Source organism: Haliotis asinina, chromosome 13 (assembly GCF_037392515.1).
Source record: "Haliotis asinina isolate JCU_RB_2024 chromosome 13, JCU_Hal_asi_v2, whole genome shotgun sequence".
Taxonomy (NCBI): Eukaryota; Metazoa; Mollusca; class Gastropoda; order Lepetellida; family Haliotidae; genus Haliotis; species Haliotis asinina.
The window spans coordinates 47598437-47742615 of NC_090292.1; the positions used below are offsets into that span (position 1 = coordinate 47598437).

General features: G+C 40.3%; 6 protein-coding genes across 6 annotated transcripts; 4 read left to right on the forward strand and 2 right to left on the reverse strand.

The window, feature by feature from the left end:
• The first annotated feature begins 21416 nt into the window (after nucleotides 1-21416).
• On the forward strand, nucleotides 21417-26742 carry LOC137260154 (scavenger receptor class F member 1-like). Its single transcript, XM_067797851.1, has 5 exons — nucleotides 21417-21524; nucleotides 21855-21913; nucleotides 23329-24357; nucleotides 25445-25565; nucleotides 26057-26742. Exons 2-5 carry the CDS (start codon nucleotides 21862-21864, stop codon nucleotides 26325-26327), a joined length of 1473 nt encoding a protein of 490 aa, XP_067653952.1. The 5' UTR covers nucleotides 21417-21524; nucleotides 21855-21861; the 3' UTR covers nucleotides 26328-26742.
• A 647-nt stretch (nucleotides 26743-27389) lies between these two features.
• LOC137259610 (scavenger receptor class F member 1-like) lies at nucleotides 27390-30898 on the forward strand. The gene is made up of 4 exons (XM_067797226.1): nucleotides 27390-27411; nucleotides 27900-28928; nucleotides 30016-30136; nucleotides 30628-30898. Exons 1-4 carry the CDS (start codon nucleotides 27390-27392, stop codon nucleotides 30896-30898), a joined length of 1443 nt encoding a protein of 480 aa, XP_067653327.1.
• A 2830-nt stretch (nucleotides 30899-33728) lies between these two features.
• LOC137259612 (uncharacterized) lies at nucleotides 33729-63956 on the forward strand. Its single transcript, XM_067797227.1, has 10 exons — nucleotides 33729-33901; nucleotides 40937-41007; nucleotides 43196-43486; nucleotides 50584-50710; nucleotides 57018-57031; nucleotides 57356-57388; nucleotides 58780-58863; nucleotides 59476-60606; nucleotides 61205-61279; nucleotides 61841-63956. The coding sequence occupies exons 2-10, from the start codon at nucleotides 40971-40973 to the stop codon at nucleotides 63004-63006; spliced, it is 2958 nt and encodes a 985-aa protein (XP_067653328.1). The 5' UTR covers nucleotides 33729-33901; nucleotides 40937-40970; the 3' UTR covers nucleotides 63007-63956.
• Nucleotides 63957-74879: 10923 nt separating this feature from the next.
• LOC137259613 (myotrophin-like) lies at nucleotides 74880-75311 on the forward strand. The gene has a single exon (XM_067797228.1). It carries the CDS (start codon nucleotides 74880-74882, stop codon nucleotides 75309-75311), a length of 432 nt encoding a protein of 143 aa, XP_067653329.1.
• A 9738-nt stretch (nucleotides 75312-85049) lies between these two features.
• LOC137259614 (uncharacterized) lies at nucleotides 85050-109193 on the reverse strand. The gene is made up of 5 exons (XM_067797229.1): nucleotides 108896-109193; nucleotides 98487-98662; nucleotides 98013-98101; nucleotides 97373-97571; nucleotides 85050-85226 (listed from the first exon to the last, which is right to left on the reverse strand). Exons 1-5 carry the CDS (start codon nucleotides 109191-109193, stop codon nucleotides 85050-85052), a joined length of 939 nt encoding a protein of 312 aa, XP_067653330.1.
• Nucleotides 109194-142646: 33453 nt separating this feature from the next.
• LOC137259615 (uncharacterized) lies at nucleotides 142647-143265 on the reverse strand. Its single transcript, XM_067797230.1, has 3 exons — nucleotides 143183-143265; nucleotides 142917-143087; nucleotides 142647-142788 (listed from the first exon to the last, which is right to left on the reverse strand). Exons 1-3 carry the CDS (start codon nucleotides 143263-143265, stop codon nucleotides 142647-142649), a joined length of 396 nt encoding a protein of 131 aa, XP_067653331.1.
• Between the last annotated feature and the right edge of the window lie 914 nt (nucleotides 143266-144179).

Genomic DNA, 144179 nt, shown 5'->3' on the forward strand with positions numbered 1-144179 from the left:
ACCATGACACCGGTGATGGCGGCAGCATCGATGGGACACAGGGATGTGGTGGAGTTCCTGGTGAGTAGAGGGGCTGATGTGACCCTGGTGGACGAGGACGGTAACAACGCCCTTTACTTGGCCTGTGAATATGGACACCTGGAGACCGTGAAGTTGATCCTGTCCATGAACGTGGTGGACGTCAACGCTAGGAACTACGGGGGGCGGGCAGCGGCCGACATAGCGAGACGCAAGGGGTATCATCGAGTGTTGGATTTTCTGGTGTCACGTGGTGCACGCTGAAATCAGTGTTGGTGTGGACAGAGACAGAGTCGTTACTGATACTGACGTATTCACAGTTCACGTAGTCGTGTGTCACGATTCAGGTGGTGTCCCTTTTTTCTTTGTGAATATAAATAAAAGTTGTTGAATGTATTTTCAGACATTTGTCATGGTTTGCGTTTGGAACCTCGCATGATTAGGTAAGAAAATTATGAAGTGAATGTAAACATAATGGTGAGTGACTGAGTGTAAACATAAACTATGAGTGATTGTACGTAAACGTCACCCGTCTTGACATAATACTGCGTTAATTTTGTTCTGAGAATATCGCGAATTGTGAAACAGACAACAACAAACTGTTTCTTTACATGTCGCTGCACTGTGTAACCTCAGAATGAGCCGAGGTTCACCCAGCTGACGTGGCGCCATTTGTACAGTGACAGTGACGTCACACTGCTGATGACGTCACAGACATAGAGCTGTTCGGCCGTCTTCTCAGCCGCGCAATAGCGGCGAACAGTGACACAACACAAGCAGTGTTACTCAAATACCATGTCGTCGCCGTTGCTTAACCCCCTGGATGCCGAGTTTTTTTTCAGGCGCACATTTTCATAAGGTTTGAAAAGTGAACGTTGTGCGAGATTTGCGCTCGCGTGGTCCTGGATCTGCGTACGGCTATGAAATTGCACAGACATGTAGAATATTTAATTTCCTATCCGTTGGTATAAATATAATTGCGACTACCTCAGGGGTTTGAGAAATAGACACTGTTAAAAGTTGTCCAAAACTTTTGTGTGTGTTCAAAAACAGTAAATTTCTCAGTTTTTTATCGTGCACCAATAAAAGCACTCTGGTACGATTTTTTTTTGATTTGGCATCTTTACGGAAAGTGTGAGCGAAGAAAATACATCTTGATATCTGAACGCCATAAGTGTATATGAAATGGATGTATGTGCTAATGCATAACGTCCTACTCACAAAATCAAAAATGACCCGCAATAAATGTCAAAAATCGATTTTCTGCTATGACGTCAAACGTCGACAGAGAGGTCATGCACGTATAAAGGTAAGGGGCATAACTCAGCTATGGTTTACATTAGGTCAATGTAACTCCGATCACATGGAGAGAATTTGCTGTGGATATGGGCAGTATATTTTCGTGATGTTTTGTTCACAGTGAACCAAACTATTCCAATACAAATTTCCCCAATGTGAGAGGATACCTTCTGGTAGTTTCACAATTTGTAAGAAAAGATGCAAGTGTACTACATCAAAAAGCAGGCAATAGCGATCTGGATGTCCCTATCCGATACATATTTTAGTTCTTAGATTCCCATATTCTCCTGTTTGTGTATATGTATTTTTATTAATTTTCCATCATTATTAACGAAGTAACAGCCACATATTCAAACGTAATGAAATAACTGAAGATAATGCGACATTTTAGTTGACGTCACGGCATGTTTTGTGCATTTTGTGACGTCAGAAAAAGACTACTCTGGCTGCTGATTAGTATATATCTAACCTAATTTCTACTCAATGTGTAAAAGATCTCGGCTTCTGTGTCAGAATTCAACACTTCTTAGCCAAAATATGAAATGAATGGTTTTATCACTGAAATAGTGTCCTGATTATATCAACAATTACACGGTTTTACTACATATCTTATTGTGAGCAACACGCGCACCTGTCTTGCATCAATTTAGCGTAAATGAAAATTTCACAACACCTGAATATTCATTGAGTATTCATTTAGGAAAAAGACTTTTCTTCTCATGATTATGAAATCAATTCCCTTCATAAGTATGCAATGAAAAGTACAAAGAGATCGCCTTTGCAGTAAAGAAGTATTAGAAAATGGACGTAAGGCTTGTCCAAATTAAGACTTGATCTGATTTATATATTTTTAACAATTTCCGTATAAATATTGTTTGAGTTAGACATTCCGCCATCCGATATATTTTAATCGCATTTGAATTGACTTTATTATCGAAAAACAATGATAATGAATCATGAAACGTTTTGACAAACTCGCACCTGGTCAATTAATATTCGTAATTGTTTTGTCTATAAAAACGACACAAACCAATACAATGAACAAGACAATTCCTTTAAATAGTAGTATGTGCGCCCCTACATTTGATTAAAAATGTACAAATCATTTTCATTAATATTATCCGTTTTACTTAGAAGTTGGAATTAAATCGCTGTTTATTAACCTGTTCATATGAAACTGCAATATTTGTCCCAACGTGTTGAATATTGCACATGACGGGAACTAAAGCATATGTTGCAGTAATGGCTACGTGTGGTCTTCCAACACTTGTGTAGAGGCTTAAAATGTGGTGTAATACACTTACAGAGTCAATTTCCCATGTAAATATTATTCAAACAATCAAAACCTTTCAAAGAATAAAAACGGATACCTTATATCCACACATGATATGAACATGGATATATGTAGATACTGAAATCAATTTCATGAAAAAATATCTGAACGATGCGCAAAATATACATCACAATACTAAAAGTGCAATCGGAATGGTATGGGCATTGTGTTTACTCTTGTTCAACCGACCTTCACCTCAAAGAAATTGCCTAATATGTGCAACAATGTTGACGTGTGACATCACTACCGATGACCGATTTCTTTCAAAATGGCGGCTTCGCTGAGAAGGGTACACAGGATTTTGCGACGACTTTTTGCTTGATTCAGGGATCTTTTGTATATAAATGTGAGATGTAAGTAATCAGAATTATTCTGACTATCTGTGTATTGTTATATGTTCTTATCGTTTACATTGTAAATGACGGAAGAAGCCAGAAATGCCGATAAGTACCGTTGTCCTTCTGCGTGATTTTGCGTCAGTCATGGCGTCACGCTACACTAAAAGTTTTACAGTTTCTTATGAATTACCAAATTATTTCAGTGTATCTATTTTCAATTTGCTATTTTTTGCCACGATTCTCTTCCCCTGAATATACTAAGCGTATTGAGCCATTGTAAGCAATGATTAGAGAGCTGGATGTTGGAAAATTTCCGAAAATGCTACGAAGTTTATTCGACTTCAAAGTGAGGGGTGAAGAGGAGGGACATATATGTCCCTCCTCTACATCCCTCACTTTGAAGTCGAATGAAATTCTAAATATACCACGCATATATAAATACTTCACAGTTTTGAATTCTGCGGAAAATTCCTTGTTTCTTGATATCATCCACTATTTTCTCAGACCAAGCTAAAGTGCTTAAAATCGCCTTTCGAAATAGGCTTCATCGTAAATGTCGCCATTTTTCAAACTGTACAAAATCGAGATTCAAAGCGTTGTTTGCAGTATGTTTTGAAATGTGAAAATCGGATAATTACTGGGAGTAATGAACTTCAAAAATAGCATATTAATGATCACTGATATCAAGTTTTCATGTAACCAGTAATGATAATTCTGAAACGTCACCGATGTACCCAGAATCGGTTGGGATGTTTTCGAAAATACACCTACACGAACGCCGAAGTGCCCTTTCCGCCACATTGGATAGTGTTTACAAAATCACGTGTCGAGAAGGCCGGTATTGAGACGCCTATTACATCATGTATACTTCATAGTTAGCTGCGACAAATGCATCATTGAATTCCCCAAACATCTTAGAATCAAATTACAAATGGTCTTTGTCACCAATACCAACTGTCTAGACAAAACGAAACGAAATATACTTTGTATGAAAACGAACGCTGTGCTCGAAAGACATCGCTTGACTGAAATGTAAACAGAAAAATTCCAGTTTTACACTGCGTGGCATTTTCGGAAATATTCCAACATCCAGCCCTCTAATAATTGCTTACAATGGCTCGATACGCTAAGTATATTCAGGGGAAGGGTATCGTGGCAAAAAATAGCAAATTGAAAATAGATACAATGAAATAATTTGGTAATTCATAAGAAACTGTAAAACTTTTAGTGTAGCGTGACGCCATGACTGACGCAAAATCACGCAGAAGGACAACGGTACTTATCGGCATTTCTGGCTTCTTCCGTCATTTATAATGTAAATGATAAGAACATATAACAATACACAGATAGTCAGAATAATTCTGATTACTTACATCTCACATTTATATACAAAAGATCCCTGAATCAAGCAAAAAGTCGTCGCAAAATCCTGCGTACCCTTCTCAGCGAAGCCGCCATTTTGAAAGAAATCGGTCATCGGTAGTGATGTCACACGTCATCATTGTTGCACATATTAGGCAATTTCTTTGAGGTGAAGGTCGGTTGAACAAGAGTAAACACAATGCCCATACCATTCCGATTGCACTTTTAGTATTGCGATGTATATTTTGAGCATCGTTCAGATATTTTTTCATGAAATTGATTTCAGTATCTACATATATCCATGTTCAACACCATATCATGTGTGGATATAAGGTATCCGTTTTTATTCTTTGAAAGGTTTTGATTGTTTGAATAATATTTACATGGGAAATTGACTCAGTAAGAGTATTATACCACATTTTAAGCCTCTACGCAAGTGTTGGAAGATCACACGTAGCCATTACAGCAACATGTGCTTTAGTTCAAGTGATGTGCAATATTCAACACGTTGGGAGAAATATTGCAGTTTCATATGAACACGTGCACGTTAATAAACAGCGATTTAATTCCAACTTCTAAGTAAAACGGATAATATTAATGAAAATGATTTGTACATTTTATCAAATGTAGGGGCACACATACTACTATTTAAAGGAATTGTCTTGTTCATTGTATTGGTTTGTGTCGTTTTTATAGACAAAACTATTACGAATATTGATTGACCAGGTGCGAGTTGTCAAAACGTTTCATGATTCATTATCATTGTGTTTACGATATTAAAGTCAATTCAAATTCGATTAAAATATATCGGATGGCAGAATATCTAACTCAAACAATATTTATACGGAAATTGTTAAAAATATATAAATCAGATCAAGTCTTAATTTGGACAAGCCTTACGTCCATTTTCTAATATTTCTTTACTGAAAAAGCGATCTCTTTGTACCTTCATTGCATACTTATGAAGGGAATTGAGTTCATAATCATGAGAAGAAAAGTCTTTTTCCTAAACGAATACTCAATGAATACTCAGGTGTTGTGAAATTTTCATTTACGCTAAATTGATGCTAGGCAGGTGCGCGTGTTGCTCACAATAAGATATGTAGTAAAACCGTCTAATTGTGGATATATTCGGGACACCATTTCAGTGGTAAAGCATTCATTTCATATTTTGGCTAAGAAGTGTTGAATTCTGACACAGAAGCCGAAATCTTTTACACATTGAGTGGAAATTAGGTTAGATATATACTAATCAGCAACCAGAGTCGTCTTTTTCCAACGTCACAAAATGCACAAAACGTGTCGTGACGTCAGCTAAAATGTCGCATTATTTTCAGCTATTTCATTACATTTTAAAATGTGGCTGTTACTCCATTAATAATGATGCAAAATTAATCAAAATACATCTACACAAACAGGAGAATATGGGAATCTAAGAACTAAAATATGTATCGGATAGGAACATCCAAATCGCTATTACCTGCTTTTTCATGTAGTACACTGGCATCTTTTCTTACACATTGTGAAACTACCAAAAGGTATCCTCTCACATTGGGGAACTTTGTATTGGAATAGTTTGGTTCACTGTGAACAAAACATAACGGAAATATACTGTCGGTATCCACAGCAAATTCTCTCCATGTGATCTGAGTTACATTGACCTAATGTAAACCATAGCTGAGTTATGCCCCCTTATCTTCATACGTGCATGACCTCTCTGTCGACGTTTGACGTCCTAGAAGAAAATCGATTTTTGACATTTATTGCGGGTCATTTTTGATTTTGTGAGTATGACGTTATGCATCACCACATACAACCATTTCATATACACTTATGTCGTTCAGATATCAAGCTGCCTTTTCTTCGCTCACACTTTCCGTAAAGATGCCAGATTAAAAAAATCGTAGCAGAGTGATTTTATTGTTGCACGATTAAAAACGGAGAAATTTACTGTTTTTGAACACACACACAAGTTTTGTACAACTTTTAGCAGTGTCTACTTCTCACACCCCTGAGGCAGCCGCAATTATATTTATACCAATGGATAGGAAATTAAATATTCTACATTTCTGTGCAATTTTATAGCCGTACGCAGATCCAGTACCACACGAGCGAAAATCTCGCACAACGTTCACTTGTCAAACATTACGAAAATGTGCGCCTGAAAAAAAACAACTCGGCATCCAGGGGGTTAGGAAGGGAGACTGGAAGTCTCTAGCTGATTACTACAGGATTTAACCAGTTTGGTGTCACATTCACCCATTCTACAGTGTGTAAACTCACAATATACAGAATTACACTGAAAACAAGCACCACCCAAGACATCTCAGTTTTATTTCTCCCTGGATACCAGAAGGACAAATATATTTCCCCCACTTCTCTGTTTCTCAATCTAACATACAGTTTCGATTTCTGAAATGACCGGCAGTAATTATGAACATCGTAAATGAAAACCTAAAGCACTGTAATTAAAGAAGACAATACATTATAAAACACGGGCTATTGACCGCCAACAACCGAAGGAGGAGGTGGCTCTTCATGGGTGCCCGTTTACTGTATGTTTGCATGCATGTAAATGTAAATATTTGATATTTGTCCCTTGAACTCAATTTTGAAAACAGCCAATTTGTGATCAGTGGCATGTGTGTTTTGTTCAGTCGCCAGTGATTATGCTGACATGTCAGCTATAGACACGGGATAAGTCTTTAAATTGTCTTGGTGGCACGCAAACAGAGAAGCTGAAATGAGCTTTACGTTGTAAATGTATATTTGATTGTGTGAGTGAGTTAGCTTAGTTTTATCCCAGCATCACCCTGGGGGGAACATCAGAAATGGGTTTCACACGCTGTACCCACGCTGGGGATCAAACCCGGATCGTAGCAGCCGATCCATCAAATCGGCCTTTTTGAGTCAACTTCGACCAGTAACAACCTTGATTTCACCTGTCTTGTTGTTTTCCTTTCGCGAACTTGCTGATAACGCTGTGACAGACGCTAACGCTTCTTGTAATCAGTCGCAAGGACATGTCAACTTCTCTCATTTTGCCATTTTGTGGGCTCAGATAACTGGTTGTGACCCATTTTACTGAATAGTCAACCCACACACCACTCTCGAAACAATGTTTTGGTGATTATGAACAAGTCACATTTCAGTTGCAAGCACGAGCAACACGCTTAATGCATGTGTATATTGTTTTCTGAACTAGTGAAACGATTATGTAAGCCACTGAAAGAGGTTGTTCGTTCACTGTTTTCATTTGAATGGTTTCATTTACATCACGTTCAATCAGGTGTTGCCTCAAATTTTACCATCGGAATATATACAACAATGTTGACATGCAACATCACTACTCAAGACATAAGTGTATAAAATGACTTATGTCACTGAAATCGGCACCCAGGATTCATTGAGAAAGCATGCTTTGATTCAGGAGTCGTTTGTACATTAAAACGTGACGTAACTAACCGGAGACTTCAATTCCTATTTATTTATTTATTTATTTATTTATTTATTTATTTATTTATTTATTTATTTATTTATTTATTTATTTATTTATTTATTTATTTAAGCATATAGAGATAGTTAGAAAGGCTGGTGATTCCACTGTCGTTGCATCGTTGTTTTTGCGTCAGTCACGATGGTCGTAAACACTAACAATTTCGTAAATCGGTGAATGTCTGGCAATTTGAGAAAATGTTACACAGTGTGAAAACGTCATTGTTCTGTGTTTGCAGGTCAAACAAGCGCAGTCATACCAGCACAGTGTTCGTTTTTACACCAAATATATTTCGTTTGGCAGCATGTGTACACTTAGTATTGCTGACAAAGACCATTTGTTATTTTATTCTAAAATACACGATGAATTCAAACATGCTTTTGTAGCAGTGAAATATACATGACGTTATGGTCGCTTCATGGCAGGCCTTTGTAAACACTATCCAATCTGTGGAAAATTCACATCGGTGTTTGTACTTCTCTAATTTTCTCACTATCGTCGTCGTCAGTATCTATTGGTGCCTTGCAAACTTGAAACAGGTGACAGTTGTGACTCTTATACAGTACGTGAATCCGTGAAGATCTGGTTTAGAATTTGTCTTCATCAGCCCATGCTTGTCGTAATAGGCGACTAACGGGATCGGGTGATCATGTTCGCCAACTTGCTTGACACATGTCATCGTATCCTGGTTGCGGAGATCAGTACTGATGCTATTGATCACTGGATCAGTACAAGCAGCCACATATGTGATCATGCAGAAAATGTGCAAAATAGCCATTTGACCGCTAGCCCGTGGCAATAAGATATCCAGTCGGACCAGAAAATCTCCAGTCACTGGCCCAACTGGCTAGTGAATTTGCATGGGGTAATTTTTAACACATCACTCTCTCCGACGTTTTAGAATTATAGTCTAACATATATGTGCATCATACTAGTAGCTTAATGATGAAGCTCGTGTCACACCAGCAATATCTTATTCACATCATTTTTTGTAATTTTTAGTTTAGTTTCGGCATTCGGATTTTCGGCTAATGAATAATTTTGGGCTAGTAACGTTCATGGATAGCTAGACCGGGTGGGTAGCAAATTTAGAAACTATTTCGCACACATATAACCGAAATATTCTTACATACAAAATTAAGTTAAATACCATTTCATATCAATTCACCTACCTTCAGATATTTCCGTCTATAGAGCCATATTCATTCCACAACAGGTAGCACGTTACTGTGCAATTTGATCCGATTTGTCACCATTATTCTCGTCTCCTGCTTCTTCGGAACTAAGATAAACCGCCGTAGCCCTTAAGTGAACTACACATTCGTAGACGCCAAAACAGGGGCTAGATGTTCGAAGCTCTCAATCTCAATCAGGACTACACAATCCTTGCTGGGTCCTACATGTATGCGGTATATCGCAAATCACTTTTCAAAAGATACATATTGAAATACTTTTTTGTGTGTGAACCGTTCTGTTGGGTAGAGAACATACATGGAGATTTTGTGATTATCCTTATGGTTTCAATTAGAATCTACGCAGACTTTCATACGCAACAGTTGGGAGCTATTGCCAGCTATAGTGGTCGATAATGTACCCTCAGATATGTACAGAAATATTGGTACATTAATAGTACATAGCATAAAATCATCAATGTGCAATAGATCGAAACAGACTAGATAACATACAATACACAGTAAGATTACGACCACTCTTACAAAGTATACAGCACAAGATATATTCGTAAATATTCTAACCGGTTATCTAATCTATATTACATTTCTTAAGCAATGGGAATACATATAGTCCATTGTACAAAATAGCAGGACATATGTTATACCAATCTCAAATGGACAATACAAACAGTGAGCCTACCGTGTGATGTCGACTAGCACAGCAAGACACATTATCCACAACATATAAGAATAAAATATATATACTCTCAAAACGAAGAATGACACACTTACACAATGTTGCATGCTTATTGGAATGTTATATTTCGCATATTGTATTCACATGCCTCACCACAACAAAGCTTAAGGCACCCGTGGCGAGCCACCTCCTTGTGATGGGTGCTGGGTAACGCTAAGTGCTAGCCAACCCCCCGTTGTGGACCCGGGGGCATATTTGGTCCACCAACCTGTTGGCCGTGGGTTGCGGCCCTGTGTCGGTGGAGGAAGGGATCCTGGTGGTAGAGGGCAATAGTAGTACTTGTTCTCGTCACGATAGGGCTGCAAGATTGCCGATGCGACGATAAATATTAACTCACTCACTCACTCAACAGAACTTAAATACGATTATTCTACAAAACATTCTCACTTTAATCTCATGCACAGAATAGTAATAATGTAGAAAAGATGGTTGCTGGTTATTAGAAAAGCTTACAATTGATAAGCCTGGTTTAGCATATTTATGTGAATAGATAATGTATGAGATTTAGATAATAAGAAACAAATAAAGAAGAAATAAATGCAAAAACCTAAATATACAGAGATATATTGAACTAACCTTTTTTGGAAAGCACTTCTGTCCGTTGAGTGACTGTGCAGACAGTGCAGGCTGTTAGACAATAGGTTTTACTTGGAGGGTTAGCGTGTCTTATCAGTTGAGTATGTCATGACGTGGGTTGGTTAAGGGCTTGAGGGACACGCGACCTATGTTTTACCTAGCCTACTGATAATTTGAAAAAAAATATATTGTCCTTATCCAATCTCACGTTATGCATTTATCTTCCTCACTTCGACCATGCTTGGAAACGTGCTGTCAGCTAAGTTGAATCAAATCTTCCTGGTCTCTGACCACTCGACCACTGCCCCCGCCATAGGTACCTGTCAATCATCTTGCTCGTGCAGCCGTCTCAGCTGATCACGTGACGACGTCATTTTCGTCTTGGAGCTACCCATAATCTGTGAAGTGGGGCTGGTTGGTTGGGCATCCATCATGTGAGATAGGATAAGTATATAAATATACACTTTATAGTTAAAATTTCCAAATTTTAAACTTATCCTATCTCACGTTATGCAATATCCCACAGTTGGCTGGAGGGCCACAGATTACCCTCTGACACACTCCACACGCAACGATGCATTTCATAAGGATGCCAGGAGAAGCAGCAACTCCCAATATGCTACTCCATGCTTCTGATGGGTTGCTTCAACAAGTTATTAACAACGTACGATGTTGACAGATTAACTCGACTGACTCTACGCCCTTCCTCTATATGCTGTGTTCTTGATTGACGGCACCCGTGGCGAGCCACCTCCTCGTGGTGGGTGCTGGGTAACGCCAAGAGCTCGCCAACACCCCCATTGTGGACCCGGGGGGATATTTGGCCCACCAACCCGTTTGCCGTCCCGTGTCGGTGGAGGAGGGGATCCTGGTGGTTGAGGGCATGGGAGCAGGACCAGTGTTCCTAATGCCCAATACACCACTTTGGCCCTGACTTCACCTAGACGGGTGGTTGAATGGGCCCGGTTCAACCAATCGGCTGGTCATGCCAAGCCCTGTGCATAGATAATATGTAATTGCACAAAATTTGATTTGGAATTGTTGAAACTTTAGTCTTGGCACCCTTTGTAGAGAATATTATTTGACTTGAATTTTGTTTACATGAATTCTGCCTAGAGTCTTATGCCCAGAAGGCGATGGCTCATGGGCCAATCTGGTGGAAGAATTAATCTTTTGGTTTTTCTGCTGGAGTATATCATCTGAGTATCCTTGGTGCTGCAAGTTGGAGACCCGCTTGTGTTTAGCATTGTCCTTTGTGATACTCCGTGGTGGGTGGGGAGCTCGGATGATGAAACATATATACTACCTATGGAATACCAACCCCCCCCCCAAAAAAAAAAACAAACAAAAAAACAAAACGCAATAAACGTCAACTTGACAACGATGATGACGACCAACGACCTTCCAACTCAATCGACTATTGGCCACGATTATTAGTTCTACAAACTGTAGACAAGACGCCACTGAAACTTAACCCTTTTGCCATTTCCAAGGGTATACATGGCATTGCAGGTGAGGTTAAAAACGTTAGACGCTTGCGTTCAGGCTTTCTGCCGGTTGAATGCAACAGAAAACAGCAAGCAAAGAACCTCATGTCAACAGAAATATTTGTTGGAATTCCCGTCTCTATCACTGCCCACAGGACTCTGAATACCAGTAAAGGCATAATCAGAGACAGAGATGGATTGTTTGCTGATATGTCAGAGTTAGATATTGCTTCTGAGATGAAAGATCAGGGAGTGATTTATGTTAAAAGATTCACGATCCGCAGAAACAATGAAACGGTCCAAACAAATACTTATCTGTTCTCCTTCTCATCGCCAAATCCTCCGAAGTCTGTTAAAGCAGGTTATTGTAGTCTTCCAGTTGAAGTGTACATCCCAAATCCTTTGAGATGTTTTAGATGTCAAAGGTATGGGCACGGTGTTAACACTTGTATTAAGCCCATAACATGCGCCCACTGTAGTGAGAATACTCATGTCACAGAAGACTGTAACAGTGACCATAAAAAGTGTACAAATTGTTCGGGAAATCATTCGTCTTTCGCCAAAGAGTGTCCAGTCTGGAAAAAACAAATGGAAATCAATAAGATTAAATTCACCCAGAACGTCAGCTTTTCTGACGCCAAAAAACTTGTGGAATCTGCAGCACATACTGAATCATTTGCATCAGTTGTAAGAACTCCTGAATATACCTCAAAAGTAACTACCTCGTCAATACATTGCCAGACAGATTTGACGTGGGTTAAAACAAATAATGCTCAGTTCGTTGCACCCGAACAGTCTACTCAAACCTTGACATCTTCTGTCAACACTCAGGTGGTATCTAAGCCGGGTCACAGTCCTTTAGTCAGACTTCATCTGTATCTGGACAACAATCTTTGTCTCAGTCAACTCAAAAAATCACGATCAAAAACAAGCTCGAAAAATATTGTTCAAAGTAAAACTGACTCAAGAACAGAAGCTTCAAAAAAGAGTGGCAGACCCCAGAAGGGCTCAGAAAATCCTGTAAAATTATTTAATAAATACGGATCGCTTGAGGCCATGGAAGTGTCAGAAAACTTCCATCCCAGGGCACATAGCTTGTCGCCCTCGAAAAAGGTGAGGGGTAGATCCCCTATTAACCCACCAAAAAAGATAGTTTATTCCAATAATATTGTACAGTGGAACTGCAGAGGATAGAGGACTAATGTACATGAATAATTATTACAGCTATTAGTCCAAGATTTTACACCTTCAGCGATATGTCTCCAAGAGACATATTTAAAACAAACAGATACATTTGGCCTTCGTCATTTTAATGCCTATCACTGTTTTTCACCTCCAGGTGATAGGGCCACTGGCGGATCATCCATTCTAGTCAGACAAAACGTTATTCAAAGCCCTGTTCCACTTAATACTAATATGCAGGCTGTTGCTGTGAGAATTACCTTACATGTAGCGTTTACACTATGCTCTCTTTATATTTCACCATCTTCGGTGTTTGCCAAAACCGATCTTCAAGCTCTATATGACCAACTCCCGAAGCCCTGTATTATAATGGGAGATTTAAATGGACACAACCCACTTTGGGGTAGTGTAACTACAAACGCTAAAGGTAAATTGTTTGAGGACTTTTGTTCTGACAATGATTTATGTATTTATAATGATGGTGCCAACACATATTTACACCCTGGGACAGGGACCTATTCTGCTCTTGACTTGTCATTGACAAATTCAGAACTACTAAATGAATTCGAATGGTCATTCCACGATGACCTCTGTGGAAGTGACCATTTTCCTACAGTATTAAAAGCTGTAACTCCATCTGATGTTCCTCCATCATCAAGACGAAATTTTAAAACGGCTAACTGGGCTTTATATGAAACACTGTGTGCTGAAAAACTTAAACCTGAACGTTTTATTGACGTTCCTGATGCTATTAAATGCTTTTCTGATGAACTGAATTCCATAGCTGATGAGTGTATACCAAAGTCCTCTGTAGTTCCACACATAAGAAAACCATGGTTCAACGATGAGTGCAAACAAGCTAGGAAGGCAAGGAAAAAAGCAGAACATTATTTCCGTCGCCATCCTATGGTGGGTAATTTAAATAAATTTAAAATTTTAAATGCTAAAGCACGGCGTACTTTTAAACAGAAGAAACGCCAATCTTGGCAAAATTATGTATCCAAAATAAATTCTCGGCCACCCATGTCCAAGGTATGGAACATGGCCCAGGAAATCAAAGGTAAAGGTACTAAATCTACAGTCCATCATCTTAAACATGGAGATCAATTGCTTACTGATAAATCAGATATTGCTAATAAACTAGGTGAAATCCTTGCTAAACACTCGTCCTCCTCAAATTATGTACCAAAATTCCAGCAATATCAAAATAAACAAGAAAAGAAAACTATTAATTTCAATTCTGATAATGGGGAAGATTATAATGAAACATTTTCTATTCATGAACTCCATACTGCTCTTGATCAAGCTCATGACACTGCTACTGGAGCTGATAACATACATTATCAACTCCTGAAGCACTTACCAGAATCCGGCCTAGAATCTCTTCTCAATATTTTTGATGATATTTGGACATCGGGTAACTTTCCTCCGTCATGGCGTGACGCCATAGTAGTACCAATACCTAAACCTGGACGTGATCATACCGATCCATCCAATTATCGTCCGATTTCACTAACTAGCTGTGTTTGCAAGACCATGGAACGCAGGATAAATAATCGACTTGTTTGGTACTTGGAAACAAATAATCTTATCACAGATATACAGTGTGGTTTCCGTAAAAATAGAAGTACTGTCGATCACTTAGTGCGACTGGAATCATTTGTTAAAAACGCACTAATTAACAAACAACATGCTGTGTCTATCTTTTTTTATCTTGAAAAAGCTTATGACACAACCTGGAAACATGGCATTTTGAGGGATTTACATGACTTCGGTTTGCGAGGTCGTTTGCCTGAATTCATTGCTAAATTTTTAAGTAACAGGCAATTTCAAGTCCGCGTAGGTTCTACCCTGTCTGATCATTATAATCAGGATCAGGGTGTTCCACAAGGCAGTATTGTGTCTGTCACTCTTTTTAGCGTGAAGATCAACAGTTTATCTAAAGTTTTAAACGATTTAATAGATGGATATTTATTTGTGGATGATTTTTATATTTCTTGCCGTGGTAAGAATATGCATGCTATTGAACGGCAACTGCAGCTGTGTTTAAACAAAATTGATAAATGGTTTCTTGAAAACGGCTTTAAATTTTCTAAATCAAAAACCAATTGTATACACTTCTGTCGTAAATACAAACCCCATAAAGACTCAGAACTATTTGTCAGTGGTACCCCATTCAAAGTGGTCAAGGAGGCCAAGTTCTTGGGACTTATTTTCCACTCACATTTGACCTTTTTGCCGCATATTAAATCCCTTAAAGCCAAATGCCTGAAGGCACTCGATTTATTAAAGGTTGTTTCAAATTCAAAATGGGGAGGGGATCAATCGACCCTTCTTCACTTATATAGATCACTGATCCGATCTAAACTTGATTACGGCTCCATCGTATATGGTGGCGCTTGTCAAAGCAACCTAAAACTACTTGATCCTGTGCACCACTAAGGCCTAAGACTTTGTCTCGGTTCTTTTAGAACCTCTCCTATCGACATTCTATACGTCGAAGCTGATGAGCCTTCTCTCAACTTACGTCGTATCAGACTATCTTTACAATACATTACAAAATTAGCTTCTAATGAGTCTAACCCCGGATTTAATTGTGTTTTTAATCCTCTCTATGAGGATTTGTATAACAAAAAGTCTTCCCTTGTTCCGCCTCTTGGGCTCAGAATTAAGCCATTTCTTGCTGCTTCTAGCTTTGAGCTGGACCATATAGCTCCTTCCGGTCTTCTTTCTTCTCCTCCTTGGCAGTTGGTTAGGCCACAAGTTGACCTAACATTAACATCACTTAAAAAATCAGAAACGAATGAATTACAATATAAACAAGAATATAATCAATTGAAACATAAATATAGTAATCATAAGTCCTTATTTACAGACGGGTCCAAGGATGGTGGCGCAGTAGCTTGTGCCACTGTCATTGGATCCAGAACAATATCTTCGAGATTACCAGATAATAGTTAGATTTTTTACAGCAGAAGCTAACGCCATATTAACTGCTCTTAAATATATTCAAAGACACCCTAAACATAAACAGTATATAATCTATTCCGACTCTTTTTCTTTCGATTAAAATATTCCTTGTAAACATCCACTTTTAATTGATATTATTGAATTGTATAATAGTCTTGCTACTGGCCAGTACGACATCGTCTTCTGTTGGTTACCCAGCCACGTAGGCATTTCTGGTAACACAATGGCCGATCTTGCTGCCAAGGCAGCACTCAACAAATCTGTGACACCACTTCTTATTCCTTACAGTGATTACAAAGCCACCATTAGATCTTATATCCGTGATGTGATGCAGAAGAAGTGGGACACCCAAATAGGTACAAATAAATTACATGAAATAAAACCGTATATTGGTTACACCTACTTGGGTTGTCAGTCCAGATTTGAAGAGGTTATTTTAAGACGATGTCATATTGACCACACAAGATATACCCATAAATATTTACTTAAAGGTGAGGATCCTCCATTTTGCATCCTTTGTGATGAGGGAACCACGGTCAAGCATATCCTGCTTGACTGTGTTGAATTCTCCATCACAAGGGATAAATATTTTAATGTAAAAACAATGTCGGATCTTTTTAACACAGTTAGTGTTCATTTAATTATTGGATCTTAAAAAGAAATTGATTTCATGAATGAATTCTGATTATCATGGTCTGTAGATAGTTGCATTTTAATTATTGGTAGTTTAGATTAGTAACTTCAATTGTTGATGGCTGTACCCTCAAAGGGGGTTGAAGTATTGTAAAATTATTGTCCTCCTGACAGGGTACGTAAGTCCACAAACATTCACAGTAAATTTAAGTGTACCAGGTTTTTAATCGTAGTATTCATGTTCTTTTTATTTGGGCTAAATTTTCGTACAATCGCCAGCAGCTGAAGGGATGGTGTAAATCCAACTAGGGTCCATGTAGGAAGCAAAGGTACTGTAAGTCCCCATGGTCCCTAGTGTGGTGATCTACCTTCTGTTGTTGGCGATCTGTAGTCTGTTTTTATATTGTATTGTGTAAATAGTGCTGTTAGTTTTAACTTTCCATGCTAGTTTTAATCTCATTTGTGATATTCTAGTTGTTTTACTATCCTTCGCTGACAGGTTTTTATACGATACGTGTGTTTCATTTCAGTATTAAATGTTCTCGTCACGATATGGCTGACATATTGCCGATGTGACGTTAAATATTAACTCACTCACTCACACTTGATTGACTTCGACATATACTCAAATCTGGAAGGAGATGACTCAACGTGCCGTAATACACTTCCTGCATGTGAACTGTGACTTGTGAGTGGAGATGTGTCATACAGGGTTGCTTCCCCTGAAACATAACTCCAAACTCTACTAACTGTGAATGCATGAGCCTGTATATTCAACTCTTCATGACAGGAGTGAGTGAGTGATTGATTTTTTTAACGTCACATCGGCAATATTGCAGCCATATCGTGACGAGAACGATTAATTATAGAAATTCAAATGAATTAATAACACATACGTTGTAAAGACCTGTCAACGAAGGACAGGAAAACTTACTAGAATATCACAGAGAAGAATGTAAGACTAGTGATTAGACCTAAAACAATGTATCTATAGAGGACAATACAATATAAAATGAGCTATAGGTTGCCAACAACTGAAGGTAGATCACCACACTGAGGATCATGGGGACTTACAGTACATTTGCTTCCTGCATGGACCCTAGCTGGATTTACATCATCCTTTCAATTGTTAGCAATTTGGACAAATCTAGCCATACAGTAAAAGAACACTTATTCTACGATGAAAAAACCTGGTACACTTAAATTTACTTCAAATGTTTTTGGACTTATGTACCCTCTCAGAAGGACAATTATTCTACAGTACTTCAACGCCCTTTCAGGATACAGCCATTAACGATTTGAGTTACTAATTTAATCTACCAATTATAAAATATTTATCTATTTACAATTCAATTAACAAATCTAATTCCTTTAAAATGAAAAACATAAACGAGGACTAATATTGCTAAGAAGGTCCTTCATAGTTCGTGAATTAAAATACTTATCCCTTGTGATGGAATACTCAACACAGTCAAGCAAGATATGCTTGACTGTGATTTTTCCATCACAAGGGATACAAAACGGACGATCCTCACCTTTGAAAATATATGTGTGCGTGTATCTTGTGTGGCCAATGAGACATCGTCGCATGATGACCTCTTCAAATCTGGACTAGCAACCCAAATAGGTGTAACCAATATAAGGTTTTATCGCATGTAATTTATTTACACATTGAGAGTCCCACTTTTTCTGAGTGAGTGAGAGAGTTAAAATTTAACGTCACATCGGCAACATCTCAGCCATATCGTGACGAGAACATCTAATATCAAAATTAAATATATGTCTACTATAACACCTGTCAACGAAGGACAGTAAAACAACTAGAATATCACAAATGGAATTACACCTAGCGTGGGAAGTTAAAAACAACATCACCATTTGCACAATACACTATAAAATCAGGCTATAGGTCGCCAACGACTGAAGGTAGATCACCATACTAATGTTGTAGTGTCTGCTTCAGGACAGCCATCGCCAAATATTTATACAGAACAAAAACTATGTAGCCAGGATATATGATATGTAGTTATTATTATTCAATCTATAATATTGATCTTTATCACTACCGCAGAGTACATTGTTTTGTCAGCTACCTTGTTCCTCTTTGTCACTTCCATTAATTACTGTAAATGATATTTATGGCTTTTATTGGTCATCCCCCTTGGCTGTATCTGTCATCGCATCAGCTGTAGAAGGAAGTGCTATTAGTTTCTCTATCTGTCCATTGTTGAATCTTTGCCTGTCTGTTGTTGTTAAAAACTATATATATGTGTGCTAACATCTATACTGAAGGTGAGATGTGAGTGTGGAGGTCGACATTATGACTGTCTTTGTATGGACGACCGCGAGCAGGATTATGTCGCTCGCAGGAAAGGCCCTGGGGTTGAGCTGGAGATTTGCTCACCTCATTCATGTATACTTGTTTGTCATGTCTTGTGAAACCAACTAAATAAGTTTGAACAACTAAACTATGCCTTGGTCTTCATCAACGTATTCATTTGTCTTCGTTGACGTAGTGTTCATCTAATACCGAACTAATTCACCACCAGCCGATGACTACACTCCCCAGTTGACACTAGGGACCATGAGAACTTACAGTACGTTTGTTAGCTGCATGGACCCTAGTCGGATTTACATCATCCCCTCAGCTGTTAGCAATTTAGTCACATCTAGCCACAAATTAAAAACACACATGTACTACGATTAAAACAGTGGACAGTTTAAACGTACAGGAAATGTTTTGGGACTTACATACACTCTCGGGATGGTAATAATTTTATGGTTCTTCAACCCCCTTTGAGGGTACAACCACCAACAATTCTAGCTACTAATCTAAACTACCATTAATTAAAATGCATCTATCTACAGTACATAATAATCAAAATTCAGTGATGAAATCCTTTTAAAAACCAATCAATAAATGAGAACTAACGCTGTTAAAAAGATCCTTAACGGTTTTTACACTAAAAAACTTATCCCTTGTAAAGGAGAATTCAACACAGTCAAGCAGGATATGCTTCACTGTGACTCTTTCATCACAAGGGATACAAAATGGAGGATCCTCACCTTTTAAAAGGTATGAATGAGTATATCCCGCATGGCCAATACGACAACGTTGTAAAATAACTTATTCAAATCTGGACTGACAGCCCAAGTAGGTGTAACCAATATAAGGATTTATTTCAAGTAATTTATTTATACCTACTTTGGTATCCCACTGCTTCTGCATCAGATCACGGATGTAAGTTCTAATGCTAGCTTTGTTATCTGTATATGGAATTAGAAGTGGTGTCACAGATTAATTGAGAGATGCCTTAGCAGCAACATCGTCCATCGCTTTACCGGAAATGCCTACGTGGCTTGGTAACCAACAGAAGACGATGTCATGTCGTATTGACCAGTAGCATGATTATTATATAATTCAATAATTTCTATTAAAGGTGGATGTTTACAAAAAAATATTTTTAATAGCCTGAAGGCAAGAAAGAGAGTCTGAATAGATTATGTACTGTGTATGTTTAGCGTGCCTTTGAATATGTTTAAGAGCAGTTAGTATTTCGTTAACTTCAGCTGTTAAAATAGCACTATTGTTCTGGATCCAATGACAGTGGCACAAGCAACTGCACCACCGTGCTTGTTTGTATTGTAATTCATTAGTTTCTGATTTTTTAAATGTAGTTAATGTTAGGTCCACTTGGGTCCTAACCAATTGCCAAGGAGGAGAAGAAAGAAATCGGGAAGGAGCTGTAGTTTTCAGGTCAATACTAGAAGCAGCAAGAAATGGCGGTAAAGGAAGTTCAGGCTAGTCAGTTCTTATGATCAATACACAGACTTTATAGCACTGGTCAGCTACAGCAGGGATGAGGGTGAAGGTGGGGGAGGGCTATTGTAAATATGTGTGTCCTTGTCCGGCTCGTCAGAGTGTGTGACAAGAGACCTCAGTGGAAGCGGTCTTATAGCAAACAGTCTATCTGGTGTCCCTTTACACAAGCAAGGACCTTAGTGGATACGGTCTTGAAACAGTCTATCTGGTGTCCCTTTACAGAAGCAAGGACCTTAGTGGATACGGTCTTGAAACAGTCTATCTGGTGTCCCTTTACAGAAGCAAGGACCTTAGTGGATACGGTCTTGAAACAGTCTATCTCATACAAGCTGTAAATGTAATAATGATAAAAGAAAACATTCACCAATGTCCAAGTGTATCCTTACACAACATATGACGGAGAGAGCATGGGCATACTCCAGCTAATCGTGGACACCAGGTGTGGGTTTCACCCTAGTTATCAATCAAACTGTACATCTAGTGATGATGTGATATACCAAGCGGTATGTCTAGTTATGCCTCACCCAGACTGCTACCTTAGTTATATACCAAGCGGTATTTCTAGTGACGCTTCACCCAAACTGTCTCCTGAGTTATATACCAAGCCGTATTTCTAGTGATGCCTCACCCAGACTGTCACCTTAGTTATATATCCAACAGTATATCCAATGATGCCTCACCCAAATTGTCACCTTTGTTATACATCCAACAGAATATCTAGTGATGCCTCACCCAAATTGTCACCTTTGTTATATATCCAACAGGATATCCAGTGATGCCTCACCCAAATTGTCACCTTTGTTATACATCCAACAGAATATCTAGTGATGCGTCGCCCACTCTGAGCCCATAGTTATATACCAAGCAGTGTATCTAGAAATGCCTCACACAAGTTGTCACTGACACCGGGAAGAAGGAAAACGAAAACTTTTAAACGAGTTTAAGTGGATTTGTCTGGTGACATGACCTTATGCCTGGCTTGACAGGCCATGAATACATCCATTCCATGTGCGTCAATGGTTGGTCACTGTGTTTTCTCGCCTGACTTACATTCAACATTTCAAAGTGTACCTCCATGGTATGTGATATTATTTTGCTTGACTTGGATATTACACTTGAAGTCTATATGAACACTGCCTCATTGATACATACTTGCAAAGTCTAATCGACCACGGATTGCAGATCCTCGTTGTTCATCTACGACATAAGGTTTCAAAATTCATAAAGGTAGATCCTAGATGTGTCTGGTCTTGACTGTTTCAAAAGTATCCATCAACGGTAAGCGTTATACCAGTAACTCACTCCTCTTATATCTGTGATGCAGGAAATGTACTGTTGAGTTTATAACAAATATGCTACCATGTTTCCCCATGCTCCACTTGCCATAATGGCGATTGTATGTTTTCAGATTCGATATGTTTGCGCTGAGAGTCCTCTGTCTACTTTGTACAAGTCTATGTGTCCGAGGTAGGTTTCCTTATATGTCCTGGCATGTCATGTTCAACTTTCACGAGCCTAGGACGCGTGTCAAGTAGCTTATGTGTTAATGCGTTTCCCCGCATGGGTACAGTAGGACTGAAGTCCTTTTCTGGCGGAACAATGCTTGAAAATTACTGGAAGTGGCGGAAAACAACACCCTCTTATTCGTTAGTATCCCAGGATGTTATGTAGTGCAATGAATACGGTTCGAGGATATATACTGGGAGTGATGGTGCTACCAATTGAGGTTATTGCTTCTTACACAAGCTTCAATACGTCAATATACGACATTTGGTTGCGTTTTCCTAGCTGACCTTGACCTCTCATACAGAGTAAACTGATGAAACCTTCCAAAAAAACTTGCTAAAGGCTAAGCTTTGAAAACTGTCTCACTTTTCTCTGAACAATTGTGTATAATTCCATCACACAAAAGGTGAAATAGTTCGTCACTGCTGTGATATGCTCTCCTCTGCTCTGATATGCTCCTTTGTGTCAACCACTGTCAAGATCAATGCTACGATTTACCATGTCCGTCAGAGGGTGGGAGCAGTTTGACCAGAATTATGAAGACAGGTACCTAGAGTTAACTGAGAAATCAGTTTCGACTGCTTGTCGTCACATTGATTTTATATTTGTCAAGTTTTGGATTGACTATAATGATAACATTTCACTTATGTAGGACCTAGTATCCATCTGACTAGTTGCACACTGGACGCTGTTATCATTAACCCGGATAACGCAAGCTGCCTCTTGGGCACTAGAGGGTTATACTCACATGACTTTATCTCACTGGGTACCAATTTTCTGCTAAGTGAACAGTGGCAACTTTGAACAAACTCACTTGCCTAAGGTGAGACCTCATGTTATATATAAATCTCTAACAAAACTACAAAATGACAACACATTCTCCACAAGGTTGATAAACACAATCGATGACTTAAGCTCTTAAATATTCAGATTTGCGGTCAATATCCCAACATCCTTTGGTGTTCTTGTTGTGTCTTTGGTGTTATAATGGGCGATCTTTTTCTTTCAAATCTTGCTCAAGTTTGCAAATTTCATGGGCTCGGCATGCATTTTATTCCAACACACATGTACTACGATTAAAACAGTGGACAGTTTAAACGTACAGGAAATGTTTTGGGACTTACATACACTCTCGGGATGGTAATAATTTTATGGTTCCAACAGTTCCAACTGTGACGCACTGAAGACATAAACATGATGTCAGTGACATTTCCTGTTTCGGCGTGTACCCAGTGAGGCAGGATCCCTATACACGGTGCCATCACTGTTTCATACACACCGAACCATATAGTGAATTCCGCTGTAACAGATATGGCGTCCATTTGCTGCGGAAAATGCATATTCACATTTCTTTATTTTGTGTTTGATATTTCCAGCTGGTAACTGCGATGACAACCAACACTGCTCCGACTGCGACAGGTACACCGGGCACTGTGAGACGGAGTGTAATGGCGGGTATTTCGGTTTGAAGTGCAAGTCAGTCTGCAGCAAGAACTGTCGACTCGGTAAATGTCACCTATCCACCACAGGCAACGACGACTGCACCGACGGCTGTGTCCCGGGATACCAGGGTACCAGCTGCAACATACCCTGTGACAGTCCAGGAGATAACTGTACAGTGTGTCCAGGTGGTTGTGATGGAGGACATTGTCAGCTGGGCTCATCCTGTGTGTCTGGATGTGTAGACTCCTACTACGGGACTGGATGTAAGTCGTGCTCCAGTAGATGTAAGTCCTGCAACAGGATCACAGGAACTTGCGCTGAATGTCACACACCAAACTTCGGCCCGGCCTGTGAGTACTCTTGTGCCAACTGCGTGGGTTCCTGCAAGTTTGGATGTCTTCACGGGTGCGTCCAAGGCTACTACGGGTATGTGTGTGATAGAAAGTGCAGTGCCAACTGTCGCCTCCTGCCAAACACAACCCAACACTCTGTCGGAGACAGGACGTCCTCACTTTCTGAGTGTCATCAGAGGAACGGTGTATGCGTTCATGGGTGCGCCGACAGCTGGTACGGCCCACAGTGTTCCCACCAGTGTAACGCCAACTGCCTCAACGACATATGCAGCGCTGTTGGAGACTGCGTCGACGGATGTAAAGATGGCTGGTACGGTCGGCAGTGTTCCTCACCTTGTAACACCAACTGCATGCACGAAAGATGCAGCCCTTCAGGAGACTGCACCGACGGCTGTATGGGTGGGTATGTGGGTGACGATTGTGCAACATGTAAGACGGGGTTCTATGGGGAGTCCTGCAACCACACGTGTGATGTGTGTCGCCATGGACTGTGTGACCAGATGACTGGGATCTGCATCAGCGGCTGCAACTCCACCGCTCACGACTGTCAGCCCGCTTGCAGGAACAGCTGCACCATAGACGACTGCCTCACAGGATCCTGCCATCAAGGTAAACCGTTGTATTTTCCCTAGGCAGCTAAGATAATAAATGTCACACACGCAATACACATTCAAAACACATCCAGTACATATTCAATACACACTGGAGAGCTCTTCTGTGTTTACAATGTTAACCTCTTGTCGGCAACATTCGGCAACAGACTTTTGTAGTTTCAAGGAAAACCTCCAGAAACGCGTTTTCAAGGATAAGACTTCTTCACCTCAAGAGAGTCATTTTTGTAACAACCCGTGTGCAAAACAACCGCCAGCCACACATCCACACAGACACCCACACACGCATGCCCCCAGCCCGAGTATCCTTATCCACACATACACCCATACACGCATGCCCCCAACACGATTACCCCTATCCATACATACACGCATGCCCCCAGCCCGAGTACACTTATCCACACATACACCCATACACGCATGCCCCCAACCCAATTACCCCTATCCACACATACACACAACAGAACAGAAGAGAACAGAAATTTTATTCTCAAAAATCACATAAGGTGACATAGAGAACATACAGCAATTTTATGCATATTAAGACATGGGGCGAAGTCCAGTTTTGATGAATCTGGCAATTTTTGAATTAAGCGGTAAATAGTCACATTTCATTAGATACACAAATTTGTCAATAGTGGGGTGTTTACAGAAATATTGAGGAAGACATTTATGTCTGAGGACTCTGAGTGCTGGGCAGTATAATAGGAAGTGAAGTTCATCACAGACAGACACACATACACGCATGCCTCCAGCCCGAGTACACTTATCCACACATACACCCATACACGCATGCCCCCAACTCGATTACCCCTATCCACACATGCACACATACACGCATGTCCCCAGCCCGAGTAATCGTATCCACACATACACCCATACACGCATGCCCCCAACCCGAGTACCCTTATCTACACATATCCTCATACATCCACCGATCCACGGGCAGCTGTATACCTCTATCTCAAGCCAGATGGAACATATTTGAATTCCAACAAGCTTAATACTTAAATGAACCAGAAACCCCAGGAAATAAATACAAGACAACCTACTCCATATCACGAGATCATGTTTTTGTTTATCAGGCTACGACAGCAGTCACTCCACCGTTATAATGGTAGCGGCAACAACATCTTCCGCCGTCCTCGTCATCTTCATCCTGATTGCAAGCTGTCTCTGTTATAGAAGGTGTTCCGGAACAGCCAGGTGTGTATGTACACCAATCACACGACCCCCGTTGTACACCTCATGCCGATTAACGCTCAATGTTTAAATGTATGAAACAATACAGATTCATGTTAGAATCTATATCTGTTATGTAAATACTCTGTTCCCGTTCCTTTAACAACTTGAGAACTTGTTTTTGTACAGGAAATTACAGACTGTACTGATGTACCCATTTATATAAAATGTATCACCATGCTGTGTGTGAAAGAAACCTGCCTGGTGTGTGAAGTTTAATGTGGGTCAAAGTGCATGCATTACATAAATTAGCGTTTTTACCAATAAGTTGAGCCCTGTTCTATGGAAATGCAAATCAGAGTATAGCAGATGAACATAATATATTCAGCTCTGAAGACGTAAAGAGAGGTCCAGAGAGGTCAGGTTCTTGTTTTAGTACATTACTGTACATTTTGGTACAGTAATGTACAGTATCTATCCACGAGGTACAGTAACGTACAATGAATGTGTTACAGCAACAATGACGTTGACCCAGCACCAGCCCTGTCCTCGTCCCCGGACTGCCAGGCGTTGATGGACTACTGTGAGGTCACTGATGAAGATGTCGACAGAGCACGTGCAGCGCGGAAGCAGGAAGAAATAGAGATGCTGTGTGCAGTGCCTGTGTTGGCCGACTGCTTCCACGACGCAGCCGGCAACATTGATTCCGACACATACAGCACCCTGTTACCTGTCGTTGACGACATGAAAACTGAAGTGAAATATGTTTCACCGATAGAGGACTGAGGGCTGGTCATGTATCTGTACGTAATGTGCCTACTGGCTGGAGAGTCAACGATGAAATTCGCATAGAACAAGTTTTGTCAGTGATGGTTGAGTACATTTTATTACCCACGTGGTACTTCGTAAAAGTGTTTCATAACAAAGTGTTATGACACATATGTGTCACATATGTGTCATAACACCTTCGAGTGATTTGATGGACTAATACGTGAACTTTGACATTAGTGGTACTACTTTCATCACTCATTCCATTCATGATTTTCATTCAAGTTTTCACACCTGAGAGCATGTAAAACGAAAACACTTCTATGGAATCAGATAACATTTATTTCATTTAGAGTGGTTACGACCATTATTTTCAATTCTATGATAACTCAAGTTTCTGTAATAAAAACGAAAATAAAACAATCTGTAAAAATACGTAAACAAATACGTCTAGTAGGCCTCTCATGAGTGTAAACAAATATGGCGTCGCCCGTAAAAGTTATTGATTTCGTCAAAATTGACGGACATTTGGTTGGAAGAGTTGTGAATCTTATCAAGAGGTTGAATACCTTCTGCGTGTATGTTGTCAGGACTGCACAGCAACGCACAACATCAAAAGACGAGCGATTGTATCTCTATCACTGCCACTGTCAGCAGCATCCATTCGCGTCCTCCCGCACAAACATATTGTCACTGCCATGCCTCCCGTGGTTTCTTATGTAGGGGTCAAAAGCACTTCCCAGAATCTGAACACAATGGGCTTGAAAACCTCTTCATTCGAGGTTGTTAGCTGTGTTTTCAGGCCCAATCTTCGGTGGAGTCTCAAACATAAACATCGAATCTCGGCAAGTGGGAATTCCAAGTCGAGGTGAGAAGGCATCACTGGCATCCTGCGCAAAGCGTCGCGGAATTATTTACAATAACTCGTCCTCCGATGAAGAACATTACGCTCACCTATTTGAGACATACAGTTCCCCTGTTATTCAGATTCATCTTTGCTGTTGAGTTTGCCGCTCCAAATTAAATGCTCCCTAGAATCTTCTTCTTGGGGAACACTTCTCAAAACTACAAAACTACAAAATGACAACACATTCTCCACAAGGTTGATAAACACAATCGATGACTTAAGCTCTTAAATATTCAGATTTGCGGTCAATATCCCAACATCCTTTGGTGTTCTTGTTGTGTCTTTGGTGTTATAATGGGCGATCTTTTTCTTTCAAATCTTGCTCAAGTTTGCAAATTTCATGGGCTCGGCATGCATTTTATTCCAACACACATGTACTACGATTAAAACAGTGGACAGTTTAAACGTACAGGAAATGTTTTGGGACTTACATACACTCTCGGGATGGTAATAATTTTATGGTTCCAACAGTTCCAACTGTGACGCACTGAAGACATAAACATGATGTCAGTGACATTTCCTGTTTCGGCGTGTACCCAGTGAGGCAGGATCCCTATACACGGTGCCATCACTGTTTCATACACACCGAACCATATAGTGAATTCCGCTGTAACAGATATGGCGTCCATTTGCTGCGGAAAATGCATATTCACATTTCTTTATTTTGTGTTTGATATTTCCAGCTGGTAACTGCGATGACAACCAACACTGCTCCGACTGCGACAGGTACACCGGGCACTGTGAGACGGAGTGTAATGGCGGGTATTTCGGTTTGAAGTGCAAGTCAGTCTGCAGCAAGAACTGTCGACTCGGTAAATGTCACCTATCCACCACAGGCAACGACGACTGCACCGACGGCTGTGTCCCGGGATACCAGGGTACCAGCTGCAACATACCCTGTGACAGTCCAGGAGATAACTGTACAGTGTGTCCAGGTGGTTGTGATGGAGGACATTGTCAGCTGGGCTCATCCTGTGTGTCTGGATGTGTAGACTCCTACTACGGGACTGGATGTAAGTCGTGCTCCAGTAGATGTAAGTCCTGCAACAGGATCACAGGAACTTGCGCTGAATGTCACACACCAAACTTCGGCCCGGCCTGTGAGTACTCTTGTGCCAACTGCGTGGGTTCCTGCAAGTTTGGATGTCTTCACGGGTGCGTCCAAGGCTACTACGGGTATGTGTGTGATAGAAAGTGCAGTGCCAACTGTCGCCTCCTGCCAAACACAACCCAACACTCTGTCGGAGACAGGACGTCCTCACTTTCTGAGTGTCATCAGAGGAACGGTGTATGCGTTCATGGGTGCGCCGACAGCTGGTACGGCCCACAGTGTTCCCACCAGTGTAACGCCAACTGCCTCAACGACATATGCAGCGCTGTTGGAGACTGCGTCGACGGATGTAAAGATGGCTGGTACGGTCGGCAGTGTTCCTCACCTTGTAACACCAACTGCATGCACGAAAGATGCAGCCCTTCAGGAGACTGCACCGACGGCTGTATGGGTGGGTATGTGGGTGACGATTGTGCAACATGTAAGACGGGGTTCTATGGGGAGTCCTGCAACCACACGTGTGATGTGTGTCGCCATGGACTGTGTGACCAGATGACTGGGATCTGCATCAGCGGCTGCAACTCCACCGCTCACGACTGTCAGCCCGCTTGCAGGAACAGCTGCACCATAGACGACTGCCTCACAGGATCCTGCCATCAAGGTAAACCGTTGTATTTTCCCTAGGCAGCTAAGATAATAAATGTCACACACGCAATACACATTCAAAACACATCCAGTACATATTCAATACACACTGGAGAGCTCTTCTGTGTTTACAATGTTAACCTCTTGTCGGCAACATTCGGCAACAGACTTTTGTAGTTTCAAGGAAAACCTCCAGAAACGCGTTTTCAAGGATAAGACTTCTTCACCTCAAGAGAGTCATTTTTGTAACAACCCGTGTGCAAAACAACCGCCAGCCACACATCCACACAGACACCCACACACGCATGCCCCCAGCCCGAGTATCCTTATCCACACATACACCCATACACGCATGCCCCCAACACGATTACCCCTATCCATACATACACGCATGCCCCCAGCCCGAGTACACTTATCCACACATACACCCATACACGCATGCCCCCAACCCAATTACCCCTATCCACACATACACACAACAGAACAGAAGAGAACAGAAATTTTATTCTCAAAAATCACATAAGGTGACATAGAGAACATACAGCAATTTTATGCATATTAAGACATGGGGCGAAGTCCAGTTTTGATGAATCTGGCAATTTTTGAATTAAGCGGTAAATAGTCACATTTCATTAGATACACAAATTTGTCAATAGTGGGGTGTTTACAGAAATATTGAGGAAGACATTTATGTCTGAGGACTCTGAGTGCTGGGCAGTATAATAGGAAGTGAAGTTCATCACAGACAGACACACATACACGCATGCCTCCAGCCCGAGTACACTTATCCACACATACACCCATACACGCATGCCCCCAACTCGATTACCCCTATCCACACATGCACACATACACGCATGTCCCCAGCCCGAGTAATCGTATCCACACATACACCCATACACGCATGCCCCCAACCCGAGTACCCTTATCTACACATATCCTCATACATCCACCGATCCACGGGCAGCTGTATACCTCTATCTCAAGCCAGATGGAACATATTTGAATTCCAACAAGCTTAATACTTAAATGAACCAGAAACCCCAGGAAATAAATACAAGACAACCTACTCCATATCACGAGATCATGTTTTTGTTTATCAGGCTACGACAGCAGTCCCTCCACCGTTATAATGGTAGCGGCAACAACATCTTCCGCCGTCCTCGTCATCTTCATCCTGATTGCAAGCTGTCTCTGTTATAGAAGGTGTTCCGGAACAGCCAGGTGTGTATGTACACCAATCACACGACCCCCGTTGTACACCTCATGCCGATTAACGCTCAATGTTTAAATGTATGAAACAATACAGATTCATGTTAGAATCTATATCTGTTATGTAAATACTCTGTTCCCGTTCCTTTAACAACTTGAGAACTTGTTTTTGTACAGGAAATTACAGACTGTACTGATGTACCCATTTATATAAAATGTATCACCATGCTGTGTGTGAAAGAAACCTGCCTGGTGTGTGAAGTTTAATGTGGGTCAAAGTGCATGCATTACATAAATTAGCGTTTTTACCAATAAGTTGAGCCCTGTTCTATGGAAATGCAAATCAGAGTATAGCAGATGAACATAATATATTCAGCTCTGAAGACGTAAAGAGAGGTCCAGAGAGGTCAGGTTCTTGTTTTAGTACATTACTGTACATTTTGGTACAGTAATGTACAGTATCTATCCACGAGGTACAGTAACGTACAATGAATGTGTTACAGCAACAATGACGTTGACCCAGCACCAGCCCTGTCCTCGTCCCCGGACTGCCAGGCGTTGATGGACTACTGTGAGGTCACTGATGAAGATGTCGACAGAGCACGTGCAGCGCGGAAGCAGGAAGAAATAGAGATGCTGTGTGCAGTGCCTGTGTTGGCCGACTGCTTCCACGACGCAGCCGGCAACATTGATTCCGACACATACAGCACCCTGTTACCTGTCGTTGACGACATGAAAACTGAAGTGAAATATGTTTCACCGATAGAGGACTGAGGGCTGGTCATGTATCTGTACGTAATGTGCCTACTGGCTGGAGAGTCAACGATGAAATTCGCATAGAACAAGTTTTGTCAGTGATGGTTGAGTACATTTTATTACCCACGTGGTACTTCGTAAAAGTGTTTCATAACAAAGTGTTATGACACATATGTGTCACATATGTGTCATAACACCTTCGAGTGATTTGATGGACTAATACGTGAACTTTGACATTAGTGGTACTACTTTCATCACTCATTCCATTCATGATTTTCATTCAAGTTTTCACACCTGAGAGCATGTAAAACGAAAACACTTCTATGGAATCAGATAACATTTATTTCATTTAGAGTGGTTACGACCATTATTTTCAATTCTATGATAACTCAAGTTTCTGTAATAAAAACGAAAATAAAACAATCTGTAAAAATACGTAAACAAATACGTCTAGTAGGCCTCTCATGAGTGTAAACAAATATGGCGTCGCCCGTAAAAGTTATTGATTTCGTCAAAATTGACGGACATTTGGTTGGAAGAGTTGTGAATCTTATCAAGAGGTTGAATACCTTCTGCGTGTATGTTGTCAGGACTGCACAGCAACGCACAACATCAAAAGACGAGCGATTGTATCTCTATCACTGCCACTGTCAGCAGCATCCATTCGCGTCCTCCCGCACAAACATATTGTCACTGCCATGCCTCCCGTGGTTTCTTATGTAGGGGTCAAAAGCACTTCCCAGAATCTGAACACAATGGGCTTGAAATCGTCTTCATTCGAGGTTGTTAGCTGTGTTTTCAGGCCCAATCTTCGGTGGAGTCTCAAACATAAACATCGAATCTCGGCAAGTGGGAATTCCAAGTCGAGGTGAGAAGGCATCACTGGCATCCTGCGCAAAGCGTCGCGGAATTATTTACAATAACTCGTCCTCCGATGAAGAACATTACGCTCACCTATTTGAGACATACAGTTCCCCTGTTATTCAGATTCATCTTTGCTGTTGAGTTTGCCGCTCCAAATTAAATGCTCCCTAGAATCTTCTTCTTGGGGAACACTTCTCAACATCATGACTAGCCCGACAGTGATGGCCGACTGACGTTCAGGCAAGATTTAGGTCACGTAGTCAAGCTCAAACTATATTTACACTTCACAAGTGTTTTGATGAATTACGTTATTGCTTTTGGCGCCGTGTAGGAAATACATTGCCTCTACGCAGCGTACGTTTTCCTGGAGTGAAGCGGTTCACATTCCAATTACCAATATGATGTATTAATCCGCGTTACATGGTTCTATAAATAAATATTAACTTGATTGTAACCATATTTTCACTTTTTAGAACGTGAGTGATAAATAGCATACTCGTGACAAACCAAAAATCATTTCACTCGGGACATAAACTTGACATGAAAGGGGAAGCTCGTTTAATATTCTATAAATATACTGCACTGGAAAATATCAATCTGCTGCCCTATGCATATTTGTACTCATCTTTGTACATATCATTCTGAATCCAGCAAAGTGTTTATGCAACCCAACAGATTGCGTGCTTTAATTTGGTTGGTTTAGTTACCCCGATGACAATGGTGCTTTCACGGACATGTGAGTGAGTGACCGGTTTACGTGATGCATATCAGTGTGCATGTGTAAGTGTGCTTGTGTGAGAGTGAGTGAGGGTGTGAGGGTGTCTCAGAGAGGGAAAGTCTCTGTGTACGTGTCACTGTGTGCATGAGTCAGTGTGTTTGTATGAGAGTGAGTGAGTGAGGGTGTACGAAACAACGAGGGTGTCTCAGAGAGTGACAGTCTCTGTGCACGTGTCACAGTGTGCATGAGTCAGTGTGTCTGAGTAAACCAATGTTTGGATATGTGTCAGTTTGTGTATATGTGTCAGCGTATGTGTATATGTGTCAGTGTGTCAATGTGTATATTTGTCAATGCGTGTATGTGCCAGTTTGTGTGTGTGACTGTGTGTATGTGTCAGTGTATATATGTGTCAGTGTGCGTGTGTCATTGTGTATATATGTCAGTATGAGTGCATATGTGTCATTGTGAGAATGTGACAGTGTATGTATGTGTCAGTGTGTGTTTATGTCACAGTATGTGTATCAGTCAATGTTTGTGGATGTGTACGTGTGCATGTGCATGTGTGTGCGTATGCGCGCGCGCGCGTGTGTGTGTGTGTGTGCGTGTGTGTGTGTGTGTGTGCGTGTGTGTCTGTGTATGTTGGGGGAGGGGGCAAACTTCGTCTACCTTAATTCGGATAGTTAAATTCGACAAGGCAACCTTGTGATTGACATCACAACCTGGTGACTGACATCTGAAGATCAGTCGTAACACGGATCATGAAACAGGTTTGAGTGAATGAGAAAATGTCTGTCGTCGTGATATGATCTGCAGTTCATGTAGCGATGACAACCAGTCAATCCTCTTGTGGCAGGTTATCCGGCAGAACTGGTGCACAAATAAGATGCTTCCTGCTCCAGCACCAGCACGAAACTGTTTCTAAGGTTTCACTTATGAAACTGACATTCGTGTAATGTCCTCATTTTCCACTTTCATTTAGAACAATGTCATGATCACGTCATTACAGGGGCATGGAAACTGTCTAGGCAACTTCACAGTTTTGTGAAAGGCTCACACGGGGTTCCATAATAAAGCAAACTCTCTCCCCTTGTCGCTGTCAAGTTACAAATACTGAAATAACACCAACACATCCTGAGTCATAGTCTATATATAGCATCGGGAATACCCGCCGAGAGCCTGACGACGCAACTCCGACCATTCCATCTGGTGGAGGTATTTATAATTATCTCGACCAACGACGCCATCTTGCTTAGTTCTGCAGTAGTTGAAGTTTAAGTGCGCCTGAATGTGCTATGTAGATTGCCGTATTTAAACTGCTCACGAAGGATGCGCACAAGACTGGATGGATTGAGAGAGGAAAAGGGCGGGATTAAACAGTCGGTGTGAAGCTAGGTGGTGGCGGAAATTCACAACGGAGTTGATAGATCACGGTTACATTGGTAAGTGTTGTTCAGCCATTGAAATGCTAAAATAGGATTGATTTCTCTCCACATAGCGCTGGGATCTGATTGGTGATATGTGCTGTGGGTTTCATAACACTGACTGTTGAGCTAACAGGTCACGGTGACATCCGCTGTATCACTTGCCCGGATACACAGGTTCTCCGTCTGTCACATCCAGAGATCTGTGTTTGCGTGACTACCTGTTTGTCCATCTGTGTGTATGACACTACTCTCTGTGTCTCTCTGTCTCTCTCACACACGCATGCGTCACGCTCGCACATGCACACTCTGTCACTCTCACACACTTTCTCTCTCAAACACACACTCTCACTCTCACACACCCATACTCATTCATTCGTTCACTCACCCACTCTTTCACACACACTCTCTCACATGCACTCACTCTCTCACACATTCACTTTCACTCTTTGCTTCACACTCTCTCTTTCTCTCTCACACACACACGCACTCACTCCCACACACTCACACTCATTTTTTTCTTTCACACACTTTCACTCTTTCACACACACACACGCGCTTTCTCACACACGCACTCGTTCGCATACGCTCACTCTCATTGTTTCTTTCACTTACACTCTCGCTCTGTCATTCTCTTTCCACTCTAACTCTCATTCAAACACACACACACTCTCTCTCTCACACACATACTCTCACTCTGACACACACTCCCATTCTTTCTTTCACACACTCTCACTCTCACACATTCGCTCTCATTCTTTCATACACTCTCACTCTCTCAATCACACACACTCTCTCACACACGTACTCTCTTGCACACAAGCACTTACTGTCATTCTTTCTTTCACACACACGTTTACTCTCTCTCACTCGCACGCTCTCACTCTCTCAATCACACACACACACACTCTCACTCTCACGCACACTCACTTTCATTCTTTCTTTCACACGCTCTCCCTCTCTTTCTAGCCCCCTTTCTCGCACACACGCACTCACTGTCACACACTCACACTCATTCTTTTTATTTCACACACTCTCACTCTTTCATACACACGCCCTCTCTCACACACACGTCCTCTTCCACACACACGCACTCTCACTCTCCTTCACACACACGCACACACGCTCTCTCCATCTCTATCTCTCTCTCTTTCTCTGTCTCTCTAGGTTGTACCTTAATGTGGCCACATAAAACTAGCACATCTGCCAACGGTTTTCCCACTTCGTCACCATGTTTCCTGGCGAAAGTGAATCTGCCTCTACTTACACCGAGAGCAGGAAACTTTCACAGCCTCTTACAAAAGTCACTTATAATGTTTAATTGTTTCTGTGTTATGTAGAGGAAGATATTATCTTATGTTGACATCTGGTGTTGCACATCCTAGTAGAATTGCATAGTAAGGTGCTAATTAAACCTTGTACAGTTAGAGGAAGAGTGTAATTTAGGCTTGAGTCTTGTAACACTAACAACACCATGCCCCCTCAGTCCTCGAGACTAGCAGCTTGTCTGGTATGTATTCTTAAATGAATCCTTACACTTTAAAGATGATGAATGCAATGGCAGTTTTCACACTAGTTCATCTCTAGCCCTTTTCCCTTTTCTCAACACCAGCATATCCCCAGCCAGAGTCGCACACACAACCCCAGTCCCAGATCTAACCCCAACTCCGCACATAACCCCAGTACCAGACATACCCCAAGTTCCAGACATAACCCCAGTCCCAGACGAAACCCCAGCTCCGGACACAGCCCCAGTCTTAGACACAACCTACATCCCAGACATAACCCCAGCTCCAGATACAACCCTAGTAACAGTCACAACTTCAGCTCCAGACACAACCTCCAGGAACAGATTAAGATACATCCCAGCTCCAGGCCCAGCAACACACGCGCACACATCTCTAGTCGGAGCTGATTATGCCGCTTGCACCTTCTGGAAACGGTTCATTCATGCGTCAACTCTCGTGTCCTATAATACTTTGTTCCACACACTGGCTTCATTTCATACACTCAGACACCTACATACACGTACGTGGTTCCATACACTGCCCTCATTCCATACACTATGGTCGTTCCATTCATTGACGTCTTGTAAACACTGACATCGGTCAATACACTGACCTCATTCCATACCATGACATTGTTCAATTCTACACCTACCTCCTTCCTTACACTGACGTTGTTCCATACACTGACTTCACTCCAGACACAGACCTTCTCTCATACACTGAAATCATTCGGAATACTTACTTTCATTACATACACTGACGTTTTTCAATAGTCTGACGTCACTCTATACAGTGGCCTCATTCAATGCACTGACTTTGTTCAATACACTGACGTCATTCCATCATTTGAAGTGCACTCTTACTCTGCCATCATTCCATCAGCTGAAGTACATCCTTACTCTGATGTCATTCCATCAGCTGAAGTACATCCTTACCCTGACGTCATTCCATCAGCTGAAGTACATCAATACTCTGATGTCATTAAAACAGCTGAAGTACATATTTACTCTGACGTCACCCCATCAGTTGAAGTACATCCTTACTCTGACGTCATTCCAACAGCTGAAGTACATCTATACTTTGACGTCATTCCATCAGCTGAAGTACATCCTTACTCTGACGTCATTCCATCAGCTGAAGTACATTCTTACACTGACGTCATTCCCTCAGCTGAAGTACATCCTTGCTCTAACGTCATTCCATCAGCTGAAGTACGTATTTACACTGTCCTTACTCTGACGTCATTCCATCAGCTGAAGGACATCTTTACTCTGACGTCGTTCCATCAGTTGAAGTACATCCTTACTCTGACGTCATTCTATCAGCTGGAGTACATCAATACTCTGACGTCATTCCATCATCCGAAGTACATCCTTACTCTGACGTCATTCCATCATCTGAAAGGCATCCTTACTCTGACGTCATTCCATCAGCTGAAGTACATCTTTACACTTACGTCATTCCATCAGCTGAAGTACATCTTTATACTGACGTCATTCCATCATCTGAAGTAGGTCCTTACACTGACGTCATTCCATCATCTGAAGTACATCCTTACTCTGACGTCATTCCATCAGCTGAAGTAAATCCTTACTATGACGTCATTCCATCAGCTGGAGTACATCTTTACACTGTCCTTACTCTGACGTCATTCCATCAGCTGAAGTACATCTATACTCTGACGTCATTCCATCATCTGAAATACATCCTTACTCTGACGTCATTCCATCAGCTGAAGTACATCTTTACACTGTCCTTTCTCTGACGTCATTCCATCAGCTAAAGTACATCCTTACTCTCATGTCATTCCATCATCTGAAGTTCATCCTTACTCTGATGTCATTAAAACAGCTGAAGTACATATTTACTCTGACGTCACCCCATCAGTTTAAGTACATCCTTGCTCTGACGTCATTCCATCAGCTGAAGTACATATTTACTCTGATGTCATTCCATCATCTGAAGTACATCCCTACTCTGACGTCATTCCATCAGCTGAAGTACACCCTTACTCTGATGTCATTCCATCAGCTGAAGTACATCCTTACACTGTCCTTACTCTGATGTCATTCCATCAGCTGAAGTACATCTTTATACTGACGTCATTCCATCATCTGAAGTACATCCTTACTCTGACGTCATTCCATCAGCTGAAGTAAATCCTTACTATGACGTCATTCCATCAGCTGAAGTACATCTTTACACTGTCCTTACTCTGACGTCATTCTGTCAGCTGAAGTCCATCTTTATACTGACGTCATTCCATCATCTGAATTAGATCTTTACACTGACGTCATTCCATCAGCTGAAGTATATCCTTACACTAACATCATTCCCTCGGCTGAAGTACATCCTTACACTGACGTCATTCCATCAGCTGAAGTACACCTTTATACTGACGTCATTCCATCAGCTGAAATAGATCCTTACACTGATGTTATTCCGTCACCTGAAGTACATCCTTACTCTGACGTCATTCCACCAGCTGAAGTACACCCTTGCTCTGACGTCATTCCATCAGCTGAAGTACATCCTTACACTGTCCTTACTGTGACGTCATTCGATCAGCTGAAATACATCCTTGCTCTGACGTCATTCCATCAGCTGAAGTACATCTTTACACTGACGTGATTCCATCATCTGAAGTACATTCTTACTCTGACCCCATTCCACATACTGACCTTAATCCCGGCACTGACTTTGTTCCAGACACTAACCATGTTCCAGACACTGACGTCATTACATGCAAAGCATTTATTTCATAAACTGGCATTGATCAATACTATGACGTTTCCATACCCTGACCCCATTCTGTACACTAAACTCATTCCAGACACGAAGCCCATTTCGTACACTGCCCATATCCCATACACTGATGTTGTTACATACACTGATGTCGATCCATACACTGACACACTCACCTCATTCACCGACCGACCTCATTCGATATACTCACATCATTGCATACATTGACTTCATTCCATGCACTGACATTGTTTAATAACCTGATGCTAATCCATACACTGACCTCATACCATACAGAGACTTCATTCCACACCACTTACGTCAATCCATATCAAGACCTAATTCCCTGTACTGACGTCGTTCAATACACTGACCTCATTTCCTGTAATGACGTTGTTCCATATACTGACATCATTCCACGCACTGACCTCATTCCATATACTGACACCAATCCATACATTGACCTCATTCTATACCCAGACGACATTCCATACACTGACCTCATTCGATATACTGACCTGATTCTATACACAAACCTCATTCCATACACTGATCTCATTCCATACACTGATTTACTTTCACACGCTGACGTAGTTCCATACACTGATGACATTCAATACAATCATATCATTCCACAAGCTTACCTCATTCCACACACACTGACCTTATTCAATGCATTGACCTCATTCCATACCCTCACCTCATGCCACACACTGACATCATTCCATACACTGACGCCCTTCCATACTCTCACGTCATTTCATACACTGACGTTCTTCCATAAATCAAAGTCATTCATACACAGACCTCATTCCACACATTGACATCATTCCAAACACTGATCTCATTCCATACACTGACCTCATACCATACTCTCACGTCATTCAATGCACTGACGTCCTTCCACACTCGGGTGTTATTCCATACACTGGTGTCGTTCCTTACACTGACCTCAGTCAATACACCGACATCACTCCATACACTGACGTCCTTCCACAAACGGGTGTCATTCCATACCCTGGTGTCGTTCCTTACGCTGACCTCAGTCAATACACCAACATCACTCCATACACTGTTGTCCTTCCACACACGGGTGTTATTCCATACACTGGTGTCGTTCCTTGCGCTGACCTCAGTCAATACACCGACATCACTCCATACACTGACGTCCTTCCACACACGGGTGTTATTCCATACCCTGGTGTCGTTCCTTGCGCTGACCTCAGTAAATACACCGACATCACTCCATACACTGACGTCCTTCCACACACGGGTGTTATTCCATACACTGGTGTCGTTCCTTGCGCTGACCTCAGTCAATACACCGACATTGCTCCATACACTGACGTCCTTCCACACACGGGTGTTATTCCATACACTGGTGTCGTTCCTTGCGCTGACCTCAGTCAATACACCGACATCACTCCATACACTGACGTCCTTCCACACACGGGTGTTATTCCATACACTGGTGTCGTTCCTTGCGCTGACCTCAGTCAATACACCGACATTGCTCCATACACTGACGTCCTTCCACACACGGGTGTTATTCCATACACTTGTGTCGTTCCTTGCGCTGACCTCAGTCAATACACCAACATCACTCCATACACTGACGTCCTTCCACACTCGGGTGTTATTCCATACACTGGTGTCGTTCCTTGCGCTGACCTCAGTCAATACACCGACATCACTCCATACACTGACGTCCTTCCACACACGGGTGTTATTCCATACACTGGTGTCGTTCCTTGCGCTGACCTCAGTCAATACACCAACATCACTCCATACACTGACGTCCTTCCACACTCGGGTGTTATTCCATACACTGGTGTCGTTCCTTGCGCTGACCTCAGTCAATACACCGACATCACTCCATACACTGACGTCCTTCCACACACGGGTGTTATTCCATACACTGGTGTCGTTCCTTGCGCTGACCTCAATCAATACACCGACATCACTCCATACACTGACGTCCTTCCACACACGGGTGTTATTCCATACACTGGTGTCGTTCCTTGCGCTGACCTCAGTCAATACACCAACATCACTCCATACACTGACGTCCTTCCACACTCGGGTGTTATTCCATACACTGGTGTCGTTCCTTGCGCTGACCTCAGTCAATACACCGACATCACTCCATACACTGACGTCCTTCCACACACGGGTGTTATTCCATACACTTGTGTCGTTCCTTGCGCTGACCTCAATCAATACACCGACATCACTCCATACACTGACGTCCTTCCACACACGGGTGTTATTCCATACACTGGTGTCGTTCCTTGCGCTGACCTCAGTCAATACACCGACATCACTCCATAAACGACGTCAGTCCATGCAGTCGCCTCATTCCGTTCATGAACGTCACTCTTTACACGGACGTCATCCTGTACACAGACGTTCCTAAGTGCCCCATTTCAGTGTTTTCACCATACATCTGTTCACTGAGCCACACATGGGAGGGATACGATGTACTGTCCAAGTCCGCCAGTCAGATCACCCGGTCCCGTTAGTCATTTGCTACTATAAGCAGAAGTTAGTGAAGAGCTATCAATAGTTTTCTCTGTTCTCATAATGAGCAGCAAATCATCCCGTTAAAACGATGAAATTACCAGCCTCAGGGGACTATAAATTTAGATACCAAACTCTTAATTCTGTTACAAAAAAGTTTTGAAATGAAAGAAAAATACACACATAAATTTTGCTGTATTTTGTTTTGATCACTATCAGCTTTGTTTACTGTAAGCTCTAAGTACATGTGTACTCAAGGTCTTTCTCCTCTGTTTCCTAGACACTGGTGTACCTATAGCAACGACAGACACATCATGGTCATGGAATGTGAGACTGTCCTGTTTCTGTCAGGTAACTACTGACCTTTGGCGTTTGTCGCAGCTTATAACTTACCGTTCCACATACAGCAGATAAAATATGCATACAAGATATACACCATTTAACATACATGTATATAAACGATATATAACAGTTATCATACATAAACACTATACAATGTTTAACATACATATTCATCATTTACCATGCATTGACAATTTACAACATGCCACATACATGTATATAGACGATATAGCATTTATCATATAAAACCGCTAGTATACAACATTTAACATGCAAATACAGTTTATAACATGTAGCATACACATACAGTATACAACAGGTACAAGTATACTCGGAGCTCCAGATAAGTCGCGTATTTGCGTATTTTACTCAATCAAAATCACATTTACTCCATTGATGACACATCTTGGAGTACAAAAAAAAACACACATATGAATCACTTAAAACCCATTTGGTATATCACAATGTTGATAATTTACTCAAATGAATAAACTGGCTTGCGTATGATTCGTCATGGCGCGCAAACTCTAAAACAGCATTAGCCGATGGTAAGAGATGCTTATATAAACATATACTAATATAGCCGAAGCCACTGTGAGGGGTTACTCTAATAGTCACATGACTTCCATGTTGAGTATTTAGAAATGGCTGTCAATTGTTTGGTAGTATGACAATTACTAAAAACTTGTAGTCCCTTGAGATGAGTTTATAACTTCATATTTGGAAGAGTTAAGTGAGTGAGTGAAAAGTGAGTGAGTGAATGAGTGAGTTTAGTTTTACGCTACACTCAGCAATATTCCAGCTGTATGGCGGCGGTTTGTAGATAATCGAGTCTGGACCAGACAATCCAGTGATCAACAACATATGCATCGATCTGCACAATTGGGAACCGATGACATGTGCCAACCAGGTCAGCGAGCCTGACCACCTGATCCCTTTAGTTGCTTCTTTCGACACGCATAGTTGCCTTTTATCGCAAGCGTGGGTTGCTGAAGGCGTATTCTACCCCTTGACCTTCAAGAGTCGGAAGAATTAAGTTCTCAATTTACATATTTAGAAGCGTTGAGTACCCAATAAGGATAAGAAACTCAGTGTAAAAGTACTCAATTCTTTTTACTAGTGGGAGTATAAAAAAGGCTAGTTACACCTCGTGAAAAGGTAATTGCTCACACACAAACAAACGTGGGAGAAAACATCGAGTTGCTTGAAAAACTTATCTAGGGTTCTGGTATACACACAACATATGCATAATTCAATCTGTGCAAGCATACAAGGACAATATGCGTCACACAGTTAACTTGATACAACATTCAAGTTGGGATGTATACAGACACTGAGCTCGAGGACCAACAACCTACCCCTTTATACAATATAAACACACTTTTTACAACGGACACGCAGACATGAACATGTCCTATGTCCAATTGTTATCACCCGATTTGCTCGAACTGTAATAGCCAGGTTACATAACGGGGAAAACGAACGAAGACACATTAGGAATGTATGCAAGATGTCTACTTGAATGTATTGTCACTATGTGAGAGTCCTGCTAACACACATATCTGCTAGATTATCTTACTACACACATGAGTGTCGCTTTCTGACTGGCTAAGCGCTATTCTATTATTTTCAATTAACCCCGCTACGGGCGAAGTATTATTTTCAGCGTACACCTCTTGGAATTCCGAACTCTTCTGGTGCTTCATTGTAGTACTTTCTTATCTCGATTAATATTGAATCACGCATCAAGTACGGAAATTACCGATATTTTGCGATTGAAAATCGATGGAAGGGAGATAACTCTATATCTATTTACCATGCGTCGTCTGCAAAATGGCGATTCGCCTCGCATTCAACAGAAGTCCTGCCAACAGGTCACAATTACAATTCAGGTGTAAGATAAATACGTTGTTCACTTGGGGTCCATGTCTCACATACCCTCGAGGTTTGTTTATGCTCAACTCGCCCTTCGGGCTCGGGAAACCTCGAGGGTACATGAGCCCATGGCCCCTCGCGACCAGTGAACACCTTATAATGTATTGTGTTGCAGTGCTCGCTACCACAGATATCTCCTAAAATGTGTTGCCGACATATTTCAGTCATGGCTAATACATATATCAACTAGAATGTATTGTCAACATACCTCAGTCATGGCTAACGCAGATATCTATTAAAATGCTTTGCCAACATGTTTCAGTTCTCACCGTACAAGGTGTCATGTTGTGTGAGTGGGGGACATATGGCAGCTACTGCAACCTCACCTGTCCGCTGAACTGTCAGACAAACGAAGTGAGACATCTACGTCACTGTCACCAGGAGACAGGCAGATGTTCTGAGGGCTGCATTGCGGGATGGTACGGCGACATGTGCAACACTCATTGCCACCAGAACTGCAGGAACGGGGTCTGTAACCGCCGAAATGGACAGTGTTTCCTGGGTTGTAAAGACAATCACACCTACTACGGCGATTTCTGCAATGTTACTAAACGTAAGTAGGCACGAAATGTGTCATCAATGGGTTCAAATACAAAAAGTTTAGATTGTCTACTATCATAGCCTCTATTGTCTTCTCTATAAGGCTTTATTGCATATATTAGCTACTACATAAGGGTATGCTGTCTTCAGTGTAAGGGACTATTGCCTATATTCGCTACTACATAAGGCTATGTTGTCTTCAGTGTAAGGGACTATTGCCCATATTAGCTACTACATAAGGCTGTATTGTCTTCAGTGTAAGGGACTATTGCCTACATTGGCTACTGCCTAAGGGTATGCTGTCTTCAGTGTAAGGGACTATTGCCAATATTGGCTACTACATAAGGCTATGCTGTCTTCAGTGTAAGTGACTATTGCCTATATTGGATACAACATAAGGCTATGTTGTCTTCAGTGTAAGGCTCTATTACCTATATTGGCGACTACATAAGACTATGTTGTCTTCAGTGTAAGGGACTATTGCCTATATTGGCTACTACATAAGGCTATGTTGTATTCAGTGTAAGGGACTATTGCCCATATTAACTACTACATAAGGCTGTATTGTCTTCAGTGTAAGGGACTATTGCCTACATTGGATACAACATAAGGCTATGCTGTCTTCAGTGTAAGGCTCTATTACCTATATTGGCGACTACATAAGACTATGTTGTCTTCAGTGTAAGGGACTATTGCCTATATTCGCTACTACATACGACTATGTTGTCCTCAGTGTAAGGGACTATTGCCTATATTGGCGACTACATAAGGCTATGCTGTCTTCAGTGTAAGGCTCTATTACCTATATTGGCGACTACATAAGGCTATGTTGTCTTCAGTGTAAGGGACTATTGCCTATATTCGCTACTACATAAGACTATGTTGTCTTCAGTGTAAGGGACTATTACCTATATTGGCGACTACATAAGACTATGTTGTCTTCAGTGTAAGGGACTATTGCCTATATTCGCTACTACATAAGACTATGTTGTCTTCAGTGTAAGGGACTATTACCTATATTGGCGACTACATAAGACTATGTTGTCTTCAGTGTAAGGGACTATTGCCTATATTCGCTACTACATAAGGCTATGCTGTCTTCAGTGTAAGGCTCTATTACCTATATTGGCGACTACATAAGACTATGTTGTCTTCAGTGTAAGGGACTATTGCCTATATTCGCTACTACATAAGACTATGTTGTCTTCAGTGTAAGTGACTATTGCCTATATTGGATACAACATAAGGCTATGTTGTCTTCAGTGTAAGGCTCTATTACCTATATTGGCGACTACATAAGACTATGTTGTCTTCAGTGTAAGGGACTATTGCCTATATTGGCTACTACATAAGGCTATGTTGTCTTCAGTGTAAGGGACTATTGCCCATATTAACTACTACATAAGGCTGTATTGTCTTCAGTGTAAGGGACTATTGCCTATATTGGATACAACATAAGGCTATGCTGTCTTCAGTGTAAGGCTCTATTACCTATATTGGCGACTACATAAGACTATGTTGTCTTCAGTGTAAGGGACTATTGCCTATATTCGCTACTACATAAGACTATGTTGTCTTCAGTGTAAGGGACTATTGCCTATATTGGCGACTACATAAGGCTATGCTGTCTTCAGTGTAAGGCTCTATTACCTATATTGGCGACTACATAAGACTATGTTGTCTTCAGTGTAAGGGACTATTGCCTATATTCGCTACTACATAAGACTATGTTGTCTTCAGTGTAAGGGACTATTGCCTATATTGGCGACTACATAAGGCTATGCTGTCTTCAGTGTAAGGCTCTATTACCTATGTTGGCGACTACATAAGACTATGTTGTCTTCAGTGTAAGGGACTATTGCCTATATTCGCTACTACATAAGACTATGTTGTCTTCAGTGTAAGGGACTATTGCCTATATTCGCTACTACATAAGACTATGTTGTCTTCAGTGTAAGGGACTATTACCTATATTGGCGACTACATAAGACTATGTTGTCTTCAGTGTAAGGGACTATTGCCTATATTCGCTACTACATAAGGCTATGCTGTCTTCAGTGTAAGGGACTATTGCCTATATTGGCGACTACATAAGGCTATGCTGTCTTCAGTGTAAGGGACTATTGCCTATATTCGCTACTACATAAGACTATGTTGTCTTCAGTGTAAGGGACTATTGCCTATATTCGCTACTACATAAGACTATGTTGTCTTCAGTGTAAGGGACTATTACCTATATTGGCGACTACATAAGACTATGTTGTCTTCAGTGTAAGGGACTATTGCCTATATTCGCTACTACATAAGACTATGTTGTCTTCAGTGTAAGGGACTATTGCCTATATTGGCGACTACATAAGGCTATGCTGTCTTCAGTGTAAGGCTCTATTACCTATATTGGCGACTACATAAGACTATGTTGTCTTCAGTGTAAGGGACTATTGCCTATATTCACTACTACATAAGACTATGTTGTCTTCAGTGTAAGGGACTATTGCCTATATTCGCTACTACATAAGACTATGTTGTCTTCAGTGTAAGGGACTATTACCTATATTGGCGACTACAAAAGACTATGTTGTCTTCAGTGTAAGGGACTATTGCCTATATTCGCTACTACATAAGGCTATGCTGTCTTCAGTGTAAGGGACTATTACCTATATTGGCGACTACATAAGACTATGTTGTCTTCAGTGTAAGGGACTATTGCCTATATTCGCTACTACATAAGACTATGTTGTCTTCAGTGTAAGTGACTATTGCCTATATTGGCGACTACATAAGGCTATGCTGTCTTCAGTGTAAGGCTCTATTACCTATATTGCCGACTACATAAGACTATGTTGTCTTCAGTGTAAGGGACTATTGCCTATATTCACTACTACATAAGACTATGTTGTCTTCAGTGTAAGGGACTATTGCCTATATTCGCTACTACATAAGACTATGTTGTCTTCAGTGTAAGGGACTATTACCTATATTGGCGACTACATAAGACTATGTTGTCTTCAGTGTAAGGGACTATTGCCTATATTCGCTACTACATAAGGCTATGCTGTCTTCAGTGTAAGGCTCTATTACCTATATTGGCGACTACATAAGACTATGTTGTCTTCAGTGTAAGGGACTATTGCCTATATTCGCTACTACATAAGACTATGTTGTCTTCAGTGTAAGTGACTATTGCCTATATTGGCGACTACATAAGGCTATGCTGTCTTCAGTGTAAGGCTCTATTACCTATATTGGCGACTACATAAGACTATGTTGTCTTCAGTGTAAGGGACTATTGCCTATATTCGCTACTACATAAGACTATGTTGTCTTCAGTGTAAGGGACTATTGCCTATATTCGCTACTACGTAAGACTATGTTGTCTTCAGTGTAAGGGACTATTACCTATATTGGCGACTACATAAGACTATGTTGTCTTCAGTGTAAGGGACTATTGCCTATATTCGCTACTACATAAGGCTATGCTGTCTTCAGTGTAAGGCTCTATTACCTATATTGGCGACTACATAAGACTATGTTGTCTTCAGTGTAAGGGACTATTGCCTATATTCGCTACTACATAAGACTATGTTGTCTTCAGTGTAAGGGACTATTACCTATATTGGCGACTACATAAGGCTATGCTGTCTTCAGTGTAAGGCTCTATTACCTATGTTGGCGACTACATAAGACTATGTTGTCTTCAGTGTAAGGCTCTATTACCTATATTGGCGACTGCATAAGACTATGTTGTCTTCAGTGTAAGGGACTATTGCCTATATTCGCTACAACATAAGGCTATGTTGTCTTCAGTGTAAGGGACTATTGCCTATATTCGCTACTACATAAGGCTATGCTGTCTTCAGTGTAAGTGACTATTGCCTATATTGGATACAACATAAGGCTATGTTGTCTTCAGTGTAAGGCTCTATTACCTATATTGGCGACTACATAAGACTATGTTGTCTTCAGTGTAAGGGACTATTGCCTATATTCGCTACTACATAAGGCTGTATTTTCTTCAGTGTAAGGGACTATTGCCTATATTGGATACAACATAAGACTATGTTGTCTTCAGTGTAAGGGACTATTGCCTATATTCGCTACTACATAAGACTATGTTGTCTTCAGTGTAAGGGACTATTGCCTATATTCGCTACTACATAAGACTATGTTGTCTTCAGTGTATGGGACTATTACCTATATTGGCGACTACATAAGACTATGTTGTCTTCAGTGTAAGGGACTATTGCCTATATTCGCTACTACATAAGACTATGTTGTCTTCAGTGTAAGGGACTATTGCCTATATTGGCGACTACATAAGGCTATGCTGTCTTCAGTGTAAGGCTCTATTACCTATATTGGCGACTACATAAGACTATGTTGTCTTCAGTGTAAGGGACTATTGCCTATATTCGCTACTACATAAGACTATGTTGTCTTCAGTGTAAGGGACTATTGCCTATATTCGCTACTACATAAGACTATGTTGTCTTCAGTGTAAGGGACTATTACCTATATTGGCGACTACATAAGACTATGTTGTCTTCAGTGTAAGGGACTATTGCCTATATTGGCGACTACATAAGACTATGCTGTCTTCAGTGTAAGGCTCTATTACCTATATTGGCGACTACATAAGACTATGTTGTCTTCAGTGTAAGGGACTATTGCCTATATTCGCTACTACATAAGACTATGTTGTCTTCAGTGTAAGGGACTATTGCCTATATTCGCTACTACATAAGGCTATGCTGTCTTCAGTGTAAGGCTCTATTACCTATATTGGCGACTACATAAGACTATGTTGTCTTCAGTGTAAGGGACTATTGCCTATATTCGCTACTACATAAGACTATGTTGTCTTCAGTGTAAGGGACTATTGCCTATATTCGCTACTACATAAGACTATGTTGTCTTCAGTGTAAGGGACTATTACCTATATTGGCGACTACATAAGACTATGTTGTCTTCAGTGTAAGGGACTATTGCCTATATTCGCTACTACATAAGGCTATGCTGTCTTCAGTGTAAGGCTCTATTACCTATATTGGCGACTACATAAGACTATGTTGTCTTCAGTGTAAGGGACTATTGCCTATATTCGCTACTACATAAGACTATGTTGTCTTCAGTGTAAGGGACTATTACCTATATTGGCGACTACATAAGGCTATGCTGTCTTCAGTGTAAGGCTCTATTACCTATGTTGGCGACTTCATAAGACTATGTTGTCTTCAGTGTAAGGCTCTATTACCTATATTGGCGACTACATAAGACTATGTTGTCTTCAGTGTAAGGGACTATTGCCTATATTCGCTACAACATAAGGCTATGTTGTCTTCAGTGTAAGGGACTATTACCTATATTCGCTACTACATAAGGCTATGCTGTCTTCAGTGTAAGTGACTATTGCCTATATTGGATACAACATAAGGCTATGTTGTCTTCAGTGTAAGGCTCTATTACCTATATTGGCGACTGCATAAGACTATGTTGTCTTCAGTGTAAGGGACTATTGCCTATATTCGCTACTACATAAGGCTGTATTGTCTTCAGTGTAAGGGACTATTGCCTATATTGGATACAACATAAGACTATGTTGTCTTCAGTGTAAGGGACTATTGCCTATATTCGCTACTACATAAGACTATGTTGTCTTCAGTGTAAGGGACTATTGCCTATATTCGCTACTACATAAGACTATGTTGTCTTCAGTGTAAGGGACTATTGCCTATATTCGCTACTACATAAGGGTATATCGTCTACTATGTAGGGTTCTTTTATCAGCTGTATGAGGCTCTATTGTCTAATACATACTGAGTCAAAAAAGACACTTTACAAAATGTAATTTTTAAAAATGAATAATGAATACTTTTTCTCTGATGCATCTATGTATCCGAAATGGGATCCCTATCTTTCGACTCTAGAAACACGTTAGCAAAACCCACTCAAACCCATCCATTCGTTGTGCAAATAACGTTAGTGCCAATTCAGGTTTTAAATGGGGCAGTCGATCACGTGATCTTCACATCGAAGGTGTTTTTCATTGGCACATGTTTACACTGGCCTCACGAATTGCAAAAATACTTTTAAACCACTGTTCTAACGGTACTTTAAATGGCACGAATGTCAAATATGCAATGTGAACGTACCGTTGGCATGTTACAAGCTGGAAGATCAAGTACTGATGTCGCAAGAGTAATGGGATGCAGTCGTTGAACTTCTGCGTTGAGAGTCTGCTTGACTATACAACTCTCTGTTGTCTACCACATGCAACTGTGTATTCCTCTTTAAGGCAGTGTAAGGCTAATTTGTTCTGTTGTATCTGGCTACATGATACTGTGGGGTCCTCTACAAGGCAATACAAGGTTATGCATTCTGCTGTATCAGGATCTATCCCATTGTGTAGTCCTCTATAATTCTATATAAGGCTGTTTATTCGGCTCTATCAGGCTATATGGTGCTGTGTAGTCCTGAATAAGGCAATATAAGGCTATGTATACTGCTGTACCAGGCTCTATCCGATAAGGTCTATAAGGTCATATCAGGCTATATATTTTGCTATATCAGGCTATATGCGAGTGTGTTGCCCTCTGTAATGCTGTACAATGCTTCTACTACAAAGGCCATAGCACAGTTCATCTCACTCGAATAAAAGCGACAAAACCCTGTCTACTTATGTAAGAGGTTATCCGACAAAAGCAGACGTCTAGTTAACTAAATCACTTAGTCGGAGTTTATGAAACAATCACAAATAGAAGATCATAGCCAGAAAATAATCGGATCCTGCTCCACCAATGTCGCTTGTCGGAACTACTTACAGACATGATGGAATACAAGAGGGATGTGTTCAATATTCACTAATCCGCCTACATATAAAACCTGCAGTCTTGTTGGGGTGGTGGTGTAGACAGGTTGTTAAAGTGAACTGGGTAACCCATTGGTTAAAGCATCCGCCCTTCACATTGAACAACCGGTTTCAATTCCATATATGCATCCACTGCATCAATCTAACTTTGGTATCCACCGCCATGGTATTGCTGGAATATTTCTATACTAGTTCACTCACTCACTGTTCAAAAAAGAAACACTTTTTTATTTTCTGTTAAGAACAAGCGCCACCTGACGGCCACACAGGTGAGAAGACAGGAAGCGACTTGGCCAGCATCTTGGTCCCCGTCGTCTTCATCATTGCCGTAGCAGCAGCAGTCGTTGTAGCCGTGATAATGGTCATAAGGTAAAGGGACTTCCAAATAACATTTCTTCCCCTTCAGTTTTCTTTTGATGAAACGTTCTATTTCAACCAAAGTAAACACCAGTGTACCCAGTAAACAACACTTTAACTGTATGTCACACCAAGTATATTGTATGCCCAATAAACAACAGTATGGCTGTAAGTAACATCAAGCATATTGTACACCCAGTAAACAACAGTATGGTTGTATGTAACACCAAGTATATTGTATGTCCAGTAACCAACAACTTAACGGTATATGACGCCAGGCATATTGTAACCCAGTAAACAACAGTGTGGTTGTATGTAACACCAAGCATATTGTACAACCAATAAACACCAGTATGGCTATATCTAACATCAAGCATATTGTACACCCAGTATGGTTGTAGGTAAAACCAAGTATGCTCTATACTCAGTAAACAACAGTATGGTTGTATGTAACACCAAGTATTTTGTATTCCCAGTAAACAACAGTTCAACGGTATATGACGCCAAGTATTTTGTACATCCAGTTAACAATAGTCTGGTTATATGTAACACCAAGCATATTGTACACCCACTTAACAACAGTTCAGCTGTATATAACACCAAGTTTACTGGTACCATAAACGTCTTTGGTGCGTCTTTGAATGACAGGCTATGTACCATAGCAGACCTTTTGTCTTTCGATTGTGGTGGCGTCGCTAGTCGCCTTCCTAATGATAACGTTCATATCATAATTTACCTTGTAGATATCGTCAAAGGAGAAGAGCGGTTTCCCTTAATGCAAGGTATGTTATCTGTTATCTTCTCAAATCGTCTATAATCTGTATAATATGTATGTATGTATGTATGTATGTATGTATGTGTACGTGTGTGTGTCTGTGTGTCTGTCTGTATGTATGTATGTGTGTATGTATATATGTATGCATATATCTATCTATCTATCTATCTATCTATCTATCTATCTATCTATAGAACTACTAGTAGAGTGCTAGGATCTGGAAAAACACCTCAAACGTGTTATACTGAGCAAGGAGCTGGCAGATGAGAACTTGTTTATAATGTTCAAAACTGAGGACTGAGCGTATGTCTTTCAGAACAAGTAGGCCTATACAGTTGCTTTGACCGCGGAGAGTTTGCCATATGGCCGGAGACTGAGTAGGTCCGGATGTGTCTCCAGGTGTCCTGGTTTTGTTTGAGGAGACACAGAGAACTGCTGACCTTCTGACCACAGGTGTCGTGTTGGCTTGCAGACGTGAATGAGGTCTGTGAGATTTGATGAGGCGAGTCTATGTAGATATCTGTATACCATCACTGGTATCTTGAAAGCCCGTATCTCCCTCGATAAACTTACTCCAGATAAAATTGAAAACCTTCCCCGACACCTACGCAACTAAATAGCATCATTTAATACCTTATCAGTTTTAATTTCATGACAAATTCGCCCTGAAGATCCGGGCTAACACTGGCCTTCATTAACCCATGCTTCTCGTAAGAGGCGATTAACGGGATCCGGTGGCCAGGTTCGCTGACTTTGTTGTCACATGTCATCGTATCCCAAATGCGCAGATCGACATTAATGCTGTTTATCACTGCATCGTCTTGCCCTTGACTCCATTATTTACAGATCGCCGCCATATAACTGGGATGTTGCTGAGTGCGGCGTAAAACTAAAATCACTTACGCATAATAAATTCAAGTCCAACTGTATGTCTAACTGTGTTAGAACATGCTGGTTTCAGAGATTTTAAGAAAGCTTCTTCCATTTGAGGAGCACACATCATTACCCAGAGCGGAGTATACATGTAGTACTGAGGTCAGATGTATCCGTTTGTTAGAAACTAATTATACACCTGGAAATTAATCAAGCAACACCCCAATTTTTTCTATTGGAGCAACTTTGAAGTGTTCTGACAATCAAAATATGCCGGGTTGATATAGTTTGACACTTTTTTATTCAACAGACGATCTCTGACAAACAACTTAAAGAGAAAAAATATCAAGACTTTGCTTTATTGCAACGAAATCCAAATTCTTAAAACTGTCTTAAATTCATGAAAAAATGGACACAATTTACTATTCATCCACAGACGTTGTTGTCAGGTGTATTAACACAAATGTCACATGGAAAGAAAGAACAGTCATCTGAGAGTCTGCACACCGACTTTCATCAATATCTAGTGTGTCCTCCCTGCGCACGCACCACCGATTCCAGACGCCTCCTCATTCCTTGGATGAGTCTCCGGATCTGATTCTGGGGGATCCTGTTCCACTCCTCATGCAGGGCAGCCGTCAATTCGTTGAGATTATGGACTGGTGGGTCTCTCTGCCTCACACGACGGCCAATAAAGTCCCACAAATGTTCAATGGGGTTGAGGTCAGGGCTCATGGCAGGCCATGGAATTCTGTCAATTGCATTTGCCGCAAAAAATCATTTACAGCATGCGCCCTGTGAGGTCTAGCATTGTCGTCCATAAATATGGGTCTCGTTGCCAGAGGATGGTTCTCAAAATGAGGTACCACAGCCCTGTCAAGAACCTCCTGTTGGTAACGAACACCGTTAAGGTTGCCACGGATGGTAATGATATCCAACTTGCAGTTCATGGAAATGCACCCCCATACCATAACGGAACCTCCCCCAAAGGCCACAGTCTCCTGGATGTTCCGTGGAGCCATTGCTGTGTTCCTCTGCCTCCAGACCCGAGTACGACCGTCCACCATGTGCAGCAAGAACCGGCTCTCATCTGAGAAATGGACCTTCCTCCAAGAGGCAATGTTCCAGTGCAAACGGTCATTACACCAGGCCAGTCGGGCTGCCTTATGGGCTGGAGACAGTCTGGGTCGCTTGATTGGCCTCCTTGCCCGGTATCCTGCAGCTTTCAGACGATTCCGAACAGTCCTGTTCGAGATGGGTCTCCCTGGAAGCCACTCCTGTCTCAACCGAGAGCTCGAGTCGAAGGACCTGCGCCGTACAAGTCTCAGTAAAGCTCTGTCCTCCCGGACTGTGGTCTTCCTGGGTCTTCCTGGTCTAGGCAGGTCTTTAACTTCATTAGTGGCCCGGTATTTTTTCAAAAGTTTTGAAATTATGGAATGATGTCGTCCGATTTGAGTCCCGATTTGTCTTAGAGACATACCAGCATTCCTCATGCCGATTATTTGCCAACGAGTGGCCTCTGATAATTTCCTACGTGCCATGACATTGAAATGAATGAAAAACCGAATGCAATCGACAACCTGCGCTTGTAAACACCCCAGGGAAAAAGTGCATTTTTCGAAAGTTGAGGTTAAAGCAATGCACGTGCGCTGTGCAAGCTTCACGCGCGTCATATCAACCCATGAAAAGCTCATGCTGTATGTCAATACATCAAAATTGAATAATCAATCATCAAAATTACTTCGTTAAACTTTGTTAAGTTTTTATGTGTCTTTGAATTTGGTGTTGCTTAATTAATTTCCATATGTATATATTATGTAAATATTCGGAAATACGTTTGCTTAAAGGAAAAAAAGCTTCGATGTATATACGATCAACACATGTGCAACTAGTTTGAAAGGCGACATAGGTAAACGTGAACCTAGAATATAACTAGTCTATGAGATGTAATTAACTTTGTCAAAATTAAAAGTTCACAAATCAATACAAGTTTTATTGAAGGTGTGTCTGTCAGTATTAAACAAAGTGACAGACCAGATAATACGCGAGTAGTGAGTGTAGCTATAAAATAATATACTCGGCTCTTTCTAATTGGGATCTAACCTGCAGCTTATACTAGAAACGGCATACTGATCTTTACACGCAAGGCTGGTCTTGCAGGAACGTCTCTTGAGATGGGAGGCAGGACACAAGAACAATATGCTGGTTGCACACCGCCAAATGTTTTCCCATAGACTTTTATACTATACTTTTGAAAAATCATCCAGGCTGTCAACAGCCGTTCCATGTACACACGGGTGTGGAATATAGACTGCAATATAAACCTTATCCTGCCGATTTTCCGAGCTCAGAAAGCTGAACACATCATACCCTGTTCCGCACAAAATGTCACCTACTTGAAAATATCTGCACAACATATTAAACATAACTCATGAGGATAAAATCGCAATACAATTGTGGTCAGTTTTAAAGACTATACCAAACTTACATTATTTCATCCAATCACATCTGTTCAGATGTTTACAAACGCTACTCGCTCAGGATTCGTATTTCGCGTAGTGAAACCTATTGGACAGTCCTACACAAAATCAGATGATTCTGGTTTATTTGTGGGATAAACATCATGTGCTGGCCAATATCCGGTTTTCATTGAGCATTTGAAGCACGGGGATTCATCTGAAAGAGACGGCCAATGGTCAATAACACCCATAACGCCCGAAAATTGGTCAACACACGATGTTCATGGACAGTGTAAACACAAAGGTAAACCGAACGGCCCATGGGAGTTTTACTGTTTCCTCTCATTTACATATGTGTGGGTACAGCAGTGAAGTGTCATCAGCTGGACGTTTCAGGTGGTGCAATGGTAGCATCTGGACCTGCCCATGTGTGTCGTCATTCCGACTTTACGTCACAATATGATTTGAATGACGTCACCACTGTTGACAACGCAACCATACAAATGTGGTGTGCGGTATGTCTACGTATCAATATGCAGAGAAAGGTCATGGAATCGAATACCAAAACGTAGCGTTTTTTGCAACCAATCAGATTAAAGCTCATCATGACATTTGGCTTACAGCATTAACGCAAAGTGACAACAATGGCCCGGGGACTTCTTAGAATAATCATACATTCTTGGAGAAAACATTCTGAAATAAGCAGAAAAGATAGTAAAAACACCGATGAAATAAAAAAATCACAGATACAATGCTCATTTCATACATGATCTCTGCATTATGGTAGTCTACAGAAACTACAGTTCATCATGAGTTTCAAAATAACTCTACGTTAATTAGAAATTCTCCAACTACAGGCACGTATATTCCACGGACTTAAAATATTCTTCTAGTTACACTTCCCAGACAAGGCTACAATCTCCAATGCCAGGTGCTTTTTCTTTGGTTGCTGAAAACATATTCTACCCCAGATCTTCATGGGTCTTCTCCGTACAAGCGGAATTGTAGAGACCCTGATCCTAGTCACGATAAACAGAACTTCCTGGGCAACAAACCATGCTCACAAAGAATACTAAAATTAGATATAAACGGTATAATAGTCATCGTTGCTTTCTGAAATAAGAATGAACCCAATGAACAATAAATGTAACCTGTTCACACCAAATATATCTCTTATTACGCTTATTGTGGTTTTTTTCCAGATCTTTCTGTATAAATCTAGCAAAGGTTTCCACATGACATACCGAATGCCACATGTATATTGTATATTGTATTACCTGGAGCATTGTTGCACGATGAATAGCACTGAGAGACAACAGTTATGGAACTCATTGCCATCGACACAAAGAAGCATAGCTCTCCCCTTAAAACCCACCGCTACTGATCACTCTCTCACAAGACCTTTATCAGTGTGCATACATGTGGGAATGGACTAGTTTTTATCCCCCCGGCATGTGATGTGGGGAGATATAGTTGACGCCTCGTCTGTCTATCCGTATTTCCGTCCGTCCGTATTCATCTTTTTTTCCGGAGCATAACTCAGAAACCGTTCAATATTTTAGACCAAAGTTGACAGATATAATAATCTCAACCTATGGTTGTGCCTTTTGCTATTTCCAGCTTTTTGGCATTATTATTATTATTTTATTATTATTATTATTATTTGTTTTGTTTTTCCATGGAACATTTTGGTGTTAGACTAATGGTGTGGTGGGCTTCGTTTCCGGAGCAGAGCTGAAAAACCGTTCAACATTTATTGTGCATAACTTGGTGCCTTTTGCTGTTTTGTTTTTTTCATTTATTTTTCCCGTTTCCAAACAATTCTGACTTAGTCTGAAACTGAAGGGACGGACTTCGTTTCTAGAGCACAACTCGAAAACCATTTCATATCCTTCAACAGCTCGTGGCTGATATAAGAGACAGATCTTGAAGTGGTGCCTTTTGCTGTTTACAGATACATGGCAAATTATATTTTGCATGACTTCCATGGAAACGATTCAAACTTAAACTAAGAAAACATCAAGTACTTCTCAGATAATTTGTCCCTTCAAATATTTCTGGGTCGGGGGATATGTCATCGTCTCATGACTCTTGTTGATTTGGTTAGACGCCAGTGAACACCTGTCGACACTAAGAACGCAGGAAAACAGTTGTGATTATTAAACGTCCTCTCTAGCTTTATATCATACTCCCTGTGTTTTTTTTCTTTCAGTGGTCACGAAGAAAGTGAGTATCACGTGCACCCGTTTCGTAAAATTGTACATCATATTCTATTAAGCTAATACTGATAAAATTTAAAAGCAAAGCAAGGCTGTAAGCAAGATGTCAATATCATGGTTGTATGTGTCGTGAGGACCCACTGTAGAATGTTTGCAAGTCATAATCTCACTTAAATGTAAACGTTTCCATGGCGATTCCATCCAGGCAGTGGTGACATTGTATCACTTGTTACACTGCCGTCCTTGTGTCCATGTTAGCTCGACGTATCTTGGGCATCATCTTCATGCATATTTTCACAATTTCACATGTAAACATTTATGGTCTTTATAGTGACTCTGCTGAGGAGCCCAGGTAAAGGTGGTGGTAAGTATGCCATATTTCTAGCAACGTGTCATTTAATGACAGTTTCTGGCAAGTTCCCTTTAAAAAGTTACCGTGTTGTGTTTCTTAAATAATTACACAGATCGATGTTCGTGATGTTGATCGCCTGATTTCATAATCCAGACCACTGACACATAGTCGAAATGTTGCTTAGTCTTAAACAACAACCAAACAAGCTAATCTGAAAAATAGGACAACCACTTGTTGCAATGAGCAACTAACGGGATCATTTGGGTGATTTAGTCAGCCTGTCCCAACTGTGTAAGTCGACGCTCCTGCCAGATGTCGTTTGGTTAATGCATGAAACGTTTAGAAGCACAACACACCAATGTTACCTCTACTTTCGCGTCAGTCATTTCATTTGTTTGATGATCACTGTGTAGAAGGTACCTCCATTACCATATAATGGTATGACCGCCTGTTCAATACCAGATGACATGATCCTCTGTTCAATACCTGATGACAGCTGTATCAGTACACAAGTTGTATTTTCACATGACGCCGTTCAGCCTCTGACAGACGTTGTAACAATTTAAACTTTGTATGTTCAAATGTGTATTTTCTATCTGGCATTAGTTGTATCAATACAATGGTTGTATATTGAAAGATGTTTCAATGTACACTGTAGCGCTAAGGATACGTTGATGTTGTTGGAACTTGTACTTTTCTCTTCAGAACCTTCTGCCATGGGAAGACGTGCAGACATCCACAGTATGTATACCTTTTCTAGAATGAAATCACTGCAACGTTTTCTGCAATATCTTTAACCTAAGGTGCGATAGCATTGCTTAGCCTTCACCAAATCAATTAGCAACATGGGCACTGATGCACCGGGTCAACTGTTACAAACTTAACCCCATACAACAACGTAGTTGGAGGCCAGAAAAGGCTCATCTGGTGATGCAATGTACGCTGTATTCTGTTACAGACTGACGCCTATACAGCAACTCAGTTGGACACTAGGGAAGGCTCTAATAGTCTTCTGATTTACCCTGTAACCTGTTACAGACTGACGCCTATACAGCAACTCAGTTGGACACTATGGAAGGCTCTAATAGTCTTCTGATTTACCCTGTAACCTGTTACAGACTGACGCATATACAGCAACTCAGTTGGACACTAGGGAAGGCTCTAATGGTCTTCTGATTTACCCTGTAACATGTTACAGACTGACGCCTATACAACAACTCAGTTGGATACTAGGGAAGGCTCTAGTGGTCTTCTGATTTACCCTGTAACCTGTTATAGACTAAAGTATACACAAAACTAAATCTGATATACCTACTTTGTGTTAAGGCAAGGAAAGTTGATCAGCTTGATGATAAGGAGGGGTTCATTGCTAGACGTGAGTTACACTCAGGGTTTACTTGTAGACACAAAAGAAGTGGACGACTCACCTGACACTGTGAATGTACTGAGGAGAGTGCCATCTGACAATGCTGGAATCATGAGCCCAGGTGAGATTTAATTATTTATTTATTTTTATTTTGGCTGCTTTTTTAGGGGGATGGGGGTTGTGGGATTTATTTTTTATGCTGATGTTTTGGTAATACCTGCCAGTCACATATTATTGTAAGACCCCGGGTCATTAGTAACCCATTCTCGTCGTCAGAAGTGACCAATGGGATCGCGCGGTCAGGCTGGCTGACTTGCCACATGTTATCGGTTCCCAATTCCCTGAGTCAAGGACTCATGCTGTTGATGAATGGACTATTATTTACAGACCGCTGACCTATAGCTGCAATATTGCTGAGTGCGGCGTTAATTCCTACAAATATTTCATGGAAAACAAGATCTAAACATGAAAACACTTTCTGTAGTTGCCATGAGAGCGTGGCTGTATCATCCCTTGTGTCATTGCCTGACTGTAGATATTCAGGCCTTGGTTAACTGTTTCCAAATTCACCTTTGGACGGAAAGTATCAATTTATTCCAAGCGCATATGTGTAATTCCTTAACGGCGAGGAGGCTTGTGACAAAAATCAGAGCATTATTTGCATGACATCATGGTGTCACCGATTATACGAAACAAACTTAACTCATGGAATAATAATGATATTATTCAACAGATGCAGTGGACAGAGAAATAGCCAAAATTACAGACGTCTTCGTAGAGGCCTCCAGCTACAAGAAGGTCAAGGACATTCTGGAGCAACACGGTCATGTGACAATGTCGGGTGCGGCAGGTGGGGGAAAGACTTCTATCGCCCTCATGTTAGGGTCACATTATCAACAACGTGGATTTCAACTGGTTGTTGTTGTAGACGTTTGCAATTTCAAGTTATCAGATTACACTGATCTTGGAAAGGGTGTGTGTTTAATATTTCGTGATGTATTCAGGAGGCTAGACTTCTCCAGAGATTTATGTCAGTTCAGGGACGTTCTCCGGGAACTTTGGAGACATCTCCACGGATCCAGGAAAGGGTCGGATACAGGGGAGGAGCCACGACGCAAGGTTTATGCTATATTTACAACAAACATGGATTACGTTGAAACTGGAATATCACAACTTGAGGAGCTGGAAGACATCTTCTTCAAGGGCCCTTCATTCCTAGACGTGACAGACCTGAGGTTAACAGCAGAGGAGAAGAAGGGCATATTTCTCCAGCATTGCAAGAATATTAAGATACAGTTAAACATGATTTGTCAATATGAACAGTCAATCCTAGGCTTTCCTCAAGCGTGTAAACTCTTTGTCGAATTTCCAAACTTCCAAAAGTATTCGGAACGATTTTTCCAGGCACCATTCCGTTATCTTAGGGAAGAGCTTCTCGAAATTCTTCGAGGTCTTGATGATAAGGCTGCTGCCTTTGTTGTGATGTTTCTTTATGACGGTGACCTCAACCTTCACCAAGTAGAACGTAAATCAGACAACACAATGCTGGAGTCCATCTTTACAACGATAGAGGACGTTGTACAGATATCATCCAGAACAGCTGTTGCAATGGCAGTCAGACAATTCCGGGGCACCTTCTTTACCAATGGAGATAGAACAGGTTTTTCACATCGTTCCATATATAACGCGTGCGCCTGTGCACTGTTCGACGTCAATCCATCCTTTGCTCTGAAGCACTGCCGGACCCAGTTCATCCATGAACACGTGCAAGGTCAACAAGGGGACACAACTCTCGTCAACAAATACGAGCCACGTGTGTATCTGTCAGATGTTTACACTGACGTCCTGGAAGTCAGATTGTCTGGTATATAGTTTCCACTATTATTTATGAAGAGTGTGTGAGTGGGTGAGTTGGTTTTACGACACTGTAAGCAATATTTCAGCCGTATCACGCGGGGAACACCGGAAATGGGCTTCACACATTGTACCCGTATGGGGAATCGAACCTGGTGTGACGAGCAAATGATTTAACCACTAGGCTACCTCACCATTCCTATGTATGACGAAAAGTAATGCAAATTCTTTACGCATTTACTGTATTTTACTGAAAAATCTCTAAAAGCTCATGGAAAAAAATTAAAGTTAAAAACACATCATCTTATTTCACCTGTTTCATCCAATGCCACGGTGATTTGTGTAATGTCGACACTGAGATATCAGTGGTCCGTCCATGCAGTGATGGCTGTGTATAGTGTATGCTAAAGTCTCATGTGCCATGTTGTGGAGACTGGTTGTACTAAGGCATGGTATGAATAAACATTAAGAATGAAACCCGTAGACAAAGTGCTTCAGCATGTTTAAAGAATATGCCAGTTTTTAAAATTAAACTATTCTTGTTTCCCCAATAGTATTAAGGAAATTAATCACAGTTTTTTAATGCTTATATATTTTTTTTTTATCAGAATTAGATGAAAGGGAATCTTCAAGGGCGGGAAGGTCATCGAAAGGAGTCTGCAACTCTGGTGTGTTAAGCCAAGGTAAATATGTAGGGATTCATCAGTGGAAAAGCATCTAATTTCCTTATTTTTGGTGTTTAACTTTGGTGAAAATGGAATCTGTTGTAGCTGAATTCTGTGTTTTCCATACTCTCTTGTATGTTCTCCTTGTATACATTTACAACATTCGACCCTCTTGTATATATTTAACAGATATCAATTTGAAGATTTAAAATTAAAAGATTTGAAGAAAAAAGTTGACCACAGAATTCACATACATTTTAAACATGTACTGTCTGTCATCGAACGAAAGTATCTAGGACTGAGAGTTTCTAGGACTTAAGTCCTGCGCCACAACGAAACACATGTGGGATAAAGTCATGTGACTGTAACCTCCTAGCGCCTAACAGGCAGTTTTGATTATCTGAGATAATAGTAACACACAGATTGTTTGGGCGCATTGAGTGGACATTGTGCATGGAGAAATGAGCATGACAACTGGAGTGTCATTGTTATTACGGTCTGGGTGGAAGATTTGTTCACTGCTAGGTGTGTTGATGAAATGTGGCGTATATTTTTCATTACCTTCAAATTAATTGACAGATGTATTGGACAATGAGCTGGCTGAAACGAAGAAGCACTTCATTCAAACGTCCATCTACCAGAAGGTGCAAGAGGAACTGGAGAAGCACGGTCACGTGGCAATGTCTGGAGCAGCTGGCGGAGGGAAGACATCCATCGCCCTCATGTTAGGGTCACACTATCAACAAATGGGATTTCTACTCATATTTGTTGTTGACATTTGCAAATTCAACTTGTCTGATTACATTCATCGTGGAATGAATGTGTGTTTCATATTTCGTGATATTTTCAGGACGCTACACGTTTCAAAACAACCCGTCATCAAGAACTTTCTTGTGGAACTTCATCAATATTTTGTGAACTTCCCAGCTTTGCCTGATAGGAAACGTAGAACACCATCATTAAAGAAAAAGCAGGAGACTGTCTACGCCATTTTCACTTCAAACAGCCCTGGTGTTACAAGTGGAATAGCACAGCTTGAGGAACAGGAAAGTTATTTCTTCAAAGGGTCTTCAGTGGTTGACTTCACAAACACGTCACACTGTCAATACACCAGAGAAGACAAGAGGAACATCTTCATGAATCATTGTAAACATGACCAAACATCCCTAAATGTAGAGTCAGTCTGCAGCTATGGTGACTCCTCCCTTGGTTTCCCTCAAACATGCAAACTCTTTTTTGGATATCCGAATTTTCAGCAGCATGGTGAAGAGTTTTACCAGACTCCCTTCTTTTACTTGAGAGAGGAACTTCTTTCAATAATTCGTCAAATGAATGGGCAATCGGCTGCCTTCATACTGATGTTCATGTGTTCAGATAAACTCAACCTGAGAGAGTTAGAGACTTCTGAGAATCCAGTAATTGAAGATCTGCTGATGACAGTGAATAGTGTTGTTCAAGTGAAGTCACGGACAGCTGTAGCCATGTCCATCAGAATGTTCCGTGGCACATTCTTCACAAAAGGAGACATCACGGGATTTTCACATCCTACAATATACGATGGCTGTGCTAATGCCCTGTTCGATTTCAACCCATCCTTTGCCTTGGAATGTTGTCATATTCAGTTCCTTCGTGATCATGTTCAAGTCTGCCAAGGAGATAATACAAAGGTGGACCCATACAGCCCATCGATCATCCTGTCGCATGTATATGCTGAGGCGCACGCCAGCCGACTGGCTACCAAGTGAAGCACACACCCAAGAGTGATAGGGTAATCCTGAAGCATAAAGCTGTGCCACGACTACATCATATGTCCTGGACTTGATTTCAGCTGTTGATCGTTGTCGACAGATGTCGATATTGGAACAGGAAATGTACATATATATACATGTTAGTAATCACACTCGTGTGTTTTGGGATGGTTAATATCCTGCATTAGGAATAAACATCGTATTTAGCGAGCTTTGGTGACACATAACCACAAACTCGCGTTGATGCTCAGAAACCATTCATTAAACTTCAGACCAACAATTCGCAAATACTCTTTAATGTTAGCGTGACCTTGTGCACCGTTGGCATTATCCTGTCCGAAAACATATATGTGTTTATATATGGAAATGTGGAAACTTGATCTCCAGAACGTCTAGTTGTGTCATTCAGTGGAGAATCTCACTCTCTGCTGGTAAACAAGTTCTACAGTGGATTGGAGGAGCTGAAGCTTGAGTTTCGGAACATGTCCAATTGCAGATTAACCATTTGTGTCACCTAGGCAACAGAAACCACACAAAGCAATAAACATGTTAGGGTCATGAAGCTTGTGAAAGATTGGATCACACTTTTGAGCAAGCTTTATTTGTGATGCTTTTAAGCCATCGTTGCCGATTTACCTAAAGATGGAGGCTGCTGAAAGACTGTTCTATTCACAAGAAAACCTGATTGCAGGACCGTTGACTGCATATCACATGTGCTGGGGAAAAGAGACATCTGTATGATCTTTTGAAGAGTGTTTGATCTTGTGCAATATACAATAATGATTGTCAGGGTCTTGTAGATATTAATGGTATTATCTTTATTACACTAACATATGAATAGCGGCACCTCAGATGCTCAAAGATACTTTGATGTTCCCCTGATGATTGAATGTCAAATTGTTTGCAATTGTTATCACTGATGTTATCAAATAGCTAAAAGAAAGAAATACTAACCAAACATCACGATGAGTGAGTGAGTGAGTTAATATCTATCGTCACATCGGCAATATCTCAGCCATATCGTGACGAGAACAATACAAAAACATGATATATATCAATAATACTTGACACAATCTAAAAACTGTTCACAAAGAACAGCAAAACCACTAGTATATCACAGGCATTCATTTAAATATAGTAATGATATCTAAAACAGTTTAATTACGGAGAACACTACGATATAAAAACAGGCTATAGATTGCCAACAAGGTAGATCACCATAGTAGGGACCATGGGGACTTACAGTACTTTTGATACCTGCATGGATCCTAGCTGGATTTACATCATCCCTTCAGCCGTTAGCAATTTCGTCATATCTAGCCATATATTAAAACTACACGTATGCTACGAGTAAAACAGTGGAGAGCTTTAATTTACTTCGAATGTTATGGGACTTACGTACCCTCTCGGGAGGACAATAATTGTACTGTACTTTAACCCCCTTAATACTGCCACTAACAATGTCAGTTACTAATTGAAATTTTGTATTGTTAGCAAACTGTTTTAGATATCATTACTAGTTTTTAAATGAATGTCTGTGATATACTAGTGGCTTTGCTGTTCTTCGTTAGTAGTATAGATTGTTTCAAATTTTCTCCATATTTATCATGTATTTCTCATTGTTCTCGTCACGATATGGCTGCGATATTGCCGATGTCACGATAAATATTAACTCACTCACTCACCTACTATTTGAAACTATTAATGAAAAATATTTATCTATTTACATCTCAGGCAACAAATCTAACTCTCTAAAAAAGCAATAATTAAATGAGAATTATGATTAATAAAAAGATCCTGCAAAGTTCGTGATGTAAAACATTTATCCCTTGTGATGGAATATTCTACAGAATCAAGCAAGAGATGCTTGACTGTGATTCGTTCATCACAAGGGATACAAAACGGAGGATCTTCACCTTTCAATAGGTATTGATGTGTATACCTGGTGTGGCCAATGCGGCATCGTCGGATGATGACCTCCTCAAATTTGGACTTACAAAACAAGTAGTCGTAACCAACATAGGGTTTTACCTCATGTAATTTATTGATACCTACTTCTGTGTCCCACCTCTTCTGCATTATATCCCGCATATAAGATCTGATAATAACTTTATAATCAGAGTAGGGGATAAGAAGTGGAGTCACAGATTTGTTCAGTGCTACCTTCGCAGCACGATTGGCCGTTGTGTTGCCCGTCACACCAACGTGGCTGGGTAACCAACAAAAGACGATGTCGTTTTGGCCAGTAGCAAGATCATATAATTCAATAATTTCTATTAAAAGTGGATGTTTACATGATACGTTTTTAATCGCCTCAAGGCAAGAGTCTGAATAGATTATTTATTGTTGATGCTTAGGGTGTCTTTGAATATATTTAAGAGCCATCAATATGGCGTTTGCTTCAGCCGTGAAAATTGAACTGCTATCGGGTAATCTAGAAGATATTGTTTTAGATCCAATGACAGCAGCAGAAGCCGTCTGTAAATAAGGATTTGTAATTGCAATATTTATTGTTTAGTTGATTATATTCTTGTTTATATTGTAATCCATTAGTTTCTGATTTTTTAAATGTAGTCAGTGTAAGGTCCTCTTGTGGCCTAACCAACTGCCATGGAGGAGAGGAAATCAGGCGGGAGGGAGCTATATTGTCTAGCATTATGCCAGCAGCAGAAAGGTCCAAGAGGCGGAACAAGAGAAGACTTATTGTTATACAAATTCTCATACAGAGGTTTAAAGACACAGTTAAATGCAGGATTTGACTCGTTGGATCATAATTTGGTTATATACTGTAAAGACAATTTGATACAGCGTTGTTTAAGAGATGGCTCATCAGCCTCAACGTACGGGTGTCGACGGGTGACGTTCGAAATCAGCCAAGACAAAGTCTTAGAGCTTGATTGTGAACAGAATCTAAAAGTTTTAGGTTGCTTTTGCAGGCTCCACTATAGATGATGCATCCGTAATCAAGTTTTGAACGTATCAATGATCGATAATTTGCTGGAGGGTAGCTTGATCCCCTCCCCACTTACAATTAGAAATGACTTTCAACAAGTCAAGAACCTTCAGGCATTTGGTTTTAAGGGACTTAATATGCGGTAAAAAGGTTAAATGGGAGTCAAAAATTATACCTAAGAACTTAGCTTCCTTTACCACTTTGATGGGAGTGCCATTGAGAAATAGTTCAGGGTCCTTATGCGGTTTATATCTTCTACAGAAATGTATACAATTAGTTTTCGATTTAGAAAATTTAAAACCGTTTTCAAAACACCACTAGTTAATTTTGTTTAAACACAGCTGCAGTTATCTTTCAATAGTATGCATATTTTTACCGCGACAAGAAATATTAAAATCATACACAAAACGTGATCCATCAATCGAATCATTTTAAACCTTAGGTAAACTGTTGATTTTAATGCTAAATAAAGTGACAGATAAAATACTGCCTTGTGGGACACCCTGATCCTGATTATAATGATCTGACAGGGTAGAACCCATTCGGACTTGAAATTGTCTGTCATTTAAAAAGTTGAAACTACATTGAGGCAATCGGCCTCGCAGTCCAAAGTCATGCAAATCTTTCAAAATGCCATTTTCCACGTAGTGTCACAAGCTTTTTCTACATAAAAGATATAGACACAGCATGCTGTTTGTTAATTAGTGCGTTTTCAACAAATGATTCTAAACGCACTAAGTGATCGACAGTACATCTGTTTTTACGGAAACCACACTGTATATCAGTTATAAGGTTATTTGTTTCCAAGTACCAAACTAGTCTATTGTTTATCATGCGTTCCATGGTTTTACAAACACAGCTTGTGAGAGAAATTGGTCGATAATTTGAAGGATCAGTATCGTCACGTCCAGGCTTAGAGATTGGGACTAGTATAGCATCTCGCCATGAAGACGGAAATTTTCCCGAAGTCCAGATGTCATGAAATATATTTAAAAGGGTTTCTAAACAAGATTCTGGTAGGTGTTTCAGGAGTTGATGATGTATATGATCAGCTCCTGTAGCAGTATCATGAGCTTGTTCAAGAGCAGTCTTGAGCTCATGAATAGAGAATATTTCATTTGAACTGAAATTTATAGCTTTTTGTCTTGCTGATTTGTATATTTCTGAAATTCAGGTACATAATTTGAAGAAGAGGGGTGTTTGGCGAGGGTTTCACCCAGTTTATTTGCGATATCTGATTTGTTAGTCAATAGCTGATCACCATCTTGAAGGTTTTGAATGCTGGATTTAGTACCCTCACCCTTAAGTTTCTGAATCATATTCATTACTTTTGATACGTGCATTGATCTTTGATATATACATTCGCCAAGAATGGCGTTTACTTTGCATAAAAGTACACCGAGCTTTAGCATTAACAATTTTATATTTGTTGAAATTGTGGACCATAGGATGGCGGCGGAAATAATGTTCAACTTTTTTCCGTGCCTTCCTAGCCTGTTTGCAATCATCGTTGAACCACGGTTTTCTAATGTGTGGAGTTGCAGAGGACTTAGGGATACACTCATTGCCTATTTTGTTCAATTCATCAGTAAAACATTTTATAGCGTCAACAACATGAGTGAAAAGTTCAGGTTTAAGTTTGTCAGCACAGAGAGTTTCATATAAAGGCCAGTTAGTCTTCCATCTGGATGACGAAGGAACATCAGAAGGGGTTACAGGTGTTAGAACTGTAGGGAAGTGATCACTTTCACAAAGGTCGTCATGGACGGACCATTCAAATTCATTCAGGAAGATTGAGTCAGTGACAGATAAATCAAGACTAGAATAAGTACCATTCCCAGGATGTAGATAAGTGTGTGAGCCGTCGTTATAAATGCATAAATCATTATTTGACATGAACTCTTCAAGTAACCGTCCTTTATTGCTTGTATGCACACTATCCCATAGTAGGTTATGACCACTGAGATCACCCATAATGATGCAGGGCTTTGGAAGTTGGTCGTGAAGTGCTTGAAGATCAGTTAATTGAAGCAACGATGTTGGGAATGTAAAGAGAGCACACAGTAAAAACAATGTGTAGAGTTATTCTAACTGCAACATCCTGAAGATTGGTATGAAGTAAAACAGGGCTATGAATCACACCCTGTCGGACTAAAATTGAAGATCCTCCAGTTGCTTTAGTCCCTGGTGGGGAGAAGGAGGTCCTAGGGCAAATCATTGAGATTGGTCCTAAGACCTCTGCAATTCCATTGAATAATTGAACTAGAAACGCTCATGTTAAAGGTGGTTGTACAGGGGATCTGTGTTTCCCTTTTCTAGGCGACTTACTGGTGGTGCACCGATGAGGGAGAGGAGATACATCCATGTCCTCTAAGGTTTGAAAACGATTGTGTATCCGTACAGGGTCACGCTGACCCTTTGGAATACGATCAGAACGATTAGAATGGTCAGTGTTTTTTTTGGTTGGCTTTTTCAAATCACACGATGGTTTTGGTACCGACTGCAGGTTCACTGTTGAAGTCATTGGCGAGGGTGAGACAACTGTAGATGGATCATCCGTTTGAGATGAAGAACTAGATGACTGTCGATGAGATGTAGTAAGGATTGGAGTAGAGGATTCCATCCATGTATAATCAGTTTGACAACATACTGACTGATATGAAACCGATCTAGAAGTTGGAGTTTCGACTGAAGCAGCAGTTGCATAAGATGGGCCTGGTTTTTCAAGAGCTAGTACAAGTTTCCTTGCTTGTAGGAAAGAGACATTACGTTCATGTTTTACTTTCGAAAGTTTTGACTGGCGTTCCCATGTAGGGCATGTTCTGAACGACGAAGGATGATTTCCAGAGCTGTTTACACAAGGTGGATGTTTATCACAGAGTTTGCCATCTTCACAGGTGCCTCGACATCGATGACAAGCAGCCGGACTACGGCATGATTTAGAGTCATGGCCATATTTCTGACATCTGTAGCACCTTAAGTGACAATAACCAGCCTTCAATGATTCCGGACGTGTCGGAAGACCAAATATAAATAAATAGGTATTGGTCTTTAATATGCCATTTTCTCTGAACAGCAGTTACACCTTGTGAGCGTAATTCTGAAATGATGTCACTCTCATCCATGTCTCTGAAAGGCAACGTTCCACATCAGGGACAATGCCTTTACAACTACTGAGTGCTCTGTGAGGGGACACGTCAACAGGAACATTAGCCAGTGATTTGTTTGAAAGAAGTATTTGTGACTGGCTTTTCTTTTTACACTCGACCAGAAGAGATCCAGAACGTAGCTTCTTGATTTCTTTGACATCGCCAGCTAAACCTTCTGTACCTTTTGATATGGCAAAAGGATTCAATTTTAGTGGACCATCATTTGGTGCTGACATGACCAAAAAGCGTGACCAATGATCAGGATTTGGGAGAACTTCTTGAATTTCATCCTCAGAAGATAGTGAATCATCAGATTAATACGAACGTTTTTTCAGTGGGGGTGCCATGGTGGTATTGAATAAGATTCACCCTCCTAACTCCCCGCCCACCACAGAGTGTCAACGAGGACAATACCTACTGTATGTGGGTCTCCAGCAAACGGCACCAAGGATACTAGGAAGGTATACTCAAGCAGGAAAATATCCCAGAAAGATAAATCCTACCAGATCGGCCCATGAGCCATCGCCTTCTGGGCATGTAAGACTCTAGGCAAATATATATATGACATATTTCTACTCAAGTAATGTTTGACAACTAAACAGAGTCGAAGCCTAAAAGTAACAATACAGTTCATTCAGAATAAAAGTTTTTGTGCAAATACATGTAATGCACAGGGCTCGACATGACCAGCCGATTGGTTGAACCGGGCCCATTCAACCACCCGTCTAGGTGAAGTCAGGGCCGAAGTGGTGTATTGAGCAACAGGAACACGATTGCAGGCCCCTATTGCCCTCAACCACCAGGATCCCTTCCTACACCGACACAGGGCCGCAACCCGCGGCAAACAGGTTGGTAGACCAAATATGCCACCGGGTCCACTACGGGGGTGTTGGCGAGCACTTAGCGTTACCCAGCACCCACCACGAGGAGGTTGGTCGCCACGGGTGCCGTTACCTCCGATGAAATATCGGCATTAAATATTAAAAATATGGGGACGTCAAACAACGGTTGACACTATTTGTCATTTTTCAACCATCGATGGACTATTTTTGTACATAAATAAAGCCATAAGGGGAAGTGATGCTGGACCACCATCACGTCCACTACTTCAGTAGTCGTCGTTGTAAATAGCAGGTCTTGCTGCATGAAGTGACCAGAACTCGAAACAGGGACCTTTCCCTGACGTTGAGGTTGTGTCCAGTATTAGTTAAGTTCATATGTAGCCATTATATCTTGACACTTACTGATGAAATACCAGACCCGGGGCTCTTTTCATGAAGCATCCGGTACTTTACTAAGGTTAACCTTAATTTCCAGTTTGTAATTGCACTAACGCACTTTAGTCAATTACGTGCTATGTGAAAGGAATGCGAGAATGTAATACGGGAAAGAAAAGTCTGCAACAGAATGATTCAACTTTGTTTTGTGTCTAGTATCAATAGACGACGTCACAGCAAAAATAACCTGGTTTCCGCAGTGCGGAAACCTGATGGAAAGTGGACTGAAACTTCAGTTTCCACCAAGAATCCAGTGAGTTTCCGTTCTTTTACACTGAGTTTCCGCAATGACGGAAACTGTCAATTACCCACTTTCTAAGGGTTTCCGCACGGTATCCGTTACCCATGCTCCAACAAGTTTCCGTTGAGTTTCAGTTAAGTTAGAGATCCATCAGGTTTCCGCAGGGTTTCAGTCACCAAGACTCCATCAGGTTTCCGCAGAGTTTCAGTTACCAAGACTCCATCAGGTTTCCGCAGAGTTTCTGTTGCCAGAAAACTTTCCACAGCATTTCATTTACTCGGGTTCACAGGAGTCATTCAATGTGTGTCATTGCATATAACATTCTTGTTACTCCTGGTTGGCAAAGACAATATAAGGAGTTTGTGTACAATCATCACGTATACATAAAGAAAAACAAAAGATACAATAAGATTCACTGTTTTATTTTCAGACAAATATGGATCAAACATATATCTAATAAATAATAAAAAGATATAGCACTAGATAACAGATCAATATTTGTCACTTATGACAAAAATATTTCTAAAAACATGCTATAACAGTTGCATCCCTTGACTCCTCCTGCACCTCCTCACGCTGACACAGAAAAACACACCCCAGTCAGTCAATGCTAAACATATAATAACACACACCATGCAATACAATACAACAATGAAATAAAATGCAATAAAGAACTTAGGTTACATTGAAAGTACAAAAAATGTATTTAAAGTAAATAAAGGTCTCTTGGAAACTAGATAAAAATTAAGATTGAATAAAATTGTATTAATTGAAATACAATCAGAATATCAAAACTATTAAAGTTTTACATTGAGAATAATTCAAATTTAATTGATCACAGATAAAATTACGTTCATGTGATCGATTAGCTATTTACTAGCCCACTTGGGCATCCTTGAGCGGATATCATTGTGGTTGGATGCTTTTTATATATAGCACTAACACCATAAACACACAATCATTATACATACATACATACGTACGTACACACACACACACACACACACACACACACACGCATACATACATACATACATACATGCATGCATGCATGCATGCATGCATACATACATACATACATACATACATACATACATACATACATACATACATACATACATACATACATACATTATATAAGCTGCATCACTGCCGCTTCATTTTCATTGTATATGGGCCTGAAGCCTTCGTTTTGACTGTATTATCATATATTCGAATGTATTGATGATCAGATGACTGTAAGCTTTCTCAGAAAATGCTAGTTATTTGTTGTTTTCATTTCATTTTTATCTGATTTCAAAACCAGAATCGATACCCAAGTGTAATGTGATAATTTGGAATTCACTCCTTCATTTATACGTTGACTTAATGGACTTGTTATTGTTGCTACTTTGTGATATGCCCATACATCTGGCATTAAAATACAATTGCCTCTTCCAGCCACATAATGGTGCTTTGTCGTTTTGTAATATCAGTGATTTTGATTAGGTGTGTTTTTCGTGCCCGTTAGCTTAGTTACATACCAGCTTTGTGTTTGGGTAATGTGCAGAACGACATGCACAGATGACCCGAACTATGGCGTCAAGGACAGCTAGTGTGACACCCAACATGACAACCAAATCTGTGCAGTGATGAGTCTGTAGAGCCTCTTCTAGGTCAAGCTGTCGATACAGACCAATCCAATAATGGTTAACTAAATACTGATCAGTTATTGATCGATTATCGATAAATATCGGAGACGTAACGTGAGCAGCTGTGCCAAAAATGTCTGAATGAAATTAATATTACTCGTGTGTGGTGACAAGTTTGGCCATGGATTATTGACAAAAGAGCCTCCTGAACACAGGCTAAAAACAGACCATGAATACAATCCTTATTTGTATATTGTTTGAAAAAATACACTCTCTTTTTCTGTCACAAAATTAAATTATGATAATGTCGATAATATAATAATTATAATAATTTCCATAATTATAATCATTTACTTTTTCTTTTTTTATCAATGAAAGGCTTTGATGGATAACTATTCTGTACAACCCACTCACTCCCGCTTCTATTGCCTGCACTGGCTTCAATAAAAGCACAAAACGGATGATATTTTATGTTAAAAAGGAACCGCCGTCACTGCCAATGTAATTAGATATATACAAAGTGGAAGCTACATAGGAAATACATATATACCATCATACATACTCACTTCATGTAATCGGTTACCTCCCTTGACTACATCAATCAAAGAGCGCTCATTCACTGAACATCGGTTAGACATCATGCACTCTTACGGCATTTCATGGATTATCTCCCTTGCATGAATCAATCGGAGAGCACTCATTCAAAATTTGACCATTGGTTTACTGTCTCAAGTGATGGGTTTTCTCACCCAGCAACAGGTCACACTTTGATCTGAGGGTATTCATGTATCAGTTTACCCGAATATCGTGCCCCTTGAAGGAAGAATGCATTCACTCACTCGTATACTAAATTGTCCAATACTGGTTAGTGAGAAACACACCTGAAAATCTGCATCTTCTTCATCTGAATACAAACGTTGCTGCCTTAGCTCAATATGTCACATGATGGTTAGATGGTAGTTACGTTACTGCTAGTCGTTCAAAGGAGGAAGATAGGTAGGACGGCTCGATTGGCAGACGGATAACGCCGGGGCAGAAGTTGGCGTTACAGTTGGCGGTGCACCACTCACCCATTCCCCCTCTTAGAGTAATAGTTGCGCGGCACTTGAGAAGTGGAGGCACAGCATGACGGTCCCAGAAATAGTTGCTCGGTCTCTGGTACTGGTTCCACCACATGGTTGACATCTGATTTTTGCTGTAGCCACCCGTGGATTGGTGACTGGGTAGCGTCTGTCTCTGACTGATTGCTGGGGCACGTGCTGGAAGGAGATGACCTTCTGGTGTCCAAGGTTGCTGCTGAACTCACCGTGCACCTGCTTCTTTGCTGGACGAAGGTCGATGTGGGCAGGATGTGTGTTGCCTTGGGTCCTCATCACTTTCTTCACTGCCGTAGCCCTGGACTTCTTACCTTTGATCGTAGCCAATGTGTTGAGAATGGACTGGAAAGAATGCATGATAAATTATAATTAATACGCTGCAGTTTTTCAAGTTGCTTGAATGACATTCAACAATTACGACGCATACCCTTTCCCGCCCGAATATGAGCAGCGACCTTACGAGCTTGACCTATTTACAGAAGTAGTTTTAAGCCGCGACGTTACATCTGGAAATTGGGAAAGTTGGGAGATCTTCTGACATTTGACGTAAGGTTAACACAGGTGTTACCGTCATAGTCGTGTTCATTTGCTTCACATTAGAATTTACGGAATTGCTCAAAAACCAGGTACCTTAAACGCAGAGGGTAGCGTTAAGACATCAAGGAAAGCCATTTTTAAATTCGTATTATTGATATAGCCAGATGATTATTGAACAGTACAAGTTGAAAATTTAAGTGAGTGAGTTAATATTTAACGTCACATCGGCAATATCTCAGCCATATCGTGACGAGTACACTTAAGTGAAATATATGCAAGTTGAAAAAAATTGTCAACGAAGGACAGTTAAATAACTAGAATATCACAATTTCAATAAAAACTAGCATGAAAAGTTAAAACTAATAGCACTGTTTAGACAATACAATATAAAAACAGGCTATAGATCGCCAATAACTGAAGGTAGATCACCGCACTAGGGACCATGGGGACTTACCGTACCTTTGCTACCTACATGGACCCTAGCTGGATTTATATCATCCCTTCAGCTTTTGGCGAGTGTACAAAATGCTAGCCAAAATTAAAACAACAAGAATACTACGATTAAAATCCTGGTAGACTTAAATTTACATTGAATGTTTTGCGAGTTACGTAAACTGAAAATTTAATCTGTACTAAAGTGCATTGTTATGAAAGGTATTAAGTTCTAAATATTAAGTGTTGGAAAGATATTGTTGGGGGTTTTGATCTGAATTTCCAACGGGTCAGACAGATTTCTTGAACACTGAAAGGTAGTTATTCCATTACAAGGAATTATGAATAGGTAAATGTGCATATGTTTTTATTTGTTTATCTTATAACAATAACATTGTGACAATAATATATGCTGATATATGAAGTCCCCGTAGAATATGCATCCCTAACTTAACCCTAACCATGAGGGTGAACAGACTGTTTCGTTGCACCGTTCATGTTTATAGTTTTTTTTAAACTGTTCAGGTGTAAACATTGTAGATGTGTGACAAAGATGTCTGGTGTACATAGTTTACTTTATCTTACACTGACCCCATCAGCTCCAGCAGGCCGCGACCTTTACCACACCAGCGAGGACGGTGACCTAAAGAGAGTGAAGCTGATCCTGGCAGCGGGTCACGTGGACATCAACTATAGAAGGTGGAGCTGGACACCGGTGATGATGGCAGCATACTATGGACGAAGGGATATGGTGGAGTTCCTGGTGGGTAGCGGGGCTGATGTGTCACTGGTGGACAGTGACGGTAACAACGTCCTTCACTTCGCCTGTTATGGTGGACACCGTGAGACTGTGAAGCTGATCCTGTTCCTGGACAGGGTAGACGTCAACGCCAGGTACAACGACGGGCAGACAGCGGCCGACATGGCGAGACTCATGGGAGATCAGCGAGTGATGGATCTCCTGGTGTCACGTGGTGCACACTGACGACAGTGTTGGTGTGGACAGAGACGGAGAAGATGTCGTTATGAACACTGACGTGCGTGCCGTTCACATAGTTGTGTGTCACGATTCAGGTGATTTTTTGTATTCTTTGTGAATATAAATACAAGTTGTTGAATGTATTTTCAGACACTTTGTCATGTTTTGTGTTTGGAGCCTCGCAGGATAAGGTAAGACAATTGTGAAGTGAGTGTAAACATAAACTATGAGTGATTGTACGTAAACGTCTCCCGTCTTGACATAATTCTGTGTTAATTTGGTTCTGAGAATATCGCGAATCGTGAAACACACATCAACAAACTGTTTGTTTACATGTCGCCGCACTCTGTGACCTCAGACACTCAGCTGACGTGGTGCCATTTGTACAGTGACAGTGACATCACACTGCTGATGAAGTCACATACATACACTGAGGCGCCCCGCCATCTTCTCAGCCAGCTGGAGCAGGGCAATGCTGGCTCCATGCCACACAACACAAGCAGTGTTACTCAAACACCATGTCGTCGCTGTTGCTTAACAAAAGGAGAATGGAAGTGTGCAGCTGATTATTGCAAGATTTAATCATGTTACGGCAGCACATGCACCCATTCAGTCACTAAACGCACAATATACAAAATTGAACGTCACCAAAAACGTCTCAGTTTTATTTTTTCCTGGATACCAGAAGGACAATTATATCGCCTCCACTTCTGTCTGACATTCTGTTTATTGGTGAAATACATTTGCTGAAACGACCGGCAGTAATTATGCACGTCGTAATTCGTCATTGCGGCATCGTTTACTGTATGTATGTATGCGTGTAAATGTAAATATTGGATATTTATCCATTGAACGCAATTTTGAAAACAGCCTATTAGTGTTCAGTGACATGTGTGTTTCGTCAAGTCGCCAATGATAATGCTGAAATCTTACTTATAAACATGGGATAAGTCTTTAAATCGTCTTGGTGGCAGACAAACAGAAACGATGATGTGAGCTTTACGTTATACATGTGCATATGATAGCGTGAGTGAGTTACCTTAGTTTTACGTCACTTTTAGCAATATTCCAGCAACACCCTGGCGGGGGACACCAGAAATGGGTTTCACACACTGTACCCACGTGGGGAATCAAACCCGGATCTTAGCAGACGTCGATCATCCATCAAATCGACCTTTCTGAGTCAACCTCGACCAGCAACATCCTTGACTTCACCTGTCTTGCGGTTTCTTTCACGAACTTGCTGATGGCGCTGTGACAGACGCTAATGCGTCTTGTAATCAGTCGCAAGGACATGTCACCTTCTCTCATTTGGCCATTTTGGTTGTGATCGATTTTACTAAATCGTCAACTCACACAGCACTACTCTCGAAACAATGTATTGGTAAATATGTACATGCATCAGTTTCACAAGCAAGCACGAGCAAAACACTTAATGCACGAGCATGTTGTTTTCTTAACTGGTGAGACGAATATGTAGGCCACTGAAAACTGTTATTGATTCATTGTAAACCAAAAGTTACTGTGTTGTGTAATCTGATTGGTTGAAAAACATGATCAAATGGTATTAGATTCCCGGAAACTGCAAGACTATTCACTGCGTATTGACACGTAAACAATTGTTTTGCTGTGTCATCAACAGTGGTGACGTCATCCAAATCATATTGTGACGTAAAGTTAGAATGACGTCACAAATGAGCAACTGCAGATGCTACCATGGGAACCAGCTGAAACGGCCAGCTGATGACACTTCACTGCTGTACCCCTACTCCATGTAAACAAGGGCAGACAGTAAAACCCCTTTGGTTTACTTTTTTGTTTACAATGTCGATAAACATCATGTGTTGGCCAATTTTCGCGTGTTATTGAGTATTTGAAGCACAGGAGTATTTCATTTGAAAATAACGATCCATCAATTGAATCATTTAAAAATTTCGATACGCTATTTATTTATTTAAACCTCTAAGCATTCCCGTGCTTCAAATACTCAATAACACCCGGAAATTGGCCAACACATGATGTTTATCTCCTAAATGCATTCATTTGAATGGTTTCATTTACATCACATCAAATCAGGTGTTGCCTCAAATTGTATCGTCAGTATATAAACAACAATGTTGACATAGGACATCGCCACCTATGAGAGACGTTTTTTCAAAATCTCGAAGTCAATGACATCGGCACCCAGGACTTACTGAAGAATCATGCTTTTATTCAGGAGTCGTTTGTACATGAACGTGACGTAAGTAATCAGAGTCTTCAAGACCATTCATTCATTCATTCAGTTATTGCTGCATGGAGAAGTTAGAAAGGCTGTGATTCCGCGTCAGTCAGAAACACTGACAATTTCGTAAGTCAATGAATGTCTGACAATATGAGAAAATGCTACACCGTGTAAAAACGTAAACAACAATTGTTCTGCGTTTGCGTGTCACATAAACATAGCTTTACCAGCATAGTGTTCGTTCTTACACCAAATATAGTTCTACACTTTGTACTGCTGACAAAGACCATTTGCTTTGTTCTTGTTTTTTTTCTAAAATCCACGAGGAATTCAAAAATGCATTTGTCGCAGCTGAATGTAAAACATACATTATGGTGGTTTCATGACAGGCCTTTGTAAACACTATCCTCTCTGTCGAAGGTTCACATCTCTATTTTTACACTATCGTCGTCGTCGATATCTACTGGTGGCTTGCAGACGTGAAACAGGTGACAGTTGTGACTCTGACACAGTACGTGAAAACGTGAAAATCCGGCTTAGAATCAATCTTTGGCAAACCATGCTTGTCGTAAAAGTGAGTGAGTTAATATTTAACCTCACATAGGCAATATTGCAGCCATATCGTGACGAGAACGAGTAATTATGAAAATACAAATGAATTAATAGCACATACATTGTAAAACCCTGTCGACGAAGGACTGTAAAACTAACTAGGATATCACAGAGTAGAATGTAAAACTAGTGAATAGACCTAAAAAGATTTATCTATAGAGGACAGTACAATATATAAATGAGCTATAGGTTGCCAACAACTGAAGGCAGATCACCATACTGAGGACCATGCGGACTTACAGTATATTTGCTTCCTGCATAGACCTTAGCTGGATTTATATCATCCCTTCAGCTATAAAAAGTAAAAAGACACTTATTCTACGATTAAAAAGCTGGAAAACTTAAATTTACTTGAAATGTTTTTGGACTTACGTACCCTCTCAGGAGGACAATTATTTTACAGTACTTCAACCCCCTTCGAGGGTACAGTCACAAACGATTTTAGTTACTAATTCAATCTTCCAATTTAAAAATATTTATCTATTTACAGTTCAATTAACAAATCAAATTCCTTTAAAAATGCAATAATTAAATGAGGGTTAATATTACTAAAAACATCATTCATAGTTTGTGAATTAAAATACTGATCCCTTGTGATGGAATACTCAACACAATCAAGCAAGATATGCTTGACTGTGATTATTTCATCACAAGGGATGCAGAACGGAGGATCCTCACCTTTCAAAAGGTATTCATGAGTATATGTCGTATGGCCAATACGACATCGCCTCATAATGACCTCCTCAAATCTGGACTGACAACCCAAGTAGGTGTAACCAATATACGGTTTTATTTCATGTAATTTTTACGTACACTTTCAGGAGGACAATAGTTTAAAATGCAATGATTAAATGACAACTTCTGTCATAAAAAAGAGCCTTCATAGTTTGGGAATTAAGATACTGATCCCTTGTGATGGAATACTCAACACAGTCAAGCATATCCTGCTTGACTGTTATTCTTTCATCACAAGGGATACGAAACGGAGGATCGTCACCTTTATTTATGTGTATGTCTTGTGTGGTCAATGTGACATCGCCACATGATGACCTCTTCAAATCTGGACTGACAAGCCAAGTAGGTATAACCAATATACGGTTTTATTGCATGTAATTTATTTACACCCACTTGGGTGTCCCACCTCTTTTGCATCAGATCTCGGATATACGATCTAATTGTAGCTTTATGATCAGAGTATGGAATAAGAAGTGGTGTCACAGATTGTTGAGTGCTGCCTTGGCAGCAAGATCGGCCATTGTATTGTCAGAAATGCCTACATGGCTGGGTAACCAACAAAAGACGATGTCGTATTGGCCAGTAGCAAGATTATTAAATAATTTCTATTAAAAGTGGATGTTTACATGACAGGTTTTTAATTGCCCGGAGGCAAGAAAGAGAGTCGGAATAGATAATATACTGTTTATGTCTAGGATGTCTTTCAATATATTTAAGAGACGTTCATATAGCGTTTGCTTCTGCTGCGAAAAAGGAACTATTATCCGGTAACCTGAAAGATATTGTTCTGGATCCAATGACAGTGGCACAAGCTACTGCGCCACCGTCCTTGGACCCATCTGTAAATAAAGATTTGTATGTATTATAGTTACTTTTTAATTGATTATATTCTTGTTTATATTGTAATTCATTTCTTTCTGATTTTTAAACCTTGTCAGTGTTAGGTCAACTTCGGGTCTAACTAACTGCCAAGGAGGAGACGAAAGTAGACGGGAAGGAGATATATTGGCTAGCTCAATGCCGCAGGCAGACAGAAAAGGTTTCACTCTAAGTCCAAGAGACGGAACGCTATTTAAAAATATTTCTGGATCTTTATGCGGTTTATACTTTCTGCAGAAATGCAAGCAATTTGTTTTTGTTATAGAAAATGTAAACCCGTTTTCAAACCATTTTTCAATTTTATTGAGACAACTTTGTAACTGTCTCTCTATTGTATGCATATTTCTACCTCTACAAGAAACATTAAAATCATCCACAAATAGTGATCCATCTACTGAATCACTTAAAACCTTAGAAAGACTGTTGATTTTAATACTAAATAAAGTCACAGACAAAATACTGCCTTGTGGAACACCCTGATCTTGATGAAAGTAGTCTGAGAGGGTTGATCCCACACGTACTTGAAACTGTCTGTCATTTAAAAAAAATAGATATAAACTGAGACAAGCGACCTCTCAACCCAAAAGAATATAAATCTTTCAAAATACCATGCTTCCAAGTAGTATCATATGCTTTTTAAAGATCAAACAAGATTGATACTGCATGTTGTTTTTTAATGAAAATATTTTTAACAAATGATTCCAAAAAACCCAAGTGGTCAGTTGTGCTTCGGTTTTTACGAAAACCACATTGTATATCAGTAATCAGATTGTTGTTTCCAAAAACCAGACTAAGCGGTTATTTACCATTCGCTCCATGGTTTTGCAAACGCAGCTAGTTAAGGAAATAGGTCGGTAATTTGATGGATCTGTATGATCCCTCCCAGGCTTTGAAATGGGAACAACTATGGAGGGAGAAAATGTTATGTTATCCAAATATGGTCAAATATGCCAAGTAACGTTTCGAGACATGATTCAGGCAAGTGTTTTAAGAGTTGATAGTGGATATCATCAGATCCTGTTGCAGTATCGTGAGCCTGCGATAGCGCAGTATGAAGTTCATGTAATGAAAATACCTCATTATAATCTTCAGCATTATCAGATTTAAAATTCACTGGTTTCTTCTCTTGGTGTGTTTGATAAGTCTGGAATTTTGGATGATAATTTGAGGAGGACGAATGTTTAGCAAAAGTTTCACCCAACTTGTTTGCAATATCAGATTTTTCAGTTAGTATGTTATTATCATTTTTGAGATGCTGAATACTACTGGATTTGGAACCCTTGCCTTTAATTTTTTGGATCATATTCCATACCCTTGACATAGGAGTACGGTAATTTATTTTGGAAACGTAATTTTTCCAAGGATGAAGTTTAATGTGTTCGAACGTTCTTCGAGCTTTAGCGTAACTGAGTTTTACATTATTTAAGTTATGAACAGTGGGATGAAGACGAAAATATTTCTCTTCTTTCTTCCTCTTTTTCCTAGCCTGTTTGCATTCATCATTAAACCATGGTTTACGGATGTGCGGATTTACAGAGGACTTAGGAAAAGTTTCATCAACTATAAGTTTCAGTTTGTCCGAGAACATTTTAATTGGATCAGGTACATCCATGAAAAGGTCTGGTTTAAGTTCCTTAAGGTGGTGGCCTGAAATAATGGCCAATTGGCCTATGACAAATTCCATCTTGTTACAGGTGGATCATCGGAAGGGTTAATTGCTGTAAGTACTGTTGGAAAATGGTCACTACCACAAAGATCATTATGGACTGACCATTCAAACTCATTATAAACGTTTGAATCAGTGAGTGACAGGTCTAAGGAAGAATATGTTCCCGTTGCAGGATGTAAATATGTGTCAGAGCCATCATTGAGTATACATAAATTATTATCAGATATAAACTCTTCAAGAACTTTCCCATTACTGTTGGTATCAGCACTTCCCCCATAATGGGTTATGACCATTGAGATCACCCATTATGATACAGGGATTTTCTTAATTGGTCATACAAATCTTGAAGATCATTCTGATGGAGAGATATACAAGGAACAAAGAGTAAGGTTATATGTAAAGTAAGACGAACAGCAACAGCCTGAAGATTGGTTTTAAGAGGAACAGAGCTATGAATTATACCAAGTCTCACCAATATGGAAGATCCACCAGTGGCTTTGTCACTAGGGGGTAAAAAAGAATGATAAGAATAGTATTTACGCAATTCCAACTTATCATTTTGTTTCAGGTCCGTTTCTTGAAAACTAAATGTTGATGGTTTAAAATCCTGTGCTAGTAATTGTACTTCATTAAAATTGGTCATAAGTCCTCTGCAATTCCATTGGATTAAGGAGTTATTGTTCATTTAATAGCAGGTGGTAGTACTGGGGACCGACTTGTCCCCTTCCGAGGCGAACTGCTTCTATTTCGCGCACGAGGATGAGGAGTGATGTCCATGTCTTCTAAAAGTTGAAACTTGTTATAGATCTGTACAGGATCACGTGATCCCTTTTGTATTCGATCAGTTTTTTTGTCTGTAATATACTTTTTGACAAGGATTTTTCACAACAGGAGATATTGTTTGTGATTCAGTCTGGCAAGCTGATGTTGCATGGGGTTTATCAACAGTAGAATCTGATGCAATTAAAGTGTGTTTGTCAGCTTTAACTGAGGTGAGATCTGTCTGGCATGCAACTGACAGAACAGACTTAGTATTGGGGCGAGCAACAACTGTAGAATATGGTACACCTGATGACTGAGGGGAGGCTACATTAACTAAACGTTTTGTCTCATGATATGTGACATTCTTTTGGATTTGGATTTTGACAATTTCATATTCACGTTTCCAGACATGGCATGACTTTGACGAAGACATATGATCTCCAAGACAATTGCCACATTTTGGAGAAGACAAACAGTCAGAACCTTCATGATCATCTTTACCACATCTATAGCATGTTGAACGATTTCTGCAGGATCGAGCACCGTGACCAAACTTTTGACACGTGTAACAATGAAGTGGGTTTGGAATATACTGTTCCACTTCGATGTTACAGTATCCAGCTTTTATGTATTGTGGGTGTTGGGGTTGAGAAAAAGAAATTAAGTATGTGTTGGTATTCAAAGTTTCTCCATTCTTCTTAAACGTGAATCTTTTAACATGAGTGACTCCTTGCTATTTCCTTTTCACTCATGTGGGCAAGCCAGCGGTCTCTGTCCCTCAAGATGCCTTTGCTACTGTTCAAAGACTTGTGAGGAGAAACTGAAACTTCAGTATTTGCAAGCTGTTTTGAGGCTATGAGGGTAGCTGATTGTTTTGCTGTTTTATACTCTATGAGGAGAAACCCTGCTCTAACAGATTGGACATCACCAACAAGTCCATAAATTGCTTTTGATGTGGCAAACAGATTTAGCTTGAGTGGTTCACCATCAGTCGAAGATACAACCAAGAATCTACTCCATGTATCTGGATATCTGTTTGTGATATTTTCCTCATCAGAGGACAAACACTCATCTAGTGCTCGTTTATGTTTTTTGGGTTGAGCCACGGTTAATAATAGAAAGTTCACCATCCCAGCTCCCCACCATCCACCGAGTATCACATGGACAAGGATACTGAACCAAGGATACTGAAATGGTATACTCCAGCAGAAGATTAATAGAAAATTAATCGATCTACCAGATTGGCCCATGAGTCACCGCCTTCTGGGCATAAGACTCTAGGCAAAGCTAATAACATCACTTTCCAAATTTACAAGTGTTATATGAGTGAAAAGCCGAGGGCAAAATTGAAACAATATAAAATCAAATTTGTGCAATTACATAATCCGCGCACAGGGCTTGGCATGACCAGCCGATTGGTCGAACCGGGCCCACTCGACCACCCGTCTAGGTGAAGACAGTACCATAGTGGTGTATTGAGCAATAGGAACACGATTGCAGGCCCCTATTGACCTCAATCACCAGGATCCCTTCCTCCACCGACACAGGGACGCAACTCACGACAAACGGGTTGGTGGACCAAATATCCCCCCAGGTCCACTACGGGGGTGTTGGCGAGCTCTTGGCGTTACCCAGCACCCACCAGGAGGAGGTGGTTTGCCACAGGTGCCTTGTCGTAAAAGGCGACTAATGGGATCGGGTGATCATGTTCAACGACTTGCTTCACACATGTCATTGTATCCTGGTTGCGGAGATCAGTTCTGAAGCTATTGATCACTGGATTGCATCTTTCAAACCCAGAATATTTAGAGACCACTGCCCTATTGCTGGTATGTAGACGAGTGTGGCTTTATATATCCGAAGAAGCAAATCGTACACAGTTATTTGTGTACTTTGTTCTCAATTCGATGCTACGGATATTACTTTCATCATTTTGGAAAACGCGTCATGAAGTAGTAATTTCAGAGAGCACCAAAATGAATTGGAACTGCTGTACGAAGTTGGCAGTATCTAAATTATTCTAAATCACTGCTATCTAATTGAAGAAAATTACATAGTTTTATAAATATTTGTATCGTATTGTATTTGTATCGTATCGGCAGTAATAATATCTTGGAAAATAGTCGTGGCAGAATTTCCACTGTTATGTGAAACTGAAGTCAATCTATCATGTTTGACAAACAAAGAATAACAAAACGTTTCTGTTGTCTTTGATATCATAAATGTCGACAATTGTAAGATTGGGCTTGTCAAAAATGAAACGCAACTTTTATGTACAAAACTGATTTGTCAGGGCGTTCTTGGAAAATCTGATGGCATGCAGTTTTCAGAAATCACAAATTTACGAAGTGAAGATAAAAGTAGCTCCCATTCCATCCCTCAAAGCGATTGTTCCCCTATGACTGTCGTAAGTCTTACGTTGAAGTATGGGACTCTAAGCGACTAGCAGGACCGGGTGATCAGGCCCGCGGACTTGGCTGAGAGATTGTATCCCAATTACGTAGATCGATTATCATGCTGTTGATCACCGGAATATCTGGTCCAGACTCGGTTTCTTACTGAACGCGGTCATACAGCTACAGTGTGGCTGAATTTGACGTTAAACACAAAAACCCAATAATTTCATTTCCTGATATTTTAAAAATACATTGTCATAAACTGATTACCTGTAGTGATAGATTGTCGTGTATTTGTTGGTATCACCCTTTACATATAGACCGTGTAGTGGTTAGAGCGCCCGCCCGCAGCGCGGAAGGTCGATGGTACGATTCCGCAGCGGTGTCATACCAAAACACTAATGTATGGTACTTGTTGGTCCCTGTCTGGCGTTCGGCATTACTGGGTACAACAGGGACTGGTCAGTTCAGAGTTGGCACCCGTGGCGAGCCACCTCCTCGTGGTGGGTGCTGGGTAACGCCAAGAGCTCGCCAACACCCCCGTGTGGATCCGGGGGCATATTTGGTCCACCAACCTGTTGGCCGTGGGTTGCGGTCTTGTGTCGGAGGAGGACGAGAGTCTGGGGGTTGAGGGCACTGGGAGCCTGTAACCGCGTTCCCTTTGCTCAACACACCCCTTCGACCCTTACTTCACCTAGACGGGTGGTAGAACTGGCCCGGTTCTATCAATCGGCTGGTCACGCCAAGCACTGTGCATGGTAGATATATATTATTTGCACATGTCCTTATTTTTTGGGCCTTGGATATTTTGATCTTGTAAGATACATTTATTGATTACTATAAATTGCCTAGAGTCCTATGCCAGAAAGCGGTGGCTCATGGGCCAATCTGGCAATATTGACCTCCAAATTCAATATGTGTCCAATTAAGTGTCACGGGCAGAACCACCCCGGCATTTAATTTGGTATGCAAGTATTGCTATTTGCGTCATAATTGCTGGAGTATAACATCCCTGTATCCCTGGTGTTGGCATCTTGGAGATCCGGTGCTACTTGACACCGTCCTTGTTGACACTCCATGGTGGGTGGGGAGCAGGGATGCTGAATACTCTTCCTTTCATGATGTCTTCCCAACAACCTGGTTCATCTCGCTGTGAAAAAAAGAGGCGTCTGGTTGAAACAGATTGTACACCTGAAACCATTCCTGTAAATGTCGATTCTTGGGCTCGATTTATAGTGATTGAGTCTAAGGACTTTCTACCAATCAAACTCAATCCCTTCGCAATTTCAAAAGCTATCTCTGGAAATTGTGGTGCAGTAAAGAACGTTACCCGTCTTCGTAGTGGCTCGCTTTTGGTTGAGTGTGCACGGAGACAGCAATCTCTCAATCTGCTGTCTGTCAAGAACTTTGCCAATATCGAGGTTGCTGTGTCTGTACACAGGACATTGAATTCTTGCCGTGGCATCATACGGGACAAAGCTCGTTGTCTCTGTGATATGTCAGAGAAGGATATAGCTCTTGAACTTGAGGACCAAGGAGTTACAGCAGTGAAACATTTCACTTTCAAGAAAGATGGTAATATCACTCCAACTAATACTTACCTCTTAACCTTTTCGCGATCTTCTCTTCCACAGTCAATAAAAGCTGGGTATGTTAACATCGGGGTGGATGTGTATGTCCCCAATCCACTACGGTGTTATAAGTGTCAGCATTTCGGTCATGGGTCTAACTCATGTCGAAACCCTGATGTGTGTCATTGCTGTGGTGACCATCATGAGGGTGCAGACTGTGAGCATGACATAAAATGCGCAAACTGTGAAGGCCCACATGCAGCTTCATCCAGGTCCTGTCCTGTTTATATACGGGAATCCAAAATAATGAAAATCAAATGCGAAAAGAACATTTCATACCTTGATGCCAAGAAACTATTTACAAGTCAAACTTCAACTGCGTTGAACATATCTTATTCTGCGGCAGTCACCCGCACTGTAGCTACATCCTCGACTGCTTGTCAGACTGACTTGACCTGGGTTCAGTCAGAAAGACCTGTTAATTCAGGAAAAACACTTACTTCAGCAGTCACTCAGTCTACTATCGGGTCTCAGACTGAAATTCAGCCTTCGAAATCAAAGACGTCTGTTTCACAGCCAGCTCATTCAAAAACAGGTACTGACCAAACAGGAAAGAAGAAAGGAAAAAGGTTAAATAGAAACTATCCACCCATTGTCCCATCACCTCCAGAGGTCCCGCTACAAAACCCGTTTGAACCTCTGGATATGGAGGTTACTCCTTCCTCACAAGGCAGTCGGAGGAACAGCTCCTCCTCAAATACCCGTGGACGATCACCAATTGAGCCACCATGACTCAGTTGGATAATATAATTCAGTGGAATTGCAGAGGGCTTAAAAATAACTTCAGTGAAATACAATTACTCATTCAAGACCCTCAACCGTCAGCATTATGTCTTCAAGAAACTTATCTTATAAATACTGATAATTTTAACTTAAGGCGATACACTGATTATCATTCTTTCTCTCCCCCAGGAGATAAGGCTACTGGAGGCTCTTTTATTTTAGTCCATCAGAGCGTCACTCATAGCCCTCTTACTCTAAAAACGGATCTTCAAGCTGTTGCTATTCGTCTGACTCTGCACATTGTGCTGACATTGTGCAGTTTGTATATACCTCCCTCTTCCAGTATTCAACAATCAGATCTTCAAAAACCCTTTGATCAACTTCCGAAGCCATGTCTTATCATGGGTGACCTTAACGGGCACAACCCACTTTGAGGAGGTGTCCATACTAACACCGAAGGTAAACTCCTGGAGGAATTCATTTCCAATAACAATTTATGTATTTTCAATGATGATTCAGCCACTTATTTACATCCAGCTACGGGAACATATTCTTCCCTGGATCTATCACTTGCTGACCCCATTTTATATAATGAATTTGAATGGACGGTCCATGATGACCTATGTGGGAGTGATCATTTCCCCACCATTCTGAAAACACTCAACCCTTGTGATGATCCACCGATATTTAGATGGAACTTTGCCAAGGCTGACTGGTCGTTATATAAAATATTGTGTAATGATGACTTAAAACCTGATGTTTTTGTGAACAGCGAAGATCCAATACAGTTGTTTTCCGATTTATTGAATGGCATCGCTGACCAAACTATACCTAAGTTCTCTGCAGTTCCACATATCCGTAAGCCATGGTTCAACAATGAATGTAAACAGGCCAGGAAAAAGTATTTTCGCCGACACCCTACTGTACATAATCTTGACAAAGTCAAAATTTTAAATGCCAAGGCTAGACGTTCTTTTAAACAAAATAAGCGTCAGACTTGGCGAAATTATGTATCGAAAATCAATTCACGCACGCCTATGTCAAAAGTGTGGAACATGATTCAAAGAATAAAGGGCAAAGGTTCTAAATCTACTGTTCACCATCTGAAAGATGGTGATAATTTATTAACAAATAAATCTGACATTGCCTATAAACTTGGTGAAACTCTCGCCAAGCATTCATCTTCATCAAATTATGTCCCTCAGTTTCAAAAGTTTCAGAAACATCAGGAGAGGAAAAGATTAAATTTTACCTCAGAAAACGGTGAGGATTATGATGAATTATTTTCAATACATGAACTACATACCGCCCTTGAGCAAGCTCATAATACAGCAACAGGGGCTGACAACATCCACTATCAGCTCCTGAAGCACTTGCCTGAATCGTGTCTGGAAACACTGCTAAATATTTTTGATTCAATATGGACTTCAGGGAAGTTCCCATCTTCCTGGCGTAATGCCATTGTAGTCCCGATTCCAAAACCTGGCCGGGATCATACTGATCCATCAAATTATAGACCAATCTCTTTAACGAGTTGTGTCTGTAAAACCATGGAACGAATGGTAAACAATAGATTAACCTGGTATCTGGAAACCAATAACCTTATAACAAATATTCAATGTGGTTTCAGGAAAAATCGTAGTGTCATTGACCATTTGGTACGTCTAGAATCCTTTGTCAAAAATGCAGTATCGATATTCTTTGATTTGGAGAAAGCATACGATACCACTTGGAAGCATGGCATTTTAAAGGATTTACATGACTTCGGTTTAAGGGGTCGTTTGCCTCTTTTTATATCACAATTTTTTAAAAGACAGGCAGTTTCAAGTCCGAGTAGGTTCTACCCTGTCTGATCATTACAATCAGGATCAGGGTGTTCCGCAAGGCAGCATTTTGTCTGTGACCTTATTTAATATCAAGATCAACAGTTTATCCAAGGTTTTAAACGATTCAATAGATGGATCACTTTTCGTGGATGATTTTAATATTTCCTGTCGCGGTAAGAATATGCATACTATTGAACGGCAACTGCAATTATGTTTAAACAAAATAAATAAATGGTGTCTTGAGAATGGTTATAAATTTTCTAAGACAAAAAGTAATTGCATCAATTTCTGCCGTAAGTATAAACCACATAAGGACCCAGAATTATTTTTAAATGGCACTCCTATCAAAGTCGTTAAGAAGGCCAAGTTCTTAGGTTTGATTTTCGACTCTCATTTAACTTTTCTTCCGCATATCAAATCCCTGAAAACTAAATGTCTGAAGGCACTTGATCTATTGAAAGTTGTGTCAAACTCAAAATGGGGAGGGGATCAAGCTACTCTCCTGCACCTATACCGTTCACTTGTCCGTTCGAAGCTTGATTATGGCTCCATCATTTATGGTGGAGCCTGTAAAAGCAATCTACAACTCCTTGATTCCATCCACCACCAAGGTCTGAGCCTTTGTCTTGGGTCGTTCCGAACTTCTCCTATTGACAGTCTCTATGTGGACCATCTCTTACACAGCGCCGTATCAAATTAGCTTTACAATATAATACAAAACTATACTCTAACGAATCCAACCCTGCTTTTAACTGTGTTTTCGATCCTCTTTATGAGCATTTATACAACAAAAAACCTTCTCTTGTTCCGCCTCTTGGGCACAGAATTAAACCATTCATTTCTGCTGCCGGCATTGAGCTGAAAAGTATAGCGCCTTCTCGACTTCTTTCTTCTCCTCCTTGGCAATTAGTGAGGCCACAAGTTGACCTCACATTAACAAAGTTAAAAAAATCAGACACAAACGAATTACAATATAAACAAGAGTTTATGCAATTAAAAAATAATTATAGTACATACAAATCCTTATTTACAGATGGGTCCCAGGATGGTGGCACAGTTGCTCGTGCCACTGTCATTGGATCCAGAACAATATCTTCTCGATTACCTGATAACAGCTCCATTTTCACTGCAGAAGCAAACGCAATATTAACGGCTCTTCAATATATTCAAAGACATCCTAATCATGTACAGTATATAATTTTTTCTGACTCTCTTTCTTGCCTTCAGGCTATTAAAAATTTGTCTTGTAAACACTTTTAATTGACATAATTGAATTGTATAATGATCTTGCAACTGGCCAGTGCGACATCGTCTTTTGTTGGTTACCCAGCCATGTAGGTTTTTCTGGGAATGCAATGGCCGATCTTGCTGCTAAGGCTGCACTCAACAAATCTGTGACACCACTTCTTACTCCATACAGTGACTATAAAGCTAGCATTAGAACTTACATTCGTGATCTGATGCAAAAGAAATGGGACACGCAAGTGGGAATAAATAAATTACATGCCATAAAACCTTATATTGGTTACACTCACTTGGGCTGTCAGTCCAGATTTGAAGAGGTCATTATGCGACGATGTCGCATTGGCCATATGCGTTACAACCACAGTTATTTACTGAAAGGCGATGATCCTCCGTTTTGTATCCCTTGTGATGAGAGAACCACGGTCAAGCATATCCTGCTTGACTGTGCTGAATTCTCCATCATAAGGGATAACTATTTCAATGTCAAAACAATGAAGGATCTTTTTAGCACAGTTAGTACTCATTTAATTCTTGGATTTTTAAAAGAAATTGATTTTCTTATTGAATTGTAATTGATATGTTCTGTAGATAGTTGTATTTTAATGATTGGTAGTTTAAATTAGTAACTTAGATTGTTAGTGGCTGTACCCTCAAAGGGGGTTGAAGTATTGTAAAATTATTGTCCTCCTGAGAGGGTACGTAAGTCCAATACTCTCATAGTTAATTTAAATCTACTACTAGTTTTTAATCGTAGAATATTTGGTGTTTTAAGTAATGGCTAAATTTCAGGATAATCGCCAATAGCTGAGGGGATGGTGTAAATCCAGCTAGGGTTCATGCAGGTAGCAGAAGTAATGTAAGTCCCCATGGACCTTAGTATGGTGATCTACCTTCAGTTGTTGGCGATCTATAGCCCCGGTTTTATGTTGTATTGTCTTCTTTAATTCCAATGTTTTAACTTTCAATGCTAGTTTTATGTTCTGTGATACTCTAGTGTTTTTACTGTCCTTCGCTGACAGGTTTTAATTTTTCTCTTTTCTCATCTTAACATTACTGTAACTTATATTGTTCTCGTCACGATATGGCTGCAATATTGCCGATGTGACGTTAAATATTAACTCACTAACTAACTAACAGTTCAGAGTCAGTATAATGTGTCTTGGTGGGGTATTAACTGCTGAACTGTACCCGACCTTGCAAGTTGACGCATTCTGTCTTGAAAGGCTACAATTTAAGTTTCCGACAAGCAAAAAGTCGCTGTCAGGGTATTTGCTGGCTTTTATTCAAATTCTAATAAAAGTTGAATTTATTTGCATAGTGTAGCAATATAGACAGTAGCCCATCTAAATTCAATCAATTCTTGGGTGAAAGCCAAGACACGGACAGACCCCGGCTAGCAACTTGACCCATTCTCTCCTTTGGTTTTCGACTTTGAAAGGTCACTTTCAGGGAACTAGCTGGATTTTGTTGAAATTTTATTAAAATTGGAATTTATTTGCATAGCAAAGCTGTACAAACACTAGATCATCTGAGTTTAATAAATTCTGGTGTGAATATCTATGACATGCACAGTACCCGTTCAACTTGACCCGTTCTTTGCAGAAATGCTACAATATTAGTCTTCGACAGTCAAAAGTCACTTTTAATGTACGTGCTATTTTTAGTTGAAAACCTACTGAGATTGGGATCTCTGTGCATAAGTATTTTTAATCCCCTCGATATATTGTTCAAATTTGATGAACTTAAACAACCCGTGTCATTTGCTCTTTGAGTGTGTTATGCGAAGACGAAAAGTAAAGTGATGATGGAAAACAATATCCTTGAAAATTCCTTTAAAATTTGAACAGCCATACCATCTAACATGAATGTCGGAAAATATATTTATGAATGATTATTCCTTCAAACCGCTTAATTATATGTAATTAAACTTACACCACGAGTTAGGATATGAAATTTTCTACGTTTCTGTGTAATTTCAAGGACGTAGGTAAGTCCAGTGCATATCTCTCACAACCGTCACTTTTTAAAGCATTCAGACGTAATTACATGTATTCTGAAGGAAATACGAAATACAGGATCCCATCTATTCCCAGACCTACATATGTATATATATACACAATGAGGACACTGATTGGAAGTTGCGAGAGCACATCGGGGACTTGGAACTGCTTTTACTTTATGTAAACTGCAAACAATAAATCAAGTTTGTATGTTTGACGTGATTAAAATCTGATATATCATGCGATCCTTTTTTTCTCTTATTGAAGGTGGTGAAAAGAATCGTAGAAACAGATGCGCTGCAATCGGCGGGTTTTTTGTTGTTGTTGTTGTTGTTGTTGTTGTTGTTGTTGTTGCGAGGTTGAAGTGCTTCTGTCAATGCAGATAATGGCAGTAGATCAGGTAGATACTAAAACTGATACCTAGGATCCAACATCTTCAAATGCCATTTACTTCCGCTGAGATGTTACCTTTTCTCTCTTGCCTTCAAAACAGAAACATAAAAGAAAAGAAACAAGGAAACAACTTGGCATGCTGTTTTGCAGTTTACTTACTGAGTGCATATAATTGATTCAGATATCTCTTGAATGTTGACTGCCAGAATAGTAAAACAACTACACTTAAAACGTCACACAGCTGTAGTTATCAGAAATGCAAAATTAATCCTTTACTTGACCATGTTTGCTTCTCTAAATAAACTACAGGTTTTTCATTTTTCTTTACTTCAATTATTTCTTTTTTTCTGTACTTCAGTGTCAGTCCATTCAGGTAGTAAGCTAACTTGAGTTTTGGATACGTTAATTTGCTCTAGTTAGTGGTAGCATTGATACTGTCCAAAGAGCATGGGGCGTTGAGATACCTTTTTCCATGTGTATGTACAATGTGCAGGAACAAATGAACAACAGGTGTTCCATTCAGGGTTTTATGTATTAGCAGTCTGACATTTCCATAAATGTGTATAAATAACATTTTACTCTCAAAACTTGTTTGTTCTTACAACATGGCAGCAAAATTGTTACATCTGGACTGCTTATTCCTCCATCAGTTATGGAGGGTGTCCAAGAACACCTGGTGTCCCAGTGCACCACAATCATCTAAGAAGTATGTTGCATCCAACGGCTGGTCTGTCTCAGCAGACGGGTTTACTCCAGTAATACAATAAGGTGTTGCTGTCATATACCGACAGACAGTGACATGAGTGACAAGTTCACTATTTATTCATTAAAATGGCTTCTGCTGCTGTCTCTTGTGGTTCACCAGTAGATAAAGAGAAGGTATTAAAAAATGAAATAACATAGGTTGAAGAGTTTGCTCCCTTGATGAGCTGTCAGTATGCAGTTCTCAGAGTGCTGGTCTAAACTATTTGAAGGCCAGCTCACTGCTCTACCAAGAAGGCAAGATCACTGTTGATAGGCATATAGTATAGTATATAGGCAATCGATGGGATAGGGATGGGCTTTTTTCATGTGTAATGTGTTTTACAAATTCATATACTGCTGGATATTTCTAGGTCAGCTACAAAAGATGTAAGTTTGCTTCTTTTATCACAAGAAACAGTTGTTTGTTTCATACTGTTTGTGTTTAATTTGTGAACGGAAGCTTGAAGAGACATGGTATGATGACATACAGTATGTTGAGGCTGAATAAAAGATGTGGAATGCTGCCTAAATATGTCACACATGTATTACAAACATCACTTGAGGGTGGTTATTCTGCTTCCACCAGCTGTATATGCAGTTTTAATTGTCATATAATCTCTCAGTATTGCTCCATACGGTTACAAAATGACCCATGCATTTTTTTACTGAAGGGGCTTTTTGTCCAAACATTTCATGGAAGAACACAGCAAGGGTAGAGTAAGATAACAGGGTGCATTCTTTAATATCAATCACTTGATTGTCTAGTCCACACATGATTATCTCAGTTCTGAACTAGAATATACCAAGGGCCAGAGTTGGGGTTTGTGTTAGGGTTAGGTACACTGCTGCATACATCATAGCAAGGGTAGAGTTACATCACAGGCCACTGTCTTTCACTCACCATATCAATCACTTGATTGTCTAGTTCACACCTGATTTTTTTCAGTTCTAAACCACAATATACCCAAGGCTAGGGTTTGTGTTAGTGCACAGGCAAACTGTAGAGCAAATTGGTTGCGCACCATGGAGAAAATGACCAGTCGTCTTACATGTTAGCGAAGCGAGCAAACCCCACATTTCAAACACATTTCAAAACCCATGTTGAACAATTACTGACGTGAAATATATTTTATTCGACATTTCAAACACATCACAGTATATCAGACTGTTCTTCAAGGGTCAAGTTCGATTTCAAGTTAAGTGTCTAGTCCACACCTGATTATTTGTGACTGCAAATAACCAAACAGTAATCTTAAGTGAAACTTGACGTCGATTTAATCTGTAGGTTTGACTTAACTATACACTGAAAATATGGTGCATTCGAAAACTCGACTGAAGTTTCAACCACTGTTAAGTTACCTTAAAACTTCTTTTACAGTTCAGACTGGAATAACAATAAATGTTTGTTTATTTGTATGGTTGTTTGTTTTCTGCACTCATTAATATGTCCGGTTATATTATGAAAGTAAGTATGTGAGTCTGGACCATACAATTCAGTGATAGAGATCATGAGCCAATCTACACAAGATGGACATAGTGGCTTGCATAATACAGACACAAACATGTTCCAGATTGTTCTTATAACCAGCAAGTGATGCTGGATGACTTCAAGACAATCACAACACTTGCATGGAACAGATATATTGAATGTGCATTTTCTTCAAAAGGTCAAATGGTGAAGTTGACTCTGAAAAGAGTCGAGATATATCAACGTGTGTGAGGATGTAGATGACAGTTTTTAAGAAGATAAAAGTAGTTACAAGATAATCATTTTCTGGTGGTCAACTAGTCTTGAGAGTGATCATGCACACCACAGACCATACCATCCATATGGTGAATTGGTAATACAGAGTTGCTAAAGGGCTCCCATGTCTTCAAGGTGGTTTGTGTAGCATCAAAGAGAGTTGTGTGTGGTTTTGTATATGGTGGATGGTCTACGTAGGATGGATGGTCTACATAGTGTAAATGATCACGACAGGGAGTATGGCCTACATGGGGTGGACGGTCTGCTTAACGCACTCTTCCAGTATCTTTGAGTTCAGGAACCAGGATCAGAGTGTGGCACCTGTATTGAATTTGAGGGTTGATGATATAAGGTAAGGGTGTTACACTTGCATAATATCTGAGGGTTAAGGAGCCAAGGTGTAAGGAACCAGAGTATGTGGTACCCTTTTAGTAACCAAGGGGTATATACCCAGTGTACATGTGTCGCAACATAAGCATGGTTCAGGTAAACTGAATCTATAATAAAAATTAGCGTTTACTAAAATTATAATGTTTTTTTATGGGTTCGCATATTGGCTAATAGGTGTCGTTTGTGGTATCCATGTTAGCTACAGATATTAGTAAGATTATGCATCCATTAAATTCACACTGTAAGATTACATATGATACCGTCATTATTCCAATCCGCACTGTAATCATTGTCATGACAGACAAGGACACACAGGCCAGAATGACATCATGTGTATTTGACATTCATATGTTCCCCTGGGAGGGGAATATATGGAACCTGTGGTATGGGTACAGTCCTTAACAAAGAAAATGATGTTACTAAGTACACTACATATTGATGGAGTGGAGTTCAGAAACAAAAGCATTGAAATATCTGTTTGGTGGCGTTTGGTGACCGTTAAAGTTAATCCCGTGAGTTGGGACAATAAGTGAGTGAGTTTACTTTTACCCCCCCCCCCCCCCTCCCCCCCCCCCCCCCCCCCACTGAGCAGTATTCCAGCTATATGGCGGCTGCCTGTAAATAATCGAGTCTGGACCAGGCAATCCAGTGATCAACAACACGATCGTCGATCTGAGAATCGATGACGTGTCAACCAAGTCTGACGACTTGCGAGTCTGGCGAGTCTGACCACCCGATACCGTTAGTCACCACTTACGACAAGCACATTCGCTTCACAAGTTTAAAGCATACGAAGCTTCAAAGTTGTTTCACGTATTTCCAATTGTTACTACATGTTTAATCCAGTGAGTGAGTGAGTTTTACGCTCGTTATTAGCAACATCACGGTGATGTGGAATTGGCCCCGTAAGCGTTTAACTGAACAACATGTGTTCGTTTAACATCTGGCTACATTTTGTCAATATCTGCCAGCACCTACAGGAGCTGAATCCGGGGCTGAATCCGGGGCTGTGGGTGAATCAAGCTGCGGAAGTTACTATCCTGTTGCCATGGTTTTCAAATATTTTGTTATTGTTGTATCTTCTCGATTTTCTGTGTCACTCAACAGATTTTATAGATACCGCTTGCTCCTTGTGAGGAGGTGTTTGCGAGGAGCTAACAGTCCATAAAATAGCCTTCATAGCAAAACCTTCATAATATATAATTAACTTGGCATTTGGTTTACTCCAAATTTTAAGTTGAAGTTTTGTCTTTCGAAAAGAATATCAGATATCGGAATTTAGCTCTTCGGTCAAGGATAAAGGATTGATGATCGCCACGACAATGACAAGCATGTAATTTGTAATTTGTAAAAGTATTTCCAGTTGATCAGGTTAACGACCTTCTCTCTGATATATAAGTATATTTATTCATATATATTTGATAATTATATATGAATGTTGCATGTTTCATGGTGACATGGTCAATTTCTATAGTTAGTTTTAAGGAAGATTGACCAAAAATCACCATGTTTGTTGTTGTTTTTTTTCTTTTTTCATTTTGTGTAATTTTTTGTACGAAGTGCAGTATTTGTGTGCAGCACAAGTGTATTTATTTCGAATATAGATATCTGCTCTACACTTGTTTGATTATGTCAAACGAATATTTTCTTGGGCAGCAGAAAAGTTCACCAAATAATGTTTTCCATTGTGGAAGCTTAATGTTATTGCCAACTGTATCGAAATCAAAATAATGTTTGTAGTGTTTATGTTTCAGTTAAGGATATTTTATCTGCACTCGCTTTATCAATGCCAACCAAATGCTAAGAGTGTTGGCCTCTTGCAGAGGTAACCTTCTGGGGACCTCGAACAGACTGTCGTTATCGCCATATATCTGAAATGGACATAAACCAATCCAGTTTATGTAAAGTGATATCTCAACTATAAAACGAACAAATGCATACGTCTTTGCCGGTCTGCCCAGTGAGAATGTGACGTAGCACATTGGTGAAACCTGAAGAGACAGGTTCGTTTCCACACCCCACCATTCACTAAAAAGATCCTATAGCAGACTTTATTAGCATGTGTGTAGTTTGACAAATCTTGCCTGAACCTACCCGAAACTGAGTCTCTGTAATCTTGATGGAGAGAACCGACGTGACATTTGGTGTGATCGAGGGACTGGAAGATGTCAGACTTCTTCCCCAATACCCACCAACAGCAGTATTGTAGAGGATGGTGTATGAGCGAGACCACCAAAATGTTATATGAAACACGAATTTCCTGCGGCCCCTATCTTTCAGCTGTATTCCAGACCTGAAGAAGATGATTATTATTCACTACACATTATACAGCCAAAAACGGTGTCTATTGTTTCCATTAGTTCAAGATATGATTTTGGGTTGGTAACTGATGGCCATCCAGCGATGGGCATAATAATCAGTCTGTGAAACTAGGACTTGATGACATGCATAAACAAAGTCAGCAAGAATAACCACCTGCTTCTGTCTCTTATGACAAGCATGGTCGCTGAAATACAATTCCGTCATTTCTGACCACGAGTATTGCCTGTTCTTCCCTTCCAGATTATTAACAGACTGAATTTAAATAAACATCTCATCTAGAGTAAATCATAATTCACTCAAGCCCGTTCTAGCAGTCCCAGCAAAGCCAAGCATTTACCGAAACCACCTACGCTCACAGCCTGGAAAGTCAACTGTCAAAACGTTGATAATTGTAACCTTCACAAAGACCTACCAACTGACTCCATCTGCAACTACCTCTACGATAATCTCCGCACCAGTCGACAAGGGTTCAGGGAGAGGTGTGATGAACTCTCCCACTTGCTGTAACGAAGACAATGTTCAGGTTTGTGTTACATAACAACTAGACATGGGGCAGGGAGAGGCATCCAGCATAACCGCACCTGTTGTAAACAAGACAATGAGAAAGTGTATGTTGAAAAACAACTTGAGGGGCGTGTAAGATATTAGGTAGAACTGAAGCAGTATGTGTAATTTTCAGTGCTTTATATCACAAAGCAAAGCATACTGTGCTATCTTTTGTGTCCTTGATTGATTGCTGCTAGATTGATGCATATTTATGGTAACTTTTTTGTATCGTCAGTCAGTGTATTTTACAATAGGTTCACACGTCAAACATGAAAGGGTGGATATGTTGAAGGGCATGCACTTAAATGTGTCACTTTACTGGGTCCATCCAGAGGGTTACCGAGTCAGTCCAAAGGGTCTGCATGCACCGTCCTATGTCCAATGGTACGTTGTCATGGAAACATTTTCCTGACGTGGTCAGTAGGTAGGAGAATCCGGTGGGACAGGTGACAATCACGTTGGTCTGGTTCGTCATCACCGAGAGTGCATTCAGAACCCGGAAGTCGCTGCATGCAACTAGAAACAACACAGATTTCTCATCATGAAGGTAACCAGGATAAGAATCACAATGTCTCCCCTCAAAATGCATACTAGGACAAAATCCTCCACAAAATCATTTTTTTCAAAATACGTGATAGAGGCCGAAGTCTTGCCAATAAGTCAGTTGAAGATATTGTGCCTGAACTGACATGTCAGGGTGTCATCGAATGAAAACGTTTCACCTTTTGAAAAGAAGACCGTGTGTTCTCATCAAACACATATCTATTATCTTTCGACTCCCAGGTACTACCTAGTTCTATCAAAGTCGGGTGTTTTGCAATGCGTGTGGAACTGTTCATCCTGCAACCAACATGTTGTTTCATTTGTGAGAAGTTTTCCCATGAGAAAATGTCTTACAGGAATACGATTACCTGCTACAGAGTGAGTGGGTGAGTTCATATTTAACGTCACAACGGTAATATTTCAACCATATCGTGACGAGAACATTTAACACTGAAAAAGAATATATTTATATCATGAACACCTGTCAACTAAGGACAGTAAAAGAACTAGAATATCACAAACGGAATTAAAACTAGCGTGGAAAGTTAAAACTAATGCCACTGTTCGTACAATACAATTTAAAAACGGGCTATAAATTGCCAACAACTGAAGGTCCCATACTAGGGACCATGGGGACTTACAGTACCTTTGCTTCCTGCATGGACCCTAGCTGGATCTACACAATCCCTTCATATGTTAGCAATTGAGTCACATCGATTTTAGTTACTAATTCAGTCCTCCAAAATTAAACTATTTATCTATTTACAGTTCAATTAACAAATCTAATTCCTTTAAAATGCAATAATTAAATGAGGGTTAATATTGCTAAAAACATCATTCATAGTTTGTGAATTAAAATACTGATTCCTTGTGATGGAATACTCAACACAGTCAAGCAGGATATGCTTGACTGTGATTCTTTCACCATAAGGGATACAAAACAGAGGATCCTCACCTTTTAACAGGTAGACATGAGTAAATCTAGTATGACCAATACGACATCGTCGTAAAATGACCCCTTCAAATCTGGACTGACGACCCAAGTAGGTGTAACCAATATACGGTTTTGTTTCATGTAATTTTTACGTACACTCTCAGGAGGACAATAGTTTTACGATACTTCAACCCCATTCGAGGATACAGCCACTAACAAGGACAGTTGCGAACTTAAACTTACAATAATAAAATATGTATCTACTTACAATTCAGTTTATAAATCTAATTCTTTTAAAAATGCAATGATGAAATGAAAAGTTCTGTTATTTAAAAGAGCCTTCATAGTTTGGGAATTAAGATACTGATCCCTTGTGATGGAATACTCTACACAGTCAAGCAGGATATGCTTGACTGTGATTCTTTCATCACAACGGATACAAAACGGAGGATCGTCACCTTTATTTATGTGTATATCTTGTGTGGTCAGTGTGACATCGCCACATGATTACCTCTTCAAATCTGGACTGACAAGCCAAGTAGGTATAACCAACATAAGGTTTTTATAGCATGTAATTTATTTATGCCCACCTGGGTGTCCCACATCTTCTGCAGCACATCAGACCAGTGAAGCTCCCGTGGTAGAATAGGCCTTCAGCAACCCATGCTTGTCATAAAAGGCGACTCAGCTTGTCGTAAGAGGCGACTAACGGGATCGGGTGGTCAGGCTCGCTGACTTGGTTGACACATGTCATCGGTTCCCAATTGCGTAGATCGATGCTCATGTTGTTGGTCACTGGATTGTCTGGTCCAGACTCGATTATTTACAGACCGCGGCCATATAGCTGTAATATTGCTGAGTGCGGCGTAAAACTAAACTCACTCACTCACTCTGCAGCACATCACGGATAAAAGATCTAATGATGGCTTTATAATCCATGTATGGAATAAGAAGCGGTGTCACCGATTTGTTGAGTGCTGCTTTTTCAGCAAGGTCAGCCAATGTGTTACCAGAGATTCCTACATGGCTGGGTAACCAACAAAAGACGATGTCGTATTGGCCAGTGGCAAGATCATTACACAATTCAATAATTAAAAGTGGATGTTTGCAAGAAAGAGAGTCTGAATTGATTATATATTGTTTACGTCTAGGGTGTCTTTGAATATATTTAAGAGCCGTTAGTATGACGTTTGCTTCAGCTTTAAAAATAGAACTGTTATCTGGTAATCAAGAAGATGTTGTTCTGGATCCAATGACAGTGGCACAAGCTACTGCACCACCGTCCTTGGAACCATCTGTAAATAAGGCTTTGTAATTGCTATATTAATTTTTTAGTTAACTATATTCCTGTTTATATTGTAATTCATTAGTTTCTGATTTTGTAAATGAAGTTAATGTTTGGTCGACTTGTGCGTACCCAATTGCCAAGGAGGAGAAGAAAGAATACGGGAGGGAGCTATGTTTTCCACCGCAATGCTGCCCACAGACGGAAAGGGTTTAATTCTGTGCCCAAGAGGTGGAACAACAGAAGAGTTCTTGTCGTACAGATCCTCATAAAATGGATTAAAAACACAGTTATATGCAGGATTACATTCATTAGAGTATAATTTAGTAATAAATTGCAAGGATAATTTTAAACGACGTTGTGTAAGGAATGGTTCATTGGCCTCAACATAAAGACTGTCTATAAGTGAAGTTCAGAAAGACCTAAGACAAAGTTTTAGATCTTGATGGTGGACAGAATCTAATAGTTTAGGGTTGCTTTTGCAGCCTCCACCATATACAATGGAGCCATAATCAAGTTTTGAACGGACCAGTGATTGATATAGGTGTAGGAGGGTAGGTTGATCCACTCCCCAGTTTGAGTTGGAAACGGCACCCGTGGCGAGACACCTCCTCGTGGTGGGTGCTGGGTAATGCCAAGAGCTCGCCGACACCTCCGTAGTGGACCTGGGGGGATATTTGGTCCGCCAACCCGTTTGCCGTGGGTTGCGCCCCTGTGTCGGCAGAGGAAGGGATCCTGGTGGTTGAGGGCAATAGGAGCTTGCAACCGTGTTCCTGTTGCTCAATACACCACTTTGGCCCTGACTTCGCCTAGACGGGTGGTCGAGTGGGCCCGGTTCGATCAATCGGCTGGTCATGCCAAGCCCTGTGCATGGAGTATTATTACATTTATCAATGAACACATATCATTGGAATTGTTGTAACTTTGGACTTGGCTATAGTATCTAAAACATTTTTCATTTTGAAATATATTGTTCTGAAATTTGCGTAGAGTTCTATACCAGAAGGCGGTGGCTCATGGGCCAATCTGGTGGAACCATTAATCTTTTAATTTTTCTGCTGAAATATATCATCAGGGTATCCTTGGTGCTGCAAGCTGGAGATCCGCTTGTTTTTAGCATTGTCCTTGTGATACTCCATGGTGGGTGGGGAGCTCGAATAATGAAATCTCAACCCTAAATATGGCTTATGAAATCCCCACAAAAAAACCCAAACAAACGTCCTCTTAAAAATGATGTTGATTATGATGACCTTCCACCGTCCAGATCAATTGAGGTTCGGCCACGCTTTCTTGTGATTAAATCTGTTGATAAAACACCTCTAAAATTGAACCCGTTCGCAGTTGCCAAAGGTATTCGAGGTATTGCCGGGGAAGTAAAGAACATTAAACAGTTACGTTCAGGTGCACTGCAGGCTGAGTGTGGGAAACGGCAGCAGTCAGTCAATTTGATGAGCACAGAATCGTTTGTTGGAATTCCGGTTACTGTATCTGCTAACCACGACCGGAGGGATCATCAGAGACCGTGATCGGTTGTTTTCTGACATGACAGAGCTTGACATCATGACTGAAATGAAAGATCAAGGTGTGCTCTACGTCAAACGCTTTTCAATCCGTAAAAACAATAAAAAGTGTTCCAGCCAATACTTATCCGTTCTCCTTTTCATCTCCGACAGCTCCAAAATCATTGAAGGTTGGTTACTGCAACATCAAGGTTGACGTGTACATTCCGAACCCTCTCAGATGTTTTAAATGCCAGAAGTACGGCCACGGTGTAAAAAATTGTACATTGTCGTTATGTGTGATCTCTGTGATGAGAGGACACACACAACAGAAGATTGTACTAGTAATTTTAAAAAATGCACCAACTGCTCAGGCGACCATTCCTCATTTTCTGAACATCCATTCTAGTATGACAAAACGTTATTCAAAGCCCTGTTTCACTTATTACTAATATGCAAGCTGTTGCAGTGAGAATTACTTTACATGTAGCGTTTACGTTATGCTCTCTTTATATTTCGCCATCTTCAACGTTTGCCAAAACTGATCTTCAAGCCCTATATGACCAACTCCTGAAGCCCTGTATTATAATGGGATATTTAAATGGGCACAACCCGCTCTGGGGTAGTCTAACTACAAACGCTAAAGGTGAGTTGTTGGAGGACTTTTGTTCTGACAATGATTTATGTATTTATAATGATGGTTCCAACACATATTTATACCCTGGTACAGGGACCTATTCTGCTCCTATTCTATTCTATACAGTGGCCCCATCACCCAGAGGGGAAACACAATGATATCCACAAAAATTTCGGTGAAATGTATCTGTTTGTTTTAAGTATGTCTCTTGGAGACATATCTATGAAGGTGTAAAATCTTGAACTAATAGCTGTAATTCATGTAAATTAGTCCACTGCAGTTCCACTGTACAATATTATTGGAATACATCTTTTGGCGGGGGAATTTATTGGGGATCTACCCCGCACTCTTTTGGAGGGCGATAAGCTATGTGCCCTTGAATGGACGACGTTTTCAGAAACGTCCATGTCTTCAAGAGATCCGTATTTATTCAACAATTGAATTTTATTTTGTGACCCCTTAGGTGCTCTGCCACTTTGTTGTTTTGAAGCATCAGGCTTTGGCTTCGGTTTAATTTTCACCGTTTGTTGACTATCAGCTGTCGATTGAGACTTCGAATGTGACTGAGATGATGATGATCTGTGATCAGAAGACGACTTTGGTGTACTAGGAAGTGATTTCCCAGCCTGAGAAGATACGGCAGGGTACAAAAACTGTGGAGAATCGCAAATGACCCAAGTCAAGGAAGTTTGGCAGCCTGTGGATGATGTTATTTTAGTGTAGACTCAGATGATGTTTTTGCTACTGTAGCATAACTTTCTGGAAGATTAGATCTCTTTACCAGTTTTTTTTTTTGCCTTAGAGAAGGAGATAGTTTGAATAAATTTGATTGTTTTTTATCTCCATTTGTTCTTTCCAAATAACACACTGTTTAAAAAATGAATAATGGTCGAGTGAGCAGTTGGTGCATTTTTTAAAATCACCGTTACAATCTTCTGTTGTGTGTGTCTTCTCACCACAGTGAGGACACACAACAGACAATGTGCAAGTACTAACACCATGACCAAACTTCTGGCATTTAAAACACCTTAAAAGATTGGGTATATAGGTGTCCACATTGATGTGACAATAGCCTGCCTTTACTGATCTGGGAGCTGTTGGAGAGGAAAATGAAAACAGGTACGTATTAATGTTAATGGTCTCCTGGTTTTTACGTGTTGTAAAACGCTTAACATATGTGACCCCTTGATCTTTCATTTCTGATGCAATATCAAATTCAGACATGTCGGCGAATAATCCATCTCTATCCCTGATGATTCCTTTGCTTGTGTTAAGTGTCCTATGCGGAGATACTGATACTGGAATGCCGACGAGTGTGGTGGTAGACATCAGGTTAGTAGTCTGTTGTCTTCTGTTGCACTCAACGAGCAAAGCACCTGAACGCAAACGTGTGATATTTTTATCGTCACCAGCCATTCTTTGTATGCCTTTCTGTATCACAAAAGGGTTCAACTTTAGTCTGCTGTTATCTTGAGTCTCAATCACGACAACACGTGGCCAGTAATCAATGGAAGTGGACGGTCCTTGGTCGTTATCATCTGGATCATTGTCAAGTGGACGTTTTTTATTTGTAATGGGGATTTGAGAAGCCATGGTTATGGTTAAAAAGTTCATCATCCGAGCTCTCCACCTACCACGGAGTATCACAAGGACAATGCTAAATACAAGCGGGTCTCCAACTTGCAGCACCAAGGATACCCGGATGATATATTCCAGCAGAAAAATTAAAAGATTAATGGTTCCACCAGATTGGCCCATGAGCCACCGCCTTCTGGCATACGACTCTAGGCCATAATAAACAGTAACTTTTCCAAATTCTGTTTCAACATTCGCCAAGGCTAAAAAATTCTCAAATTTTTGTGCAACACTACAGAGTTGTAGCGCAGGGCTTGGCATGACCAGCCGATTGATAGAATCGGGCCGATTCTATCATCCGTCTAGGTGAAGTCAGGGCCGAAGTGGTGTGTTGAGCCAAAGGAACACGATTACAGGCTCCAAGTGCCCTCAACCACCAGACTACCATCATCCTCCGACGCGGGACGCAACCCACGGCAAACAGGTTGCCCAATTCGGTTGCCTCTTACAACCAACGTGAAGTAAGACAAGCTACTCGAACTGCTGGAGGAACACAAAGCACTGGAATTCATGTTGCAGGAAGATATGTGACAGGATGTAAGATGGTCGCCGCCAAAGTCGTTGAGGAACTGAACGATCTGGGAGGCCTCACATTTCAACCCTGGGCATCACCGAGCATGTCTAGACTTGCCATCTGTCAAAACCTTGCTGGCAGAAATACAAGAAATCCTTTGAACCGTTCAAAGGCGGGTCCTAGCAGGACCTATCACGGTAATAGAAGACAAAGCATGCAATAATCAACATCAAAAACCATGATGGCATGAAGATCCGCGATGTTTCCAGCCAACTTGCATTCAGATAGACTTTCCAGCTATCTCCCACATCACCAAAATTAAAAGACAGAAGGACCACGACCACTACCATCAGCATGTTCGGCCACAATCAAGATGATCAATTTGAGCAAGACGATCAATTTGAATTTTATTCATCATTCTGTGAGGTGACAAGTATCAATACGCGTGGATCAAACATTTCAGCAGACTGTTGTATGACCATTCGAAATACGAAGGGAAGAAATACTTTTGCAAACAGTGCCTGCACGGAATGAATTGACATGCCTGAGGAAAACGTGCTGAAATTTGTGCTTTACGTCATATAGGATGACTCTGAAGACCTCATGAAAACGTCGACACTGTGCCTCGGACAAAAGTTTCATGCCCAAAATGCAAGAGCATGAAGCCTGCTTGTGTTTTCAAGAAACACCTGCACAAAGCCTGCCATTTCAAGAAAAACCTGTACAACCCATGAACAGTTCCTTGTGCGACAAGACCATTGAGAATTTCAGAAAACACATCAACGTGATGGACTGAGGAAAAATAACTCATCACCAGCCCATTGTTCAATCGGAGCAAGATGTTCAATGATGACTTGGCAGTGCTGCACATGAGCAAAACCAACATCAAATTAAATCAGCCTGTTTACAGGGGATAAGTGTCCTTGATCTGTCCAAACACCTGATGTACAATTTTTACTACAACCCTATCCGCAGCCAAGTCAACAAAAAACTGTTTGACAAGATGAAGGACGACTGCACTGGCACGTTGCTGGCTAAGTACATCAGCTTGAGACCTAAGATGTACTTCATCAAGAAAGCTACCGCTGACGGAATCAGCACCGCGAAAGGCATGAAAATACATAAGGTGAAAAAACATATCAAACACGACAGAATCAAGGAAGCCCTGTTCAAGATCAAATGTTCAAACACCAAAAGAACATGCTGAGAAGCCATGAACACAGAATACACAAATTGATGATCAACAAGACCTGGTTGTCTCACATGGACACGAAACGATGAATTGCCACCAACGGAGTCACCACTTATGCTTACTGACACAGGCAAGTATCTACCAATTAACTGAATACACGAGCTCACACATGCGTAAATGTCCAAACATTTTTACGGTCTGCAAGGGTACTGGAAAGGCATTGATGCCATCCTGAAAGCTCGCCAAAGCAGCTCGATTGTCGGAATAGAAGGCGAAGCATTGCTCCAAAAATATACCATTTGGCAAGTCTACCTGGTTACATCTCGAGAAGAAAATTTGACATTTTGACACTGAATCATGTTAGCCAAGCGAACTTGCTGTTTCCCCCACACAAGAGGGTGAGATGCAAAACCTTTAAGTTAAAGATTTGACCGAAGTTGCCATAGCCTTGGATCATTGGATATCTACAAATACAGTCGCTTGACCTGGCCCACTGTGTTGCAAGTTGATTGTGGCGCAAGTTCATGGGAGCCGTGCCACAGATGCTGGCCAAGCACCATGTCCAGGTGAGATGATGTATAGCAGGAGTGCACCATAGCCAAGCCATTGTCCAGAGATTCAATCACACCCCGGACAAATGCCTGTTCTTGCGATATTTAATTGATCCCAAAAGCAGTAACAGAATGAGTCACACGCTGACAGTGAAGAGTGGATGTCCTGAACCACGTGGACAAGAGACCCGTCAAAGCCATCGGAATTAAATCCATTGAAACCTTATCGGTGTGGCATGAAGTGATGAAAATCAGTTGAAAACCTTTTACTGGACCGCGTAAGTGTTAGGTACTTTTAGCAGCTGGACAAATAAGAGGGAGACAGCAGAAGAAAAACGCCACCAATCAGATATGGTACAATGTCCGCCTGGTCGACATCAAAGTTGGCAACATAAAGTACCAAACTTGAAAAACAGGCCGTCAGGAGCGTTCGTTAGAGAAGACAAACAACATAGTCCCATCACTCACTGTGTGAGAATAGTTCTTTTGTCTGTTCGAGCTAGCACTGTATCGATGCAAAAAAGTGTGTGGCTCACCCTGGCACCGATTGTTTTTTTATTTCCTTTTTCAAAGTCCATCTCACATTGCCTTCAATTCTTGGCAACCAAAAAACTATTCCACCACGGACCCCATGTTCATTTTGAAGTCCATATCTTGGAAACTATTTGGCCGATCTTAAACAAATTTTACATGCACATCTGTAGTAGCAGATACAATAGAACTTTTGAAAGGTTCTCTTTAGGGGCCCAAATTAAAAATTGGGGCCCTGAAAATGACGTGGTCCAAAACCGATATTGTATATGCTACGTCTATGGCTTAATGACTGTCTTTAACTGAACTGAAATTGGTTCAGACAGGAGTAAAGCCAGTCTCTGGGGTTCCTGGTCGTGATATTGCAGGAAAACTGGTAAAAGCTGCATTAAACTCGCTGACTCCCTGTTGTATTACGTATTATTTCAATCATATAGCTACACATATATAATACATAACGCATATATAACCTGTTATACGTAAATAAAAGAACGTCCGTGCAGAACACCCAGACTTCCCCATCTTCAGAAACTAGTTCTGTTTGGTGTAAGGGAAAAAGACAGCAGTAAAAATATATAGATAGATAGATCATTATTAAGTTGCAGCGTTGAGACCAACTGTTTGCAAATAGAGGCGGTTTGTACTGTTTGCCTGGTAGCGTCCACCATTCACAAAATTTACCGAAAATTGAAAACATATTTTGCTTCACAAATATGCCTATAATGTGTATTATCAAGCGATCAATGTGTCCCCTAAACTTAAGTCAGATAATTTAGAATTCAGACTGTTTTCATTCGGGGAACAAATTGTTTTCAACAAATCACATTATATTAATGCAATATATTCTACAAAAGTAAAACAACGCAAGTTTACATAATATCTCCGTAGCAATATTAGGAATATTCGTGATCAGGCTGAAAGCATGCATCACCTCGCAAAACCACACAAATTTTCTTTTTTTCTATACCTTTTTGTTTCGTCTTTTCTTAAAACAGCATTGATTAAAATTATAATAAATACTTGAGTACATAAGAACAATCACCAACATAACCTCTTTTGACTCTCTGAAAGGTCAGAGATCCTGTAAGATTTGAAATTACAGGTGATGTATTTATACTAGAATATCCAGTCAATGTTAAATAACTGCATTGTCATACGCTGGTGATATCAATCATAATACTGCTGACTGTGGCGTCAGAAATAGAAAAAAAATCGTAACTTTCTGGAAGATGTAAGTGCATACCATGTCAACGTAATATCCTAACTACAGAAACTGGTAACTCATCATGTCACTAACTAAACTGTGGGATCCAGATTTAGTAATTTGCTATTTGTTTAGCAGGATTAAAGATGAGTACACCCTTAAAGAACAAACATAGATTGTGTATTACAATAACAATACTATCAAAATGCATACGCATTCGTTACCTGTGTAATACTGCCAGCCTGCCTCTTGTACACCCCCAGTGATGACTGATGAACTGTACAACCGGCAACGTTGGGACGCTGGGTTGTGCAGTACCATGTTGCACAGCAGATCATGGAAACACCACCACAAGCATGCAACTTTGTCAGAAACATTGCGTTCAGTGATGAAGGTGTCATTAAAGAGTTGTCCATCCAAACCTTCATGACGGTGAAATGACAGATTTCCACATGACTGTGAAGATAAACTGTAAGTCATGGTGATGGTGAGAACAAGCTGAACAACTTCCCACACAGCCATGCCCTTGTATCTCGATTGTGCGAATACTTCCCCGTAGTTAGAGACTGTGAGGATAGTCTGTATTGATCGATGGTATGACGCAAGTATTGTCCACACGCTCCGTTACGTTTTAAGTACGCTTGGTGGCACTGCTTACTAACTGATAACCAAGAAATTGATTGTATGACTATCTTGACATGTCTTCATAGTTTGGCCTGAAACAAGAAGTTCATTAATTATTTCAACACTCCACGCAGACCATGCACAGAACTAAACATTTTCTTTGTCACTAATAACGGGACATAATCACGTAACATGTTAAGGTCCATCAATCTAAAATCCGAAATAATACTTTCTCTCCCAGCTTCAAATTTCGTGTGGTCAATAGCAGACATTCCATTTGAATTTCGAAAGGTAAATTTATTCGTTGACTTACTATGGATACGCCCGTTTACGATACGCAGCCCGGTTGCAAAATGCATGTAAGAAAGCTGAATACCAAAGTAGTTTCTTTTCTTATCCGCCCAATGCTGCAATTCTGCTTCTCGGTTGTATATATCCTCTATAGTCTGTTTCCTAGAAATCCTCAAAAAACATATCCAACAACAAGTCAATTCTTGTGTTATTTTTTTTTCATAATACTTACCTGTCCCCTTTCTATAAATTTCAAGTAGCCATCTTCTAATATTTCATTTGCAAAATCAAACACATTTATCAAACTGCGGTGAAGTAAGTGTTTCATAGCCGTTTCCGACTAATGGTAAACCATGGAAGAAGTGTTATTATATATACATACAATAATACTCCCACACCTTCTTTTCACTTTTTAGTCTTGGTACTGTCTGTGAAAGGACCCTGTAATACCATACATCACAGCAACAGCAAACTGACTAAGTTTGATGGATTTTTTATCTGGAGATACTACTTATGGTAGTCTACAGTAGTCTTTACCTATCTTTTGTGCTTTGATCATTATCAAGCTTTTTATTTTTGTTTCTCAGGGGGATTACAAGTTCCTTGTTGATGTACAAAACATTGATTCGAGCCCCCGTCAGACCAATGATGCATACAAGTGGATCTCCGACTTGCACAATCAAGGATACTCTGGAAGTATACTCCCGTAGAAAGATTAAAAGGTAAAGGTAAATTTTTCAACTCCCTTTGAGGGTACAGCCACTAACAATCTCACTTGCTAATCAAGACTTCCAATAATAGGAAATATCCATTTACTATTCATTATCGAATCCAATTCCTTCTAAAATGCAATAATTAAATGAGAACTGATATTAGTAAAAGGACCTCTCAAACTACTTAAAATAGGTATCCCTTGTGAATATTGTGTTGAATATTCAACACAGTCAGGCAAGATAAGCCTGATCGTGATTTTTTCATAACACGAGATGTTCACCTTCGAGCAAATACACTACTCTTTCGATTCTACAAAAACGTTAGCAAAACCCACTCAAACCCATCCATTCGTCGTGCAAATGACGTTAGTGCCAAATCAGATTTTGCACGTGCAGTCGATCAGGTGATCTTCGCATCGAAGTTTTCTTCATTTGCACGTGTTTACATTGGCCTCAAGAATTGAAAAAAAAAACACTTTTAATCCACAGTTCTAACGGCATTTTAGATGCCGCGATTGTCAAATGTGCAACGTGAACGTGCCGTTGGAATGTTGTAAGCGGTAAGATCAGTTATTGATGTCACAGGAGCAATGTGATGCTGTCGTCGTAATGTGTATGACTTGCGAGATCATCTACAACAAATTGGCAGCACTTCATTGCCCAAGGTCGGGTCGTCAACGTGTGACGTCACGAGCAGAAGACCGTCACATCATCCTACATGACAGATTTCTGCCGTCTACACCGTTCGAAATGGGTTGTGGGCTGCCAATTTCCATTTTCGACGTCCATATTGTGACTTGACATTCTGTATACCCATGCTTTAGAACGGTGGTGTAGGCTAATGGATCTGATTGTGGCACTGTTGGTGCATCGAGTACATCACACAGATCTCAGCAATGAAACAATAACAATTTAACTATTGTTCTTTTATAGTGCCCTGAAGAAAGAATGTGAAGTTTCTTTTTTGACTCAGTATATTTGTACATATAACTTTTAATCGCTGGTGTCTATGTAATCAATATATGTATGGTGAAGGCTGCCTCCAATCATTTCCGAGTTTGAATCCATTGTCATTGAAGACAACTTGCCAAAACTCGCCTATTCTACTATAGATCTTCACGGGTCTTGAAGCGTTACTTCCAGCAACATGTGCCATTTACATTTTAACTTCGTACTGTACCTATTATTTCAATCAGTTTACTAGTCCTGATCAAAGAATAGCTTTTCTTACGAGAGAGGTTACCTTTTATGTTAATCAGAAGACTGAGTGAGTGAGTTAATATTAAAGGTCACATCGGCAATATTTCAGCCATATCGTGGCGAGAACATTTTGATACTGAAATGAAAGATGTATACACTATAAAAAGCCTGTCGTCAAAGGACAGTAAAACCACTAGAATATCACATTTACAGTTACAACTAGTGTGGAGAGTTAAAACAAATACCACTATTTGGACAATACAATATAAAATACGGGCTGTAGATCGACAACAACTGATAGATCACCATACTAGGGACCATGGGGACTTACAGTACCTTTGCTATCTGCATGGACCCCAGATGGATTTACACCATCCCCTCAGCCATTGCCGATTATACTGAAAGTTAACCATTATTAACAAACAACAAATATACTATGATTAAAAGTTTTGCCGTACTAAATTTACATAGAACGTTTTCAGGAAGACAATAATTTTACAATACTTCAACCGCCCTCAAAAGCACGGCCACTAACAATTTCAGTTATTAATCTAGACTATCAATAATAAAATATTTATCTATTTACATTTCTGATAACAAATTCTGGTAATTCTTTTAAAAATGCAATAATGAAATGACAGCTGGTATGAGTATAAAAGATCCGTCATAGCTCGTGAATTAAAATACTGATGGTAATCAGAAGAAGTATTAAAGTGTTTTGATAACAATTGCTAGTACTGTCATGGGCTTATACAGGTAAATGAACATATGACTGTCAGAATAAGATGTTGTTACAGGAGGTGAGTGTTTATTACTCGACGTTGGGAGTGAATGCTAAAATACTATCTTTGCACATTGATTGAATTAGCGGTGACAAGGTTACAAAAACGTTTTCTAGATGCAAATACTACCTAATAAATATAACACAAGATGCGATATGTCAAGGAGTACTTTGAATTTACGTTGTTTAAATAATGAATCGTAGACATAAATACAGGCAAATGATCACATGTCTGAGAGAAAGGGGATTATGAGATGTTGTTACAGGAGGTAAGTGTTTGTTACTCGTCATTGGGAGTGAACACTAAGATACTATGTTTGCACATTGATTGAATTAACGGTGACAAGGTTACAAAACCTTCTTCTAAATTAAATCATTCATTCATTGTAATAGTCCATATAATGAATCGGAGACATAAATAGCAATGCTGTATTACACCCATGTTCGAACAGAGTTGAAACAAACCAATTTGCTAATTTAGAACTAACTCCATTGCGACTATCGATTTTCGTAATTCTAACGTTGATAATGTTACATAATCGACTCATATTACATATATGCGTCAGTGGTATTGCAACACTGATTTTTTTTTTACTTCGATCGTTACTAAACACAGCTGGTAATTCAAAACATTCACCACATAGACACAAATAATATCATATGTTCTTACACAAAAATCATAAAAAAGTAACTGAAGCATTTTGTTCAGCTGTTGAAAGTTTCATCCTGATTTGAAATTTGATTGTTCAATTTACATGAGCATTGTGTAAAAAACATTTGTATGTGAACACTGTAATTATCTGATGCAGTGTATTTATCACGTGTATGACTAAGTCTCTATTGATCCATCGTCAAAACAATAAGGATAATATGTATTGCTTACGGAATTGATACAGATGCGTGTAGGCATTCAGTCAGACAACAGTAATGAGATATTTGACCTCCTCTTTCAACCTCGAAATAATAGCTTCTGGCCGAATGCATCTCTAGTTACGCCTTCGATGAAAGTTTTGTCTCGTGACAAGTGTAAAACAAACTAATGTGCTCTTATATCATTGGAAACCTGTACTATGGACTCAATCATTAATCTTCCGAGTCTCGAATTTCGATGACTGTCTCTACTTAGTGGTTGGATTTGGTATTTGGTTATCTTGCATACAAAGAATACATAAATACATAAATATGTAAAGAAAATATATATGCACAAGCTACAAAAGATCTACATGAGAAAGTTCTATAAATATACGTAAAACGTTGCATTTATGATATGTATTTACACCTGTTTTCTTTGAGTATATACCTTTATAACACAACTAAGCAATTAAACAATCAGAACTTGCTTGTATGTCAAGACAGTTTCCTGTAATCCCTGAAACCTGCCGGATTCAGGATTCAGGATTTTTATTCTCATAAATCATACGAAATGATATAGAGGACATACATGATTTTGAATGGATACAATGTGCAATTGTGGCTACTATGCATATTAACATAAAATATAGTTGTTCTACTAAAACACGGATAATACACAGATAATTTCGTTAAATAGACATTTTTTACCAGAGGATAATAAATTTATCAATATCGGGGTTATTGCAAAACAGCTAGAGAGACTACATTTTCTTACATCACCTAAAGTTGTGCATGATAGGATATTATGAAATTCGTCACGTTAAATAAGGTTCTAGGTAGAGGGTATTCTTATATACGGAGTACTATTTACATTTTGATGAGTTTTAAAGGTCAGCATTACATGACTGCTTAAACCGATATATAAGTGTGTATTTAACAGAGTTTTCAGCAGAAAGAAAACTGGGACTGCCATATATATGATAATCCAACACTTTGAAGTATATTTTTACCATATTTTAAAGATAAACATCTGATGTTTACATTATATACTAGTGCTATATGAGGTAACTTATCTCATAATGTAATGACTTTGCGCCAGTGGCTTATGATTCTTGTTTAAGCATTACTTCAGCTGGGTATCTACCAAGTTCCTCTTAAAAGGGATATCAGGCGTGATGAGAACTAATTAGTCCCGCCACAGCCAGCCAGGCAATCAGCACAGAGCTTCAGATGTTGAGCAGTAAAGTGGCTCTCTGGCTTAATGAGTTAATGAACAATGTTTTTTGAGCGCTTTAAAGTGTATTGAAATATGTCTTGTCAATTCCACTGACATTTGCTTATAAACACTTAAATATAAAAGACATAGTCTCTGCTTCTTCAGAACAAATAAGGGTTAATTAAGTAGCCCCGACTGGGAAATTAAGGAACGAACTCAACATACTGTCACCTTCTGTGCAGGACGTCACACGTCACCAACTGCTTTCTTTACCATTTGTACTAATTAACATGTGCTTCATCATGCTCCAACGCACACAGGGATTTAGTTCGTTTTCGACGTCGGCTGCGTTTAACAGTATTTCAGCCAGTTTACTGGATCAGTCGGAATTTTACAGTGAATGAATGAATGACAAAGTGAGAATTAAGAGCAAGAACTAATTTTGAATGAAAGAAAGAAATAAAGAAAACGAAAAATAGAAAGAAGTATATATGTGTGTGAATGTAAGAATAAATGATATACCACGACCTTCGAAAACATGTTAGGCTAGATCACATGTGTTAGTGAGGGAGGGAGAGAGAGAGTGAGTTAATATTTAACGTCACATCGGCAATATTTCAGCCGTATCGTGACGGGAATCTAACACTGAAATGCAATATAATTATGCCTACTATAAAAACCTGTCGACAAAGGACAGTAAAACAACCATGATAACACAAAAAAAGAATTTAAAACTAGTAATTGTACCTTAAAAAACAGTTTATCAATGGGCTATAGATTGCTAACAACTGAAGGTAGATTACCATACTAGGGGCCATGGGGACTTACAGTACTTTTGCTACCAACATGGACCCTAGCTAGATTTATATCATGCCGTCACCCGTCAGCAATTTGGGAAATCTAGCCATGCAATACAAAGACACTTATTCTACGATTAAAAACATAAAAAGTTTGTGGACTTACCTACCCTCTCAGAAGGAAACTAATTTTACAATACTTCAGCCCCCCTTTGAGGGTACAGCCACTAACAACCTCAGTTACTAATCTAACCTACCAATTAAAATATTGAATTCTTTACCCTAAGTGTTTTTTTGGAAAAAAAACATTAAATGAACATATTATACAATAATTTTACTTTAAAGTTTCGCATTTCAGCTTTAAATCTTATGATTGGAATGACAGAAATATCAAAGAGTTTTAGTTGGCATAGATATATTAAACCTCACGAAAACATCAAGCTTTTATAAACAATAGTTCATAACTTTGAGCCTTGTCGCATAATAGTCTCTCTGCTCCCTGGTTCTTATAGCAATGAACCATATTTCACCAAAAGCCTGATGTTTTAATGATGGTTCATATATCTTTCACCCGCTAACTGTTATTTGATGCCTGAAAAGCTGAAACATAGAGCTTGAAATTTTAAGCATTAAAAAAAGAAACGTGAAACACAAATGTCATTGGAAATTTGGTATTATTCAAGGACGTTTAGATCAGCGGAAAACAAAGATACATGAGTAAACTTTTGTGTAGCCATGCATTATTATCTTGTCCATATTTCATCACAGTCATTACTTTTGTCCACCAGGTGCTGTTGAAGTCAGTACCACGTATGGCCATCTCCGGCTGCTACCACTACCTGGCACCTCCTGGGCACAGATTGAATCAGTCGTTGGATGTTTCCTTGGGGATTCCTTCTCCATTCCTCCTGCAGCATGTGGAAAAAATGTTGAAGATTCTGTGGTGGGTTACCACCGTCGACGATCGATCTGATCACAAAGGTGTTCCATCTGGTATAGATCCGGGGATCTGGAGGGCCAGGGGAGGGTAATGACGTTGTTACTGGACAGGTAGTCCACAATTGCACGTGTTGTGTGGGACCTGGCGTTCTTCCGTTGGAAGAGCTGTCCTTGACAGTCAACAAGGTAAAGGACGTGTGGATGGAGAATCTGGTTTATGTATTGATTGGTCGTCAGATTGTCCTGACCAAGCACAAGTGCAGATCTGCTGGTGTATGAGGTCCCTCCCCACACATTAACACTTTTACCACCTGTATCTGTCCAGGTCACCTGTCTGATGCATTTAAGAGCAAAACGTTCATGACGTCGTCTGTACACACGGCCTCTACCATCGCGTCGCCTAAGGAGATAACGGAGTTCATCGCTAAAACATGTGTGCCTCCAGTTTGCCAGGTCCCATGGCAGCACTGTGTTACCCCATATCACTCGTCGACGTCCATGTAGTCGTGTCATGGACTACATCTCAGAGACGGTTCCTGATTGTCTGATCGGACACTCTTCAGGCTCCAAATTGTTCTTGTGGTGTATCCGGGTTGGTACGATGGCGGAGTGTTACCCAGATGTAACGATCTTGGGCAGGTGTGGTGACTCTCGGTCTTCCAGATCTTGGTGGGTCATTCGTCGAATATGCATGACGAAATCAATCTCACAATCGATTTATTGTGCTGGGATGAACGCTGAAGATCCTTGCTACCTCTCCCATAGATGCACTAGCTTGCAATCATCCACCAATTTCTTGATTGTGATCGGCAGCGTTAAGACATCCCATTTTCGTGTACAGTACTTGCAAAAATGGAATTGTGAGATTCGATTCAGTCTTTTATAGTCACATATTGCACTCATGTCATTGTGCCTGATATTCGTGTTCCATAACAAATTCATTTTTGGTTGCATTCGGTCAAACATGCTCTTCTGAAACATTAAAAAAGCAATGTGCAACCATCCAAAATGTTTGAGTTTACAAATGTGTGCACAATTGTCGATATCATGTTTGATTATCATTTTGCGTTCCTTATTTTGAAGAATGCATCTTAATTTGTTCATGCGGAAGTAGCACTCTGATCGAGAAGTATCATCTAAGGGTAGATTCTGTATTTTTAAAACTTAACACTGAGAGTATTGTTGCAATAATCTGTTGTGACTCTGGGTCAGCTCATTGTTTAATTATTGGTGGACAACATGTCTCAGCAGAGTTGTGTAATTAAAGAGGACGACGGAATATTAAAGTGTAGATCCCCAAGAATTCCCATTAAGTATTAATTCTCCAAATGGGACTGATGGACTCATTCACGGATGGACAGATGATCAGGGGCAATGCTAGTCATTGGTCAAAGATATAACTGACTTGTGGCTAGTCCTTCTTTGGGGACAGGAGTAGTTCTGGGCTGTCGGGTAGCTCACGTGTCAAAGGAACGGGCCTAAGGAACGGTCTCACTTGGGGTTATTTAGTGGACATATGCATTCCTAGTTAAGAAATTTACATTGTGGGTACCTCGATCGTTTAGGGTATTGATACGTGTCTGGTGGAGTCTTTGTCACTTCACAGGTAGCTAAATATTGTGAGGAGCCGTTACTTAGCAGGACCATGCCCATGTAGATTGATGATGTAAGAAAAGTTGAAAAGTTAGCCCAACTGTTTATGCTCCTAGAAGCACAGTAGAATGAGGTATGGCCAACAAAGATATCAACTGTATCCATAAAAGAATGATCAAGCCTGAGTGTCGATTAGTGACCAAAGCTACATCAGTCATTTAAGGATGACATGTGGGTGTAGTGTTTATAGTGTTTCTGCACACGGAAATATTCAGACTCCAAGATGATGACATGCAGTGATTGAGTCTGGTGTATAATGAACACCCATTTTGGATATTATGATATGATATGCTCCCACCACGACAGTGATCCTTTCGCTCTGTCCCCTTGTTTCTCTCTGATACTGATTAAGACTGAGCAAGAACAAGGGAGGGTTTGCGGTTTCATTTATCAACAAGGACAAAGACGTGGGAAACTTATGGCTATGTCAAAACATTGATATCAATATCTCTGAAAAGAGACCTAGTTTGACATGTTATTACTTTTCCTCTTGGAAAACACTTCTGAAACAAATGGTGTCATTATGTTGATATCTCGTCGTGCAGCACATCGATACCGTGTTGTGTGACCAATCAGGTGTTGAGAAGTCCTTTGACTGAGAGGAACAACTGACACGTACTCTCTGCATATTCATGACAATTGTTTGCAAGTTTCTGTGTTCTTGTGCTTGTCGTATTCTTCAAGCCCGGTTTCTTATGCTGACTGTCTACCCGGTGGGAGCTTTTAGAGATAGGGGTTCAGATCTTTTGCTCACTGTGTAACAGGTGGTTGTCTGTAGACACAGGCGTTCATAACTTTGGATTCACTATCTACTTGGTGATATCCTCCAGACGTTGGTGAAAATAGTCTTTGCACTCAGCGTGATTCTTGAACCTCGTGGTACTCGTGCATCATCTCACGGGTGGTGATTTCAATAGCTCTCGAACATGGCACTGAGGTATATGAACGATCATGTGCAACTACTCCTGACATTAACGGTTTTGATGATGTTTGTGATTTCAACAAGAAACACGAAGCAGTTTAGATCTAAGAAGACGAAGACGGACGGTTATGTTATCAAGAACATTGGTATCAAGCTGTGTCAGCTTAAATGTGCTGAACATGGTCAATGTGTGAATATTGAATACGATGCTGAGACTTTAACCTGCCGTTTTTCAGCAGATGAATCAACGATCGCGAAGAAAGGACATGCCAATCTTGCACGGAGCCACTCACACGTGAGTAAATGTTTCCAAAACCTTGTCCTAACTGGGTACTCAATAAGCACATGTATCCAACGTGTAGTTCATGATGCATTTTGGAATTATCTGAGCATCATTTGTGATTTTGTGTATGTTGATTTTGTTTCCTTTTCATTGCCAGTGTGACCCTTCTAATTTTCTTGCCCACCTATCAGTCATTTCCTTAATCGAACACCGCCAACTCGAACCTGAAACCTACCACATCGTCATATACATTTGCTTATCTTTAAATCAGATTTTTTAACGTTCACAACTGACGAAAATCAAAAACACTATTGAGATAATTTTGTCTTGTTAAACTTATTCCCGACCAAGTGACCCGTGTTCAGAATATGGTAGACGTGCAAAACACAAAAGATGATGCCCTGACCTTGACGTGCTGACTACAACATCCTGTAGACAGCTTTTGAAATTGATGTCGTTACTGGACAGGTAATCCACACTGGCACATGCTGTGTTCCTGATACATTTTGGAATTATCTGAGCATCATTTGTGATTTTGTCATTCGAGACACGAAACACATGATTACATGATGCCACTTAAAAAATGGTCAAATTCTAGTACTTTTTTTCGGCTGAGTCCCATCAGGGATTCGAACCCGCACCCTCAGAGTCAGGCACCTAATCGCCAGCACACAAAGTCAGCCGCCTAGCCCGCTCAGCCACTGCGACTTCCACAAAAATGAAAGTCGGACAACTGGTAGTCTAGACTGCGTACTTTGTGTACCCCTCTGATGAGTGTAAATTGGCACGGCTCCCACGGCCGAAAGCTGTGATTACACGATGCCATTTAGAAAGTGGTCAAATGCAGCACAGGTCATATTTTGGATTTACACTTTCTTAGTAAAGCACAAATTCTAGTACTTTTTTGGTTGAGTCCCATCCGGGATTCAAACTAGCACCCTCAGAATCAGGAATCTTATCACCAGCACACCAGCACACCGGCACACCAGCACACCAACCACCGCGACTTCCACAAATATGAAAGTTGGACAACTGGTAGTCTAGACTGCGTACTTTGTGTGCTCATCTGATAAGTGTCAATTGGCACGGCACGCGCGATCGAAATGGATGGGACTAGATTTTGTACTTCACTATGAAATTGAAATCCCAAATAGAACATATGTTACGTAAATATACTCAGGGTGATAAAGTGGTGGAAGGTAATGGTTGGTCTGATGTTTAGCAGATTTTTTGGGTAAATCGATCTGGCTATTTGAACGAAACTTTCCACAGCATTTCATTTACTCGGGGTCACTTGAGACAATTGTGTGTCATTTCATGTAACATGCTTGTTACTCCTGGTTGGCAAAGACAATAAACAGAGTTTGTGTGCAATCATAACGTATACATGAAGAAAAACAAAAGATACAATAAGATTCACTGTTTTATTTTCAGACAAATAGAGATCAAAGATATAATGAAAAGATATAGCACTAATTAACAGATCAACATGTATAACAAAAATATTTCCAAAAACATGCGATAGCTAACGTTCACTTGCACCCCTTGACAGTCATCCTCACACTTACAGAGACACACTTACAAACACACCCAAGTCAGTCACTACTATTGCTAACCATATAATAACACACAGCTTGCAATACAATGCAATAAGAAAATGTAATGAAGAACTTTGAAAGTGTATTTAAAATAAATATAGGTCTGTTTGAAAATAAACAAACATTAACACTGAATAAAATTGAAATAAAATTAGAATATATTTTCAAAGATCAAAACTATTGAAGTTTTACAATGAGAATAAATCAAATTGAATGGAACATAGAAAAAACTTACGTTCATGTGATCGGTTAGCTATTTAAAAGCCTGTTCAGGTTCATCGTTGGGCGGATATCACTCTGTCATTCTGGTTTGGGTGCCTCATAATGGTCTTCATGACGGCCTTAGTTTAGGTGGATGCGTTGAAAATTGTGGATGAGTCCTGTGCAGACTTGTACGTCCTGACTTAACTGGATTCTCAGGTAAATGGGATCGGGAGCAATAAATTGACATCTTCTTCATCACACACAACTGGTTAAGTCATTTCTAATGTGAGTATAGTTGAAACCTTTTCCTTTCGTTGATCTGGCCCAACAATGGTTCCTGGTGATATGACCGGCGGGTTTTGGCAGCAGTTGCCCCTCGCAGTGTGCGACATCGAGTGACCACTGCGGTACTGATTTAACGTCACATCGGCAATATCTCAGCCATATCGTGACAAAAACAATTTATATGAGAAAAACGAAAATATGTTGAAGAATGAAACCTGTGACGATGGACAGAAAAAAATACTAGGGTATCACAGATACGGGTACAAAACTAGCATGTGTTACGAGTGTGTATTTTCTGTGTATTTTGTTATTAATTAAGTAATAATTATTACTGGGAAACAACATTTAGTGTTTTGAATAACTATGGTGGGTCACATTGTGCATAATAGATGGTCAGCACTTTTGGGATTTTGGCAACAGTCTTTCCGGAAGTTGGGGTTATTTGTCCTTGACTTCTATTTGTGTACTACCGAGAGTTTCCACGTGAGTGGAGATGATCGTATGTGCTAGAACTTTCAGGAAAATACTGAAAGTACATCCCCCACCCCCTGAAACTGCCGAGAGACCGCTCTGCGTGTTTTCCTCTGCGTAACTGTTTCAATCTGCACCACTGACTCACATTTTGTCTCAGTTCTATTGTATTTGAAATCGGTATTGTGACATTGACTTGCGACTTTGTATAACTTGCTCTCTTTGCTTAAATAATACAAAATTTGAATGTTTTAGAATTGTCTTTGTTCTGTTTTGCTGGTTCACAGGGGATTTCTTGCATCGTGTGTCTTAAAGTAAAACATTCTAACAATGCAAGCAGGCAATGCAATATAAAACACGGGCTATAAATCGCCAACGACTGAATGTAAATCACGATACTAGGGGCCATGGGGACTTACAGTATCTTTGCTACCTGCATGGACCCTAGTTGGATTTACACCATCCCTTCAGCCACTAAAGAGAGTACAAAATGCGAGGCAAAATAGAAATAGCGTGAATACTACGATTAAAAGCCTAGTAGACTTAGTAGACTTAGTAGACGTAGACTTAGTTCAAGTCCCTATATTAAGCTTTACGGGCGACGCCATTTTTACAGTCACGACAGACACCTAATATCATGTATTCGTTTACTTACTTCGATCGTTTTATTTTCGCTTTTATTATAGAGTGAGTGAGTTAATGTTTAACGTCACATCGGCAATATCTCAGCCATATCGTGACGAGAACATTTAAATTAAATATATGCATATGGAAAAATCTGTCAACGAAGGACAGTAAAACAACTAGCATATCACAATTTTAATTAAAACTAGTGTGGAAAGTTAAAACTAATAGCACTATTTAGACAATACAATATAAAAACAGACTATAGATCGCCAACAAGTGAAGGTAGATCACCACACTAGGGACCATAGGGACTTACAGTACCTTTGCTACCTACATGGACCCTAGCTGGATTTACATCATCCCCTCAGCTGCTGGCGATTGTACGAAAGGTTAACCAAAATTAAAACAACATGAATACTACGATTAAAAACCTGGTAGACTTAAATTTACTGTGAATGTTTGTGGACTTACGTACCCTCTCAGGAGGACAATAATTTTACAATACTTCAACCCCCTTTGAGGGTACAGCCACCAACAATTCAAGTTACTAATTCAAACTACCAATCATTAAAATACATCTATTTACAGAAACATACTATTCAAAATTCACACAAAAAATCAATTTCTTTTAAAAAACCAATAATAAAATGAGAATTGACGTTGGTAAAAAGATCCTTCATTGTTTTAACATTAAAATATTTATCCCTTGTGATGGAGAATTCAACACAGTCAAGCAGAATATGCTTGACCGTGACTCTCTCATCACAAAGGATGCAAAATCGAGGATCCTCACCTTTCAACAGGTATGCATGAGTATATCTAGTGTGGCCAATACAACATCGTCGTAGTATGACCTCTTCAAATCTGGACTGACAACCCAAGTGGGTATAACCCATGTAAGGTTTTATCTCATGTAATTTATTTATACCCACTTGGGTGTCCCACTTCTTTTGCATCAGATCACGGATATAAGATCTAATGGTGGCTTTGTAATCACTGTAGGGAATAAGAAGCGGTGTCACAGATTTGTTTAGTGCTGCCTTGGCAGCAAGATCGGCCATTGTGTTCCCTGAAATGCCTACATGGCTGGGTAACCAACAGAAGACGATGTCGTATTGGCCAGTAGCAAGATTATTATACAATTCAATAATGTCAATTAAAAGTGGATGTTTACATGATAAATTTTTAATCGCCTGGAGACAAGAAAGAGAGTCTGAATAGATTATATATTGTTTACGTTTAGGGTGTCTTTGAATATATTTAAGAGCTGTTAATATGGCGTTAGCTTCTGCTGTAAAAATAGAACTACTATCTGGTAATCTAGAAGATATTATTCTGGATCCAATGACAGAGGCACAAGCCACAGCGCCACCATCCTTGGACCCATCTGTAAATAAGGATTTATAATTGCTATATTTATGTTTTAATTGATTATATTCTTGCTTATATTGTAATTCATTAGTCTCTGATTTTTTAAATGTGGTCAATGTTAGGTCTACTTGAGGCCTGACCAACTGACAGGGAGGAGAAGAAAGAAGACGGGAGGGAGCTATGTTTTCCAGCTGAATCCCAGCAGCAGAAAGAAAAGGTTTAATTCTATGTCCGAGAGGCGGGACAAGAGAAGACTTTTTGTTGTATAAATCCTCATAAAAGGGATTGAAAACACAGTTATATGCAGGGTTAGAATGATTAGAGTATAAGTTAGTAATGTATTGTAAAGCTAACTTTATACGGCGCTGCTCAAGAGAAGGTTCATCAGCCTCAACATAGAGACTGTCAATAGGTGAAGTTCTAAAAGATCCAAGACAAAGTCTCAGACCTTGATGATGGACAGGATCAAGAAGTTTAAGATTGCTTTTGCAGGCTCCACCGTAAACGATTGAGCCATAATCAAGTTTAGAACGAACTAGTGATCGATAGAGATGGAGAAGGGTAGCTTGATCCCCTCCCCATTTTGAATTTGAAACAACTTTCAACAAGTCAATTGCTTTCAGGCATTTAGTTTTAAGTGATTTAATATGTGGTAAAAAAGTTAAATGTGAATCAAAGATTAGACCCAAGAACTTGGCTTCCTTCACAACTTTAATGGGCGTCCCATCTAGAGACAGTTCAGGGTCTTTATGGGGTTTATATTTACGACAAAAATGTATGCAGTTAGTTTTCGATTTAGAAAATTTAAAGCTGTTTTCAAGACACCATTTATTAATCTTGTTTAAACACAACTGTAGTTGCCGTTCAATGGTATGCATATTTTTACCATGACAAGAAATATTAAAATCATCCACAAATAACGATCCATCAATTGAACCGTTTAAAACTTTTGATAAGCTATTGATCTTGATGCTAAAAAGAGTGACAGGCAGAATACTGCCTTGTGGAACACCCTGATCCTGATTGTAATGGTCAGACAGGGTAGAACCCACACGGACCTGGAATTGTCTGTCATTTAAAAAGTTGGCAATAAATTTAGGCAAACGACCTCGCAAGCCAAAGTCATGTAAATCTCTCAAAATACCATATTTCCAGGTTGTGTCATATGCTTTTTCAAGATCAAAAAAGATAGACACAGCATGTTGTTTATTAATTAGTGCGTTTTTAACAAATGATTCCAGTCGCACTAAGTGATCGACAGTACTTCTGTTTTAACGGAAACCACACTGTATATCTGTTATGAGATTATTTGTTTCCAAGTACCAAACAAGTCGATTATTTATCATGGGTTCCATGGTCTTGCAAACACAGCTAGTTAATGAAATCGGACGACCATTGGATGGATCTGTATGATCACATCCAGGTTTAGGTATTGGTACTACTATGGCATCACGCCATGAAGGAGGAAAGTTACCCGATGTCCAAATATCATCAAAAATACTTAGGAGAGTTTCCAGACAGGATTCTGGTAAATGTTTCAGGAGTTGATAATGGATGTTATCAGCTCCTGTAGCAGTATCATGAGATTGATCAAGAGCAGTATGGAGTTCATGAATAGAAAACGTTTCATTATAATCTTCCCCGTTATCAGAATTGAAATTAATAATTTTCTTTTCTTGTTGTTTTTGATATTGCTGAAATTTAGGTGTATAATTCGAAGAGGAAGAATGTTTAGCAAGAGTTTCACCCAGTTTATTCGCAATATCTGACTTATCAGTAAGTAATTGATCTCCATGTTTAAGATGATGGACACTAGATTTAGTACCCTTACCTTTAATTGTCTGGACCATGTTCCATACCTTGGACATAGGTGTCCGAGAATTTATTTTGGATACATAATTTGGCCAAGATTGGCGTTTGTTCTGTTTAAAAGTACGCCGCGCTTTAGCATTTAGAATCTTAAATTTATTTAAATTATGCACCATAGGATGGCGACGGAAATAATGTTCTGCTTTTTTCCTTGCCTTCCTAGCTTGTTTGCATTCATCTTTGAACCATGGTTTTCTTATGTGTGGAACTGCAGAGGACTTTGGTATACACTCATCAGCTATGGAATTCAGTTTCTCAGAAAAACATTGAATAGCATCAGGAACGTCAACAAAAAGTTCAGGTTTAAGTTTTTCAGCACACAGTGTTTCGTATAAAGCCAAGTTAGCCTTTTTAAAATTCCGCCTTGATGATGGAGGAACATCAGATGGAGTTATAGATTTTAATATAGTAGGGAAATGGTCACTTCCACAGAGATCATTGTGGACTGACCACTCAAACTCATTAAGTAGTGAAGAGTTTGCAAGAGACAGATCTAGAGAAGAGTAGGTGCCGGTTGCAGGGTGCAGATAAGTGCTTGAATCATCACTGTATAAACATAAGTCATTATTGGAGATAACATCTTCCAGTATTTGACCTTTTGAGTTAGTGTTTGTACCACCCCATAGCGGGTTATGGCCATTGAGATCACCCAGTATGATACACGGCTTTGGGAGTTGATCATAGAGACCTTGCAGATCTGACTGTTGGAGTGCTGAGGAAGGCGGTATATACAAAGAGCATAGTGTAAAAGTAACGTGAAGAGTAAGTCTCACTGCAACGGCCTGGACGTTAGTTTTAAGAGCTACAGAACTATGGATAACATCTTGTTTGACGAGGATTGAAGATCCTCCAGTGGCCCTGTCACCCGAAGGGGAAAAATAATTGTATGCATCAAACTGACGTAAATTAAAAGTATCTGTCTGTTTCAGGTATGTTTCCTGTAAACAGAAAGCTGCTGGTGCAAGTCTTGGACTAATAGCTGTAGTTCATTAAGATTAGTCCTTAATCCTCTACAATTCCATTGTATTAAACTTTTGGAAAAAACTATGGTGGGTTGATTGGGGATCTACCCCGCACTTTCTTAGAGGGCGACAAGCTATGTGCCCGAGGATGGATGTTATCAGACACATCCATATCTTCTAGTGACCCAAACTTATTACATAATTTGATCTTGTCTGACCCTTTAGGAGCTCGATTTGGTCTTGAAGTGTCTGATCTTGATTTGATCTTTGTTTTACCTGTCTGTTTCTCATTCTTCCCTGGTTGTGATCCAAGTTGAGAAACGAGAGATTGGTGCTGAGAAAAGTTCTGCTGATCAGGAAGTAAATCTGCTGTCTGTGTTGATTGCTCAGGAGAAAGATTTTTAGGAATGTCTGTGTTTATCCATGTCAAGTCTGTTTGACAGGCATGTGACAAGGTAATGACTTGAGAAGTATTTTCTTTGGTGGTCATTTCTGATGGCTTTCTGGCGATGGAGGCATAAGTTGCACTAGTGTCCCTTGACTGTATCAACTTTTTGGCTTCAGCAAAACTAACATTACTAGTGTATTTAATCCTGTTGATCTCCATCTGCTTTTTCCAAGTGGGACAATCCTTAGAAAATGCTGAATGATTTCCATTGCAGTTGGCACATTTTTTGGAGCTACTTTCACAATCTTCTGTTACATGAGTAGTCTCAGCACAGTGAGCACATGTAACAGACAATGTGCAAGTCTTCACACCATGTCCAAACTTCTGGCATTTGAAACATCTCAGAGGATTGGGGATGTATGCATCAACAGTAACGCTGTAGTAACCTGCCCTGATTGATTTGGGTGGATTTGGCGCAGAAAAAGAAAACAGGTACGTGTTAGTTGGAACACTTTCATTGTTTTTTCGACTGGAAAATCTTTTGACATACATCACACCTTGATCCTTCATTTCCGATGCAATATCAATCTCGGTCATATCTGCAAATAGACGATCTCGGTCTCGTACAATACCTTTACTGGTGTTCAGTGTTCTATGTGCAGAGACCTCAACCGGAACTCCAACAAACGTTTCAATGGACAACAGGTTAGTTGCTTGCTGTTTTCTATTACATTCAAGTAATAAACATCCTGAATGCAAGCGTTTCACATCTTTAATATCTCCTGCTATTCCATGGATACCTTTAGATATCGCAAATGGATTCAGCTTTAAAGGAGTATTATCAAGAGTCTCAAGGATCAGAAAACGAGGCCAGTAATCAATAGATTTGGAGGGTCGCTGTTCATCATCATCATTGTCGAGTTGGCGTTTCGTTTGTTTTGTTTGGGGTTTGGTATTCCATGGTAAGTTAGTATGAATTCGTCATCCGAGCTCCCCACCCCCTACGGAGTATCACAAGGACAATGCTAAGAGCAGGCGGGTTTCCAGCCTGCAGCATCAAGGATACCCGGATGATATACTCAAGCAGAATAATCAGCAAGTAATTATTCCACCAGATTGGCCCATGAGCCACTGCCTTCTGGACATAGGACTCAAGGCAAGATACGAAATTTCAGTTATTAAATCGTAAAATAGATATATCATCACAAAGCCATGACAACTGACAAAAGACAAAATGGTTTCTAAAATTTTTTGCTGTAAAATTTACATGTACAGAGCTTAGCATGACCAGCCGATTGGTTGAACCGGGCCCATTCAACCTCCCGTCTAGGTGAAGTAAGGGTCGAATTGGTGTGTTGAGCAAAGGGAACGCGGTCACAGGCCCCCAGTGCCCTCAACCCCCAGACTCCCGTCCTCCACCGACACAGGGCCGCAACCCACGGCAAACAGGTTGGTGGACCAAATATACCCCCGGGTCCACAACTGGGGTGCCGGCGAGCTCTTCGCGTTACCCAGCACCCACCATGAGGAGGTGGCTCGCCACGGGTGCCGCTTTTATTATAGAACCTTGACTTATTATAGGATTGCAAATAATGCTTGTAACAACACACACACACACACACACACACACACACACACACACACACACACACACACACACACACACACACACACACACAAGGAAGCAAACAAACAAATTGTTAATGAATATGTATATTTGGCCCATATTACCCATTCCAGTGATTTTATTGACATTACCAGTACAATTTTATCACTCACTCCATTTATCATTTTCATTCTAAGGTTTTCACACCTTCTGTGAGCATGTAAAACGAGAACACTTCTATGTATTCAAAATCATATTATTAGATGAGGTATAGAGGACAACATAACCTGATTCTCCTTTCTCCGTTTTCAAGGTTCCATCTGGTATGTGCAATGCAGGTCAACGATATTTGAAGACTCGATCTGGAAAAGAGGTTTGTGTACAAGGTAATATCCAGTCTTTTTAATATTATTGCTCATATACTCACCTAACATGATTCGAGGCTCTTCATCTATTATCAGTGTATGTATTTGCCATGACATTTTTTGTCATATTTTATGCTTTCGGAATATGCTACACCAATGCACATAACTTAGCCCTGATACAAATGGTGGCAAAAAAAACCCTTAGATCGGAGACTAAAATTAAATATGTGAGTAACAATGTTACTTTATATCTGTGGCCAGCACTAAACTCGAGCCAGTTACAAGCTGAAAACATTTGAGACCAATGAATCAAGTCCCTGTTCATCTTGAGACTAGCCTAAAAGAAGGAGCTTCAAGACGTCTTTTTATCAGTGATCAATGATACATTGATAGTGCTCTAATTCACCTTACAACTGAGGCCATGTTACCTTCGAAAACAATTCAAGCACACTAATGGTAGAGGCCAATGATGCAATACATTTTTCCTATGTTAACTTTACATCCGAGAAAGACAATAGCCGTAAACAGCTGCGAGTTTTGTTGTCAACTTCAGCTTCAACTTACAGAGGTGCTTCTTGATCACTTTGTGTCTGAGACCAGTGTTAACGAAATGGAGTTATGAGTTCAACTCATATTTCCGAGCTAAACTCATAGCTCAGAAAAAAACTCCAGCAATGTGACATGAGGCCAAAGATAAATGCATAGTCTTCATATTCAGTATTATACCCGTTTGGTTTGAAATTGAAATGAGAATGATGAATGATTAAGTAAAATTGGGAAATTGATGTATTACATGGCTGGGAAAGTGCTGGTGGAGCAGCACCACCTCTTTCCTGACCAGTAGAGTGCATCTAAATACATCAAGGATTACATTCAGTCTCATTCATGTTATCAGTCTCGTAATCAGAATCGCCCGTGACGTCACCTAACGTCGCCACTATGGAAGGAGCGGAAGCTGCAAGCCAGCCATTACATAACCAGTAGCTTCTTTCTATATCACCTCCACTTTGTCCTCTTCATCAACTGTACAGCTGTTTCAACATCTAGTAGTTTGCCGATTGGCATGCAACATCACCAATGGCAATGTCCCAAATAACTCGACAGCTTTAAGATCACAGTTATAAGATGGGACTCGTAAAGCAGTGTGATTCTGACTTCTCATGTAATTGTCCAAATTGTGTCAAAAATGATGGAACGAACTCGGACCATTCCCCGTTCTCACCATTGCATACATTATATGAACGGTTATCTCTTTCGGTGAACGTTCCTGTAAGAGCATTCAACTTACATACCCTAGCAAAGTGACAGGCCACACCACGTGAGCGACTCGTGTAGGACGAAATTACTTGTAAAAGTGTTTGGCCTAGATACCCTAGCCAAGTGAGATGTCGCACCATGTGAGTGACAAGAGAATATGTAAGAGAATCGTTCTTGTTAGAGTGTTTGACATAGATACTTAATCACCAGTGTGTATGTGAGTTTACAACCACCCTGTCACTTACACGAATTTTGTCTCCGCAATGGTCTTTATGGACCTCTATGATGGCTTTGCAGACCTCTAGGAAGAACTTACTTCTGAAGTTGTACTGACTTGCATAAGAATAACCCAGTGGCTTGGAAGCTGAGAGTGATCGCCAGCTTGGTCCCACCTCCAGCAGTTCTCTCGTAAATGTGGTCTTCTTCTCAAGATGAGGGGCTACCTTCTCCACAATCTCCAGGAACAAGGCGGTGAAAATTCTCTAGTGATGCCTGTAGTCTATCCTTGTGAATAGACACCTGTTCGTTCCTGTATTATGAGTCTGTTCTCTTCTGTTCAGCATCTTGTAGATCCACCACAATGCATGAAGCTGGTGCTGATGCCTGCTATTTTCATAGTCTGGCGTCTGGACAAGCTTTAAGGCGGGACCAAATAATGCCACGACTGTTTCACATATGTGTGAAGTGAGTGTGTGGTGAGTGAGTGAGTTAATATTTAACCTCACATCAGCAATATTTTAGCCATATCGTGACGAGAACAATTTGATATTGAAACGAAATATGTATACATTAAAAACCTATCGACAAAGGACAGTAAAACAGCTAGAATATCACAGAAAAGAATGTAAAACTAGAAACAATAACTGAAACAATTTATCTATAGAGGACAATACAATATGAAAGTGGGCTATAGATTGCTAACAACTGAAGGTCGATCACCATAGATGGCACCATGGGGACTTACAGTACCTTTGCTTCCTGCATGGACCCGAGATGGATTTACATCCTCCCCTCAGCCGACAGCAATTTGTGAAATCTAGCCATACAATACAAAGACACTTATTATACGATTAAAAAAATGGAAATTCAGAATTTACTTTGAATGATTGTGGTCTTACGTACCCTCTCAGGAGGACAACAATTTTATAGTACTTCAACCCCCTTCGAGGATACAGCCACTAACAAGCACAGTTACGAATTTAAACTTCCAATAATAAAATATTTACCTACTTACAATTCAGCTCATAAATCTAAATCTTTTAAAAATGCAATGATTAAATGAGAACTTGCGTTATTCAAAAGATCCTTCATAGTTTGTGAATTAAAATACTCATCCTTTGTGATGGAATATTCAACACAGTCAAGCAGGGCATGCTTGACAGTGATTCTTTCATCACAAGGGATACAAAACGGAGGATCCTCACCTTTAAGCAAATATTTATGTGTATATTTTGTGTGGCCAATGCGACATCGCCGCATGATTACCTCTTCAAATCTGGACTGACAAACCAAGTAGGTGTAACCAATATAAGGTTTTATTACATACAATTTATTAATGCCACTTGGGTGTCCCACTTCCTCTACATCATATCACGGATATAAGATCTAATTAGGAGATAAACATCATGTGTTGGCCAATTTCCGGGTGTTACTGAGTATTTGAAGCACGGGAATGCTTAGAGGTTTAAATAAATAAATAGCTTATCGAAATTCTTAAATGATTCAATTGATGGGTCGTTATTTGTGGATGATTTTAATCTTTTTTGTCATGGTGAAAATATGTATACCACTGAACGGCAACTGCAGTTGTGTTTAAACAAGATTCATAAATGATGTTTTGAAAACGACTTTAAACTCTCTAAATCAAAAACTAACTGCATACATCTTTGTCGTAAATACAAACCACATAAACACCATGAACTGTCTCCAGATGGCAAGCCAATTAAAGCTGTGAAGGAAGCTAAGTTCTTGGGTCTCATTTTTAATTCACAATTAACGTTTTTAAATCATTTAAAACTAACTGCCTGAAAGCACTTGACCTGTTGAAAGTACATAGTTTCAAATTCTAAATGGGGAGGGGATCAAGCTACCCTTCTGCATCTATATCGCATCACTCGTGCGTTCCAAATCTGATAAGGCTCCATCGAAAATTGTGGAGCCTGCAAAGGCAACCTTACACTTCTGGATTCTGTCCATCACCAAGGTTTAAGACTTTGTTTTGGGTGTTTCAGGGCTTAACTATTGAAAGTCTTTACGTTGAGGCTGTTGAACCATCCCTTGAACAGCGCAGTATAAAAGTAGCTTTACAGTACGCTGCTAAATTATACTCTTAGGAGAACGTACCCCTGCCTATAACTGTGTTTCCAGTCCGCTTTATGAGGATTTATACAACAAGAAATCTTCTCTTGTTCCGACCCTATGACATAGAATTAAATGATTTCTTTCTTTGGAATGAGTTCCGCATTCAGTTGGAAAACAAAGCTCCCTCCCGTCCTCTTTCTTCTCATCCTTGGCAGTTGGTTAGCCGTAAGTGGACCTAACATTAACTTCATCTAAAAAATCAGAAACTAATGAATTACAATATAAACAAAAATATAATCAATTAAAAACTAAATATAGCAATTACAAACCCTTATTTACAGATGATTCCAAAGACGGTGGTGCAGTAGCTTGTGCCACTGTCATTGGATCGAGAAAAACATCTACTAGGATTCCACATAACAGCTCTACTTTCATTGCAGAAGCAAACGCCATATTAACGGCTCTCAAGTATATGTTCAACAACACCCTAAACATAAACAGTATATAATCCTTTCCGACTCTCATTCTTGCCTTCAGGTTATTAATAATATTTCTTGCAAACATCTATTACAGTGCATATATTTCCTCATATATTTTTATATTTTTCAAAAATAATTCTTAACTAAGGAAATCCGTATAGGAGCAATTACTATGCATAGTGTATCTTGTTTATGACACAACTTATCAAGCAAAGCGTGAGGCAATTAGCAAACGCGTCCATGCCAGCCTTAACTAATTAATCACAGATGAAATTAGTGATCTGTGTCGGCACTCTCCTTTCTTCTCGGCTACATCCCATGGTCAAGCGCAGATAGGTAGGCCCATCTCAGCAGGAGCATCTATACCACCAACTAGGCCGTAATCGAAAATCAACTTTACCATCGTACCACCCTCTTTGTCTGGTCGTAAATGCCATGACCACGTATTGACAGATATTTGGATTAGCAGCTGACACAAACAGGCCATGCCTATACCATAAAGAAAATCAAGTGTTGTTAGGTAATCATCTCCTTACCACCTACCTCGTATAGTAAACCTTGTCAGCATAAGGTAGATAACGCATATGGAAAGCTCCAACATCGGAGAAACTTGATAACGACAAACGGGTAGAGCTGTGGGTTATAAAATCCTGGGTTCTCCCATCTCAGGCACACTTGCTTGAATAAACCCAAGGAACTCACAGCTCTCTCCTTTCTTGTTTCAAGGTAAGAAACATTTAAACCTCATTCTTGTTTATGTCTAACTTGCTATTTCTTTGTAATTATCGTCTTAAAAGGCTAGAGTTTTATTGAAGCGCTCCTATGATATTGAAGCACTCTTCAGTACAAATGCTGGTTCTACATTAATCCTTAGCCACTACCCAGAAGTATTTATTTAAGCACACTGCGTCGTGGGCTCCTCAAGTGTTATGTTTTTCATGTACAAACGAATATTTCCTTTCTATGTTTCGACACACAGCTGTACATGTATATCCCTAGTCTTTGTCCAGTTTTATTCAATTTGCGTGTTAGATCTGTACATACGGGTTAGATTCGTGTTCAATAGCCTAGATGCTTGTAGTTTAGTCGCAAAATCAGTTCCGAGAGTTTATACAATTATTTCGAGCAATGATGAATTTATATGTAGGTCAGTTATTCCGTATTTTAAGAGATTCTGTGGATCAAATAATATTCGAGTAGATTTGCATCAAATACGCGTTCACAGAACAGGTTACAACAGTCAACATTTGTATTTTGATGTCTCATAAACATAAATAAGTATTTCACTTATGATTTGAACCGTTCAGTTCCACGTGCTCTTGTATACCGTACAGAACAGTTTACATGTGAATTCAAATACCGTAATCATTCGAAAATGGCATTGTCTTCTCTTCCTATTTCACGAAGTAATACTTTCAAACAAGCATAGTTCAGCATGTAATTTCAGCCTTCATTCTGTTCCTATCTAGTGCCGTATTTTATCAGAGCCATCCTAGAAAGTTAACATTGTCATATAGCTGTGTTATTGTCTTGTTTGTAAAGCACATAAATGTACATTCCGACATCTTTAAGTGTAGCATTACAGTATTACATGTATTCTGCGTTATTGATAAAACTCCGTATATATCGAAACCGCTCGTTGTCCGCAGCAACATCAGTCGGAACACATTTACCGTAGTCACCCAAATAATTCATGATAAAATAAATTAGCATTACTCTAGCTAAAACTGTACCTTCCCCCCTGTAGTTACATATATCACTTAGTTATGTCACGTACCGTATTGTATTGAGAAAACATTTGCTAACATTGTAGTTAGAGTGCGTCTTGCAATACCGGAGTTAAATGGCTTATGTCCAGTCTGTGCACTACATGCCGTTTACCGTATTTGCTCAATGCATGTATTTTGATAGTTGAAAACTACTGTCATTAATACATACCGTAGTTAATGCATCAAGCGCGACCTACCATAACGGACATTAATCCAATTAATTAATTAATGCAATAGGCACTACATACCGTAATTATCGTGGGACCCATTACCGTAGTTAGAATATTAGGCTCTACACCCCTGATAGTCATAAATCGTTACACTAGGTGTCACTTTACCCGCAAGATTAGGTTATGTTGTATTATTTGTATTATGTTTCTGTAAGCAGTTACCATACGTACTCTGTTATACCACTCACTGCTTAAATTACTTGACTTATACTGAAGTGTATTAGGATATTGATTGTTATGCTTAAATTACTTGACTTATACTGAAAGTGTACTAGGATATTGATTGTTATGTCTATTATTTGTATGTCATTATTATGTATCAATTGGTGTTCTGTGAATGTCATCTCAACACACTTGCTTGAATGAACCCAAGTAAGAGCTGTCTTACATCCATATTAATAGAAATTACTGAATTGTATAAAGATCTTGTCACTGGCCAAAACGATATCGTCTTCTGTTGGTTACCAAGCCATGTAGGAATCTCTGGTAACACATTGCCTGAACTTGCTGCTAAAGCAGCACTCACCAAATCTGTGACACCACTTCCTATTCCATACACTGACTATAAAGCTAACATTAGATCTTATGCCGTGATCTGATGCAAAAGCAGTGGGAGTCCCAAGTAGGTATACATAAGTTACATGAAATAAAACCAAATCAAACTGAACGATATATGGTTAATATTTTTCCATAAGATATGTATTTAGAATTGAATCATACATAATATTGAAAGGTAAAAGCAAAACATATCTAGAAAGGCGAAAACAGAAGTGCTTATGTGCTTTGAATAGTGTTCTGAACAACATGTTCCCTGTTTCAGCCTTCACGACTAACGTGAGTGAGGATCTGACACCCAGCAAGACGGTTCCACAGACGCCAGTGACGACACAAGACTCTGATCACCACAAGACTCTGAACCCAGCAGCAACAATTGTACTGACACTATCACCTGGTAAAGTTCAACAAACATTAACACTCTCAAGTCGTACGCAAAATAATGCTACAACTTCAGACGCTTACAGAAGTGTTACATATTAAACACGCCATCGTTGACTTTCACGTCATGTTGGAGTGTTGTCAGCCATGATGGAATTGTTTAAATGATGTAGCAATGTCCGAGTCACGTATCAACGTGATGTAAACATTGTAATGTGTGACAAGGATGTCTGGTGTACACAGTTTACATTGTGTTACAGCGACTCCATCACCAGCAGCAGACCTCGACCTCTACTACAGCAGTAGGAACGGTGACCTGGAGAGAGTGAAGCGGATCATGGCAACTGGTCACGTAAACATCAACTATAGAAGATGGAGCATGACACCGGTGATGGCGGCAGCATGGAAGGGACACAGGGATGTGGTGGAGTTCCTGGTGGGTAGAGGGGCTAATGTCTCACTGGTGGACAGGTACGGTTACAACGTCCTTCACTTGGCCTGCATGAGTGGAGACCTGGAGACCGTGAAGCTGACCATGTCCCTGGACGGGGTGGACGTCAACGCCACGACCGACAACGGGAAGACAGCGTTCGACATAGCGAGATTCAATGGACATCTGCGACTGGTGAATATCCTAATGCCACGTGGTGCACACTAACGTCACTGTTGGTATACAGAGAGACGGAGCACATGTCGTTACTGACACTGGTGTGGCGTGTGCCGTTGACGTGGTCGTGTGTCACGATTCAGGTGATTTCTTATCTTCTTGAATATAAATAAAAGTTGTTGAATGTATTTTCAGACGTTTTGTCATGTTTTGTTTTTGGAACCTCGCATGATCAAGTAACAAAATTGTGAAGTGAGAGTAAACATAAAGTATGAGTGATTGTACGTAAACGTCGCCTGTCTTGACATACTTCTGTGTTAATTTTATTCTTAGAACCTCGAGAATTGTGAAACAGACAACAACAAACTGTTTGTTTACATGTCGCTGCACTCTCTGGCCTCAGACTGAGCCGCGGTTCTCCCAGCTGACGTGGCGCCACTTTTACAATGACAGTGACGTCACATTGCTGATGACGTCACAGATACACAGAGGTGCAGGGCGTCTTCTCAGCCATCAATAGTGGCGCACTGCCACACAACATAAGCAGTGTTACTCAAATGCCATGTCGTCGCTGTTGCTTAAGAAAGGGAGAATGGAAGCCTGTAGCTGATTATTGTAGGATTGAACGAGTTTGGTGTCACATGCACCCATTCTGCAGTGCCTAAACTCACAATATACAAAATTAAAAATCATCACCCAAAACATATCAGATTTATTTATTCCTGGATGCCAGAAGGACAAATACATCTTCGCCCACATTTGTTTTCAGGTGAAACAAAAGTGCTGAAATGAGGTAAGAATAATCGCGCCAGTTTTGACATATGGCGAAGTCTCCATTCATGGCATCATTTATTGTATCAGGTAAACGTAACAACCGTTTGTTTTTGTTGTTTGTATGTTTCTTTTGTCTGTTTTGTTTCTTTCTTTATGTTTTAGTTTTGGGGCTTTTTGTATTTTTTTTTGGCAGTAATGGACAGGGTACCTAACGTATATTAGTGTCCTAGCTACATATTCCCGGTAGGATCACATAGCTGGATGCATTTCTTCAATGACAGTGCCCTGTAGCAGAGATATACCCCCAAGGTTGAATATAGAGCACAAAAAAAATTGTTTGTCCTGGAGGGCAACACAGCCAAGCAGGTTGAAGAGCGACTCACTGCTGTTTACAAGGAGTCTTCCCCTTCTGCTGCAACCATCAAACGGTGGGCGAAAGAGCTTCAGCGAGGAAGAGAGAGCTTAGATGATGACCTCCGTCCAGGACGACCCTCAACCAGTACCACCGAAGCAAACACTGACACTGTGCATCAACTAGTGATGGGAAATCGTCGTATCACCCAGCACGAGTTAGAAGATCCAACCCGGCTCTCATATGAATCCATTCACAGCATACTCCATGACAATCTCCACATGTCCAAGGTGTGTGCAAGATGGGTCGGAAGAATGCTTTCTGATGACATGAAGGTCTCTCGGGTCAACATCAGTGGCACGATGCTGACTCGTTACCATGCCAACCCAGAAGATTTTCAATTTAGAATTGTAACCTGTGATGAAACCTGGCTTCATCATTATGACCCTGACAGCAAGCAGGAGTCAATGGAATGAACACATGTCACCTCTCCAAGGACATAGAAGTTCAAATCGACCAGGTCCCCAAGGAACGTTATGACAACTATTTTGGGGGACAGTAAAGGTGTTATCCCCATCGACTACTTGCCCCATGGTACGACAATGAATGGAGAGTACTATGCTAACCTTTAGAAGCAGGTACGCCAGTCCATTAAAGAGAAGCAGCGAGGAAAGATCCGGCGAGGGATTCGTTTTCTCTAGGACAATGCAACAGTCAACACCAGTCGAGCTGTCATGGAAACTGTGCGTGAGTGCTTGTACGAAATTTTACCTCACCCTCCGTATTCACCAGACCTAGTCCCTAGGGCACCTGTGAACGGCCACCTCCCCTTAGTGGGTGCTGGGTAACACCAAGAGCCATTCACCCCGTCGTGGACCTGGGGGGGATATTTGGTCCACCGACCCGTTTGCCGTGGGTTGCGGCCCTGTGCCGGCGAAGGAGGGGATCCTGGTGGTTAAGGGCAATGGGAGCAGGACCAGTGTTCCTATTGCTCAACACACAACTTCGGCCCTGACTTCACCTAGACGGGAGGTTGAATGGGCCCGGTTCAACCAATCGGCTGGTCATGCCAAGACCTGAGCATTACTCGATATAATGTTGCACAAACTTTTGAGAATTGTAGTATGTATATCTTGGCCGATTTTTGGATCTTCTGATTTTCAGTTTTACTAATTCATGTTTTTGCCTAGCGTCGTGTGCCCAGAAGGCGGTGGCTCATGGGCCAAGCTGGTGGAATTATTAATGTTTTAATTCTTCTGCTGAAGTATGTCATCCGTGTATCCTTGGTGCTGTAAGCTGGAGGCTCGCTTACTTTAGCATTGTCCTTGTGATACTCCGTGGTGGGTGGGGAGCTGAACCATTTACACTAAACATAGCTTATAAAAACCCAACAAAGAAAACAAAACGTCCACTTGATATTGACCCTGTTGATACTGACCATAGACCGTCTGCATCAATTGAGTACTGGCAGCGTTTCATTGTGATTGAGACTCCTGACAATACACCATTGAACCCCTTTGCTGTATCCAAGGGTATTCAGGGTATTGCAGCGGGTGTGAAGACCATAAAACACTTATGTTCAGGTGGCCTGCTAGTCGAGTGCGGGAAAAAGCAGCAAGCAACTAATTTGCTGAACATCAGATCTTTCGTGGGCATTCCGCTAACGGTCTTTGCACACAAAACCTTGAACTCAAGCAAAGGTATTGTTAGAGATTGAGACTGATTGTTTGATGATATGTCGCATATGACTTTGAGTGTGACTGAGATGATGATTTGTGATCAGAAGAAGACTTTGAGGTACTAGGAAGTGATTCCTCAGTCTGTGATGATATATCAGGGTACAAGAGCTGTGGAGAATCGCAATTTACCCGAGTCAAGGTAGTTTGGCAGCCTGTGGTTGATGTTGATTTAGAGCTAGACCCCGATGATGTTTTTGCTATTGGAGCATAACTTTCTGGAAGATCAGATCTCTTTACCAGCTTTTTGGCCTCAGAAAAAGTATATTTCACATGCTTTCGTGAATCTTTGCAATCACATTACTGTCAAAAGGGACAGAAAAATAATTTCACTGGTTTTATCAAAAGGTACAAGATCAGGGTTGTTGGCAGGAATTCGTCTCAGGCTGTACATTGGCCTATTCCAGAGAAGTTTAAGAGCATTAAAACCCCTGGACATGTTCATGGTCGTACCATGAATGGACAGAAGATGCAGGTCCTCTTGGTGGCTGCTTTAATCACGAGGCTATGAATTAACCATGAATACCAAGGGTGACATATGACACAGGTGGGTTTGGCATTACAGTTGTTTGGGGTTTTTTTTTGTTTGTTTTTTGTTTGTTTGTTTGTTTGTTTTGTTTTTAATATAAAATAGCAAGCTCACCCGTACGCAAGATTTATCAAAGCGCCATCCCTTGATTCAGGAATATCGTTTGTATTTATATGTTATGTACGTAGTCAGGCAGTCCTTGTGTTGAATATCCGCGAACAGCTGTTTGTTTCTGTTTGGTCGGGTTTTGTTTTGAAAAAGCTTAGAGAACTTTGAAAGGCAGATGATTCTGTTGGATATTGCATCCTTTTGCGTCATTCACGGTGGCCAGAAACAGAAACAATTTCTCTTTAAATGCCCAATTCCCTGGATTGAGAAAATTTCAGAAAATGTTACACAGTGTAAAAACGTGATTGCCCTGCTTTAACATGTGAAACCAGCGCAGTCTGTTGAGCATAGCATTCGTTTTCCCACCAAATGTATTTCGTATGATAGCATCTGAAAACCTGGTATTGGTGACAAAGGCATTATTGCAAAATATAGATGAGGAATACAATGATATTTGTATGTTGAATATGAACACATGGAGTAATGGTCATTTCATGGCACGACTTCTTTGTAAACACTATTGTTATGGTTAAGAATTTGCCGTGACAAACGATGTAAGAAATCCCCCTTGAACCAGCAAAACAGAACAAAGACATGTTATAATATTCCAAATTCTGTAGTATTTAGGCAAAGAGAGCAAGTCATACAAGGCCACGAGTCAATTTCACAATACCGATTTCAATACAATACAAATGAGACAAAATCTAAGGCAATGTGTCACAAAGAAAATGTAGCAAGCTCACCAAAGTCTTAGTGCAAGAGAGAATCAACTATGCAGAATGTAAACACGGTGAGCGGTCTGACAGCGGTTAATGTAGATTCAGGCATTGGTGGATTGTTGGTCATTATGTAACAGTGAATGTCCGTCGCAACACGGCAACAAGCCTCTATATATATACTCAGTCATTTCCCGAAAGTTCGGGAACATACGACCATCGCCAACACTGTAGAAATTTCTAGCAGTCTCCCGGAAGTAGCAAATCGAAAACTAGGAGCAGATAATTTCCGGAAAACCAGAATCCTAAACGTGTTGACCATCTATTACATGAAATGTGAGCCATCATAATTATTATTCACAAGACTAAATGTTGTGACCAAATAATAACTATTACTTAATTAATAACAAAATATACAGAAAATACACACTCGTAACACTATCAAATGTGTCAACAGTAGGCATCGGCATGTTTACTTCTTTATTTTCCCCACCGTCGTTCTCAGCTATTGTGACAGTTGTGGCTCTTATGCAGTGATCCCGTGAAGATGCGGGTTAGGATCAGTCTTCAGCAACCCATGCTCATAGTAAAAAGGCGAGTAAAGGGATCCGTTCATCAGACTCACTGACTTGGTTTACACGTGTCACAGAGAACCCTTATCTTACAGGGGATTTAACATCACTGGTGCTTCCTATATTGTAGTATCCATAACCCAAGACTATCAACACATATCAAAGAACAAGGTTTTAGAGGATAACCAGAACGGTCTCAGAAGGGGTCAATCTACCACTGAACATGTTTCATCACTTACGTCGATTATAAAAATATGAAAAGCGATGAGAAATTAACATACTTTATCGATCTATGTTAGGCATGTGACTGTATTGACGTGTGTATGCTCTGTTCCAATAAAGCGAGGCAATAGCATCAAACATTTACCTTTGAAAATGTTTCATGCTATTACCTCCCTTTATTGAATAATTATTGTCGAGTGCTGTGTGAGACTCCGTGTGATAGACACAATTTGTGGTCTGATTTACAGCGTGGATTGAAAACAGGCATGTTTACTTTCGCATTTAATTCTTAATGTCTACATAAATGATCTTTTAACCATGATTAATGATTTATCAATCGGGGTTGTCATAAGCGATGAGACTGTAGGAATGGTCAAGTATGCTCACAACTTGGGTACAATTGCTGAATCGGAAAATGATTTGAACTTGTTGCTGGAGTCTCTCAACGGTTGGTGTTTAACCAACTCGATGACTGTCAACAAAGCGAACTCCAATATCACTCACCTTAGACAAGTATCAGCATCCCAGACACTTACGCACGAGGAAGATGTTTTAGAGATCACTGAATTTTATAATTACCTTGGAACGCTTTTAACAGTACACCTAGAACTACACTCGAATGGCAAAAACATCAGTCAACTCAGCTAGCAGAGCTCTAGGATTGTTTATTTCCCAAGTAAAACGTTTTAGGAGGTATGGAATTCGACACTTTTACTAAGTTACACGAGTCTATGGTTTGGTCAGTCATCGCATACAGCTTCAGTACATGGGGAACCTAGAGTATGTCCTTCATAGACGCAGTACAGAACAGGGCTATGCCCTTCTTTCTCGTTCTATGACGTTTTTGCTCCTAAAAGAATGCAGTAGGTGGAGATATGGGATGGGTCCTTCCGCAGCATGGACCTTAGTAGACTCACCACATACTTATATGGTGTCACCAGTGGGCTGCTAGACGTAAGGGAAACCAAATATACAGGATCATGAGTAAGTTCAACCAACTGGGAATGGGACACCATTACTACAATACTGCTACCATGAGAGGTTCGTTTCAGACAATCTTAACTGGACTTAATCCCTTATTTTCCAAAAGTTGGTACAGTGGCGGCACACCGCTATCTACATCCAAATACTCCAAAATCAATCAGCCGTGACCAAGGCTATTACAGGCTTGCTGCGTATCATCAGCTCATCAACCATCACAATCGTTCGTAAGTATAACCCTTTGTGCATTCTACAGGCCTCACTATCCCTGTGTTTATACGACTGACTGTACGCTAAGCCTCCCATCTTCCTCATATGATGTGATTGTTATTGGTTTTTCCCCTGTCATCACCCTGTGTAATCCCCTATTTTACTGTATACACATCTCCTCACGCCTCCTCTATCGTCATCCTGTTCATCTCCTCACGCCTCTGTATCGTCATCCTGTTCATCTCCTCACGCCTCTGTATCGTCATCCTGTCCATCTCCTCACGCCTCTCTATCGTCATCCTGTCCATCTCCTCACGACTCCTGTATCGTTATCCTGTCCATCTCCTCACGCCTCTGCACCGTCACCCTGTCCATCTCCTCTCGCCTCTCTATCGTCATCCTGTTCATCTCCCCACGCCTCTCTATCGTCATCCTGTCCATCTCCTCACGACTCCTGTATCGTCATCCTGTCCATCTCCTCACGCCTCTGCATCGTCATCCTGTCCATCTCCTCACGCCTCTGTATCGTCATCCTGTTCATCTCCTCACGCCTCTGTATCGTCATCCTGTCCATCTCCTCACGCCTCTGTATCGTCATCCTGTCCATCTCCTCACGCCTCCTGCATCGTCACCCTGTCCATCACCTCATGCCTCTGCATTGTCATCCTGTTCATCTCCTCACGTCTCTGTATCGTCATCCTGTTCATCTCCTCACGCCTCCTGTATCGCCATCCTGTCCATCACCTCACGCCTCTGCATCGTCATCCTGTCCATTTCCTCGCGCCTCTGCATCGTCATCCTGTTCTCCTCACGCCTCCTGTATCGTCATCCTGTTCATCACCTCACGCCTCTGCATCGTCATCCTGTTCATCTCCTCTCGTCTCTGTATCGTCATCCTGTTCATCTCCTCACGACTCTGTATCGTCATCCTGTCCATCTTCTCACGCCTCTGCATCGTCATCCTGTCCATCTCCTCACGCCTCTGTATCGTCATCCTGTTCATCTCCTCACGTATCCTGTATCGTCATCCTGTTCATCTCCTCACGACTCTGTATCGTCATCCTGTCCATCTCCTCACGCCTCCTGTATCGTCATCCTGTCCATCACCTCACGCCTCTGCATCGTCATCCTGTTCATCACCTCACGCCTCTGCATCGTCATCCTGTTCATCTCCTCTCGCCTCCTGTATCGTCATCCTGTCCATCTCCTCACGCCTCTGCATCGTCATCCTGTTCATCACCTCACGCCTCTGTATCGTCATCCTGTTCATCGCCAAATTGATAAGAGAGTAACCTACATCGATTTGCCTGTAAGTTTCCCTGAAGATTTAATATTATAACATACGGTGTTTGACAACAAATGGTGATGTCACCCACCAACTTCTAAATGCCAATCAAGGAAGTATTTTCCCTACTGTCTAACCCTCTTTCCAATGCTAATGAAGCAAGGCAAGATTTCTGGGAGTTCAGGACCTCTCTCTCTTCTGACTGTGACTCGTCTTCAGTTCATAAGGGCTAGGTTGCTACTATCGCAGTTATAAATGTTCAGAGACCAAGCACAACCAAAGCATCATTCTAGGGCGTCTATTGTAATCCTCGTGCATCGGCATGTACACGGATTAGCAGATGTCTTGAAAACATTTTGTTTTGCTTTTTAGTTTGTTTGTTTTTTTAATTATTAAAATGATAGTAATAGCAAACGTTGCAATTGGG

Coding starts and splice junctions, on each gene's coding strand:
- LOC137260154 (XM_067797851.1), top strand. CDS start 21,862: ATGTTTGCGCTGAGAGTCCTCTGTCTACTTTGTACAAGTCTATGTGTC. Junction 21,914..23,328: donor TACAAGTCTATGTGTCCGAG/GTAGGTTTCCTT, acceptor TGATATTTCCAG/CTGGTAACTGCGATGACAAC. Junction 25,566..26,056: donor AGGTGTTCCGGAACAGCCAG/GTGTGTATGTAC, acceptor AATGTGTTACAG/CAACAATGACGTTGACCCAG.
- LOC137259610 (XM_067797226.1), top strand. CDS start 27,390: ATGACAACACATTCTCCACAAG. Junction 27,412..27,899: donor GACAACACATTCTCCACAAG/GTTGATAAACAC, acceptor TGATATTTCCAG/CTGGTAACTGCGATGACAAC. Junction 30,137..30,627: donor AGGTGTTCCGGAACAGCCAG/GTGTGTATGTAC, acceptor AATGTGTTACAG/CAACAATGACGTTGACCCAG.
- LOC137259612 (XM_067797227.1), top strand. CDS start 40,971: ATGGTCATGGAATGTGAGACTGTCCTGTTTCTGTCAG. Junction 58,864..59,475: donor TGCTGGAATCATGAGCCCAG/GTGAGATTTAAT, acceptor ATTATTCAACAG/ATGCAGTGGACAGAGAAATA. Junction 60,607..61,204: donor CCTGGAAGTCAGATTGTCTG/GTATATAGTTTC, acceptor TTTTTTTATCAG/AATTAGATGAAAGGGAATCT.
- LOC137259613 (XM_067797228.1), top strand. CDS start 74,880: ATGTCTGGTGTACATAGTTTACTTTATCTTACACTGACCCCATCAGCT.
- LOC137259614 (XM_067797229.1), bottom strand. CDS start 109,193: ATGGCTGTGTGGGAAGTTGTTCAGCTTGTTCTCACCATCACCATGACT. Junction 98,102..98,486: donor AGACCCTTTGGACTGACTCG/GTAACCCTCTGG, acceptor TCTTCGTTACAG/CAAGTGGGAGAGTTCATCAC. Junction 97,572..98,012: donor GTTGCAGATGGAGTCAGTTG/GTAGGTCTTTGT, acceptor CATCTTCTTCAG/GTCTGGAATACAGCTGAAAG.
- LOC137259615 (XM_067797230.1), bottom strand. CDS start 143,265: ATGACGATGCAGAGGCGCGAGGAAATGGACAGGATGACGATGCAGAGG. Junction 143,088..143,182: donor AGGATGGCGATACAGGAGGC/GTGAGGAGATGA, acceptor GTGACGATGCAG/GAGGCGTGAGGAGATGGACA. Junction 142,789..142,916: donor AGGATGACGATACAGGAGTC/GTGAGGAGATGG, acceptor ATAACGATACAG/GAGTCGTGAGGAGATGGACA.